The sequence below is a fragment of the Desmodus rotundus genome, chromosome 2 (assembly GCF_022682495.2).
Source record: "Desmodus rotundus isolate HL8 chromosome 2, HLdesRot8A.1, whole genome shotgun sequence".
In the NCBI taxonomy this organism is placed as follows: Eukaryota; Metazoa; Chordata; class Mammalia; order Chiroptera; family Phyllostomidae; genus Desmodus; species Desmodus rotundus.
Window position 1 is genome coordinate 207,408,921 of NC_071388.1, and position 123,920 is coordinate 207,532,840.

General features: G+C 54.6%; 3 protein-coding genes and 2 long non-coding RNA genes across 7 annotated transcripts; 4 read left to right on the forward strand and 1 right to left on the reverse strand.

The window, feature by feature from the left end:
* The first annotated feature begins 3,384 nt into the window (after nucleotides 1-3,384).
* On the forward strand, nucleotides 3,385-27,998 carry RBM44 (RNA binding motif protein 44). Its single transcript, XM_024564043.3, has 15 exons — nucleotides 3,385-3,531; nucleotides 5,360-6,957; nucleotides 7,242-7,300; nucleotides 8,432-8,608; nucleotides 8,858-9,041; nucleotides 9,136-9,158; nucleotides 9,287-9,371; nucleotides 10,674-10,788; nucleotides 11,502-11,624; nucleotides 13,491-13,570; nucleotides 13,676-13,746; nucleotides 16,488-16,773; nucleotides 20,171-20,319; nucleotides 20,457-20,601; nucleotides 27,528-27,998. Exons 1-14 carry the CDS (start codon nucleotides 3,459-3,461, stop codon nucleotides 20,584-20,586), a joined length of 3,153 nt encoding a protein of 1,050 aa, XP_024419811.2. The 5' UTR covers nucleotides 3,385-3,458; the 3' UTR covers nucleotides 20,587-20,601; nucleotides 27,528-27,998.
* A 3,645-nt stretch (nucleotides 27,999-31,643) lies between these two features.
* On the forward strand, nucleotides 31,644-60,871 carry RAMP1 (receptor activity modifying protein 1). Its single transcript, XM_024563970.4, has 3 exons — nucleotides 31,644-31,811; nucleotides 39,561-39,699; nucleotides 59,651-60,871. The coding sequence occupies exons 1-3, from the start codon at nucleotides 31,760-31,762 to the stop codon at nucleotides 59,904-59,906; spliced, it is 447 nt and encodes a 148-aa protein (XP_024419738.2). The 5' UTR covers nucleotides 31,644-31,759; the 3' UTR covers nucleotides 59,907-60,871.
* Nucleotides 60,872-68,789: 7,918 nt separating this feature from the next.
* LOC123480153 (uncharacterized) lies at nucleotides 68,790-81,468 on the forward strand. The gene is made up of 5 exons (XR_006656039.2): nucleotides 68,790-68,914; nucleotides 69,806-70,661; nucleotides 71,353-71,512; nucleotides 80,781-80,867; nucleotides 81,015-81,468. It is a non-coding gene; the product is annotated as an uncharacterized lncRNA (long non-coding RNA).
* A 2,446-nt stretch (nucleotides 81,469-83,914) lies between these two features.
* UBE2F (ubiquitin conjugating enzyme E2 F (putative)) lies at nucleotides 83,915-117,929 on the forward strand. 3 transcript variants are annotated; one of them, XM_053919285.1, is made up of 10 exons: nucleotides 83,915-84,062; nucleotides 87,765-87,897; nucleotides 93,229-93,258; nucleotides 97,088-97,153; nucleotides 108,663-108,730; nucleotides 110,952-111,022; nucleotides 111,538-111,595; nucleotides 113,869-113,901; nucleotides 115,085-115,147; nucleotides 117,313-117,929. In XM_053919285.1, exons 2-10 carry the CDS (start codon nucleotides 87,780-87,782, stop codon nucleotides 117,361-117,363), a joined length of 558 nt encoding a protein of 185 aa, XP_053775260.1. In that variant the 5' UTR covers nucleotides 83,915-84,062; nucleotides 87,765-87,779; the 3' UTR covers nucleotides 117,364-117,929. The 3 variants fall into 3 exon arrangements, with proteins under 3 accessions (XP_053775260.1, XP_053775261.1, XP_024419682.1); XM_024563914.4 differs by lacking the exon at nucleotides 83,915-84,062 and adding an exon at nucleotides 84,713-84,736; XM_053919286.1 differs by lacking the exons at nucleotides 93,229-93,258; nucleotides 97,088-97,153.
* A 1,053-nt stretch (nucleotides 117,930-118,982) lies between these two features.
* On the reverse strand, nucleotides 118,983-122,214 carry LOC139440741 (uncharacterized). The gene is made up of 3 exons (XR_011650914.1): nucleotides 121,242-122,214; nucleotides 119,711-119,863; nucleotides 118,983-119,475 (listed from the first exon to the last, which is right to left on the reverse strand). It is a non-coding gene; the product is annotated as an uncharacterized lncRNA (long non-coding RNA).
* Between the last annotated feature and the right edge of the window lie 1,706 nt (nucleotides 122,215-123,920).

Here is a 123,920-nt window from a genome sequence, read left to right on the forward strand (position 1 = left end):
CCTTTTCCCCCATTCTCCCCCTGATAACCCTCCAAGTGATCTCCATTTATGTGATTCTGTTCATGTTTCAGTTGTTTGCTCAGTTTGTGCTTGTTTTTTTAGGTTTGGTTGTTGATAGTTGTAAGTTTGTTGTCATTTTACTATTTGTATTTTTGATCTTTTTCTTAGATAAGTCCCTTTAACATTTCATATAATGAGGGCTTGGTGATGATGAACTCCTTTAACTTGACCTTATCTGAGAAGCACTTTATCTGCCCTTCCATTCTAAATGAAAGCTTTGCTGGATAGAGTCATCTTGGATGGAGGTCCTTGCCTTTCATGACTTGGAATACTTCTTGCCAGCCCCTTCTTGCCTGTAAGGTCTCTTTGGAGAAATCAGCTGACAGTCTTATGGGAACTCCTTTGTCGGTAACTGTCTCCTTTTCTCTTGCTGCTTCTAAGATTCCCTCCTTCTCTTTAATCTTGGGTCATGTAATTATGATGTGCCTTGGTGTGTGCTTCCTTGGGTCCAGCTTCTTGGGACTCTCTGAGCTTCCTGGACTTCCTAGAACTCTATTTCCTTTGCCAGACTGGGGAAGTTCTCCTTCATTATTTGTTCAAATAAGTTTTCAATTTTTTGTTCTTGCTCTTCTCCTTCTGGCACCCCTATGATTCGGGTGTTGGAACATTTAAAGATGTCCTGGAGGTTCCTCAGCCTCTCCTATTTTGAATTCTTATTTCTTCATTCTGTTCAGGTTGAATGTTTATTTCCTCCTTCTGGTCCAAACCATTGATTTGAGTCCCGGTTTCCTTCCCATCACTGTTGGTTCCTTAAATATTTTCCTTTAGTTCAGTTTTCATAGTCTTCCCTCTATTTTGCGTCCATATTCAACTATTTCTGTGAACATCCTGATTACCAGTGTTTTGAACTCTGCATCTGATAGGTTGGCTGTCTCTTCATTGCTTAGTTCTTTTTCTGGAGTTTTGATCTGTTCTTTCATCTGAGCCATATTTCCTTGTCTCAGTGCTCTTGTGACATCCTCAGGGGCGGAGCCTTAGGTATTCGCCAGGGTGGGGCAGGGCAACCCACATCACTGCGTTGTGGCGCTGTATGTGGGGGAGGGATCTGAGAGAGAACAGTAAAGTGTTGCAGCTCTAACCCCACTTTCAGTCACTTCCTCTGCTACCCACAAGCAAATTGGGCCCTTCCTGGGTGGATGGGCTTGTATACGTTCTAGGATCCTGTGGGTCTCTCCAACAAACTCTCCTGTGAGGCTGGGAGTTTCTCCCACAGCCACAACCCCCACAGTATTTTACAGCCAGAGGTTTGAGGTTTTATTTCCCTGCATTAGAACCCTGGGTTGAGGGGTCTGTCTCACTCCCCTGTTGTTCCTCCCAGTTTTTCCACACACAAATGTGGGACCACCAGCTGCCTCCTCACCCGCCTGGTCCACTGCCCTGCTGCATGTCCTGTCCACCTCAGCTGCCCATCTCCACCCCTCCTACCAGACTGGATGAATGTTTCTTTTTTAACTCCCTGGTTGTCAGACTTCCATACAGCTCAGTTTTCTGGCAATTCTGGTTTTTTGTCTTTAAATTTGTTGTCCTCCTTTTGGTTGTGCAAAGAAGCAAAGTGTATCTCTCTCTTTGCCAGAAATTCCAACTTTCTTTTGATCTTAGTCTTTATCTGAAATATTTATCTGATATTCCTAAAGTAGGGTCATTACTGACCTAATACAGTCTCTTAAGTCAGGACTTAACTAACTTCAAAATTTTAAGTGTAGTAGAGAAGTCCACAAATTATGTGCTTTTGTGCATTTTCTCAGGGAAGTACTAATTTTATCAAATCTTCAGAAAGTTCATAACCCCAAAGGTTAACCTGTAGCTAGTCTCATGGCAGTAAAAATATTATTAGGCCACTTTTCCCCATTATTAGTTAAAAGGAATTTTTGAAACATTAAATTGGAATTGAGTACTTCCAGTACAGATAAATCCTATAGTTCACAACTATTTATTTCAATTTGTATGTGTTACAGACACTTAGAACATATCATGTATAAAAATGAACTCATCATCCTAGCCAGTGTTGCTTAGTTAGTTGGAGCATTGTCTTGTAAACAGAAAGGTTGCAGGTGTACAGCCATGCCACCCTGAATGTGTCCCATGTCTGACCCCTCCCTTATCTGCCTGCCCCAGGGCTGGCTCTGGGCACGCATTGGAGGAAGGTGAGTCTCCCTGCCTCCTCATCCCCCACTCTACCGTGAGCACAGATGTGGGTACAGAGCCCCAGATGGCTCCCTTCCTTCCTTTGCCACACACTACACCCCCGCATCTCTGTCCCGTTGTCCCAGCTCTGGGTCTGCTCCCTCCAGTCACCAATGGCTAAGCTCCTGAGACAGGGCAAAGGGCCTGACAGGCCTTTGCCTCGAAGCCCTTTCCCAGACCCTCATTGCAGCCGCGCTGGGCTCGGTGCTACAGGGTTGTGATTCCTGTGGACTCTCCACCAGGAGCAGCAGCGTTCCCACGCTCTGCTCAGATGCCCTCTAGGGAGGGGCCCGGAAGGTCTTTGAGGGGATGAGGGAAAGGGTCCCTGCCCACCCAGCAAACACTGCCCTGTGATGCCTCCCTGTCCTAGGCTTCTGCCCACCCCCGGGGCAGGGCTTCACTGGCCTTGCTCAGCAACGACCCCAACAAACTTCAGGGGTGGCTGCTGGGAGCTCCAGGCCCAGCTCAGGTAACTAGCTTAGGCTCTCTCGTGTGGCAGCTGGGTTCAGAGAGCTGCCATTAATCTTTTAAGCACTTTTATTGGGGTATAGTTTAATTTCAGTGGCTTTATCAAGTGATGTGGCCATCACATCAAATGTTTTACAACATGTTAGTCCCTCCAACAAGATCCCTTGTGCCCATTCACAGTTATCCCTTCATCCCATACCCTGCCCCAGGCAGATACTAATCTACTGTACGTCTCCATAAATTGGCTTTTCTGTGCATTCCTTTAGATGGAATCATAAAATAAGGTGATCTCTTGTCTGGCTTTCTGTTTTTGAGATTAATCCACAAAGTTATGTGTGTCAGTAGTTTGTCCCTTTTCATTGCTGAAAGGTGTGGATATACCATGTCATTGGCTGTTAATAAGTCTGTAATTTGTTTCGGAAACATTTTTGACTTGGGGGTAATTTTTTTTAGTGGCCAAATATATTGTGATTCTTTTTTTCTTTAATGTTATTTGGAAATTTCAAAAGGATATGTCTTGGGTGTTAGAATACAGTAGTACAGCTGTATGTAGTTGTCAGTGCATGCTTTTAATTGAAAGTTATTCAAATGTTCTGCCAGTTTTGTTTATTAACCCTCTTCTATTAGAACCTTTGGCTATAAGTGCCACTTTGTCAAATTCTTGTTTTTCTAATATTTTTAGTGTAATTCTGAATGTAATGATAGTTCAATATTTACACCTCTTCTAGAATATACATTCTTGAGAGATGCAGGCCACTGCAGTGGTGGAGGTAGCTTCTGGTAACGGCTCCCGCAGTAATGGAGGAAGCGTCCACAAAGGTAAGGGGCAGGCCAGTTGGTTCTATTCTGGGTGGAGAGAGGTGCTAAATGTAATTGGACTAGATAGTTCCCCCTCCAGTGTTGCTACTTTTTAAGCTTTCCTCTCAGTGATGTAGTACCATTCAGCAAGTTTTAGCCTAGCAAGCTCACTCAGGGGATTTTGTGAATATGGGCAGCCAACATGGGACCTTTCGGGGAAATGGAAGATTTAGGGAAGAGAAGATGAACCAGAAGAGAACATTTCCATGCAGCTATACCTTGGGGAACTGCTGACAGTTACACTTGTCTTAAGTGGAAAGTAGGCAGGTTGACCTCTGCTACCCAAGTTGAATGTAATTTGTCTTCACACATCCAAATTTCTTTTTCTGTAGTAATGGTAGAAGAAAAAATAAGAAACAATAAAAGCAGAAAGGGCAAGATGACTAAATGTTATGTGCTTATGATTGAATGTGGCTTTAACTATTAAGAGAACTTCAGGGAAAAAAATGTAATGCTATTTTATATTTTAAGTCAGAAGGGAAGTAATGGATTATTGCACAAATGGAATTAATATAATTGACCATACATTTTGGGGCAAAAATAAGTTAGGTTCCTACCTTATGCTAGGGAGGAAAAAATCTACATTGTATAGAAAGGCTGTGTAGCACAATACACAGATACACAGAATAAGTTATAAAAGAATGATTTGTAATCATGTGGTGGGAAAGTCCACAGAGACAAAACCTAGAAAAAACTGATCCATTTAACTAAATCTTAAAAACCCTAGTACGATAGTACAAAAGGTAAAAAATAAGCAATGAACTAGGAAAAAGTCACACATTGTAAATAAGAAAAAGAATTAGTATCCAGAATATAAAATGAACATCTATACAAACCTCTAAGAAAAAATACAATCAACCCATGAGTTTATAATTGAAGGAAATTCTCCTGTCCTTAGCTCCAACCCCGTATTTATGACAGCTTATTAGACCAGCGATTTCAGCCTTTTCCATCTCACAGCACACATAACTCATTACTAAAATGTTGCAGCACCAAAAAAATGTATTTTTGCCAATCTGACAAAAAAGTAGGTATAGTTGTGGTTGATTTACAGAAAATAATAATAGTAGTAATTACCTACCCTTTTTGCTCCAAAGTGACTTTTTAAAAATTCAGGTGCCTATACATGTATATATGAGGATTTCTGGTGTCAAAGATTAACCAATCAGATGCAACCTTATTTTGAGACATGACCAATAATTTGCAACTCTGTTATGTGACCTATAGATTTATGGTTCCAAACAGGTTAATGCTGTGTTGGCTATCATTTTTTATTTGAAAGTTTCAGGGAAAAAGAGGTCAGTGCCCCCGACTAAACAGCCAGCTATTGCATGTTCTAAAACATGCAATACAGTCCTAGAGGCTGGAAGTCTGAGTCAGGGTGCCTTACGGTCAGGTTTGGGCGAGGGCTCTCTTCCTGGCCTGTAGAAGGCCACCTTCTTGCAGTGTCCTCCTCACTGGGGAGGGAGAGAGAGAGGAAGCTCTCTGGCACTTAATCCCATCTTGAGGAACCCATGTTCATGACCTCACCTAGCCCTGACTACCTCCCAAAGGCCCCATCTCCATTTACTGTCACATGGGGAGTTCAGGCTTCACTACAGGAATCTAGGGGGAGAGACAATTCAGTCCATCGCAGCAACCACAAGGGATATTTTCAGGGGTAATGTAAAAGTATTTCTACATTGGGAAAAACTTGGACCAGGACACATCTAAGTTCTTTTCTGCTCTTCAGAATCTATAATGTCCCTGCTGTTAACATGTGCATCCTTTTTTTTTTTTTCCAACTCAGATGAGGCTTCTAATCCTAAGAAAGGAAATTTGTCATCTTCCAATGGTTATAATGAAACCAAATTGACTTTTCGTGATGATGACTGGGATTCCTTGGCACAAGATCAAATTGCTAATGACAAAGATATCAGCAATACTGACAAAGTAGATTCACTGGAGCCGTCTTTTCCTTCACGTCCAGGCACTAACCTAGAGAGTGCTTGCTCTCAGTCAAGGGAGTGTGAAGACAGTGTCGACTATGTTTTATTGAATGAAACATACTCTATACATTATGCAGAGTCAAAACGAAAGAATAAAAATGTTATTCTTTTAAATTCAGAATTAGCTTCTGAAATGCAGAAAAGAGAGGAGGAGTTCTTTGATGTTTCGGAACATAGTAAGATTCTTGGCTTAGAAAGAAGCTACAAGATTTCAGATGACAATTATAAAGAAACTACTGAAAATATGCAAAAGCATGAGATAGATGAAGACTCACAGCAGGAATATCACAGTGAGGAAGAACAAGAATATCTGAGCAGCCATTTCTCTTTTGACAGAACAAAAGCATCAAATATATCCAATCTGGAAGCTGTTGGATTAAGAAATTCAGGTTATGAAGGCAAACACCCTGGCAATCCGGCAGCTGATTGTGTTAGGTTAGAAAGTAGTTCTAGCATCTCTTTAGATTCAGTTGATGTTTATGGACAAGAAGATTCACCTCATGTCTCCAAATTTCAGAATTCTGTTACATTAAGAGATTACTATAAACTGAAGCTTGAAAAGTATAAGGAACAAGAGACTAGTTTAATATACCACACAGTATCTGATGAAATTGTACTAAGCAATAGCCCTCCTGAAAACCGAGAATCTCAGTCTAACAGCAGTTTCTTAAATCCTCAACAAGCATTAAAAACGAAGATTTATACTGGCAAAATTAAATCTCAAGTAACTGAAACTAAAGATTTTTGTGGAAATACAACTGCTGAGAACAAAATGTTACAACACCTTGAAAATCCTAGTATATTACCACAGGACAAAGCTGTAGAGACATTACCACAGCCCGATAAAGATAGTCAGACTTCCTGTTCTCTGTGGGATGACTCACTACTCTCTGCCTGTGAACATTCGTATTATGTGAGCCTGCCAAACACTCCTAACTTAGCCCTGGGTTCTCCTACTCCACCAAGGACCGGAGTGAGAGATGCTCGGGAAATAGAAGACAGCTCCCTAAAAGCTACCACCAGCCGCGCTGCGGATCAGACACTCTCTCACGGAGTGGAAGGGACGTGTCCCGAATCTGCGGCAGAGGTGCCCTGGTACACACTCACAGTGCACCAGACGGTGGATGTGAGCTCCGATTTCAGGGCTTGCTTCACAACCAGCCGAGCAACAACTGCAAGGCCTTCGGTGGTGTCCACATCCAGCAACACAGAGATAACAATGATGAACAAAAAACGCCCTGGTGAATGTCAAAAGGGGAAACACCGAAGTGTGGCCTGTAACACAGATTGGTCATACTGTCCAGGCAGTGAAGATACACAGATAGCCGTGATTAAAGGGTCCCTGGGGAAATCCTTCTCAATCGACAGTTTAAAACCCAGTGGAAACTTTCTAAATAAGGTAAAGCCAGTATGATTAATAATCGAATTTTATTTGATTTTATAAAGAGGCAGTGTGTATTAATGTAAATCGAGTTTTAGTAGGGGTTCCTGAGACTTTATGAGAAAATGCTGGGTGGAGGGAAAAGGCAAATAGGTTGCTGCCAACCCTATCCTTTCCTGGTGGCCACTCTGGCCACCAAGTGCACTGGGAATTGGGTTTTACATTCTGCAAGTTTGGAAGCCCAGATAGAATGTGTGATGTTTGTCATATATTTCTAATCGGATTTTAAATCATGTTTGCAGGATTCCCTGGAATTAAGAAAAACACTTGCTATTACAGACTTAAAGAAATATCCTGAGAGGTAAGTTAGATGTATAAGCTTGCAGGTACACATGGGGGAAAATTAGAATAGTAATTTACTTTTTGTAGGGTACTTAACCGCATAGAATAGTAGCTTAAAGGGACCGTAAGAGATCATCTGCTTCAGCCATTTGCCTTCAAACAAAAAAATATTGGGATAATATGGAATGGTAACGTTTTTTTCACTTACTGAGATTTCAGTCTCAGTCATTCCTTTAGAAACTCATGGCATCTTTATTCAACCCAAATCCATAGTGATTGAGTTACTCAATTTCCTTTCATTTGATCCCCTATAGACCAAAACAAAATAGCACTTTTGGAAAATGTCGTGTATATGAAGAAGTAAATAGCTACTTTCACTGGGATACTTTAATCTTGATTTTAATTTATTATATAATTTACTTTGCATTCATTAGATACCCTTAAAATTCACAACACAAAGGAGAATCAGGATGTGGGGAGGGGAGGAGAAAGGGGAAGCTTCTGAGAAGCCAAATTAGTTTTCATGCTCTGGGTCATTTACTTTTTCCTTCATTTATCCTTTATAGGACTGATTTGGTATTCAGTCCTATAAAGTTAAGAGTTGGTTTCCTGACACAGAAGAATTGAGAGCAACAAAACGTGGCAACTAGTAGCAAGAACTGTTAACATTCAGGAAATGTAAAGATTTGGGGCTTTTTGATAAAATAACACAGCAAAATACTTACAGTAATGACCCTTAGTTATTAAGAAAAATGTCTTATGTCTATTTTCTATTTAAAAAATAACACATTTAAGAGCAGTTTCCGAGTGCTCATAACTTTAAAAAATGTTGATCAGAGCTTAATTTAGGTTGAAAACCTATTGATTCTGGATAAAGTCAGTACTTTATTTGGAATCCCTTTTTCATAAAAGGAAGTATGAATTTGAGAATTGTTTACTTCTTTGAGATCTGAAAGGACTGTATGAGCTTTGACTTTTAACATCCTTGTTGTCTGGGACTATGATACGTTCCTGTACCCTTCCATGTTTAGTTAGCAGTCGGTTTTAACTTGACAAGGAAATGGAAGAAACTTAAAATCTGTATTTTGACGCACATCAGTAACACAAAAAGACTTGGTGTCTTAACCAAACCTATTCTTTTATTTTAAAGAGAACCTCAACTTTCTAAAGAGAGGGAGAAGAATTTGCCATCCAAGTGCTGTCAGAAAATAATGCAGAGGGCTGTCAAAGCAGAGCTGCAGCTTCTAAATGTCCACTACCAGCTGTGTCAGCGCCACTGCAGCGAGATCTACAGGCTCGTGACGGAGGACAGGGGAGGGCTCAGCAGGTGCTCGCCCGTTCAACTCCGTGCCTTCTCAGAAGCATGGCAGTAGTTTTCCATTCATTCGTGGCTTATACATTGAGGGTTGTTGGTACTGCTTCTATAAAAATGTATTTTCTGTGGTTCATTTTCTTTCACTGAGTATTTAAAAGAACAAATTTTAAAGATCTGATAAAACTAAGTATATAATACAGTGTTGGTGTCAGGTGGATGATTTCAGCTTTAATCAGTTTTGTGAACTTAACTTTTGAACAGGGATTTGTCAGCTGACTCTGTGAACAAGGAATTAGGATCAGCACTACTGTCTGTTTTGGAAGACCTAAAAGTTAAGTATGTGAGTTTGAAGGAAAAAATAAACAAGGGCATACCACTGGAGGAGCTGCCCCCTCTGTCCGTAGAGTCAAAGTTACTGTCTACCTTCTCTACTTTTGCTTCCAGGGTATGTATTTGTGTTTTAGGAATAAAATTTTTACTTTATTTAAATAAAACATTTTAAACTAAATGATTTTTTTTTCCTTTTTCTGTCTTTCCAGCTAATGAAAAAAGAATCACATGTGTAAGTTATGGTTTCATCTAATTTAGGATTCATTTGGTCTTAAAAATTGCTTAATTTAGTTAAGTTTTCTGGTTTGGTCCTTATTTAGAACATTGACAAATTCTTTAATGAAATGTTTATCTGTTTAGCTTTTCAGGAGCAGAATGTGAACTAGATAATCAAATTATATGTGATGTTGAAGTTTCTTCAAGCCTAAAAAAGGCACTCTCTCAAGTGAGTTTTTTAAGTAGTTCATCAGTGTAAAATCTTTGATTTTATGGCTTATGCAAATAAACTATAATTTGCAGGAGTTCTCACATCCTTCTTTACACTCAGCTGGCTTAGGCTGTATACTCCTGTTTGAGGGGCATAACTGATTAGAAGGAACATAGGGTTTCTTGACCTCTCTTGGTCTCAGAGAAATGTTTGTCACTGTACAAATTGTGAAGTGACATAGAATCATAAATTATATCTCATTATCAAGTGAGGCAGTGCAGGGGGGCAACTAGAGTTTATTTCTACTTTCTTAACTCTGAGGTTGTATTATTTCAGTAGTCTTATGTACTAAGATGAATTCCAAGGCCAAAAGTGAAATACTTGATTGATTTATATTCCTTTATAATATTAACAAATGATGAAAAGTAAATTACTTTAGCAGTTCATTTATTCCATTGTTCTGCTCATCTCCATTATGCACAGAGTCAACAAATCTAAAAACATACTGATATCCTCAAATTTCTTACACGGTTTGCATAAACAACTTGTTTATTAATTATATATAATGTTCTAGAGAGTTTGTGTTTCATCATTGTGGGGTGGTAGCAGCCGTATAACCTGCTTATTTTTAAAAGTACAAGATGTAGATACACAAAATTTTTATAATCTAAGCTGTGACTGTAAGGCATTATTTTAAGTTGGGGTTATATTTTAATAACCTGTCTCATCAACAGGTTATGCATGAAAGCCAGCGTAGCATAGTGTAACGTCACTTAATTTAGTTACTTATGTACCATCATCACAGTTTTCCACAGCCATGTATTACCTGTAACGTTACTTGCTTTGTATTCTTTAAACGATCTCCTTTTTAAATGAACTTATATGTAAAGAGTAGCTTATTTACTAGTGCATTTGGGAAAGTAGTATTACTTCCCATAAATATAAGGTACGCATATGCCACATTAACTACATGACTAATAAATGTAAAAATGAGAAATACTTATATGTAAACCTCCAAAAATGATCTGAATTACGTACTTCTAGTGTGCGCGCCACACTTGGTTGAATGGCAGGAGTTAGTGCAGCATCTCGTCACTGTGCACAGACTGGGTCCATTCGAGCCCTAACTCTCACTCACTGTGGGGCAGACCCAGTGACGAGGCGCTTACCTTCAGCTCTGTCACTGCTGACTTTGGAGAACAGTTTTGCTCTGGGCCTTCATTGTGGCGGGGCTAATGCGGCGAAGAGTGCCACCACAGAGAAGGAGCACCGTAACTGTCCGTCCTTACTTATGGTGTCTCTTTTTATTTTAATCCCCAGGTGTCTTTATTGTCTGGCAGCAGTCATCCTAATCAAGGGACCTCACCCAGGGAAGATGGCTTAAAAAATGGTGAGATAGATGGGTATTTCAGTCAACTGAAACTTGATGACAAAGGTCAGTACAAAAGCACATTGTCTCATGTCATTGCTACAAAGCAGTGAGGGTTAAAATATCTCCAGTGCTCATTTGTTACAGTAAAATAAATGTTTTTAATTGAATGGCATCGTTCTGATTATAAATGGTAAAAATACTCTTTTTACCATGTACTTGACATCTTTAAAGTTACCTAATATTCTATCTGATGATGCCAAATAAGAATACAGACATTTATTATTCTGGTCCATGTTATTCTTCTGTTGAATTTGTATCTCTAAATTGTGTGTAATGTTTTTTATTTTGTCCTCTGTGAAAAGAGTTGTGAAACGAGATTATGATCGTTCCAAAAAGATCACAAAGAAACTTTTAAAGAAATAGAGCTGTAGTACCACTTAATCCCTTTTAAAGACATATATTATTATTAGGCTGTGTAGAAAGACAATACAGATCTCTTTAATAAGGGATAACTTAGAAATCAGTGAGGCTAGGCATTGGCTTCAATGAGAGGAAGACTGGGAAGCAGATCACTCAGAGACTGAAAAGGACGTGTTACCCAGGCTGCTGAAAATCCCTCAGAATCCTTATGCTTGTTTCTCCTATTTTGCTAATACTTATATTTATACATAAAACTAGTAATTGTCATTATGCCGATTCATTGTGAGAAGCTTTTAAGGTAAGTTCTCATAGGGGTAAACATGCATAATTCATAGCTATTCATGTTCAATTTTCAGATTACAAGAGTCATCGAGAAGTGAGTGAAGACTGGTTCGATGCTAAAGAGAGCCTGGTGGGAGCGGGCTGCTCAGGAGACAGTCAGATAGAGCAAGACAGACGGGACCTGGAGTACATGCCAGGTGGGTCCCTAATGCTTACCGAGGGGGCCTAGCCTGGCTCGTTTTTAAAGAATGCTTACTGTCTTCTGTGTTACTGGGACAACCAAGCTGTTTTAATGTTTTATTCCTGTTCATGGCTTTTCGTTGTAAGTATAGAAAATGAAAAAATTAGCCATTTGGAGGTCAGTTTTTTTAAATCAATTTAAAATGTTCATTTCTCTTTCAGAAAGCTATCTGCTAAGAGCATAAATCCAAGATTTAGTTAGGAGGTCAAGGCCCAGCACCCTCTCCCTTGCTCTGGGCCACCAGACTTCAGTCAGGGCCCTCTTTCCCTCTGCACCTCTGCCGGTCCCCTCAGCTCCGCAGTGTGTGGCGAGTGCAGCACACCACCCCGTTCCCAGCAGGCAGGCAGGCAGGACTTCCTGTCTCACTACAAGACAATTAAAATTACCTGAAGTGTCTCCAGCCTACAAGGACCACTGTTAATATCCTTCACCATTCTTAATACACACATACAGTTTACAGTAAATGGCATTACATCATCTAGTTTTGTTGTAACTACTTTTCCTTGCATTTTCTCCACGTTACTGATCGCATACTGTGCGTTTTGCTTACTTGATACACTGACTGCCGTCTCACACTCTCATATGAACTAGTCGGCGAGGTCAGGGATGTTTCTGTGCTTTGTTCACTGCCTGCCCTGGGCACCAGGCACAGCCTTCAGCCCACATGGTATCGGGTAGATAACTTCATATTAGACCGGTCCAGGCTGAGGTGATGGGCACAGCGTCTGCCTCCCGATTCCTGCTCACTCTCCTTTCCCGCTGTGCTGTGGCTCCTGGCTCCCAGCTCGCCCTGCTGTGGAACTGCTTTCTCTGTACAGCACCTTGTGAACCAAAGGCACTAGCAAGTCAAGTCAGTTAATGACGGAGGGTAGGTATTATCCCCTGGAGATAAAGGGTTCTGCCTGAATTTTCTAGCACCACCACCAACTAGATTTGTGACCTCAGCTCCTAAGACCTCAGGACCCTCATCTAGAAAATGGAGGCAGTGACAACTGTACCACACAGGCTGGTTGTGAGTGTCACATGAGATGATGCGTATGAAGTGCTTGGTGTATGGCCTGGAATATGAGAAGCACTCAGTACATGCTAGACTGTTAATATTATGTAGTGAAGGAAATAAAACTTGTGACTACCCCTTTTACACAAGAATTGTCAAACTACAGATTCGAGCCACTGTAAGAATTCCTTCAACAGACACTGTGTGCCCTCCCTGTGTCAGGCACAGGCACTGACAATGACTTGCAGGGGTCTCAGTTCAGTGACTCCTTTTATTTCAGACCAGACTCTCTCCACACTGCAGGCTGAAAATGCACTCTCATCTAAATCAGGTTCTTGCCCCTTCCCCTTAGTCTTAGGTGCCATTACCATGTACCTGCTGTTGATACTTGCCTGACATAAAGGTTTTCTTGGTGTGGTTTTCCCCAGCAAAGGCATGTAGGGAAAGAGCCCCAGCCAGCATTAGTGGGGTGGGTTAGGGTGCTGTGTGCAGTCGGCATCTTAGACCTTCTCTGAACCAAGATGAGCAAAGATGCTGGCTTAGAATGCACTCGATTACTCTTTAGATATTATTGATCCATTTTTGAGCTACAAGGGACGTAATATCAACCAATTCAACTTTATTTTTAAGATCTTTTTAAGGCCCAGAAATCTTAAAATTATACTCCAGGATCTTGGTCTTCAGTCTAGTGCTGGTATTTGCTAATGACTTAATAATAAGCTTTATGATCATAAAAGATAAAATATTTAACAATTTTCACATTTAAAAAAATGTCAGTGTAATAATGGTTATCTTCTGTTGTTTACTGTGTTTTTCTGTAAGCAGAAATCAAGAATGTTGACCCCTTACAAAGAGAGAAAAGTTACTTGGTACATGTGGGTGGTCTCTGCCCTTCAGTGTCTGAGGTATGCCAGATTTATTTTCTGAGCTTCATTTTTAGATCTATTAGGTATTTATTTATATTTTGATTATTTGTTGTTTTTCACAAACTTTTACTTCTCTTCTTTTAGGCTGATTTAAGATATCATTTCCAGAAATACCAAGTTTCTGAGATTTCCATTTATGATTCTTCTAATTACAGGTTTGTTTTCTAAATTCAATAAGTACACATTTCAGCCCTGGCTGGTGTGCCTCAGTGGATTGAGCACCGGCCTGAGAACCAAAGGGTTGCCGGTTCGATTCCCAGTCAGAGCACATGCCTAGGTTGAGGGCCAGGTCCCCAGTAGGGCCCCCGTGAGAGACAACCACACACTGATGTTTCTCTCCCTCTCTTTCTCCCTCCCTTCCCCTTTCTAAAAATAAATAAAATATTAAAAAAAAAAATACGTACGCATTTCCTGGGTGGCTGCTGTGTGTCAGAGGTGCTGTGTTAGACATGAACCAAGTGATGACTGAGTCACAGCTGTCCCAGGAGAGCTCTCCCTGACCAGTGAAGGGACACACCCAGACGGCCGCCACTGCTCTTCATCAGTCTTTCTCTCACTGTGCTGCTCCCTCTAGATGCACAGGGCAGCTGCTGGTTTGTGTGCCCTTGATCTTGCTTCATCCTGGCAGTGCGGGGCGCTGTTAAGAGAATGGGTTCTGCAGCTGTGTGGCTTGGATTCAGTTCCCAGCTCTGTCAGTACTTGCTGAATGAATTTGGGCAAATTCATCTGTTTTTTGGTACAATAAGGGTAATGACACCTGTGCCTTCGTAGCAGCGCTCTGTGACTGGCGTCAGTCAGACAAGCAAAGTGGTTGAAGCCTGGCACGCAGCAGGTGCTCTGAGAAAGTTGTACTGTTACTGTCTTTAGTATCATTACTTCTTAGTTATGCTCTTGTGTTACATTTTAGGTCATAAGCTCTATCATCTACACATAGTCACATGTGTGCTGCTAGTTCCTGTTTTTCACATGCCAGAACATTCAAAAGTATCAGATAATAATTAATGGCAAGAGCTCAGTGGAAATACCTTAACTGTTTCTTTTAAGTATATTTTATTGATTATGCTATTACAGTTTTCCCAATTTCTCCCCATTTACCCACCCTCCACCCTGCACCCACCCCCAGCCTCCAGCATTCCCCCCCTTAGTTCATGTCCATGGGTTGTACATATAAGTTCTTTGAGTTCTGTTTCCTATACCATTTTTGATCTCTCCCCGTCTGTTTTATGCATACCAGTTATGCTGCTTCCTCCCTGTACCTTTCCCCCAATTCCTCCCTTCCCCTCCCCACTGAAATCCCTCCATGTGATCTCCATTTCTGTGATTCTGTTCATGTTCTAGTTGCTTGCTTAGTTTTTGTTTTCATTGTTTGTCTTTTCTTTTAGGTTCATTTGTTGATAGTTGTGAGTTTGTCATCATTTTAGTATTTGTATTTTTGATCTTCTAAGATAAGTCCTTTTAACACTTTATATAATAAAGGCTTGGTGATGAACTCCTTGAACTTGACCTCGTCTGGGAAGCACTTTATCTGCCCTTCATTCTAAATGATAGCTTTGCTGGACAAAGTAATCTTGGATGGAGGTCCTTGCCTTTCATGACTTGGAATACTTCTTTCCAGCCCCTTCTTGCCTGCAAGGTTTCTTTTGAGAAATCAGCTGACAGTCTTATGGGCACCCCTTTGTTAGGTAGCTGTGTCCTTTTCTCTTGCTGCTTCTAAGATTCTCTCCTTATCTTTAATCTTGGGTAGTGTAAGTATGATGTGCCTTGGTGTGTTCTTCCTTGGGTCCAACTTCTTTGGGACTCTCTGGGCTTCCTGGACTTCCTGGAAATCTATTTCCTTCAGCAGATTGGGGAAGTTTTCCCTCATTATTTGTTCAAATAAGTTTTCATTTTCTTGCTGTTATTGTTCTCCTTCTGACACCCTTATGATTCGGATATGGGAACATTTCAGGTTGTCCCAGAGATTCCTCAGCATTTCTTTATTTTTTTTTTGAATTCTTGTTTCTTCATTCTGTTCCAGTTGGATGTTTCTTTCTTCCTTTTGTTCCAAATCATTGATTTGAGTCCTGGTTTCCTTCCCATCACTGTTGGTTCCCTGAATATTTTGCTTTATTTCATTTTGGGTATCTTTCATTTGTTTTTTCATTTTTCAACCAAGCTCAATCAGTTCTGTGAGCATTTTGATTACCAGGGCTTTAAATTCTCCATCAGATAGGTTGGCTGTGTCCTCATCACTTAGCTCTCTTTCTGGAGTTTTGCTCTGTTCTTTCATTTGGGCCATTTTCTTTGTCTCTGCTCACCTGTGAAGTGTCAAGGGGACGGGCCATAGGGATTCACCAGGGCGGGGCAACCCTCCCTCCTGCACTGTGCTGCTGCCTGGGGGGAGGGGCCAGAGAGGGAACAGGCAGCTCACCACCTTCTCTCTGGCCCACTTTCCAGTGGACTCTCGTGTGAGACTGGGTTTCTCCCACCGTGGCCACCCCCCGCCATAGTCCACAGTCAGCTCTGAGTCTCAGTTTCCCGTTCACCCAGCCCCACCTGCACGGTCCGCTGCCTCACTGTGGGTTCTTCCCCTCTGGTTGTTCTGTTTAACTGTTTCTTCAATTCCTTGGTTGTTGGAGCTCCATGCAGTTTGATTTTCTGGCACTTTTGGTTGTTCACTGATTTTAGATTGGTTGTTACCCTCCCCTTTTGTTGTGCGAGGAAGCGAAGGGATTTTACCTATGCCTCCATCTTGTCCAGAACTCACCTTTACTGTTTTATCACTAAAAATGATAGCCGTGTATTTCACACATGAAAACTGTACCATTAAGAAAGGATTCTATTTGTAATTCAGGTTAAAATTTATTAATAGTAGGTGTTTTAAGATCACATGCTTTTTTCTGCTTTTATATTCTAGATATGCGTCTCTTGCTTTTAAAAGAAACAATGATGCAAAGTCTGCTGTGAACGAAATGAATGGGATAGAAATAAACGGCAAATCAGTAAACATTCGACTGGTTAAAAGTCCTGGAGAATGTACATCACCACTTTCCTCCAAAAATGGAAGGAGAGTTGGCTTGAATAATTTGGAGAAAAGCATCAACAAAGAAATCAACTCAGCTTCCTGTATCTCTAGACTGCCGAGAACTAGGCCGAGGCACCTGGGGTCTGAGGAAGACAGTGAGTCTTTCCATTTGGACCAGGTTAGTTTTCTTGATGGACCCCTTAACTGGTCTTTGTGTGCCGGATTGCGGTAGGTAGCTTTGTAGAACAAATGACGGTAAAATAAGGAATCTTTAAGTGGGAATGAGAACGTTAATCTGAATGATTTTTAACCTTGGATCCACCCTAACTAACCTGCTTTTGTACAACTGCAGTTCTCCTGAGGGAGACTAGATCTTTGCAGACCTAGCTACAGAAAAACTGATTTCCCTGTAAGTAGGTTCTTTGCCAGTGCTTTGCAGTTTTTGTATCTCTATTTGTGGAGCACACTACATCATTCTCCTTATCACAGCTAACCTTTCCTCATAGCTGTGGAAAGCACAAAGTGCACTCGTTGCATCGTGCGTGCCCTCGTCGCTAAACGCCACAAGGCAAGCGATGCAGCGGCCTCACCCACTCTGCTCTCTCCCAAATGAGTCATTTATATCCAGTGTCTTGATTGCTTTGTTTTTCTTCATCTGACTTGAGCAAAATGCCTGGTGTCACATAGGCATTCCATCCATTTTTTTTTATTTTATATACAGTAAAATTCACTTTTTTGGTGTATATGTGTTTACACAAATGCATATAGACATGTAACCACCAATAAAGGTACAAAAAGTCTCTTCCAAAACATGATCTTGTGCTCTGCTGTTTACTGTTCTTACATTTTTACCTTTTCCATCAGGTCACATACGTGGGATAGTATGTAGCCTTATTAGTCTGGCTTCTTCTACCCACCTGAATGCATTTGAGATTGATTCATGCTACTGTATCAGCAGTTCACTCCTGTTCCTATTTTGACCATTTTTATTCAGTTTTTTATTACAGAGTTTTGAGATTTTTTTCTGTTCTGAATGTCAATCCTTTTTAAGATGGATATGTGACTTGCAAATAGTTTTTACTAGCCTATACTTTGTTTTTTCATTTGTTTAATAGTATCTTTATCAGAACAGAAGTTTTTAATTTTGATGAAGCACAGTTTTATCAGTTTTTGTCTTTTTTAACTTGGGCTTTTAGTGGTATATCTAAGAAACCGACGATCACAAAGATTTTGAGTGTATTTTTATGTGATGCGTGAGGTATGACTTGAGGTTATTTTTTCCTTTGTGTTTGTGTTTTACATATAGAATTATTCCAGCATCGTTGTGAAAAGACAAATTACCTTTGCACCTTTCTCAAAAATCAATTGGCCATATCTGTGTGGGTCTATTTATAGACTGTTACCTTCCATCCGCCTGTCTGTCCGTCTTTCCTCCAGGACCGTACTGTCCTGACGCGTGTAGCCTCAGAGTAAGCCTTGAAAGCAGGCAGAATGAGTCTTCCAGCTTTCGTCCTATTTCAGAATTGTCTTGGCTCTTCAGGTCTCTCTTTCCTTCTGTAGAAATTTCATAACTCAACTTGTCGGTATCTACCAAAAACAACTCCTTGGATTCTTACTGGGATTATTTTGATTTTTAGATCAGAGCAGACCCTTCTTAACAGATGGATGAAGGATGTATTTGCTAGGTGAGGCAAAGGGACCTCTTCTGACTGTGCCCTCTAGTCTGTCCGTCCCTTGTGCCCGCCATTCTCCCCGCTCGCAGTCAAGCTCCGCTCTTCCTCATCCGGGCAAGATTTTCACTTGTCTTTTCATTCTTCTGAAGTTACCGTTCCTACTTGTCTTGTGCTTCACTGCCAAACTTCCCTGAATTTTAGTCTCCAAAGTTTTATTTTAGCTGCTTTTTTCATTGTCACTAGTGACCTTTTATCGGTCTTCACCCCATTGACCTGTTTTTTTGACCACCAGGCCTGAGGCTTGATCAGCCTGTTTTGAAACACGTTCACTCAGTGACTCTCGTATGACGTGAGGTTTTGGTGTGTGACCTCGATCCACAGCAGGACAGGAGAAGGCAGAGTGCAGCTAGGCTACCTGGGGGCCTGAACTGGAGGTTGGGAACCGTGGCTTCTCCCTCCTCACTCCATGTGGGTGATGTGGTTTCTTGCCTGTGCAGCACCATGTGCTCCATTCTTCCTCACTCTCTGCACACTGGCACACTCTGTCTGCTCGTGACTTTTCCTCCATTTAGCTTATTTTGCTTAATTTTAACTCTGCAGTATTTTTCAGTTCACACTTCTGTCGTTTACCAACTCATTTGCTCTGTGTTTCCACTCCTCATTCTTTAGGCAGGACTCTTACTGACCCAGCCTATGATGCTTATGTTCATTAGTTCGGGTGACACACTCTTGCTTCAGTCACCTGGGGCAGTAGTGGCCGTGGAGTCGGCAGAGGTTATGTGGAATACATACGTACGCACCCTGGGCGGGGCACTAGTATGTCATCTCCAGAGTGCGTGGATGGGGAGGGGCCTGTGCCCTCCTAGCCTGTTAAACTGCACTCTCGGGTTCTCTTACCTTTCATCGCGGTTGCCTACCTTTGAAGGCAACTGCAAGGCTGATACGGCCCCTGGTGGAAATGAGTTTGACACCCTTGTTTTATGGGATTTACAGTGGTTTCATACAATTTATAGCCTACTTGTCTGGTTAATAGTCATTAATTGATTTTTTTAATTTTGTCTTTTCAGTTGGAGTATAAGATCCATAAGTGGAGAGGGTTCTATGTGATATCACTAGTTTCCTTCCGTGCCACCCCTGCCACGCATGTGGTGCAGTCCTAGGCATGTAGTTTGTGTTCAAAACACACTTAGTAAGATATAGAACATTTACAACTGCCATGTAAACCACTGGTTCTCCCTCAGGTTGGGTAAGAGAATTAAGCCTTAGTGCTCTAAGCCTAAGGTACCCATTGTATATAATGAACTAATCTCTTCCCTGTCTATAGGAACCACTTGTGTCTTATCTTTGGGAAAATCAATAAAGTAGGTCTGTGTTCTGTGCCTCAGATGAGGAACCCCAGTTGAGAAAGACTGATTCAGACATAGCTTCAGATGCTTTACCACTGCTGGAAGAAGACATATTTGCCATTTTTTAATGCATGTCCCTAAGTACAACTCAGGGAACTTGGTATAAATAATCCAAAATCAAAGGCCTAGGAATTTTGATTTCACAATGTGTAATTATTATTATCATTACTGTTACAATTTTACTATTATAATTATAATTCTAAAATTTATTTTAACTGAATAAGATGGATTGTCTCTATGTAATGATTATTGATTTTAAGAAAACTTTCCCTGGCTCAATGGATTGAGTGCAGGCCTGCAAAACCAGAGTCGACGGTTCAATTCCCAGTCAGGGCACATGCCTGAGTTGCAGGCCAGGTTCCCATTCCCAGTTGGGGGTGTGTGGGAGGCAACCACACATTGATGTTTCCCTCTCTCCCTCTCTTCCCCTCTGTCTAAAAACAAAATAAGTAAAAGTCTTAAAAAGAAAGAAAAAACTTTTAAAATGCTTCTTTAGGGTGTCAAGAAGAAGAATTGTAAACAGATTGAATCTACTAAACTGTTACCTGATACACCTTTGCGATGCATGCCTCCAAATACATTGAACCTGCGTAGCTTTACCAAGATCATGAAGAGACTTGCTGAATTACATCCCAACGTTTGCAGGTAATGACCACAGCTATATTTTAACAGGTTGTAGAATTTTATGTAAAATGTAGTTCAGTTTAATAATGTAGCCATATTCGGAATACACACATGCTTCGAAAAGGACAACTGCTCATGTATGTTTTCCTTTCGCACAGAGACCGTATTATAGATGCTCTTCAGACAGTAAGAATAAATCATAAAGGTTTTCTGAATGGCTTATCTATTAACACTATTGTGGAAATGACTTCATCTGTTTTGAAAAACTCTACTTCCAGTTACGAATAGAAGAACCAATAAGAGGTAAGTCAGTTATATCTCTTATATTTAGCTACTACTATAAATTTTGAGCTATTGATTTTATTTTTCCAAATAAAAAGAATGTTAAATTTTAAATAATATTATAAAATTACAAAAACATATTGTAATAGTTCATTAATGCAGAATTAGTTACCCCAAATTAACTAAGTTGAACTATGTTTATCATCTCATACTTCGCACATTAGGACTCAGCAATGGCTGAGCTGGGAGGTGGTAGCTGAGGGACTCTCCTGGTGCCGCAGTCCAGATGCAGGCAAGGCGCTCTGGTCCCAGGAGGCCTGACTGAGAGTGCAGAGTCTGCCTCTGAGGTGGCCCACTCACGTGGCTGTCGGGAGGTCCTCAGTCCCAGCCCGCTAGGCTCAGTGATTCTGTGGGGGATCTCACGTTACTCAGGATATAGTGATGACCATGGCTACGATTTAAGACAGCAAAATGGTACAAAGTTAAATGAGCAAAAGAAGGGCTCACAGGGTGATGTCTGGAGGAACCAGGAACAAGCTTGGAAGAGTTCCCTCCCAGTGGGGTCACACAGGGTGTGCTGTCTTCCCCGGTAGTGAGTTAGGGCACGCACAGGGAACGTCTATCAGGGAAAGCTCGTTAGAGATTCAGTGCCCGTTGTTTCCACTGGAGGCTGGCCAGATTGGTAGCCACTGCTCAGCACACACCACAGTTCCAGGCTCTGAGAAGGACAGCAACTGCTCAGCATGGACCCTGCTGCTTACACAGTGTTGGCACAGTGAGCCACCCCCTCACTCCGGCGACCAGCTGGCACCCTCCCCAGACCTCAGTGGAGGGCCAGCCTTGCAGGCAGGTCTTTCTGAGGACAGCAGTCTCAGGGCTTCCGTGTTAGCTCCTTTTCCACACCTGTACTAGTCGGTAGCACAGCAAAGGTAGACAGTGCATGATGTCTTTGGGACGATTGCTTTAAAACAATTTTGAAAAGCATATAAAAAAATGATGTTGGCCCCTTACCTTACCTCATACACAAAAACTAATTCAAAATGGATCAGGGTGTAAACATAAGAGCTAAAACTATAAAACTCTTAGAAGAAAACAGAGGGAACACCCCACAACACAATACTGAATTTGGCAGTTACTTCTTGGATATGACACGGAAACAGACAAGAGAAAAGACAGATAAATTTGACTTCATCAAAATTGTGCATCAAAGAACAGTTTCAACAGAGTGAAGAAGCAGCCCACAGTTTGTAAAAAAATGTAAATCATCTACCTGATATGGTAGGTATATCCAGAATATGTAAAGAAATAACCTACAACTTGACAAAAACAACCCAATTAAAAATGGGCAAAGGGCCCTGGCTGGTGTGGCTGAGTAGATTGCACACAGGCCTGCAAACTAAAGGGTCACCAGTTCAATTCCCAGTCAGGGCACCTGCCTGGGTTGCGGGCCAGGTCCCCAGTAGGGGGCGCACAAGAGGCAGCCACACACTCATGTTTTTCTCCCTCTCTTCCCCTGTCTACAATAAATAAAATCATCTAAGAAAATGGGCAAAGAATTTAAATAGATATTTTACCAAAGAAGATAAACAAGCAGCCAAGAAGTACATGGAAATGTACTCATCACTAATCATTAGGGAAATACAATCAAAACTGAAGTGATACACCAATTCAACCTATTAGTCTGGCTGTTATTTTTTAAAACTAAAAAGTATTGGTGAGAATGTGGAGAAATTAGAAACTGCGCATTGCTGGTGGGAATGTTGGCAGTTTGTTGCTTCAAATATAGAATTACTGTAGGGTTCGGCATTTCTACTTCCAAGTACATACAATCGAACTGAGAAAGTAGGGACTCAAGCAAACATTTGCACACTTGTTTTCATAGTAGCATATTCACAGCTAAAAGGCAGGAGCGCATGAAGTATCCAGTGACACGGGAATGGGTAAAATTGATCTATACAAACTATGGAATATTACTTGGCCTTGAAAAGGACTGAAATCCTGACACTACATCATGGGCAAACCTTGAATACTTTATAATAAATGAATTGAGCCCATCACAAAGGAACAAATACTGTGTTACTCCAGTTACACAAGGTACCTAAAGTGGTCAGCTTCATAGAGACAGAACGGAGAACGGTGGGTGCCCGGAGCTGGGGGGTGAGGGGGAGGGGTGGTGTTTAATGGGTGTTTCAGTGTGGGTGATGACAGAGTTACGGACATGGATGGCGGTGATGACTGTGCAACAGTGTTACGTCTATTTTACCACATTCTAAACCGCGTAATTGCAGTGCTGCCATGGGGGAGGGGGACGGAGTATGGAAAATCGTACAACAGTAGGTGACAAAGGACAGTAAAAGGACACACAGAACAGGTGGGACTACCAGGAAGTACTGAGTTAGATGATAAAAGCCCAGTTATGTCAGTAATTACATATAAACGTGAATGAAGTGTTTCTGTAAATGACTAAGATGGTCAGATTGAGTTTTTAAAATCCAACTCTTCAGTGTCTCTAGAGAGACATCTAAACACATAGGAGATCAAAAAAATTAAGAAGGAAAAAATAACGATGCTATATTAAAATTAGACAAAGTAGACTTTAAAGCAATAAAATTACTGAAGAAGATACATTCAATTACCTAGGAATAACTAATCCAAAGTTGTATGCATCTGATAAAAGAGCTTTAAAATATATAAAGCAAATATTTCCAAAACTAGCAGAAAAAATGGGCAAGTTTATAACCACAATTGGATATTGTAACATAACTAATAGAAGCAGCGGTAGCGATACAGAACGTTTGAACAATCCAAATAACCAGTTTGATTCATTGGACATTGTATAGAACGTAGGGCACACAATAACATAAGGTCAGGTCTCTTCAGGTCACCTGAAATACTGGGTTGGCCAAAAAATTTGTTTAGTTTTTTTCAGTATTATGGTTCTAGTAGGACTTAGTTGTATTTAAGGCATTTGAAACAATTTTGTTAGACTGTATGATGACAGCTGTCATATCAGTGTGCATATAAAAAAACCTATCAAAATTGCTGAATTTGGGGGCAGCCATTGTAATATTAAAGGTAGAAGAAAATACATAACATTGTCAGCATATGCTTTATTATTTCAAGAAAGGTAAAAATGCAACTAAAACTCAAGAAAATGATTTGTGCAGTGTTTGGAGAAGGTGCTGTGACTGATCAAACGTATCAGAAGTAATTTGTGAAGTTTCTTGGTACCATTGACATTTTGGCCAAATAGTTCTGTGCTGGGGGCTATCTCGTGCATTGGGAGATAGTCAGTAGCACCCCCTGACCACTGCCCACTAGAAGCCAATAGCGGGAGATAGCCGACTTACTCAAAACATCCACATCAGCAACGTCCTCGGTGAGAGTGAAAAATGGGTCCGTCTTAAAGGCTTCCAGAGAAACTGGTAACAGTCACGACCCCAAACACGGAGACAGTGCAAGGTGGGAACGGCTGGTCTCGTGGGCGTGGGTGCAGAGGTGCCTTTAAAAATATTGGTGAGCTAAACCAACAAACAACTTATTTTAAAATACAAGTTAGAGCCAAAGTGACTACTCAAGGAATTTGAGGTCTATTTTACATTTGAAAATCAATATAATTTACCATATGGAGAGAATGAAGGAGAAAAACCTTCTGATTATTTCAGTAGATGGAGAAGTGATTTATAAAATTCTTCACCCATACTGATAGAATTCTTAAACTAGAAATCAATGGTCAAATTTTCTCAAGGAGAAATCTCAGGGCCTAAGATTCGATGCTACTTGCAAATAACAAGCTGACTTCCCATAGACTCATTGGTGCTGGTAAAAAACGTTCAACTCCTGGGACAAAGGACGATTTCTTACACACAGCCGCAGCCAGAATACCGTTTCCTCGCCCAGGTTCTTGAGCCTCAGTTCCCACAGGGCAGTCAAATGAGGACCCGGAAATACCTGTGCATACAGAGGATCTCCACGCTTAGGGAACCCGAGGGTTATACGGTGGGCTACAGGCAAACCTGCCATGCCTTTGTCACGGAGCGAGATACTTACCAGTAGGCCAGTAAGTTAACCTGCCCCTCGTTCTCAAGGGAGACACATTCTCTATCTTCCAGGGCTATTCACTGTTCATTCTTGAAAGGTTAGTCCAGACCAAAGGTAGTCTGCCAGCAAGATGTGCAGAAATGTGCGATACCTGGGGAAAACTATCTCCCAGACAAACATCATACTTGATGCTGAAATGTAGAAAGCCTTCCCCTTCACAACAGGAGCCGGGTGTGGGTGTATCTCCCAAACCCCTCTATTCATCATCGTAACTTAGAGCTTCTAACCAGCACAGGAAGAAAGAAATAGACATCATACATGTTTGAATGGGGGAGATCTAAAACTAGATTATCCCTAGGCAATCTAAGGATAGAAATTTTCTTTGTAAGAAAAATTCCATAGATTCTATATCTAAAGCATTAGAGTTTAAGAGTCATTGACATCAAGTACACACAGACCACCACCATTCTGTGAGCTATACATAATGTTAGACAAGACTTTGAAAAGATACTTTCAGTAGCATTGAAAATACCAAATACTTAGGAATACGTGTAATAAGATACCCAAGACCTCTATCTGAAACTGTGGAACAGTTGTGAGCAATTCCAGTGGAGGAGTATAGAGTCTGTATGGATTAAAAGACTCAGCAGCGTAAACATGTCTGCTCTCCCCGTTCAGTCCGGTGCGTTCAGTGCCGTCCTGAACAGGTCCCAGCAGGGTAGTTGCGTGCACCCTGACAAGCCAGTCATTAATTATGGGGATACAAAATGTCAAGAATAGCCAAGACCGTTTTTAAGAAGAGTGAAGTAGGAAGGTTGAAACGGTAACATATTAAAATACAGCATGAAGTGACAGGATGACACTGCCACGAGGGTGGACAACTCGGTCAGCAGAACTGAGGAGTATGCAGAGACAGTCCCAGAAATCGGTGCACACTTGAGATAAAGGTTGCATTGTGAAGCAGCAGGGAAGAGAACAGACTTCTCAGTAAATGATGCTGGTTTAGTTAGATGCCCCCTTAAAAAAAAAAAAAAAAAAAAGATGGCAGGCTCCCTGATGCATGGCCTTTGATGCAGCCAGGGCAGATGGAAGGAAGTTCATCAATGTCTGTAAAACTCATATGAATTTGCTCTTGGACCCAGAAATCCCGTCACCGCTCTGTCAGAGTTAAAATAGTAAACATACAATAACTAGGGCACGGGATTACTTTTGTGGCACTGTGTGTAATTACAAAAGGCGGAGACATCTACACACCAGCTGCCATGCAGTCTTAGAAGAGGAAGGGTCTGGACACCGACGCAGTGTCTTCGGTAAATACGAAGTGATTGAAGCAACAGAAGCGATGGATGGGAGATCTGCTGGTTTTGTCTGCGGTGTGAGAGACACCCAGGCAGAGAGGCTGATGCCACAGGGGTGTGGGGAGGGTGGGGACCGGTGGGAGGAGACTTCAAATGCAGCTCACTTAGCACCAGGAGAGAGAGAAACTAACCCTTAAAAAATGAAAACAAAAGTAACGACACAAACTGTATGTTACGTTGGCCGTGGAAGTGCCTGGGTAAAGAATTATTTCAAATACATGGAGACAGCATTTCAGGTGTGCGTGTTAATATCTTGTGTTCTAAAAACAACGAGAGCTGCAAAGATACTGTGAACTGCACTTCATCATTTAATAGTGGTATTGGTGGGTAATTATGTTAATGTCAGGAACCAAGATCCTTGGTGTACAGGAAAAAGATACAGGTATAAAATCAGTATTTGGACTTTAAAATGCCGTACTATTACATTTTAATTGGAAATAATATATAAACTTCTGGTTCTGCTCTTCAGAAATATCTATTTTTAGCTCTATTCCCTGAAAACACCTAGAAGCAGTTAACTGATGACATCGGGCGCAGTGAGCATTCAAGCTGTGGTCTGTAAATGTCATTCTTAAATCCTTTGTTCTCTTTGCATTCTTTCCAGTGCAGTTTAAACAGACTGCATGTGTTCACTTCCTCCATCTTCCTGACTGTCCTCGCACTTCTACTGCCCCATTAATTTTTTCAGCCCAATCTCCATCACTTCCAAGTGCTTTCCTCATTCTTTGTCCTCCTAAACCAAACTGTGCAGCTCAGTGAATCTCTGCACACCTACGCCCAGGGCCATAGGCCAGGTCCGCTCCCCAGGAAGTCTGTCCCTGCCATTCCTCACACACCCCTGATCACAGAGCCCCCTTCCAGGTGCTGGGAATATGGCAGTAAAAAAAGAGTCCTGCCCTCGAGGACTTCCATTCAAGAGAGGAGAAGGAAGTAAACCAGCAACATAACTTGAAATAGTGACAGATGTGACAATGAAAGCAAAGCAGTGATTAGACAGTCCTGCAGGTGGGGCTGTAGTGGCACTGAGCAGATTTTGTGGGGGGAACTTCCTCAAGGGTGCACATTAGAATCTCCTTTTCACATTCATGTCCTGTGGTCGTGTTCGTCTTTAAAATAGTAATTTTTATGTGATGGGTTCTCATTATTAGTAAACCGGTGAGTCTGCCTTTACGATAGTAGCTGAGATGCTCTGTAGTGAGTGAAGTAGCTCTGAAATCTCACTTAAGTGATTTTCTGTTGAAGACATTGCTGCATTTTCACCATGATGACAGTGCAGCGTTCTCCACTGAAGCAGTCGGAGTAGCTCTCTGCACATACACTGTCCGGGGGCCCGTTCTAGTTACCGACCAGGCCGAGCATTCGGCGGTGTGCTGGTGGCGGTGGTCAGTGTAAACAAGGGTGCGTGATGCCAACGGTGAATGGACCTAACGACAGTGACTGGCCAAGCGGCAGAGCATACTGGGAACTAACAGTACGCTTTTCTGGAATGTTGGATTTGGCATAACCAACACATTTTGTGTATTTCTTCCTTCTTCTTTTGACCTATAGAGTTTCCTTGGAAAGCATGAGTTCCCTCCTGCAGAAAATGTTCTACAACACTGAGGAAAAACTGTGGTGATAGTAAGATGATGTAATTAAATGGGTTGGTAAATGTGTTTGGAATATATGTGAAGTTTCCAAGGTAATTACTGCTGATACATTTAGTGCATTTTTATGATTTCACTGTGAAACATGTAGATGTGTTTTCCCTATTTTCACCAGGAAGCGTGAACCCGGGCATACTGTGGTAACGCACTTAATTTTTTTTTATTTAAAAAATTGTATTGAAGTTGCAAACATAATCCTAAATGGTGGTGGTGGTATTTTAAACTCAGTGTGCCCATTTCCCCACCCAGATTTAAAGGACTTGAATGGCCACCGCACTGCTCACGTGTGTTCAGTAATAATTCAGTTAGTGCTGGTTGTGCTAGATTCGGCTAGAGTGTAAACTGGGCCAGTTTCCAAAGTCCAGTTTTATGCCTAACAACATAAATGTCTTTAATTTCTTTTTTAAAGTAACATACTGTTAAAAGTTGCAGTTTTACTAATGTAAGGTAGACATGTTAAGTATGTATTTTCTCCAAATGTCTACAATATTTAGAGCATTTAATATTTTGTTGGTATCACTTGATTTAAAGTGGCCCGTTTATCATTTACATTTCATGTTTTTACACTTAATAAAGGCAGAATCTACCGTATGACTGTAAGTGTGATACTTCCTGCAGGTGTGATGGCCTTTTCCACGTGTGAATGAGCCTCCCAGGGCTCACGCGGGGCGCGCGCAGGGGCAGGCTGCACATCCAACCCCGGGATCCCAGAGTTTCTTTTTCTTACTGGACTTTTTGTTTTGGTTCATGTATTAATTTGTCTTAAGATCCAGCCCAAATGTCTGTCAGGAATTTTAAAACTTAAAACTTTGAGTCTCATTGGTAGTGGCCATACATCAAATTAGTAGAATCTTAGGATTGTGAAAATTTCTTCCTACAAGTAAATTTTATGGTTATTTATATTAAAAGGCTACAGTCCGAGTAGCGTTGGAGTAACGTTGCAGCCCGGACTAGCAGAGCTTCAGATCGTTCTAGCGCGCGTTATTGCCGCGGCCGGCCTTTCTCGGCTCTGTTGGGACACCCAGGAGCATGTCAGCCGTCTGGAGCAGAGAGACGGCACAGGCGCTGTGTCCGCAGATAACGAGAGACCCGGGGTGTCGTGAGTGCCCTGGGACTCGCAGCAGAAGTGGCTCTGCCGGATGCCAGCATCAGTTCTGGTCGAAGGAGCTGGCACACGTGGCCGAGAAGCTCGCTGTAGCAGGTGGTTTCTTAAAGCGCGAGCTCTGCGGCAGCAAGCCCACGCCTGACGTCACTGCTGCTCCGGGGTTCGCCTGCCAGGCACACGGGAAACGTGCGTCAGTGTCCGCTCTGGCGGCAGAGTCAGGGCCTCGGGGCCGGCCTGGAAGCAGAGCAGTTAGATGACAGGATTATCTGGGTGGGCCGAAGAGAAAACCAGAGAAAAGGCATTTTGAGGAGGCCCCTCCCCACTGCTGCTGGCTTTGGGGGCGGGGGGGGGGGGGGGTGAGAACCCGGGAATGCGGGTGGCTTCTAGAAGCTGGGAAAAGCAAGGGACCGATTGTCCCCTAGAGCTGACATCTGATGGTAGCCTGGTGAGATGTGTCAGACTTGCAACCTCTGGACGTGTAACACAGGACATCCGTGTGTGTTAAGGCTGCCAAGTCTGCGATCGTGTGTTACACCAGCAACAGAAGACGGACGCGGCCATAATCCTCATCTCTAGAAAACCCCGGGGGATGTGAGGCTGTCCCCAGGTTCTACGTTCGCCTGCCTGAGGTTTGGCTCAGCGCACAGCCCTTACGTGTGGCGGTGGGTGTCACGTAAAGGCGATAGCGCTGTGTCTTCGCAGTGGGCTGGGGGTCAGGGCTGAGGGTCACGCTCCCCAGAGGGGGCAGAGCGCGCCCACCGTGGTACTGCTGGGAAGCCGAGAGCCAAAGGCGGCCGGTTTCTAACGGTGCACGAAGAGGGCGGCGGGCTGTGCACCGCGGTGCAGCCTCCTGTGCCGGGGCTTCGCCTGGCTCGGAGGTCGCCTGCAGGCCTGCGTCTGTGCTGCTTTTCAAGTGTCGCGTCTTCTGAGGACGGCTGGGACCGGCCTCGGCGCTGCTGGGGTGCAGCGGGCCGCGACTACCAGTGATAACTCAAGCCAGCAGGATCACGGAAAAGAAAAGTTAGCCACATCGTCGACGGTTTCAGAAATGAATTCCTCTCCCTTTCCCCCTCCCCACACAGACACACACGCAGTCCCGAGTAAGTGCAAAAGCAGTACGAAGAGTTCATGGGTGCCCTTCGCTCAGCTTCCCTGACCTGACGGTTTACAGGACCTAGAACAATGGGGTGGAGCTGCAAAGGGCAGCTTGCAAAGCGCTCCTGCTGGGCGCGGTGCGGGGTCCAGGAGCAGGGGCGCCCCGGGGGTGAGAGCGGGCTCCAGCCGGGGGAGGGGCCTCTGCGGCGGACCGGGCCCAGGGCCAGGCCACACTTCCAAACTGCCACTCGCGCGTGGCACTGCCCCTTGGCTCTGCCCGCAGCCCCCTTGTGCCCTTCCCCCCGCCCCACCTAAGCTGTCTCACACCACAGCTGAGCGGGAGCAGCCCTGTGTCTGGGCCCGCACCAGGGCGTGCAGGTCGCCGTGCAGGTGTGGGCGGTGGCCCCAGGAGCTTCACCCACGGAAGAGCGGGGTCAGCCTGGCCTACCTAGCACACAGTCCTGCGCACAGTAGGATTCGAGTGTGTGGGAGACAGGAGGGACGGGGGACGGGGGGCCGGCCGCCGGGTGGCCGAGGAGGTTCTGATCTACAGCGCGCACCCCCACCCCCACCCCACGGACCCAGACCCGGCGCCCAGGACGTGCGGGGCCCCTGAGCGCCCGCCCCGCCTGTGTTCAGGAGAAGGTGCGCCACGCGGCTGCCCGCTGCCTCCGTTCCCCAGGCTGACGGCAGGTGGCTCTGCACCCTCGCATTTAGCGCCGGGAAACGCTCCTTGGCTCCTGGCCGCTGTGCCCTTTTCAGCGACGGAAGTGCGGACGGCGCTGGGAGCAGAGAGCAGCGGACGGCTCACTAGCACCGGCATAAAGTGACTCAAGTGCTCCGCGCCCCCCTGGCGCAGCGGAGGTCTCCTGGTCCGACCTGCCTCAGGACACCTGCTGCGCCCCCAGGGTCCCCGGGCTCCCCGGTGTCACCCAGGGAGCCCCTCTCTGATCACTCCACAACCGAGCACACCCCCCCACCCCACGCCCCATCAGTTCCCCACCCAGACGCCGGGCAGACCACCGGCAAGGCAGATCCAACGCAGTCACGCGTCTACGTAGGTCCAGGGTCGGAACTGCGCCCGAGCCCTCGCAGCCTCCTGGCTGCTCCTTACTGGCCAGTCCACGTGGCTGGGCCGGCGCAGGGGCAAAGAGCCGGGTCCCTCCGGCCCGTCCGGCCCTGGGGCCTTGGTGCGCGCCTGCTGCGTGCCCCGCCCCCCTCCAGGCCACTCTGCATCCCTAGGTCCCAGCATTGACTCCAAGTCCCCGAGGTCCCCGTGTCCTTTTTTGATTACTATGAGCCTCCCCAAGCTCCAAGAGAGTTCACCGCCTCGGGATACCCCGGCCCGCGGACAGGGGTGGGAGGGGAACGGTGGTCTTGGCCTTGAGACACCGCCGCCCCAGGCAGGCATGGCCAGAACCCGGGGAGTGGAGGGGAATGGTGCTCCGGTTGGGACCGAGGAGCCCTGTCGAGGAGCCCGTGCCTGGTTTTTAAGGTGTCCGTCGTTCGGCGAACGTCTCAGGAGAGCCAGGGCGTTGGTTGCAGTGCCCGCCTCCCCGGAGCCCCAGCCTACAGCCCCCAGGCAGGGTCCCACAGCGCCGCAATCACCGTCGGGTCGGTCGGGCGCAGCCCTCCCCGGGCTGCGACACCGCTCGCCCCGCACTGTCGGGGCGACTCGCGTGGGTCGGGTCTCCTGGTTGGTGCAGCTTCCTCCTGGTGCCCGGGCGGCAGGTGCTGGCCGGCCCCGCACCCAGCTCGGCGGCGCTCACTGCCGTCCCCCCGCCCCCGCCGGGCCTACGCCACGCGAGGAGCCGCGCTGGGCCGGGCTGGCCGCCTCCCGCCCGCTCCCTCTCCCGCCCCCGGCGCCCAGCGGCTCAGACCTCCGCGGGGCGCACGGCGGGCGGACTCGGCTCCACTCCGCTCGGCAGCGCGCCATGGCCCCGGGCCTGCGCGGCCTCTCGCAGCGCAGCCTCTGGCTGCTCCTGGGTGAGTAGGACCCGTCCCGGCCACCCGACCCCCACCACGCTGTGGCCTCTCACCCACGCGCCCGGGGCTCTCGAGAGGGGGCGGGTGCAGTGAGCGCACCGTGTGCACCCCTCGACCGTGCCCTTTGCTGACCGGTTGTCCGGGTCCGGTGGCTCCGGCTCACGGGAGGTCCCAGGGCACGGGCGGGGGTCCGCGGAGGGCTGCGCCAAGAGCGGCAGCTTGGGGGACCTCGCAGGGGGCGGGGAGTTCCTAAAAGCACGAGGCGCCTTCCCCGGCACCCAGGGAGTGGCCGCTTTTCAGGAGGAAAACCTTGACGTGCAGGCCCCCCGCTCACACCCTTGTGCCCCCGCTGGAGCTGCGGCGACCGCGTGTGGACAAAGTGTGGGAGCAAGCACCGGGCAGACTGGTGTTTGGGAATCAGAGCCACGACCCTTTGTCCCGAGATCAGCGGAAACCGAAAACCTCACTAACCCACAGTAGTTGCCGATTCGCACACAGAACCCCCAGGGTTGTCTGCGGAAGGGGGCCGGCTGACATGGGGGCATTTCCCCAGCTCCTTCTGCTCGCTCGGGAGCGGCTGCGCTTCTGGCTGACGGCCGTTCTAAGAGAGCGCCTTGGGGCGAGCTGGCAGAACGTGCCCCGCTTCCTGTTTGGGACAGATTCTAAGCTGAAACCCAGGGAGGACAAGGCCTGTCAACAGATTTAGAAAAATTTAAAAAGAAAATTGTCACCTTCACTTCCCTGTCCACAGTTTTCATAAAACGCTAAGGAGTCTTTTTAAGTGGCTTTAGCTTTCGGACTCCGTGGATGTAGATACCTCTTAATATGAACTAAAGGGTCACTGACGTGGAAGAACCCAGCGGGCCCGGGAAGACCTTTTCCCCGGAAAGGGTGGTGTGGTAGAAGCACCTGCTGGTACTGCTGAAGGGGTGACCCCCGTGCTATTTTGGCAGCTGGGCAAGCAGCTGGGGGCAGGGTGGCTTGTCCTGGAGGTGGCCCAGACCCTGGCGGCAAGGGGCTGAGGACAGCCCAGGCACCCTGCCATTCTGGGGCTCTCCCTATTCATAAACCTGGCCAAGGGGCGTCGGATCCACAGGAAACCCTCAGCATCAATGCAGTACCATCTGAAAACTGACCTTGCCACTTAAGTGTTTGGGCTGAAGTTATGCGTAAAGCAAAATCTTAAAATAATATTATTCTCTTCTTTTGTGTTAGGATCCGCATGGCTTGACAGGGCACGTACTGTTTTGGTTTCTAAAGACATGAGTGTTTCTCTTTACTTCAGCCCGTCCTTTTTGGTGCTGGTGTTGGTTGCTGTTGTTCGCGTGAACAGACGCTCCCTGTGGCGTGCAGCGGCTGCGCCCTGTGAAGCGTGTGTAAATAAAACAGCGTGTTGTGCGTGCGTGCAAGAAAGGCCTTCCTTGTTTACCAAGAAAGCGAGACAGGTTCTGGTGCAGGTCCAAGCTTCTGTAAACTTGAATTATTCTGAGGGGCCTGGCTAATGTTGCATCTTGGAAAAAATAAACACGACTTTATGAGGTTATTAGTAAATTCCTGTCGTTGGAGCCCAGCAGTAATTAGGAGAATATGGAGCACGCAGTGTTTCCTGCCCGAGCTGTGTCTTCAGCCAGGTCTCCTTGGTGAGGAAGACCTCGCTATCCGGAAGGGCGCGGTGGGATGTTTTTTGAAGTACGCCAGTCTGTCCGTAGGTGCAGGAACTCATCTGTGGTGGTGTTTACAATCAGGCTACTTCTCTTGCTCAATCTGCTTGCTTCCTGCGCGTGGTCGTGAAGGTCTCCCATCTGGGAGGCGTCTTCTCGCTCTGGGCCTGGTGCACACTCTCCTGTTTACAGAAGGCTCGGAGCCCACACGCCTTTCGCGAGCTGTGTGTGTAGCCGCCCAGCCGTTTCTCGTCGGTCAGAAGAGAGGACGCTGCCACACGACGCGGGGGTCCTTCGGTGGGACGGCGCCGTGGCAGGCTCCGCTCCCGTGAGCCTCCTGCCACTCTGGAGGGCTGGCCCAGGGGCACTCCCGTCGCCTGTCCCGGGAAGCGCGCACCTTCCCTGGGGGCCGCGCTGGGGGTGGGGGCTCACTTTCCAGGCTGCTGTAATCTCAGAAAGATCTGACTTTCTGCCTACACGAGGGTCACCGTGGCCCCCGGGACATCACAGGAAGCGGGGTGCGTTGGCCACTTCGGGCTGCCGTGCAGCGTCCGGTCCAAGGCACTTCCAGTCCCGGAGCCCAAATCCAAAGGAGTCTTGTTTGCTAATCAGCTCAGTGTGTGTGTGGACTTTCCCTGCAGGGAGAAGTTTCTGGATTCTTGTCTCCCTTCCACAGCCACATGCCAGTCAGTATGCGTGTGGCTGGTCGCAGGCCAGGGCTGTTGAGAAACGTCCGTGTCCCCAAGGATGTGGTGGTCAGCAGTGCGTCCAGCAAATGTTGACCTCGAACCCTTTCTTCAGGCAAATAGCTCGCTAGGAAAGTCTCTTCCTCCTGGTCCCCCCACCCCACCCCTGCCCTGGTGAAGCATGTCGCAGCTTCTCCTCCATCAAACTGGCGCCCGGGAGGGGTGATGCGAGTGGGGTGCAGCGTCCCCTTCTCCCAGCCAGAACCTCTCTGTCCCTAGGTTCATGTGGGCTCTCCCCTCAATGGACCCTGGCCTGCCACCAGGGCTGCCTCAGGGAGAGCATGGGACGCGGGCTGCACCCTCTGTTCTCTGCCGGGCCGGGCCCGTGAGCCATGGAGGGACAGGGCACCTGCCTGTGACCAGACGGACCTCCCCTGACCCCCGTCAAGCCCCTAGGCTGAGCCCCTGGGGTGCGTGCACTTCTCAACCCCGTGACCCCGCCATGTCTGAGCTGAGTGGGTCCCTCACAGGTCAGTGCCTGGTGGTGGCAGGCACTGACCTCCGTGGGCTCTGAGAAGGGCCTCTGGTTGCCCTGGGGACTCAGGGAAAACCCCGTGAAGGGGGAGATGCTGTGGCCGAGGAGGGCGAGCAGGACCTCAGGGGGGGAAGGGGAGGTGGCCGCGGTGGCCGCTGTGGCTTTAGCATGCACACCGGGCCTGTGCCGCCTGCCTGCCCTGCCCCTTCTTCCCGGTGGGTGAAGAGACCACCACTGTGCTGACCGGACTCTGCCCCATCCCCAGCCACCACTCCCCAGGTGCCCTTGGGCCTCCAACTCCCCCCTCGAGCCCCCAGAGGGGTGCCTCACACCAACACCCCCCCTCAGGGCAGGGCGACCTCGGACTGCGCAAGGCTCCTAGAGAACCGGGAGGGCTCTGTCGGCACCGTGGGGGAGCAAGCACGGAGCACAATGAAGGGGTTGTTGTCCCTGGAAACGCTTTTCTCCCCTAAGATTTTCCATTTCGGTATTTTCTTTGACTTAGAGAGACAGCGCTTCCATCCTTGTTTAAAGCACAGATCCCAGGCGGCTTGTTGGAGCGGGGTCGGCTGGGACGCACTGGCCAAGACCCCACAGGAACCCGGACCCCGGCCAGTGGCCAGCCGGCCTTTCTCTCTTCATTCTCACTAGACCTCGCAGCATCTCCCTTATTCTGCTCCCTGCTGCTCCCCCCCTTCCTTCCCCAGTGTGGGTCCCTGCGGTGGATTCTGTGGGACCAGAGACCAGAGCCCCAGCTGTCCTTGTCTGCCACCTGGCCCACATCCACTCTGCCCTCTGCTCACTGTCCTCCAGTCCCTCAGACATGAGGGACTGGAGGACAGTGATGACCGCCCACCTCCCGGGCCACCCCAGCCACCCCATGCACCACTCTGGGGCCCACCCTGCTCCCCAGGGCTCTGCACCCCACACCCACCAGGCCCACCAGGAAGGGTCCTGAGCCAGACGTCACCTGGGAAGGCAAAAGGCGGCGACAACAAGCAAACCACTGGAGGCTGCGGGGTCGCGTGTCCATAGGGTCCCATGTCCGCAGGGTCGCGTGTCCGCGGGAGTGGAAGCAGCTCCCGGACCCCACAGCACAGCCTGAGACATGAGGGAAACGGCCACTGAGACAGGAACTCGGTGCCCGGGACACCAGGCGACTCGCCCTGCACACGCGTTCACTGCCTCTAGAAGGTTCCGTGGGCAGCGCATAGGGAGAGATAGGGTTGCCTGCTGGCTGGGAAAAGCAGCGGACAAGTGGCCGCTGGGGAAAGCACAGCGCCGTTCCTCCTGGAAGCTGGCCTCGGTCTCCCACACAGCGGGTCACGCAGTGTGGGACCGGGGGAGGGTTCTGGAAGGAAGGCGCCCCGGGCAGCCCCACGCGAAGAGCGGCCCAGCCATGGGGCCGAGGGCCCTGCTCCATGTTAACAAGGCACGTACATGGCTCTGCTTTTGAGGAAGAAAGAGCTGAGGGCGTGGAGGTGGAGGTGGGGCCTGAACCCAAGCCCCAAGAGTTCAGGAAAAGCTTCCAGCCCCCTGGGCTGTGGTGCACAGGCCTGGACTCCGGGCACTTGCCTGGCCGTTGTGACCGAGCGCAGGAGGGCCAGGGGAACACTTTGACCTGAGTCTGGGCCACAGGACCCAGTAGGCAGCGTGCGTTTCTCTCCCAGGGCCAAGGGGAGCCTGCAGGGTATTAAACACATGAGACCAGAGTGTGGCATAAGGGCCCCAGCTCCTTCACAGTGTGGGCTGAGGCGGGAATGGAGGCAGGGACCAGGGCTGGGGGGCTGGGGGGTGAGGGTGGAGGTTTCAGAGAGGAGGAGTGGAGACTCCAGAGAGTTCCAGAGGTGAAAGTGAAGGATGGTTGTGGGACTGGGCCTGGGCCATGAGGAAGTGGCGGTCAAGGTCAGCCAGGCCCCGGGCCCAGGCAGAGCTGGGGCTTCTGGCTAAGACCCAGGGCCCCGGTCAGCTTCAAATTTCAGATCAGTGACAAATTATTTAAGTAGGTCTCGTGAAATACTGAGGACATGCGTATACTAAAAAAGCTGTGTTTTCCCGACGTTCAGATAGAACTGGGCATCTTCTGTGTCTCCTTTTACTGTAAGGCCGGCAGCCCCATCCACAGCAGCCATGCTGGGGTAGACGTCCCCTTGGACACTCAGGGACCATGGCGGGTAGGCGGGTGTCCACACAAGCCCGGGGCGGGGAAGAGAGGTGCGGCCAGGAGCGTTTGGGGCGAGAGCCTGGGGAGGGGGGGGTCCTGGGAGGGTGACCTGCTGGGATTTGAGTGGCAGTTGCATTGACTCATTGATCGATGGGGAGGATGCGCACGGAGAAATAGCCGTCGGCCCCTCCGCCCCTCCACCTTCGTCCACCTGCTGACCGCTTGCTCAGTTTCTGGGAATAGTGTGAGGGTTGGGCTGCTGCCGAGAGTGGATGTGACTGGGATGTTTTCCTACTTGGAGAGGGACCCTTCCCCCATCTGTTTTCTAGCTGGTGGTTGTGGGTAGAAGAAAGCTCCTTTTTTGTACATTTGCTCTGTGGTTGGCCATCTCCCTGTCCCGGGTTCCCACAGAGCTGGCTTCTTGCTCTGTTTTCCTTCTTCCCTCCCCTTGGGTGCCTGCAAGGGCGGCCCAGCCCCCAGCTCCTGCACAGCTCCAGCCAAGGTGGGGGCCCTGCCCCTTCCTCCTGGCTCAGGGCTACAAACCTGAAAGCCCCCCTCATTCTCTTTGGGGCAAGGGGGGCGCCAGATGACAGGGAGAGGCAGGAGGGGCTCTCCAGCTGGCTGGGAGCTCCTCCCTCTGGTCTGGGCCCCTCATTCCCCGGGGGTGGGGGTTTCGTCTCCAGACTCCAGTGGCTTCTCAGCGCCTGGGACACCACACTGTGTGGCAGGAAACACGCAGACACCGACTTCGATGGGCGAGCTGCGGGGATCCGTGTATGAAATCAAGAAAACCCTCTCGCCCTTCTGCGAGGGCGCGGTGTCCCTCAGGGGCACCGGTGAGAGATGGGGCTGAGCCTGCTTGACAGGGCACGCCAGCCCCTCAGGGGTGCAGAGCAAAAGCCACTGGGCCCGTGTTCTCGGGCGACCTCGCGTTCTGGGGGCGCCTCGTGATCCCCGGCCCGTGCGCCTCTGCAGGACTCACCCCTCAGGGGCCTCAGACTTTGGTGAGAGCTGGCTGGGCGACCTCACCCTCTCCCCCCAGGGTGCTGAGGTGAGCGTCCCCGCCCCACACTCAGGGGCTGTGTGACTTCTAGAAGTGGCCTGTGACGGACCCCAAACCTGACCTGCACTCTACCCATTGACACCAATGTGCTTCCAGAAGGAGTGTAGAGGGTGGCTCCTGATAGGGACACAGGTCTCATCAGGAACCACGATGAGGCATGGTGTCACATCATAGGCCCAAACCACTCAGAGCTTCCTAGAAGCCACAGCAGACCCGGAACGTTGGCCGTCGCTGGCCAGGAGTGGGCCGCCTCCCCAGCACATTCGCTCCTTCATTTGTGGTGCTGCCAGACCCCCACACTTACCAGAAGCCTAGGTCTGGGGGAGGCACAGGCTCTGAGGTCCGTGGTCACAGGGCCACGTGCCGTGTGGACGCAGGAGGTGACAGCTCGCCGGATCTTGACGGTTGAGTAGGAGTTTTTACTGGGCACGGAGTTTTTGCTTTTCAGCTCGTCGTTGTCCTGGTTTGGGTTTTCCTTTTTCAGATCAGGCTGAGGAAGACTGAGGGCAACATGTTCAAACCAAGCTCTCGTGACGTCACACTCCCGGCACTCGGTCCTGGGCGGGAGGGCAGCTCCCTGCGGCTGGAAGTGGGTGGCCCTCGCCCAGCTGCCCTGGCGGGCGAGCAGGGAGTGATTCACGGCTGCAGCCGAAACTGCCGAGCAAGGGCTCCCCTGGCTCTCAGGGAGGAAGAGCGCGGAACACAGAGACGATAGTCTGTAAACGACACGTTCGCAACCGTGGACCGTACAGGGGACGGGAGGCAGCCGACAAAGACCATCCACCACGACGGACGTGTCCTCCGCACTGGGCATCCTCGTTAATCAGCTTCATCGCGTGTGACGGACGTAGAACGACTGGACACACTCACGTGTGCGATCCGGAAAGCTCTGACACACGTGCACGCCCGTGTGAACTCAAGCCAGTGCAGATCGGCGCGGTCGGCGCTCAGCACCTGGGGAGGTGTCCTGTGCCCTCTGTCATGGGCCCCTCCGCACCTGTCCCCAACGCCCTCGCCCTTGTCCCCACAGGACCCCGGCTTCGGGGAGGGGGAATTTCTACCAAAGCGCAGTGCCTGAGTGACAGCTTCTTACTTCCGGTCACGCACTTACCAAGGCCGGAGCGAAGTACACGTCATGTCACCGTTGGTTTGCTTGTTGTCACTGGTCACTGTCAGGCACGGGACGAGAGCTGGGGGCTCCAGGGCTGGGTGGGGCGGCCCAGGCCCCGAGTGCCCTGGGACAGGGCCACATGTCGCTGTGACCCCCTCTCTGCCCCGGGGCTGGTGAGTCCTCCTCCTTCTCACGCTGGGAGTGAGCCTGGGCCCAGCCCCCTTGAGTCATTCTAGCTGCCTCGGTTTCCTCGTCTGTGAAGCGTTGGGAACAGGTCGGGTGAGGGTGAAACTGCATGTGAGTGTCGGACCCTGTGCCCAGTGCCACCTCACATTCTGGGGACGAGTGACAGTCCCCACGCGCGAGGGGAGTGCGGTCCTCCTCTGGACCCTCAACCCCGTGGTTGCCACCCCACCCCGCGCCCCTGGGAGGGGCGCCACGGCCTGCGGCCTGCGGGGGTGCTGGACGGCTGGGCGGCTGGACGGCTGGGCAGCTGGCCAGAGGCGACCGTCCCCCACTCTCGTTGCAGTGGGCCACCTCTTCGCGGCCAGCGCCGGCCAGCCCACCGGCCTTGGCGCCCTCCTGCAGGAGCTCTGCCTCGCCCCGTTCCAGGCGGAAATGGAGGCCGTGGGGACGACGCTGTGGTGTGACTGGGACAAGACCATCGAGTGAGTCCCCCGCGTCCCCGGTGGGAGGGACGTGGCTGGGAGGACCTCAGGGCCACAGGGTTTGGGGAGAGGACTCCATTCAGGGCCACATGAGGGCTTCCTCACCACAGCCCAGGGTGATGGGATGTGACCCTAGTGGGGGGCAGATTGGGGGGAGGGAGGGAGGGAGGGGTCGGTGATGGCGGATGGAGGGGGGGACACGGACAGTGAGGGACAGGAGCTCTCATGATGGCCTGGGGCCTCGCACAGGGGTCCCCAAAGTGGCAGAGATGCATGGTCCCGCCGGGGCGGTGTCCAGCCTGAGAGGCCTGTGGCCCATCCAAGTGCAGGCGTCCGGGGACCACAGACAACATGGCCCAGGCGCTGTTGGGGGCCGAGGTGCTGACGGGCACCCCGGTTTGCAGGGATGTCTGTGCTTGGTCCCTGTGGTCAGGCCAGGGCTGTCCTTCCCATCCTGTTCGCAGCTGGCAGCTCCCTGGAGTCACGGGGAGGCTGGCGCTGTGGGCTGGCCCATCGCCACCGCACAGCAGGCAGACAGAACCCTTCCCCTTATGACTCAGTCCTTCTGCCTAAATGCCCCTCTTCCCACCCGTCGGGGTTCATTGCCACCTCCCTGTCCCCTCAGAGGGGACGGGCTCTCAGCCCCCCAGAGCCTGAGCAGAACATGGTATGAAGAGGCCAGTGGGAGGCCTGGGGACAGCAGGGTCCCCGCATTCTTCTCCTTCAAGGTCATATTTTCTAAACTGAAAAATTTGTCTACAGCCCTATCACCCTGAACGCGCCCGATCTCATCTAAACACAAAAACCAGTCCTGGGTGAGAAATAGGAGGTGGGGGGCAATTTGTTAAAAATCGGAACAGCCTGGTCTTCAGGCACACTGGCGTGTGCCTCGGCTGAGTGGCCCATGTTGAAGTGAAAGACTGTCCCTGTCATCCACAGACACGCCCTGGGTCCCGGTCCCCACGTGAGCGATCGTGGGTTTGTGTAGCCGGATTGCAAACCGGTCGCCCAGCTGAAGACAGGGTGACGCTAGGGAGGAGCAGCGGTGACGTTACTAGAAACCGCAGCCACCTCCGCCGGGTTCCGACGGGGCCTGGCGTGCAAACAGGAATAACTGTCACCCAGGCCCAGGTCCCTCCGTCGTCACAGCCGGGTGCTGACGCAGCTGGGAACGGTGGTGCAGCTGAGTGAATTCCTTTTATTCCAGACGGAAAACCGGGCCCTGGCCCGTGTGCCTAAGTGGCCGGGGTGTCACCCTGCAAAGCGAAAGGTCTCCGGTTTTGCGGGTTGCCCCCCATTGGAGCCCAGGCGAGAGAGGCAATGGACCCGTGTTTCTCTCTCTCTCCCCTCCCCTGTCCCCCTCCCCGCTGCTCTCTCTGGAATCAATAAAAGAAAACAGTGTTGAAAAGAAAGTCAAGATAACTGAGGGAGCAAAAGCCCTCCCTCACTCACCAGCGACATGACATGTTACGTGGCGTGTGTTGCATCCCACGACATGTTACATCACATGACAGCTGCTGTGTGGCGTGGCGTGTCAGTGGCATGTGCTACATGACATGTCACATTACATAGTGTATGTTGCATTGCTAGAGCGCCTTCGGCCTGGCTTCGGTGTCCTTGACCTGCACGTCCTTTCGGGGGCGCGTCCTCACTTTCTGGTGTCACAGGGGGAGGGGTGGTGCCAGGCTCATCTGGAGCCCTTCCGGCCCCAACCCCTTCTCCGAGAGGCCCCGGGTCCTTTTCTGGAGGAACAGTGTGTGGAAGACAGATAGATAGATACATAGACAGATAACAGATACAGAGATACAGACACAGATACAAATGTAGACACACACCTATATTCATAGCAGGGATTTAGACGTAACCAAGGAAACCGCGCTGACAGGCAAGGTGAGGATGTAGGTGAATTCCCCTTTAAGCCTGGTGTAGGGAATGAGACCTCTAACATTTATTTCAAGGACTTGGCTCTCGAGTTGGTGGGGTCGGGCAAGTCCGGTGTAGACGCTGCTGCTTGAGGCCGAACTTCTCGACTTGGCCTTAGCTCCTTTGAACGGCCCAGGTGGGGCGCCGCCCCCACCGGCCAAGACTGCCTTCTCTCCCGACAGCCAGCTCACTAGACACCTGGGCCGTGTTCAGCTCAGCGACTGGGGACCACAGCCTGGGCAGGTTGACACAGACAACCCACCAGCACCCTGGGGTTCTGGGTGCCAGGGCCACACTCAAGGGAGGGGCTGCTACCCCTAGTCCCCACCCCCAGCCCCACATGGTCCCTGCTCTTCACCCCATCCCCATCCCTCCCTGCGGGTAACCCACCTCCTCCGTTCCTGCCTTTCCTTCCTCTGTTTGTTTTGTGTGAGCGCGCAGGTGTGCGTCTTTTTCTTACGTGCCCCCCTCCCTAACATGACACGTGTGACCGATGGCAGTGCCTGCTCCTTCACTGGGACCACGGGGAGCACCCCACGCACTTCGCTGCTGAGCCACTTTCATGAACGGGGCAGCCAGGCTTCCCGGGCCTCCCGGTCTAACGGTGGCGGGTGACCTTGGGCACGTGCGTCTTTGTGGTGTTGGCACAGTGTCTTCGGGGCAGGACCTCAACGTGGACGTGGCACACGAGCGTGGGCTTATCCCCACAGCGCCGTGCGTTATCGCTCAGAGATGGAAACTTGTCAAGTGGACACTCTCCAGGGACCTGCCATGGGACCGTGGGCCAGCTCTGCCTTTGCATTTCGAGGTTGGGCACAGTGACCATTAGCCCTGTGGCTGCAGCCCAGTATGGTTCTGGTTTGAATTGGGGTGGGGGGGCCTCTCCAACAGCCCTGGACCGAGACACCGGGCGTGAGTGTGGCTGCAGGTCTACTCCTGAGCCCTTTCTAGTTGGACCATGCGTGGGGTGTCGGACCTGCCCCCGCACCAGGTCCCCACAGGGCGGGGGGGTTCAGCGGGGCAGGCGCCCTCTGCACACGGCCCGGTCCACACGGTCCCAGGGGCTAGCTCGTTCAGCTGCAGCCCTGGCTTGCTAGTGGAGATGGAATGTAATTGAATTTATTAGCTGGGAACACAATCTAATTTGGGGGGCTGTAGAGAACGAGGGAAAATACGGCATCAGGAAGCCTCATTTCCAGACAGCTTCCTGCGGGTGCCGGGCGGAGAGACAGAGCAGAGTGAGGGCGGGGAGAATCTCAGAAATGGGAGCTCAGCTGGACGTGGCTGGTTTTAAGGTGACCGCACATGAGGTTTCCCCCTGAGAAGAGAAGTGCGGGGAGGACTTGGGAGACCAGACGCCCGTCTGCTCCTCCTCTCCTTCCTGCCCAGCTGCAGTCTCTGAGGCACCACCTTGGGCGGGGGAGACATGCCAGAGGCGGCCCAGTCACCAGAGTCAGTGAGCCCCCAAAGAACCCTTTGTCCCATCTGGGACCCCCTTCTCTCTGCCCTAAAGCACCCGGACCTGTAAATGCCAGCGGCATCCGCCTGGGTACACAGTGCTGGTCTCCACGCCCGCTCCCCAGGGGGACGCCGGAAGCCAGGGACAAGGGTGCAGGCCCCCGCTTCCCACACCCCAGGGCACCGGCATCGCTTTTCCTCCAGGTCTCTGTCTTCTGGCCCAGGGAGAGGCCACGGGTGCTTCCCCACACACAGCGGGAACTGAGCACCGGGCCTGCCGGGTGTCTTTTCTCGTCTACTGATCAAGTGCCCGGTTTTGCAGCCTCCTCAGTTTGGGGGTGAAATCGGGCCTCCACGTCAGAATGTGAAAGGCCAGAAGAGGGGCAGCACTAGGCAGATCCCGGCGTGAGTGGGAGGAAGGACAGGCAGGTGGGATGTGTCCCGGTGACAGGGCTCTCTGCCTCCCCTTGGACGCGCTGCTCTTGACCCGCCCCCAACAGCAGGGAGCGGGTGTGTCAGCCTGTGGAGATGGGACTTGGCTGTCCAGGACAGCGGGCCCAGCGAGCTCACCTCGTCACGGGCACCTTCCTGAGACTGACCAGGGGATGGGGCAGGACAGCACGGGGAGGGCAGAAGGCAGTGGTGACGGGGTGTGCCCTGCTGCCCAGCACCCGGCACATCGTGGTTTGTGTGCGGTGAGGTCAGCCTGGTGGGGGACTGGAGCCAGTGCCCCTCCGAAAGCTGGCTTTGCCCTCAGCACTCACCGTGCTCCACAAAGCCCCAGTACCGGGTCTCCGGGGATCCATCCGTCCACGGGCCGACCTCCCCCAAGCCCTGAAGCCCGGGGATACACCTGTCCACTCTGCAGGTGGGGGGCCCTCCAGGGAGTTTGGGCACAGCCAGCCTGCCCCGTGCACACCATGAACACTTGTGCACTGGACACCCTGTGGGACACACCCTGGAACGGCTGAGTCTTCGATCTGAGTTCCCTCTTCCCCCAGCTTCTTGGCCCAGGCGGAACATGGAGAACGCACTTCCTCCTACACACTCCCTTCGGGCAGCAAGGCCAGGGAGTCGGCCTCCCAGTCCCCGGCCGGGTGTGGACAGCCAGCTCCATGGTAGGAGGGCCAGTGCGCGGTCCTGATTTCTCCATCCGGCCTGTTCGGCCACTGCCGGTTTTTTGCTGTTACAAATGATGTTTGTGCTACCCCCTTGCTGCTCTTCTCAACCCCTTTCTCCAAGAGTTCTGGTGCAGGGGTTCCTGCAGCACAAGCCACGGACCTTCCACACTTCCTAGAGGTTTCGCCCCGTCGCCCTTTCAAACAACTACTGATTCATGTCGCCAGAAACCTACAAAGATACTTATTTCTTTCATAGGTCTGTGAGTCGCCAGTTGGTAGAGCTTTCATTTTCACCGGTGTAAATGCCAGTTCCTCTTTGGTCTCGATTTGCCTGCCTCGGGGCGCTTTGTCCTAAGGTGGTGGGCAGCTTGGTTTTTCTCAAGGGCACATTCTCTGCCCGGAACCTTTGCTGCCTCTTGTCTTCTGCCTCATCGGGTGGTGCTCTTCATCCTTCTCGTGCAGACGCTGGAGTACCGTGGAGGGCCGCTGTCTGCCCTTTTGTTCTGGATGTCTCCCCTCCGTGGGTCACCGGAGTCTGTGTGCACGCTGCCTGTCCTTGGTGGCTCAGCCCCTAGGTCATTCGGCCGCCGCCACCCGCCTGCCGCCCGGCTCTCAGGACGGCGGTGTTGGCGCGGTGCCACCTGCTCCACAGACTGGGTTGTTGCAGATCTGGGAGTCACATAGCGGCGATAGCATGTTCCGGCTCCAGTGGGTCGCCCTGGGCTCTGGAGTAACGTTGGTCTCCGGAACTCAGCGGGGAGTTTCGTGAAGACATGAATTAGAGTTTATTTCCTCCCTGCCTCCACCAGCCTAAAGTCCTTGAATAACATTTCCTACCTCCTTGTCTTGCTGTGTTTAACACGTGAACAGAAAGGAACTGAAATAGAAACAGAAACTAAGGCACAGAGTCGATTTCTGTTTCCATTCATTTTTATTTGTGTGCTGGAGCGCGCGCCTCGGCTTTGCAATGTTGCCTACATTTTAGAAGGCCTCCTGCTCTTAGTGGGCTCGTTTCCATTCTATTTCCCATGATACTTGCTTTCTTAGATGTATTGTCTGCCCGCTTTGCCAAAAGAACTGAAGGGCCGTTTTGCCAAATGGCGCGAGGAGTCGAACTGAGATTCTAACCAATGCGGCTCTCATCGCGGATCAGTGCGCCGGAGAGAGGAAGCCCTCCCCGTGGGCAGCCTGGCCCCCGCGTCCTGGGTGACCAGCTGTTACCTTCGAGCGCCTCGGGTTAGCAATCAGTGGAAAAAAGGGCTCCTCCGACCCAGCCTGAGGCCCCACGTGGGCCGCGCCCGGGGTTGGGGGGGCGCTGTGACGTCATCACTGCTCAGCCGCACTGGACCTCCGCTTCCCCGCCTCTAAACGAGTTTAACGGCTTTTGCTTGGTTAGCGGCGCCTGGCTTCCCTTTGTATGACTGTCCTTAATCAGCTTTTAGGGCTGGAGTCACTTTCGCTGAACCGCCTGCGTGGGCTGGATGACCCAGAGTGAAGGGTGGGCATAATTTATGCAGCGTGAGAATTATTCGTTCCCGGAGACTTTCAATGAATTGGTCCCTAAGACCCTCAGATCTAGGTGGCTCCCGGGATGTGTCTCTCCAGCGTCCGCCTCCACGATTGGCTAGTTCTGGCTTTCTGTTTCTTGTGTGATGTTACTATGTCAGCTTCGTTTATTCAGTCTACACCATTTGGATTTCTCAGGAGCAGCCAGGACAGGTGGTATCCCCCTAAATGTGTGATGGCCTGTGTAGTCACGTTGGATCTGTAAGTTTCTCTCCTCCTTTTTTTTTTTTTTGTTGTTGTTGTTGTTTCAATGCGACCTCACCCACCAAAGGGAAATGAGGAGGCCCACCTTCTCACTAAGTGGGCCCAGGCTGGAGAATGGGCCGCCTGTGCCGTGTTAAAATTTTTGGCTTTCACTTTTATCATTTACTTTTCCCTCTTTTTTTCATTAAAAAAAAAAAAACAAAAAACTTGTGTCCTGGCTGGTGTGGCTCAGTAGATTGAGCACCGGCCTGCGATCCAAAAGGTCGCCGGTTGGATTCCCAGTCAGGGCACATGCCTGGGTTTTGGGCCAGATCCCCAGTTGAGCAAGGGGTGAGCAAGAGGCAACCACTCTCTCTCCCTCGTTTCCCCTCTCTCTAAAAATTAATAAAATCTTTTTTTTAATTTGCCTCTTTCCTTCCTGTAGATTCAATATTATTCACCACTTTCTGTAGGTCTTGATATGTCCTTCTTTTAAAAAATTGTATTTTCTTAATAGACAGTTGTCTCCTTGGCTCTCTTTTTAAGACAGTTTTATCCTTAGGTGAGTGTATTTTCCTTCTCACCTGCTTCTGCGTGGCCCTTAACCTCTTCTCTTCACGCAGGCAGAGAGCCAGGCGTGGCCGGTTGGCGCTTCTGCCTTTCTATGGTGCTTTCCTGTGTGATCTGGCGCGTGGCGGCCTTCTGCAAGCGCGCCACGAGCACGTGGCAGTGAGGTGTGTTCGGTTCCTTCCATGGGGCTCCCACCACAACGACCATGGAGTCTGCACTGTTCGGCAGCTCCTTTGGGTGTGTCCAGCTTCTGTGTACTTGACCGTGGAGTGTCAGATTCTTCTCTTCTCATCGTTTTCTTGTCATTTCTATTTTCTTTTTCCAGCCGGTTTTTACATGTATGTTCTGTTCTGTTTGTACAGCATTTAGATTCCGTGTTGTTATGCCGCCCTTATCGACCGTGATTAGCACTAAATTTCTCCTTAATCACATTCCGTCATCCTTGCTGTAAGCTATTCTTTGCTTCCTGTGGACATCGAAATCCCAGTATTTCATTCAACTACTTGAAGCTGATTTACCCCTAACTCCTCTGAGTCCTCCCAGGGAGCGCTGCAGGAGGGCTCTCTCTCAGAAACGTCCTTGCTGGACTTTATCATTTTGTCTGGGGAGGACCGGCCTCGTGACAAGGGAAATCCCATCCGATTTGTGCTTTCTGTTCTTGCTTCAGGCACCCATTTTGGGTCTTGATTTTCCTCTTTCCAACTGATTTTTTTTTCTTTTCTCCCTCCTGGTAAAACATGGTGCGTTTCCCTTTACCTTTTAAACAAAGTTGAAATGTCGACCAAGTCTTTTCACTCAACCAGCCCTGAAGGGTGGGCCACGGATATTCTGCTTCCTGCAGGAAACCACGCATCGGGCCCTCCCTGCCCCCCACCCCCGCCAACTGATTCCAGGTCAAACACCTCCTCTTTCCTGCCCTCGTCTGTTTTGGTTTGTTTTCTTCACTGCCTCCTGGTGACTTGTGTCTGTCACGGCCCTCGGTCCACAGGGCTCTGATCTTTGCAAACAGGCCGTTCGCTCAAGCACGCCTAACCGCTGTGAACGTGGCCGTTCCCTGCGCCCCGCAGCCTAGAACCCGGGCAGACGCTGGAGCAGGCCGTGCAATGAGCGCCATCTCAGAATGCAGACATTTCTCGGGGGCTTCCGGGGGCCTTGGCGCCTGGAGGCAGCTTGGCAGGACGACGACCGGCCGGACAGGCTTCTGTTCTGAGGTTCACGTGGCACTGCCGCATTCTCTGGCTGTTCGTCATGTCCCCAGAGGAGGCCACGGAGATTGCGATTAATTTGTAAATATGACCCCCTCCTTCCGGTGTGGTCACTTGCAGGTTGCTAGAACCAGGGGACCAGGAAGGGACGGTGAAGGCCAGAGGCAGCGGGGACTGGCCCAGACCACTGTGACCGTGTGTGTTGGCGGGGAGGGTCCTGTGGGGGCCGTACGGGCAGCTCTCACGCACACGTCCTCAGACCTGGGCAGCCAGGACCTCGGGGGACGTGGGCTGACGGGCAGCAGTGGTCCTGACTCACCCTCCCCTTTGTCCCTAGCAGGCGGGGTCCCTGCAATGCTTGTCCCTCTGTGTCTCCATCCCCCTGGTGCACCAGGGCCACCCACCTGGGGTCATGGGTGGGCCCTTCTCCTTTGGAAAGTTAGGTAAGGCACCTTGAAGGGGCTTAGCAGCTGCTGGCTAAGGACTTAGTTGCCCCGAGCCAGTGGTGTGGCCGCCGGGTCACCCCTCGTGCTCCAGGGGATGAGCCCCAATGGTGGGTAGAGTCGGCTCCCGACTCCCAGCCCCAGCCCCTCCCCAGCCCCCACCAGCTGTCAGAGCTGCCCCTCGGGAACTGGGCAGGAGACTACCCTGCGTGGCCTTCCGCTCAGGGAGAGGACAGGAGGGGAGTCGTCGGGTGCTACGAAGCCACAGCCACTGTCCCCTCTCCTGGTGGCACAGTGAGCCGCCCGGGGACAGCGTCACCCTGCCCAGAGGTCACCTTTACGAGCTTCAGGCCGCCCACCAGGCCAATGTGGCCTGCGACCTCACCACCCATGCCACCAGGGAGGGTCTTCTCGGGCCAGGAAACTGACAGCTGACTGAGAGACCGTGCTGTCCTCCCAGGGCTGCTAGTCCACAGGCAGGGCCCACCCACAGCGGTGCGGCCAGTGACGGCGAGGTGTCGTGAGGGACAAGCAAGCACCCAGGAGGGGCTTCTCAGCCTCGCTGTGTCTACCCCACTGGGCAGGGGGACTCACAGGAGGGACCCAGGGGGCCCATTCCTGTGAGCCAGACACCACTGCGCCCATTTCACAGGTGAAAGCACCGCCGTTCCGAGCTCAAAGCCCCACCTCCAGCCCCTGCTTCTTGGTGTAGAATGCTCCCTGGCCCAGCCCTTCCCCCACCTTCAGGGTTTCCCCGAGCTCCAAACGGTGGTACCGGCAGCAGAGTCCCCAGGGGTGGGGAGAGGGTCTCAGGGGTCCCTGGGAAATCCAGTGGCACAAGAGTGACGGTTTCCTGGCAGGGTGGTGGTGCTCCAGGTGGGCCTGAGGGTGGGACCCAGGGCGCAGCACAGGGAAAAGCTCCCCTTCCAGCCTCCAGCAAGGCTTTGCAAGGATAGTGTCCCCAAGGTGTCCAAATATAGTGCCCCGGCTGTCGTGCCTAATCCTAGAACTCAGACACGTGGGCACACCCATGTCCCGGCGAGGGTGGGAGTCTGGGGGTCCAGGAGGAGCCCTGGACCTCGGTGTCCACATCAGGGGTCCCAGGAGACCCCCCCAGGGCCCTGCCATGAGGCCAGCCCAGACTGGGCACCTCTGGGTGACCAGCCCTGCTTCTCTGCCTTCTCAGGCCCCGGGGCTGAGGTCGCCTGCCAGTCCCTCGGGGGACACCCCCAAAATTTAGACTGTGACTTTGTCTCCGTGAGCACAGACCCCAGCAGGCTGGTTCTCAGAGGAGGCGTGATGCCCTTCCCCCACTCCCTGCTCCCTCTCATCTGCCAGGTGGGCCCTGTCTGTGGGGAGCCTGGCTTGGCAGCTCCCACACTGTGTCTGGTGCCAGAGCTCAGTGCCACAGAGCCAGGGGTGGATTTAGAAGCCTTCCGCTTCCTCCCAGCGGGCAGAGGCGCCCAGATTCCTTCCGTCCTGGAGCAGAGCTGTGAGAGCAGGAGCAGCGGAGGCCAGACCCTTGTAGCTCTGAATGAGGCACCAGGATCCAGGAGGCCCCCTCCCCAAGAGGGGCCCCTTGGCAGGCAGGGAGAGCCTGGCAGATGCCAAGTCAGCCCCCGGGCAGCCCACCACACGCCACCTCGGCTCACTGGCACGGGCCACCTGCGAGCTCCTGTCTGTGAGGAGCGGCCCCTCCTCACCCGCTGCTAAGGCTGTTGTGAAGAGTGATCAGGTCCTGTGAACAGGTGTCAGTGCGTCCTGTCCTTGGAATGGCAGGGCCTTCGACCGTCATGGGGATGTGGTGTGAGGCCTCGGGAGACAGAGCAGCTGTGGAGGCCTGTGGGCCCCAGTGTCCCTGACCGCATGCCCGGAGCTCCCTGGGGGGCGCGGTTTCCTTGCGGTCTTTCATCACAGGATGTCCACCGCCCAGCGGGGCCGAGACTGGGCCTGGCCTGTCCCCAGGGCCCAGCATTGCAGGCTCCCAGCAGGAGCCCAGAGCCCCTTGTTGTTGGACTGACTGGCCCTGGCAGCCTAGTTGAGGCCGGAATTTGCCTTGTGCTCTGCAGCCAAGCCAGGCACCCTGCCTGGAGGAAGAGGCGCCCTTCCGAATTCCACTCAGGGCCCCATGCAGCCTGCACATGGAGCATCCAGTGGCCACAGGCATCGGGACAGAGCTGAAGAGTCCGCTCAGGGCGTCTCCTTCCTCCCCTAAACTGCCTCCTGGTTACAGGTCCGAGGGGCAGGTCATGGGGACGGGCCAGGGACACTTGTAGCTCTGAATGAGTAAACTTTGGACCTGTGCTTCTGGGTGGTATTAGGGGGCTTGGGACTTCCCACTGCAGCGCCTGTTTCCAGGCAGGAGCCCCAGATGTCCCCAGGGCTCTTCTGTCGACACTGGGGCCACCCGGTGACCTCCATCATCTCTCCCTTCTGGCTCCAGGCTTGGGGAGCAGAGGCTCAGTGGCGCCCTCTGGTGGGCCCTGGAGTCTCAGGCTCCTCAGCTTCCTCACGCACTCACCATCTTGCATGGAGCCCTACTGTGCGCCTTGCCCAGGGTCCAGCAGGGAACAGAGTGGGTGTGTCCTGCCCTCCACAGGGTAGGTCACAATCCAGGGAGACAGTGGGACAGCCAACAGCAGCTTCAGTAGGGAGTGGAGGGCCAGGTACAGGGTGGGGTGCCCGGGCCCAGGAGACACAGCCAGGGGATGAACCCCAAAGTGCCAGGCCAGAGTCAGCCGGTGCTGAGTTGGGGGAAGCAGATGTCCGCAGGCGGGGGCAGGGGCAGTAGCCTGGGAGAGCTTCATGAGGAGCCTAGGGACCCCCCACCCGCCGCTGGAGAGGGGTAGAGGGCCGACATGGGCTGGAGGAAGCTGTTCCTGGAGAGGAAGCAGAACCATCCCCGGCTGAGGGGTCGTGGCGCAGGCCTGTCCCCAGTGGATCTTGAGAGGCAGATGGAAATAAGAACGTGTGACAGGAGATGGGGATGTGGGGACTCGGGGACCCGGGTGAAGTCCCTTTGGGAGCACTGTCCTCCCGGGGCCACTGCGGGCCTTGTCTGTTCTGTGTGAGTGGGGACCGGCCCTCTGTGCAGCGTCCCCAAGCTCCACGGCCCCCAGAGGCCTCTTGTGTTACTCTCTAGCGTGTCTGGGGCTGCAGCAGGCTGGCTTTGGTCCAGGAGAGACGGAAAGAGTGCAGGACACCCGGGCAGAGCCAAAGGCCTGGCGGGGGAGGCGGGAGAGCCTGTCCCACGTCCATTTCCTGTAGACCAGGGTGGGCCCCTGGCCTAGTGCTCCATGAGAAACTGCTGCCTCCCAAACCCTAGCCTTGCCTCTGGTCCCACCTGACCTTGAACCCCTGCTTCAGCATCTTCCCGGTGGTCGGGAGGCACAGTGGAGGCAGGAGCCAGTTACGAAGACCTGGCTGGAGTTCACCTGAGAACCCGCTGAACCCGCTGGAGTTCATCGGGTACCTGGGAGCCGGTGCGGCACTGGGTGTCCGACGGTGCACGCGAATGCTGGGATTCCTCCAACCAATGGGTGGAGCCGGCCATTCCCTTGTGCTTTTTATTTTATATTTTTGCCAAGATGTTGAAAGTTCCTGTTCTATAGCGTAAGGAGATGACCTGTGGTAGGAACCCTGGAACTTCTCCCCTTAAAGCGTGCGTTTGTGGGCGGTGGTCACAGCCCTGTCGAAGCATTCCTGCCCCAGTGCTCCGGTGGTCCGCACCCGGCCAGCAGAGATGCAGACCGGCTTCTACCCCGTCCCATCGGGCTTCCCCGGCCTGACAGGGAAGCTCTGGGCGGCGGGTTTCGGGGGGCTCGACTGCAGAGTCCACCGCACCCACTCCTGCCACAAGTCCGGGTGCACAGCTGCCTGGCACCTGGCCCAGGCCCAGGGCAGCGGCCCAACGGACGTGTTTCTAACCAAACAGTAAACACGACTTCCTCTCCCGTCCCCTGAGGGGTCAGACACAAAGGCGCCCTGTCCCCCCCAGCCTTCGGGCCTCACCCAGGCGTGGGAGAAGCAACCCCGTGGGCTTGTCGTCCGTCCCGAGGGCCACTTACCAGCTGCGCGCCCAAGGCCTTGGTGGCAGTAAGATCGGAGCCTGGTGGGGGCCAGGCCACCCTGCGGCTTTCTGTCACCTGCGGAAGTGGCCCGGTGGGCAGCCAGGCCCAGGCTGCTTGGGAAAGGCTCCACCATGACTGTTTTGGAAGTCCCGGCCGGGGAGACCACGAGGGAGAAGACACGGACGGGGCGGGTCCCTGACAGGGATGAGAAGGTCCCCGGGGCTCGTGGCACAGGTGCCATCTGTGGCTGGCTCGAGAGGGTTCTGTCGAATTCAGAACTTCTCTGTGGTTTACAGGGTAGCTTCTTTTTCATCAGAAATGTTGAATTTTGCCAGCGCCTGCCCAACCAGCGTGGAAACGAGCGGGCGTCCTCCTCGCTTTGACAGGACGCAATGGGCAGCGGCTTCAGGCGGTCCTGAAACGCACCCGCTTTAAGGTGCCCTGCGCGCGAGCCGGAATCTGCCTGCATCTCACAGGACGCGGGCGTCGGTGTGTAAGTCACAGCGGGGTCCGCGTGCTGCTCTGAGGCCCGCAGGCAGGCTGTCCCCGGGGTTTGGACTCTGGGTTCGGCGAACTTCGTAAAGAACTGGGAAACTCGACCTCTCTTTCTACGTTCCTACAGATTCGGAAGGACTGCCTGGGCCTAGCGCCTTGGGTGACCATCATTTTTTAATAACATTTTCCACTTTTTTTTCAGATTTTCAATTTTTGAAGTCAACATTTGATAGTTTATAGTTTTCCCCAAAATGCCCCAATTCAAAATGTTTCCATTTTTGAACACGGTTTTTGCAGGCTAATCTCTCACACTTTTTCTCACCTTCTGTCTGTGGTTCTGTCTATTAATGTTTTCTCTGGTTTTTGTGGGTAGACTCTCCAGAACGAGCCTATTTCACTATTACCTATTTTTCTAAAGGATCAGCTATTGAATTTACTTATTCCTTTTCCTATTTTTCCAAATATCAATAAATGATAGTTTTTAATAATTATTAATGCATTTAAATTAGTTGACCTTTGGAGAGGTTTTTGGTATTGTTCTTTTTAAAAATGTGTTGATTTGGATAGTTACTTATTTTCTCTCTTTTTTTGTTTGTTTAGTAGTAATTTATTTTTTTTGCTGTCTGACTCGATTCCATTAATTCTGAAACATATAGCATCGCCATTATTGTTGTCCTAATAGCTGCAATGGAATTTTTAAATTCTTGTGTGACCTCAAAATGCTGAGCGATCTTTACTTTCTATAAATTCAATTTTTTTAATATATCATTTTCGTACTGACTCTAGTTTTTAATATTGCAGTCCAAGAATATTGACTCACAGTTTCTAGTTTAGGAATCACTGTGTCTCTGTCGGTGAAAAGACGGTTGATTCCCTGTAGACTAGAAACGTCGCCTGTAGCCACTGGGTCGGGTTTATCACCTTTATTTTTCACGTCCCTTTCATGCCAGTTTCTAAACACTTGACCTGGAGAGCTGTGTCAGTCCCCTGAACAGGGGTCGTGCCCATCAGACACTGCAGCTGTGGGCTGCCTGTGTCCCGGATGCTGCGGTGACCCGCCGTCCCTCCGTCCCACGAATTGCGCTCCGCCTGCTGTGGTGCAGGGCCTGCCGCTGCCCCTCCCGCCCTCCCGCTGCCTCTGCCAGATCCGCCTCTGAGGTGACTGCTGGGAGCCGGGGCAGTGGGACTGTGTCTGCACCCTCCACTGTCCCTGCCCTCGGGGGCTGTGCCGTCTTGTTGTCGGGACCAGCAGTGCGTGAGGGTCCTATGAATGGAAGGGCAGGTTCTCAGGAAGCCCCATCTGCACAGGAAAGCCCACTTTCCTGGGGAGCCAGGTGAGGTGGCAGCGTCCAGGGCGGCCTCATCCCAGGGCGGGCTGGTTGACTGATGAGCAGAGGTTGGCCTTGGGAAGATGGGGTCAAGAACCTTCCACTTAGCAAGTGCAGCATGTGCAAAGGTCCTGAGGCAGAAACATGGGCCAGTGTGGCTACAATGTAGCCAGGAGGATGGCAGGACCTGGTTGAGGGTAGGGACGACAGGCATGCTTTTGCATCCAGCACTAGGGAGCATTGCTGTGGGGGGAGCCGACGACAAGGTGTGGCAATGGGCTGGGGGTGGGGTGGGGGAGTGCAGGGCCAGGGCTGTGGCAGGAAGAGGGGTGGATGGCAGACTGGGGGAGGGGTGGGGGGTTGATGGCTGCTCCCGCCTGAGCTGGGTGGGGAAGGAGAAGTGGCGCAGAGAGGCGGGAGGCCAAGGCCCACCCACACTCGGAGCGGAAGTGGAAACTGGGGCTCGAAATGTGGGTGCAGCAAGTCAGTGCGATGAGTCACTTCTGCTGGGTGTGGAGACAGGGTGGGGGGCAGGAAAAGGGGGGTTCCCTGGGGGGGAGGCCCTGGCACTCCAGGAGGGGTGGGGGCTCCCCAGCTGTGGACAGGACCAAGCTTCAGGTGGGGCTGGGGCTGTCACAGTGTTAGATGTGGCAGCCGCAGGCCCAGGAGGGATGGACCCCAGTCCCCAGGCCAGCAGAGGGAGGCTCCCGGTGCCAGGAGGTCGAGTGTGGGGGCTGGCTGAGGAAGAGGGGAAGGTGTGGGGAGGTGGGTCCCTGGGGACAGAGGACTGTGAAGAGGAGGTCCCTGGGGAGGGGTGCCATCTGGTGGCCAAGACCTTTCTGCACAGAGGCCTCAGGGATGCATGGGGGAGCCCAGCTGGCACTGGCAGCTGGGTAAGGAGGGGCAGGGACTGTGGGGTGGGGGAGGACCTGGGGTGCCTGGGATCGGGCACAAAGTGGGGTCCTGCCCTCGGGCCGGCCCCACCCTCCTTGCCCCTGGTCCAGCATCCGTCTGCCCCGCAGCAACCCAGAGGGACCATGGCGACACCCATTCTACCCAGATGGGGCGACCTGAGAGGCTGGGTCCTTGTTCCTGGCTGGGGGTGGGGGGCCGAGAGTGCTGGAGGGGAGCCACTGGCCCAGCCAGGCCTTGAGGACTTCTGTGGGACAGGAGGGGTCCTGCCCGCCTGACTCCCAGGTGTGGGCACAGGGCCCCGAGTGTGCGGAGCTCGCACCCCCAGCCTGCAGCCCGGAGTAGCGCTGCCAGCCGAGCGCCCCAGGCCCCAGGAGAGCCTGCAGCACTCGGAAGCGGAGGGCCGGGACGGGGTGTCCCCGAGGTGGGAGACGCTGCCCTGTCCCTGCAACAGGGTTGACCTTGCCTGGCCGGGGGCAGAGACAGGTGGGGTGAAGGAAAGCAAACTGTGCGGGCACCGGGTCCACAGGCTCCCGGGAAGCCAGGGCAGGGCCGCCCACCGGACTCGGAGCCACAGGCTGGCGGGGGGGGGGGGGGGGGGTGCAGAACAGCCCCTCCGGCCCCAGAGGGAAGGTCTGAAAGAGAAGAGCCCTCCTCCACAGCTGCAAATAAATGTAGCGAGATCAGCGTCCAGTTTGCCACAGGCCTTTTTCCAAATGATCTTTTCATGTATCAGTACAAAAACAACGCAGGCTCACTGTGGAAACCTTGGGAAGTCCCCCAAAGCATAGAGAGAGCAAGAGCCCCTCGTAGCGTGCCCCTCGGACGGCAGTAACCCCTCGGACATTCCCGTGAGTCTCCTCCCTCCCCTCCTGGAGCTACTCATGCTGAACCCACAACATTTGCACAGTTGGGTCTCGGTGGCTCTGCTTTCATCCAACACTGAAACATAAATACTTCCCGCACCTTAAAAATGTCCTCCTACGTGTCATTTTAGCAGGTACATAGAGGTTCTTATCAACAATTTTTCCATTGCTGTCCTGTGGTTTACTGGCTTTCATAATTGCAAATTTGCAAGGAACCTCTCCTTACATTACTTCCGTCTGCATTTCATGTTCTTAACTTACGGTAATTCCCAGAAATAGAATTACCGGGTCAAAGGGTATCCATGGTTTTCAGGTTATTGATACATGTTGCCAAATTGCTTTCCAGAAAAATTTTACCAAATTATCTCCCATGTTGTTTCATTGATTTTCTGGAGAGAGAGAGAAACATCAATTCGTTGGTCTACTTATTTATGCATTTATTGACTCTTGCGTGTCCCCTGACCAGGAATCGAACCTGCAGTCTTGGGGTATCAGGACGGTGCTCCAGCCAAATGAGCCACCGGGCCAGCGCCTACTTTACATTCTGTTAATAATGACAGGAGTGCCTGCCTCGCTTCACTACACTTCCCCAGGGCCGAGTATTCTCATGTTATAAAGGATTCTATTAGGATGTTTGCTGCTTTTATTCCTAAAAGTAAGGTTAAACTTTTTTTTCAGATGCTTATTAGCCATTCCTATTTCCAGAAGAACTACTTACCCAAAGGCATCATGGGTATTTCTCTGTCTCGCACCCACCCTCGCCCTGCTCCATCTACCTGACGACCCCCACCCCGCCCCGCCGTCAGTCTGGCGCTGTGACAGACGCCACAGGCCAGCGTCAATGGGTCGCTCTCACCTTCCCCTGCTCTCCTGCCAGGACACCAGGTGTGCCCACCTGCCCACCCCCAGCAGGCATTTACAGCTGCTGGAAGCCACCAGATCGTGAATTCTCCCAGGGAGACGGAGGCCAGTAGTGGTCAGATAAAAGGAACCAAAGCCCCAGGGAGTTTGTCCTCAAGCTCTCGGGGGCCTAGACACACTGTCCCTGGTCAACGCTGGGGAGTCCACAGGACAAGAAGTGTGTCCTTCCCGAGCCGCACACGAGCTGTCGGGAGGAGGCGGTGAGGAAACACCCACCTAGTGGGCACCTGCTACATGTCTGGTCCTTGATGCCAGCAACCCCGTCAGGTGGGTGCCTGTGTCTCCCTGTGGATGTGAGGAGACTGAGGCTCGAACAGGTGAGAGGAGGCGCCCAGCATCACTTGGGGTAAGAGACAGACCTGGGATTTGAACCCAGGTCCGTAGGTGGCAGGGCCCAGGCCCAGATTCTCCACATCAGGGGCAGTCAGAGCTAGCAGGGGGACAACAGCAACCACAAGAGTCCCCAGAGCTCGTGGGCGTCAGTGGACACCTTCTCATCGAAAGTGAGCAACCGCCCGTCACCGTGCCGGAGCCAGGGCCCAGGCCTGGACGACCGGGAAACGCCGGCCACCGTGGTCAGAAACATTCCCAGCGAAGCCTGCTTAGGGGCCCAGAATAGAACGTCCCGGCCAAAAAAGGGTGACGACTCGGTCCCCTGAGAACTGGAGAGAGGGGTTAGTGAGAATGCTCTGCACGGGGACTTGGGCCCCGGGCAGTGCGGGTCCTTTGGAACAGAAGACTCTGGGCTCTGACGGGATTCCTTTCTCGCCCTCTTGCTGACAGAGCTCCCCGTGTTTGTTCGAAGTCTCAGCTGTCACGTCTGTATAAATAAACAGATGAAGAGGCCCGACTGCTCATGCAGCTATTTTTAGACGGGGGTGGCTTTGCAAACCAGAAGGATAGCGTTTCAGGGAGAGAGTGCCTGATCCCAGAATAGCCCCCGCAGAGCAGGCTGTGCCTCAGCGGGGCCTCGGACGGGGGTCTGTGGGGTCACTGCTTTCTGGGCTGACGGCCACTCGCGTCCAGAGACGGCAACAGCTCCTTCTAGGGACATCCCAGCTCCACGCATCCTGCACAGAGGATGGGGGGACGAGTAGGATTGACTGTCCCTAGGTCTGCAGAACACCCCACACTGCCCGAGGGCCTGGTGGGTCTGTGGCCCGGAGAAGACAGTCACGCAAACCAGCGTGTGTAAGCCCAGCTGTTGACCAGCAGCCATGCGAAGGGCTGGACTTCGGCTCTGCACAGCACCCGATGCATTTCTCCCTTACCAGGTGCCAGGCACTGGACGCGAACTCACTCATGGTTTCCTGACGGTGAGACCCAGCGTCAGGGCCGCTGTGGCTTTTCCATTTTCTACCTGAAACACGAGTCCCTGGGCCCTTGGGGAAACCACACACCCAGGGGGCACGGGTCCTGCATCCCTCCCCCTCCCGGCCCCCTGCTCTTCAGCCTGCAGGGAGGCCTGAGCGCCCTGTGCCCTTGGGGCAATGACCCAGAGAGCAGCCAGGCAGACGAAACAGGACCTAACGACTCGGAGACCATTGGGTAGCGCCTGGGGGATGACAGAGGCCCTTGGAAGCCCCCTGGGTCTCTCCCATGTTAACGTACAGCTTCTGCTCCATTCAGTCACTTTCTAGATTAAAAATAAGGAAAAGTGTTTCTTAAATACCTTCATTGTTACCATTTACGGAGCTCTGCATTTCTTTGTGTGGGTCCAACATTCTTTTTGTTGTATTCTTAAAAAAAAAAAAAGATTTCATTTATTTTTACAGAGAGTGGGGAGGGAGAGAAACATCAGTGTGTGGTTGCCTCTCACACGCCCCCTACTGGGGACCTGGCCTGCAACCCAGGCATGTGCCCTGACTGGGAATTGAACCAGTGACCCTTTGGTTCGCAGGCTGATACTCAATCCACTGAGCCACACCAGCCAGTTCTATTCTTTCCAGTGAAGAACTTTACATTTCTTACAGCACAATGAACTGTCTCAGCTCTTTTTTCTCTGAAAACGTCTTTATTTCAGCCTCGTATGTGGAGGATATTTTTTGCCAGGCACAGGATTCAGGGCTGCTCGTTCCCCCATCGCTCCCACTGATACTTTGAAGATGCCCCCCATCGTCTCCGGGCTTGCATAGTTTCAGGCGGGGAGTCGGCTGTGACTCGTGCTGTTGTTCCCTGGAAGTGTCTCTCCTCTGACGCCAAGATTTTTTTCTTTACCTTTGGTTCCAGAGTTTGACTCTGACGTGTCTATGTGGATGTCTGGGGTTACTGTTGCTTTGTTTTCTGGCCCTGCTTGGGGTACTCTGACCTTCTCGGGTTTGTGAATTGATGGCTCATTGTTTTGGGAAAACTCTCGTTATCTCTTCAAATAGTTCCTCTCCCCCGTTCCCTCTTCTCCTTCTGGGGCTCGGGTTACAAGTTGGAGTTGACGTTGATGGGAGTGCTGTTAGTCTGCCACAGCTCTTTCTCCTAGTGCTCCCGTCGGGGTCATTCCTACCCATCTGTGTTCAAGATCACTAATTTATTCCTGAGAATGGGCTGCGGCTTCGCCCGCCCGAGGGCGTGCTGCCCTGGGCTGAGGCCTGAAGATGCTGGGCTGCTCCGCCGCTAGCCCGCCCGTAGTGTGGCATCCCAGCTGCTGGAGCTCAGGAGCAGAGAGGTCTGTCCCTTAGCCTCAGCTCACTGTCTGGGGACTGGAATGTGCAGGAGATCTGGGGAGCCCCCACGGGAGCCACCCAGGACCTTCCTCTCCTAGACTCAGGGCCACTGCCCGGGGCCTGGGCTTCAGGAGACACTCGAGGCAGGGGCACGCGGTGGAGAGACCCCGCTCAGTCCCCTGCCTCAGTCCCCTGCCTGCCCAGGGACTGACGGCCTGCTTTCCTGTCGGCAGGAGCTACAGCGAGCTCAGGGACTGCACCAAGCACGTGATGGAAAAGCTGGGCTGCTTCTGGCCGAACGCGGCGGTGGACTCCTTCTTTGTCACTGTGCACCGGCGCTACTTCAAGAGCTGCCCTGTCTCTGGCAGGGCCCTGCATGACCCGCCCAGCAGCATCCTCTGCCCCCTGATCGTGGTGCCCATCCTGGTGACCCTGCTCGTGACCGGGCTGGTGGTCTGGAGAAGCAAGTGCACGGAAGGCATCGTGTAGGCTGTGGCCTGGGAGCTGCCCCGCACACGGAGGCTGCGGGCAGGCAGGGAGGCCGGCAGCTCTGGGCCCGGCCTGGGGATAGTGTCCTGGAGCCCGAGGGCAGCGCAGCCCCGAGTCCCCTCCTTCTACCTGAGACCAGCTGACAGGATTTCAGAGTCGGGGCAGTGCAGGCATGGACCGGCGGGAGGTTCCGGTCCCCCTAGCAAGGGGGCCAGGTGCTGGGGGGCAGGACAGACCTGTCACTATTTCTGGGCGGGTTCCACTGTGTTTGTAGGCCACCTGGGCTCTGCTCCCACCTCTGGCCAGACTGCGGCAAGTAGTTTGTGATTAAAAGGATGTCCTTGAACTTGGGAAGCGTCCTTATTTCTGGGTGTGGCTCACAGCCAGCAGAAGTGGGGGGAACACCGGAGCCTCCAGGCGCCATCGTTCTTCGCCGGGGCACGATGGCGGCAGGCCCTGTGTGTGCACTGAAGGTGCTCCCGCGGGACTCTGAGGCCCAGCCCACCCCGCCACCATGTCTGCAGTTCACAGACGTGATGAGGCCCGGTCTGCTCGGTTTTGCTGAGCCCCCCACACCCCAAAGGATGCCTCCCAGCCCTCAGGCCAAGGTCCCCGCCTCCACTCTGTCCCCTAGGGTTTCACCCACTATCTCCCCTGCAGGTCAGTGCACCCCCGCCCGCCCCTACCCAGCACTGCTTCCCCACTCATTCTTCACACGCCCCATGTGTAGACAGGCCTCTAGAATGTTCTGGATCCCCGAAGGGAGCTCCCACACTGTCCCTCCCAGAGGTCCTCCAAGCTGAGACCACCCCCCTGAGGTCCTTCCAGCCCCCTGCCTGCCCCGCCCTCTGGTGCCTCCCAGCCCAGGACCTGCCCCTTCTCACCCTCAGCATCAGCCTCGACCTCCGCCCCAGAGCCTCATTTGCCATGTATAATGTGCTCCTGTGTGTCATGTGCACCCAGGCTTTTGGCCCAAACTTTCAGGAAAAAAAAACTTTCATTTTAATTTTTTTCGAAGATTTTATGTATTTATTTTTAGAGAGGGGGGAAGGGAGGGAGAAAGAGGGAGAGAAACATCAATGTGTGGTTGCCTCTCTAGCACCCCCCACTGGGGGCCTGGCCCTCAACCCAGGCACATGCCCTGACTGGGAATTGAACCAGTGACCCTTTGGTTCACAGGCTGGTGCTCAATCCACAGAGCCACACCAGCCAGGGCTCATTTTAATTTTTTAATCCAATGTTTATTTATTTATATTTATAAACAAAACCTATGATCATATTCTAGGGTATTATTTTGCATACAGATACCATTATTGCTTTCTAGAGTTAAATTTTAACGCATAAGCATAAAGAGAAGAATTAAAAACATTTATCTAGATACTGGATTAATACTACCCATGTAAAATGCACATCCTTATTTTTCCCTCACAACTTAGGGCAAAAAAAAAAAAGTGCATTTACACACGGCAAAATTCAGTAACACATTCTGGACTATTCCACACTAGCACACCACAGCCACCAGGGGGCCCTCGCCCCGCTCAGGTCCGCAAGGGGCCCAGGTGGGCCCACTGCGGGGATGCCTCAGGGAACGTGGGTTTCCTGTCCTCACTGCAGGACCTGCCCTCACCGTGGGAAACTCTGCCTGCGAGCTGGAAGGAACCGGGACAACTGTCTCTGGTTATCCCTGCTTCCGCCCAGGAAGCTAATGGCACAGGTGAGTCACGGTTTGGGCTCCAGAACAGACACCTGGCGGAGGAAGATGCTTCTGGCTGAGGCCCCAGCGTCCTGAGTCTTGGGGATGCGGGAGTGGCAGGAAGCAACTAGGGGACTTCACACTGGCCCCTTGAGGACAAAGGTGCCCCCAGTAAGGACTGCCCCAACCTGGCCTGCAGGTCGTTCCTCCTGTAATTAGCTGCACCTGCGTAGGCGGAGGCCCTGCTCCCTTCGAGGCTGCTTCCTGGTCATTTCAGTGAGTCCCTCCGCTCAGGCCCCCGACTCCAGGGCAGCCCCACCGTCCCGGGTCCCCACGGGTGGCACGGGCCCCACGTGGGTCTGCAGGGCCGTAGGGCCTCACCCAGAACTGAGAGAGGAGTGCGTCCAGCTTCAGGGCCACAGCGGCTGCTAGGACCGGGCCCCTGCCTTACCCTGCATTTGCGCCGGGAGCTGTGTGTGCGGACAGCTGGGGGCGGGGGTATTTGGTGTACGCAAACTCTTTCTAAGACAATACAAAGTATTAGTTACCTAGGGCCGTGGTAACAAATTGGACAAACCAGGCAGCTGAAGCCACAGAAATTATTCCCTCCGTTTCTAGAAGCAGGACGTCCCCAGACCGGGCCAGGCTCTCTCTGAGACCCCCGGGAGGCCCCGCTCCACTGCCTCCAGCCCCATCCCCTGTCCGCACCCCTTGCTGTTCCTGGGCTTGTCGCTGTAGCAGCGTGTCTTCCCTCCGTGTCCCCGTGTCTCCTCTCCTTATAAGATCGCCCGCCATAGTGGATTGAGAGCCCACCCTCCTGCAGCGGGACCTCATTGCACTTGAACCAATCCCGTCTGTGAAGACCCCGTTCCCAAAGCAGGGCCCACCTGAGCCTCCCAGTGAGCAAGGGTTTGGGGGCCGCGGTTCTCCGCAGAACACTCAGCAAACGCAAGAGCTGCGGACGCCTCGGTTCTGCCCTCTGCCGGCCGTGAGGGGGACAGCGTGGCGAGCTGCTAGGGGCAAAGCCCAGCTGATGGGGGACAGAACGAGACCACGCGTCCCAGAGCTCCTGAGGCCACTGCCCTGTCCCTGTGCTGGGGGGCGGGCCATCGCTCTCTCTAACAGCCTCAGGTCCGCCTTTCAAAGCCCAGGACTGGGCAGGCACTCGCACACATGTGTGCACATGTATGCATGGGTGTCCACGTGTGCGCGCGCCTGTGCATGCATGTGCTAAGTGGAGGCCTCTGCGGCCCTGTCTGGCCCCCTCGCCTGGCCCTCCCCTGGGCAGCCACTGCCCCCAGACGGCCTGAGGGTGTCTGTTGGGCTTTCAGAGGAGCCGGAGTCTCAGGCGCCCTGAGAGCCGCCCCTGTGCTCACTGTGAGTGGTGTTTCTCCCCAGAGGAAGTGCGGGAAGGGAGCTAGAGGGGCGCCAGGCGTCTGGCCAGTGGATGAGCTCCGGCCAAGGTCACAGGGGACGACGCCAGATGCATGGGCTGCCTCAAAGCTTCAGAAAGCAGAGGCCGAGGTCAGCCCAGGAGCAGCAGGGTCCGCAGAGGGGTGGGGTGGGGTGGGACAGGAGCTGCAGGCCTCCCGCTGAGGGTCACTGCTCAGACCCAGGGTGACCACCTGTGCTCTGCCTGCCCTTTCCCCCAAGTCTGCCCCAGGGGCTCCCTGGAGAGTAAGTGAGGGGCCATTGTGGATTGCACCAGTCACAATCACCTGCCCTGTCCCCAGCCCTTTCCAACAAGACTTGAAGTGTCTGCCACCCAGAATGCCTGCCTGAGGAGGCGACCCGGGCAGGTGGAAGCAGCTATCCTTCCGTGGCCTTCTCTAAAAGCCCAGGGACAGGGGCCCACAGGGACAGCTGGGGTTCGCTAGGCTGGTTGGGGAAGCTAACAACAGCTTTCATGTGAAAAATTAGATTGGCCAGCTTTATTTGTGTCCTGAGCTGGAAGATGGCCCATTCTCCAGAGCTTTGCCCTGGAAATCCACAGGAAAAAAAAAATCTGTTAGAAATCTGTTAGAAATCAAAGAACCCACAAAGTGACAAGGGAAAAGGACTTGGGAAGTAGGACTGGCCAAGTACATATTGTTCCCAAAGTTGTCCTATTAACGAGCTCCTGGGGAAAAGCGCTCGGGGGATGGGGCCTCCGTGAGCCAAGAAGCAGTCCTGAACGGAACTCGTCTTCACAGAAAGGGCGCGTCCCTGGTGGGTCACGGTGGGGGAGGCGGCACCTGGGAATGAGGGCGCAGCGTGGGCCGCGGCTGGGCCGGGGCGTTCCTTCCCAGGAAAAGCCCGAGACAGAGCCTTGGAGATGCAGCTTCCTCTCCATCGTCAAAGACAAACATCGGCACCGTCCTCCCGGAGGACAAGTTAGTGTGCCCCAAAGTCTGCGCGTCCTTGCTCCCAGGAACATCCCTGCCAGGAGTCCACCCCAGGACATAAGTACAGACGAGCCAGAGGGCTGGTGTGCGGGACGCGGCGCCCGCGATGGAAGTGTGTTCACGCCCACACAGGAGGGCTGTCCAGTCTGATGGAAGCCAGATGGCGGGGCCCAGTGCCCTAAAGTAAAGCGTGTGGGGACTTCTTCTCACACTAGAAAGTTCATGGGAAAAGGCAGGTTACCAGATAGGGAGGCAAGGTGACCTCAGTTTCGGGGGGTGTGTGTGTGAGTGTGAGTGTGCACCCAGGAGCCCCAGGCCATGCCCAACTGGGGGAAGATCACACAATGGACAGAGAAACAACACCAGCATGCTACAGTGTGGACCTCACTGTCACGTCACAGCTGCGGGGACGTCACCTCCCAGTCAGGCCCTGGGACGCCGTGGTTACGAGGCCCAGTGCCTGGCTCAACCCCTGTCCAGCTGTGTGACCTGAAGCAGCTTGTTCACCTCCGATAACTTGCCTGGAGTGGGGAGCCTAGCGTCAGTTGCCTGCCCTGTCCCCAGGTCGGGGCGGTGTCCAGGCTCCGGTGGCAGGCTCCTCACCAGGGGACCCTGTGTTTGGAGGGCGGGGATGGGGGTGGGGTGTGGTGGGGACCAGGCAGGGGCCAGGGACTCTGAGATAGTAACAGGAAAGGGCCTGAAGACCCTCCCTTCTGTGAACAGAACCGCCCTTCAGGCCCGTGTGGAACAAAGCCAGGGCCTGCGGTACTTTTCAAGGCTATTCGAAAGGCGAACTTGGGTCTCTCTGTGGTTTCTTCTTCACGGGACAGGGCTCAGATGGGCCATGAGGTCTCCTGTCTTCACTCAGGTCCACGAATGTGCCATGGGGACAGAGGGCACAAGGTTGAGGGTAGCTTGAAAGCCAGATTCCTCTGCGTCCCTGGAAACCATCCCCGCCGCCGCACCCGCAATCCCAGGCTGCGGACAAGGCTCTCTCCCTCAACCACATTCCTCTGCCCACAGACACGCATGCACCCAGGAGCCGGGGCCCTTTGCTCCCTGAGTTTCCAGGGTGGGAGGCAGGTGGCACAGCTCTTTATCCTCAGTGTGGCCCATCCTGGTGACAGCTGTGTCCCGGTGCCTGCCCAGGCTGCCCAAGGTCACACAAAGCCACTCAGGCCCACTCTGGCACCCTCTCCTCCCCTCTCCACATTAAAAGAGCATCGAGCTGAAGCGCAGAGGCCACGGCACCAAACTGCCTGGGCTCAGATGCCACCCAGCTCTCTGCCCAGGGACAGTGGCGAGGCAAGTCATGGGGCGCCTCTGGGCCTCAGTTCCCTCACCTGAGAAGAAGCGACCGTGGGGACTTCAGGGGGTCGTCGTGAACATGACAGTGGGTTTCTGCAGTGGGGCGGGGGCCCTGGCGGCAGTGGGCGTGTGAGGACACCTGCCTCTGTCCGGCAGTGTTCCCCCGGCACAAGAACAGCAGGTAAGGTGAGGAATCCTGAGATAATCATGACAGTGAGCATTCCAGGGGCGACACGGGGGATTCCTTCCGACTCCCCGGGCCCGTCGCGTTCCACACAGAGCAGAGCCATCTCGGCCCGGGTCGCCGTAACAAACACCACAGGCTGGGGCGACAGAAATGGACTGTCTCGCAGTCCTGGAGGCTGGCGTGCAAGATCAGGGCGTCCTCGGAGGCCTCTCTCCTTGGCATGGACACAGCCGCCTTCAGCCCTTGTCCTCACATGCCCGTCCCTGTGTGTGTCGTGTCCTAGTCACTTCGTATGCAGACGCCAGTCCTATGGGATGAGGGCCACCCCAGTAACCTCAGCGACCTCTTTAAAGATCCCATCCCCAAAGGCAGCCACGTTCTCAGGGATGGGGGGGGGGGGTTGGGGCATCAACATATGAATGAGGGGAAGGGGTGGACACAGCTCAGCCCTAACCCGAGCCCACCTCCCCCAACACTGAACTCCGCCTGGTGGCCGTGGGCCTGGCCAGCCACCAAGTGAAGCCGCGCTGGAACTGAAGGGCTGCCACACACCATGAAAACCAGTGGGGACGGCCTTGCAGCCAGGCAATCGCCACAGAACATCTCAGACTGCGCAACACCCTGCTTGGGGCCGCATCGCACATTCCCGTCGGGGCAGCAGGTGAGGTGAGCCCACCCGGAGGAGTCGGGAAGACCTCGGTTCCCGGTTCTGACCAGCATTGGCAGCACAAGCTTTTCATCTGGTCTCCTGTTTGGAAAAATGGGCGTTTCTCTTCTCCCCTGGTGCCAGTGTTTCTCCAACGCTGATCTTCCTCCTTTTTGCTTTTCTTCCTCTTTCGGTCCAGAAAGAGAACAAAGAAATGAAAGGCTAAGAAAAGAGGAAGGGAAACTTTTTTTTATGTGCAGCGGGAAAGGAGGCCAGGGAGGCTGCCCTGGGCCTGTGTCCTGGGGCTGAAATCCCCCAGCCACCCGCAGGGCGCCAGGCCCGGGGAGAATGAGGAAGGAGTGAAGTGTACGGAGCCGCCACCAAAAGGCACTCACTCACCTCACCCCTGCCCTCCCAGCCTTCATCAGCCGGGAGGCCGCGTCCATTTTGCAGATAAGAAGATGGAGGCACAGAGAGGCAACACCCCATGCCCAGGTGTCCTCCAGGTGGGTGCTGGCGTCAGGGTGTGAAGCCAGGCCCCTCCTCCCCCCAGACCTGGCTATGTGGCTCACCTGTGCGCTCCCCTGGGGTCCAGCAGAGTGGGAAACTGCCGCGGTCCAGCCGCAGCAGAGTCCAGGGGGTCCCGAAGGTGCTATGAGGCGTCGGCGATGGGAGACAGATGACATCACGCCTCAGAGAACAGTGAAGCTCTGTTCCGTTTATTGCACGCACAAATGGATTTTTATATTTTCCTTTTTGGCATAGATTAACATTTGCAAGTGCATAACATGATCAGTTAAGCAGAAACATCAATACAAAGGTAACCATGAAAAGTATGAGAGTTTCCATGGATATAATCATATTAAACAAAGATTGTTTTGACCAAAGTTTCCATAGATTGTTATAGTGAACAAAGATTATTTTAACTAGGAGAGTCATAAATCAGACGATTAGACATTTTCAGAAATTGTTTATAGGGCAAAAGTATACGGTAGATTGAGCAGAGGCAATAAGGCCTTTGTGATATCTAACTTAGCTATCTATCTTTTCTGTCTAAAATGTTTCTCTGTGTACTATAAACTTTAGCTTCATAGTAACTGTTTCTGTATACCTAATAGCTAACCAGCTTTTCTTATTTCTATGGCTGTCTAATTGATATATATTCTTATTTAAGGTAAAGGAGGGGGTGTTACTCTAACGACTGTTAGACATTCAGGGGCTTGTTGACTAGAAACGTATTGGTCTGATTATATCCTGTTTGTGTCAGCTGCTGGTCAATTCTAAGAATGGTGATCATTTCCAGGAGGTTCCAGATGATTAAAGCAGTAAAAATGCAGATTCCATTAAAGAGAAAGAACAAAATCACACGCAAATCCCAAGTAATGCCACGTCCTCCAGGCCAGGATACGCTTCCTTGAAGACATATCCCCCATGTCTGGACTTTGTCAAACAACATGGTTGACCGTACTGGAACTGGACGTGGCAGGAAACAGTGGAGCCGGGGTTCGAGGAGGGAGCTGTGGTCGGCACCTGCCTGCTGTATGTGCACGTTCAAGCGGGCTTCCCTCGGCAGGGCCCCTACCCCTTCCTGCCCAAGCGCTCCTGGGCCACCTCCGCCCCCCGCGGTGCCCCCGCACAACACCCTCACGACGACGGATGCCTTTGGAAGCCATGAGATGGGGCCCAACTCGGGGAGCCCCCCCCAGGCCGCTGCAGCCCTGCGGGGGGGCTCTGGTTCTCCTCAGCTGAGCAAGTTCAAGCACAGCTCCAGCCGAGCTCTTGATTCTTCCATCCCACCTCTCCCTGGAACCGAGCGAGACTCACATCCGTGAGGCTCACAGGGTCCTCGTGAGCCTCGCTGCAGCCCTTGAGCCCCCTGTGCCCACAGGAGGCTGAGAGTGGCCGCCTACCCGCACAGGCTGTGCCTAACCTTCGGGGACACGGGAGACATGCCCAAGGGAGGAATTTGCATGTATCCCAGAGGTAAGGCTCAGTCCCCTGTCCAGCACCCAGGGGCCACAGCCCCCAGGGTCCTCCCACACCCCCCGCACCCCCCACCGTGTCTTGCTCAGCTCCTGCACGCTGAGGGCTGCAGCCCTGCATGCTAACCAAGGCCGTCCGCAGGAAGTGCCCTTCCAGGCCTTTCTTTTTCCCCAATTCCCCAATTTGCTATTTTTAAAAATGATTTCCAAAACCGGTGTCAACAGGAGAGTGAGTTACTGTTGATAGGTTTAGAGGGAGACTTTCTCAGTTCCTGCCTGGGATTTTTAAAAGATACGGGCTTTCTAATTTTCCTGTCCTGGCCACATAGACCAGGCACAGCTGGAAAAGGCTTTGTGGACCGGGAAATGGCTGGACAGACACCCACCCAGGCTGCTCCCAGTGCCTGGCGTGGCTTCCCTGCCCCCTCGTCTCGGCCTGGAGCACACCTGGCTGCCACCGGCTAGGTCCAAACTTGGCTCGCTGAAGGGCAAGGGGGTCTAGGGAGAAACTGGGTGCCGCTCAGTCAGCGCCCCGCCCTCCGCCCTCCCCCCGGGGGCCAGCGGAACGGGGAGAAACCCGGCGCCGGGAGCTCGGCTGTCCGCTAGGGGCGCAGGTGAGGCAAAGGCCGCCGGGAGGGATCCGCCGCGCTGGGCGACTCCATCGCTCCTCCCATAGCCTGCCACCTGCCCGCCCTTGCTGCCCTCGCTAACGCAGGCTCCGCTCTCCCCAGTAACGGCATGCTCGCAGCGCAGTGCAGGAAGGCCAGAGGAACTCCTAGTGCCTGAAACGGTGGCCGGCGCACAGTAGGTACTCAACAGCATTTATTGAACTGACTCACTGAGGTTAGCAGCGGTGAGCTGTAGCCTGCCCGGCCAGTCCTCTGTGGGAAGGCATTTAACCTGTCAGCCGCCCCTGTCTCTTATTGTCATGCCAATGCCATTTCAAAGTCACCTCTTTCACTGGAGAAGTCACTGTAGGAAATCCGGGTAAACAGAACAAAATAAATAAAAAGGCTCTATTCTCTCCCCTCAGGTAACTTTTAACACACACTTTGGCACGTAGTCTCAGAACGGGGGGGGGGGGGGGGGGGGGGGGGGGGGAGCGGGGGGCTGGGGAGTGACTGCTAACAGGTGCGGGCTTCTTTTTGGGTTAATAATGGAAATGCTGTAGAATTTGACAGTGGTGAGGACTGCACACAATTGGGAATATACTAAAAACACCTGAATTGGGTACTTTAAAGTGGTGAATTTTATGTTAAATGAATTATATGCCATTTTTTAAATGTTTATCCTCACCCAAGGACATTTTTTCCTTGCTTTTTAGAAAGAGGGGAAGGGAGAGAGGGAAACATTGATGCGAGAGAGAGGCATGGACCGATTGCCTCCTGTCTAGGATGGTGCATGCCCAGACCGGGGGTCAAACCCGCAACCCAGGCATGTGCTCTGACCAGGAATTGAACCCGCAGCTTTCCGGTTATGGGGCGATGCTCCAACCAAGTGAGCCACACGGGCTAGGGCTACATGTCAGTTTTTTAACTTGAAAAAGCAAAGACAACTAATGGTGTAATAAAAGTGACTCCACAGTACAGCAACCCAGCAAACCCCAGCTCAGCCAGGGGTTTGACAGGTTTAGAGGTTAACATCATTGGCGGTAAATAATGATGATAATATGTATTCTTTTTTTAAATCCTCACCCAAGGATATATTGATTGATTGATTGATTGAGAGAGAGAGAGATGCGAGAGAAACATCAATGAGTTGCCTCCTATACGCACCCCGACTGGAGATCAAACCCACAACCCAGGTGTGTGCCCTGACCAGGGGTGGAACCTGCAACCCTTTGGTGCACAGGATGACGCTTCAACCCCCTGAGCCCTGGGCCAGGCCAATACGCGTTCTTAATACGCTGTGTTGAGAGTGGCACTTCCCCTCTGCGGTCTTCCTTCCAACAAACTACAGCCTCTGTCTAAGCATAATAAAAACATCAAGCAAATTCAACCTGAGGGACGTTCTACGGAACACACGACCAGCCCTCTCAAAACTGTGTACGTCATCACAGACTATCTGAGTCTGGAAAACTGTCCCAGCCCAGAAGAGCCTCAGGGAAATGACAACTGAATGTCACGTGCTCTCCTGGATGGAATGCTGTATATGAAAAGGACATTTGGAGAAGCCCAGGGACATCTGAATAAAGTTCAAAGGTGGCTTAGTAACAGTGTGTCTCCATATTGGCTCCTTGACTGTAACAAATGTGCCAAATGTTACAATGTAGCACATTAATAATAGGGTGAATCATGGATCTCTGAGCTCTCTTTGCAACTGTCTGTAAATCTGAAACTGGTCTAAAATTTAAAACAGTTACTTTAAAAAAGATAAAGGCAGTGGCCGCCCCTCTCCCACCGGCCTCTGTGAGTTGCTGTCCCCATAGATTGTCAAATGAAAACAGCGGGCCCGCAAGTCAAATGCAATGCAGCAGAAATGACTGGGGAGGCGGTCCTCAGGACAGTGGGCCAAACATCAAAGGCTCTGGAGAGACACTATCGAAAACTGATCAGGTAGGTTTGCACAAAGGATCCTCGTTCTTGGGGAAGTCACCGGGACGGGCAGGATGTCACAGTGAGCAGCCTGTCCCCTTGGCTGCTGAACCCACAGTCAGTATGGGCAGGTGGCACAGCCCCAGGAAAATGGTGAGTCCTGGTCCCTGCCCTGAGCTTGGAGCTCAGCCTGGGACAACCTGGCAGCCTGGATCACTAGAAGCCACCCTGGGCTCTCTGTAGGGGGGCATGAGCGGAGACACCAGGGACCCAAATCCCCAAAGCTAAAGGGTGCCTTGAAGAACAGAGATATTGCTCTGAATACAGGCCTTCTCTGGCACTCCCAGGGGTGGGGACTCCGTGGTTACAGGTGCACCCACACCTGGGGCAGGGAAGGGGCTGCTGGACGGCCGTGTGTTGGGCTTGGGGAGACGGACAAGCAGGGATGGAGCAGAGCATCGTTTGCAAGTAGCAAGCAGATCTTTCTCTGTGTAGAAAGGAGAAAATTTGCTCCAAAGCAGCTGTTTCTGAGCTTTGGGGCATCCACACACACCAGCCTTTGCTTACAAACCATCAGAGCTGTACCTGCTATTCTCCTTGGGCAAACTGGGACTTCAGCCTGGCTGGCAGGACCCTTCCGGGATGTGGCTGCGTAGGCTTGGGTTTGGCCGAGCTGGGGCTGTGTCTGAGGTTGCTTGCTCTCCTTTCTCAGGTGAGGATCCATGGCTTTCGCTGGTGTAAACTGAGACAATCTTGACCTTGAACAGTGGCTTGTTCTGGAAGATCATTTGTGAATTCCGTGGGTGGGGCGAGGCAGGGCGCCCACATCTGCCCACATGATGGACGGCCACGCTGCCCCCAGGAAGAACAGGGTAGGTATGTGAATGCTGACATGGACTGACCTTCACAGTGTTCTGTTAAGTGGGCAGCATGTAGCAAGGTGATGCCACCTGTCCGCTGAAACTTTCTAGAAGGTCAAAGTGGAAATGTGCCAGTGAGGCCGGGGCCGGGGGGGGGCCACTGGGAACCTCGCTGGGGAGGAGACGCCAGTGCCCCCTTCCCCGATCCGGCTCTGCACGGCCGTGCCCTGTTCCATGCCTGTGTGTTCCAGAGCCCGGCACGCATCCCATGACGGGCCTTTCATGTCTAACCCAGCCACACCGGGTCTGAAAGTTAAAATGACAAACACAACTTCTTCTCAACAGTTCGTTGTCCTAGAATGTTCCAAGCAATCACCCTCTTCCACAAGCAGGTCCCAGCCCTGCTTCCTCCTCCTCCAGGTTCCTGGGCCCAGGCCCTGAGTCCCAGGGTGGCCCGTGGGGACTTCACCTACCACAACTGCACCAGCACCCCGAGGCCCCCTCAAATAAACACATAACTGAACACAAAGCAGCATGTTCAGCCCCTGCAGACAAGCCCCCATTTCCCCTTCCAACCACCCCGTGCTCCCTCCGTACCCGCCACCCGTCTCTGTGCAGGGGACCCCCACCATCACACACTCGGCCGTCTGCAACAACAGACTTCGCTGCTCTGGTGCGGGGCCTGGACACGGCCTCGTGGGTCCTCGGAGGTCGCAGGGCCTCACGAGCCAGCAGCCCAGGTGTCGGCTGGACTGCTGCCTCACCTGGAGGCCCAGCTGGGGAGGGACAGCACCCAGCTCAGTCCAGGGTTGGCAGGGTCCATCTCTCCGCTCAGTGGCTCAGGGGTGCAGTGTGTGGCTGGCCCAAGGCCACATAGGTCCTCACTAGGTAAACTTCCAAACGTGGCTCCTAGCTTCACCCAGGGTGTTCGTAACCCACAGCTCCAGGCACACGCACTGTGACAGAGTCACATTCTGTGACTGTGAACAGGCCATGGGTCCCCCCACACTCAAGGGGAGGGCACTGTGGATTCCAAGGTACAAACTGCCGCACCTGCTCTGAGGAGATTTGGAGCCACCCCGGCAGGCCCACGGGGCAGGGCTGTGGGGGCCACCCCGCCAGAGCGCCCAGCGGCGCACTGACCAGCACGTGTGTGAGGGCACCTGCAGCTGGGCTCAGCCTGGGAATCGGCCCGTTCCCAGCAGCCAAGCTGGGGCTGGACGCCAGATGGAGCCCCTGGGGCTGGGGCGGGAGGTCATTGCTAGGCGGTGGGAGTTCTTAGCTCTAACCTGAGCCCCACTTGGCTCCAAACCAGCAACTCTTAAAAGCAGGAGCCAGGAGAAGCAAACTGTGTCCAAGTAACTGCGCCCCAGAACAGAGATCAAGGCTATTCGAGGAATCCGGAAGAGCCACCACTTGACCTGGCAAAATTCACAATGTTGGGCATCCAGGCGACAATAGCCAGGATTGCAAAGAAACAGGAACATCTGACCCAGAACGAGGACAAAAGCCCATCGACTGGAACTGGTGGAGAGTTGACACAGGTGTTAGAACGAGTAAACAAGAGTATTTAGAAAGTTGTTATTCCTGATGCCAGTAATAAACTGATCGCCTCTCCGCTCCAAGTTCACCCTTTAACACCTGCTCTGCACCTTGGAGGGAATTCCCGTGAGCCCTTCCCCTCCCAGGGGGTGCGATGTTGAGCCTTCCCAGCAGAGGGCGCCATGGACACACATCGAGAGAAAGGGCTCTCTTGTCCCGCTGCGGTGCCGCAATCAGGGTTCAGAGGGGTGGGGGTGAGGATGCGGGGTAGGGCTCTGCCCCCGGCCTGCAGCCTTGCACTCTGGCCTGGCAGTGACTGCCCTACAGGCCTCGACACGCCCACCACCCACTCGAGGTCTGCTGCCCGCACCCACGCCCTGATTGCTTCTGCCCCGTTGCATCCCGCCCCACCCAACCCCCGCCCAACTCTGGAGGATCGTCGCCAGGCCCACATTCCCTCCGTGTGCCCGCAAGGCTGGGCACTGGAAGCTGGCGGCCTGGAGGATGGTTCCCTGCCAGCTCAGTGGCTGCAGCCCCCGCCAGGAGAAACCAGCAAACTCATCTGCTGTGCAGGGAGCTGCACCTACTTCTCCGAGCCCCAGCCTTGGGGAGGGGTCCGCTTCCACGTGCTCCTGCCTTGGGCCCTCCTCTCAGTCTTAGGGTAGCAAAGGGAACTCTGCTGTATTTTATAGTCACTCTTACTGGAATCCATTCATTCTTCACGCGGAATCTCCTCTGTGTCTGTTGAATTAATTGGATTAGGGTGACATTGGTTAATGCAATGACAAGGGTTTCAGGTGTGAAATTCTACAGCCCGTCATTTGCACTGTGCTGTGTGCTGAGCGCCCCAAGTCATGCCTCCCTCCACCGCCATCTACTTGGCCCTTTACTCTTTGCCAGCCCCGCCCATCTTGGTGTCTGTGTCGGTGAGTTTGCGTGTGAGTTTCTCGTTGCTCACTTGTTGCTTCCGGTTTATACCCCATGTACCAGTGAAACTGCATGGTTCGTGACTTTTCTCATTGAACTTACTTTGCTTAGCACGCTATTCTCAGGGCCCACCCATGGGTCGCAAAGGGCACTGTTTCATCCTTCCTTATGGCTGAGTTGTATTCGTGTGTGTGTGTGTGTGTGTGTGTGTGTGTAAAATCTCACATCTTCTGTATCCAATCGCCCCTTGAAGGACCCTTCAGTCGTTAGCACGTCTTGGTCACCGTGAATACGGCTGCAGTGAACACAGGGGTGCACACATTTTACGAGCGCATGTTCTCCAGTTTTTTGGGTAGGGACCCGGAAGAGGGGTTGCTGGATCCTGTGGAAACTTTATTCTTAACTTTTTGAGGAACCGCCACACTGCTTTCCACAGTGGCCGCCCGGGTTTACATGCCTACCCGCAGTGAATGAGGTTCCTTTTTCTCCACACTCGTTATGACCTGTCTTGGCAATGACAGCCGTTCTGGCAGGGTCCGGTGGTAGCTCCTTGTAGCTTTAATTTGCATTTCCCCAACAGCTAATGACTCTGAGCAATTTTCTTACATCTGTGGGCCATTTGCAGGTCTTCTGGGGTCCGTGGCCTACCACCCAGAACACGCCCGAGCCCGTCTGTATGTCTGCTTGGGGGAAATGTCTTTTCAGGTCCTCTGCCCATTTTTTAATTGCATTGTTTGCTTTTTGGTGTTGGGTTGTGTGAGTTCTTTGTATGTTCTGAATATTGGCCCCTTACTGCAGGCAGAGTGGTAACGTCTCCTTCATTTCTCACTTTTCGCTTTCTCCTTAGTGCTCTAGCCAGAGGCTTGTCAATTTTATGAACCTCTTCAAAGGACAGTTTCTTGTTGCATTTTTTGGTATCGGCTTTTTATTCTCTATTTCGTGTAATTCTGCTTGAGTTTTTGTCATGTGCTTCCTCCTGCTGACTGTGGGCGGTGTTTGTTCTTCCTTTTCTAGTTCTTCAGAATAATAGATCGTCGCCGATCTAGTGTAAAACTGTAATGAGGGGAACACGGTGCTTTGGGTGGAAGGACAGGCAAACAGCTCAGTGGGACGGAAGGGAGTCCAGAGACAGGCCCAGAGACAGCTGGGGCCTGGATGGGCAGTTGCCGTGACATCGCCCTTCAGGGCGGAAGAGCTGATGCAGGTCCCCCGGAGCTGATGCGCCTGTGCTTGCCACCGCCAGCCGACTGAGAGCAGCCCAGACTCCACACCCTGGGTGTCACTGGCTGTTTCCCATCCTCGCCACGTCGGTTTTCCCTGGCCTCTCCCTGATGACCAGTGAGGGATGCAGGTTTCCTGTGTTTCTGGCCATTTGAATCACCTCCTGGGGGCTCTGCCTGTCCAAGTCTGCGCCTGGATTTTCTTTGGCAATTTCTTTGGCATTTTCCGCCTTTTCTTGTTGATGTGTAGAGTCTCTATAGGCTCTGGAGGCGAATGCTTCATGGGTATACGCATTGCAAATCGCACTCCGTGGCTTTCTTTTCACTGCCTGAAGGAGGGTGCTTGAAGAGAAATTCTAAATTTTAACGTCGTCGTCCAAAGTTTCCTTTTGTTATCATGAGAGACCTGGTTCTTCCTGCCGATGCCATAAAGAATTACACGTCAGCCAATCTATTCGTGGGCATCAGGGTTTGTTAGAGATGCGTACTCATGGGAGAGGGCAGGCCTTGTCCGGGCAGGGGTGAGGGGAAGGCACAGGTTCAGGGCAAAGCAGGGTAAGGGCAGCAGAAGGCTGGGCTCTGGCCAGAGGCCAGCGGCCAGAGAGCCAAGAGACAGAGTCCTGTGTTCTGAGGACTTACATAGTCTGTGGGATGGGTGAAAAGTTACATATTGATTGAAGAGTAAAGGTGGTGGCTGCTTTGGGGGTGGGGTGTACCCAAAGGTGTTTATGAGCTCCTTCCTTTGGGCTCAGTGGGCTTGAATACTCAGAGGTGTTAATGGGCTACTTGCTTTGCTTGTCACCTCCTGTATTGAGCTCTCTGCTAGATTGCAATGCCCAGGGCCCTGCCTTTGTTTCCCCTCTGGCCACTCAGTCCCCAGAGCACTTTCTGTCCTTTATGGCCAGCGCTTGGTGTTCCGTTTAGGGAATTTTCCCTTCTCCAGGGGAGGTACTCTGAGCTCTTCCACAAGGTTTCGGGCCTTCCATCAGGGCCTACAGTGCTTATGGCTCCGCCCACACCCTGACCTTGGACTCTAGCCTACAGAGTTCAGGGACGACATATCTCCCTTGTCTAATCCACTCTAGCTACTTGGCTTTGTTCTGCCGGCCCTGGCCAACTGATACAGCAGCTGTGAGCATTTGCTTCGCTACCTGAACAGACTGTTATCACGCACGCGCCATTATGCTAGTCCTGCCAGCTCGCCGCTCGTTTTCCCATTTTCTGGTATCCTACGGGCATGGTGAAAATGAATGAAGGGAAACCACACTGAAATGGGGCCAGGGGGCCAGAAGGGGGCGCTCCCAGTCAGTTACAGGAAGAATTGTCAACCGTGGACCCCAACAGAATTGTCAACAGGAAAGAATCATCCACTACCGGCAACATACAGGCAACATAAGAATGTCACATCTCCTGCAAGACGCCTGCTGTCCCCGGCAACTCAGCCAATGACACGGTGTCATCTCCCTGCTCCATACCCCAGTGGGCTTTTTGATCAAACCAACCTCTGCCAACTTCCTCCTTTGTCTCCACACAATAAGGTTCCTCTCTTTTTTTTTATCGGACTTGCTGATAGCTTTTGCTCTAGCTCGTTCTGAATTGCATGTCTTTGCTGTTCCCACCTAAATCCATTAGGCTGGTAAAATAACTGGCTTTTACTTTTAAAGTCGACAGCACTTTTTCACGCCGGAGGGGTGACGGTGTTCCCTGGGCCCATCCTGTCTTTCCCCAGTGCGCTGTGGGGGAGGTTGAAGTGGCTTCCAAGCTGTTGCTGCCGAAGGCAGCACAGCAGTGACAGGGTGACATCTTCACCTGTTCCCCTCCTGCCATCCCCTGCGGCCTCTGGGCCATCCTCGGGACTAGCCTGGGGCCCTCCTGAGCTCAGGTCTCACTCTCCCCTGCCAGCTGGTTTTCAGGTCTTCCTTCACGTGATATGAGCTCCAAGCACATCTGCGTGTACATTTTTTTAGTCCTCCCCCGAGGACATGTTTATTGATTTTACAGAGAGAGGAAGGGAGTGAGAGAAACATCAATTGGTTGCCTCCTGTATGCACCTTGACTGGGGACTGAACCCACAACCTAGGTATATGCCTTGACCAGGGATCGAACCCACAAACTTCTGGTGTATAGGATGATGCTCCAACCAACTGAGCCACCCAGCCAGGACTGCCATGTACATTTTGAGAGACATAAAGTTTGTAATTTCCTTCATCCTGTGAGAAAAAATAATTCAACTGAGCCCTGGCTGGTGTGGCTCGGTGGATTGAATGCCGGCCTGCAAACCAAAGGTCGCTGGTTGAATTCCAGGGCATGTACCTGGGTTGTGGGCCAGGTCCCCAGCAGGGGGCGCATGAGAGGCAACCACACATTGATGCTTCTCTCCCTTTCTCCCTCCCTTCCCCTCTCTCTGAAAGTGAATAAATAATATCTTTTTTAAGTATATTTTACTGATTATGCTATTACAGTTCTCCCAATTTCTTCCCCTTTATCCCCCCTCCACCCTGCACCACCCCCACCCTCCAGGATTCCCCCCCCCCCCACTTAGTTCATGTCCATGGGTTGTACATATAAGTTCTCCGAGTTCTGTTTCCTATACCATTTTGACCTCTCCCCGTCTATTTCATGCCTACCAATTATGCTTCTTCTTCCCAGTACCTTTCCCCCCATTCCTCCCTTCCCCCCTCCCCATTGAAATCCCTCCATGTGATCTCCATTTCTCTGATTCTGTTCCTGTTCTGGTAGTTTGCTTAGTTTTTGTTTTCATTGTGTTTCTTTTCTTTTAGGTTCATTTGTTGATAAGTTGTGAGTTTGTTGTCACTTTACTGTTCATATTTTTTATCTTCTTTTTCCTAGATAAGTGCCTTTAACATTTCATATAATAAGGGCTTGGTGAAGATGAACTCCTTGAACTTGACCTTATCTGAGAAGCACTTTATCTGCCCTTCCATTCTAAATGATAGCTTTGCTGGATAGAGCAGTCTTGGATGTAGGTCCTTGCCTTTCATGACTTGGAATACTTCTTTCTAGCCTTCTTGCCTACAAGGTCTCTTTTGAGAAATCAGCTGACAGTCTAATGGGAACTCCTTTGTACGTAAGTGTGTCCTTTTCTCTTGCTGCTTCTAAGATTCTCTCCTTCTCTTTAATCTTGGCTAATGTAATTATGATGTGCCTTGGTGTGTTCCTCCTTGGGGCCAGCTTCTTTGGGACGCTCTGAGCTTCCTGGACTTCCTGGAACTCTATTTCCTTTGCCAAATTAGGGAAGTTCTCCTTCATTATTTGTTCCAATAAGTTTTCAATTTTTTGTTTTTCCTCTTCTCCTTCTGACACCCCTATAATTCAGATGTTGGAACGTTTCAAGGTGTCCTGGAGGTTCCTAAGCCTCTCCTCATTTTTCCAAGTTCTTGTTTCTTCATTCTTTTCTGGTTGGATGTTTCTTTCTTCCTTCTGGTCCACACCATTGATTTGAGTCCCAGTTTCCTTCTCATCACTATTGGTTCCCTGTACATTTTCCTTTGTTTCTCTTAGCATAGCCTTTATTTTTTCATCTAGTTTGCGACCAAATTCAACCAATTCTGTGAGCTTCCTGATTACCAGTGTTTTGAACTGTGCATCTGATAGGTTGGCTATCTCTTCGTCGCTTAGTTGTATTTTCTCTGGAGCTTTGATCTGTTCTGTCATTTGGGCCTTTTTTTTTTTTTTGTCTTGGCTCACCTGTTACGTAAAGAGGCGGAGCCCTAGGTGTTCACCCGGGCAGGGTAATGCTGGTTACTGCGCTGTGATGCTGTATGTGGGGGAGGGGCTGAGAGGGAGCAATGCTCCACTCTCTGCCAGATTTCAGTCACTCCCTCCATTACCCACAATCAAACTGGCCCTTCCGGTGCTGATTCCCAAGTGGGTGGGCTTGTGCACGCTCTAGGCCCCTGTGGGTCTCTCCAATGAGCTCTCCTGTGAGGCTGGGAGTTTCTCCTGCTGCCGCCTCAACCCCACTGGTGTTTTCAATCAGAGGTTTGAGGCTTTATTTCCCCGCGCTGGAACTCTGGGTTGCACGTCTGTCACCTGGTCCACCAGCTGCTGCCTCGCTGGCCAGCTGCAGCTTTGCCCACCCCGCTCCTCAATCCGCCATCTCACTGGGTCTGCCAGCCACTGCCCCACTGCGAGTCCTCTCCGCCTGGCTGCCCAGCTCCGCCCCTCCCACCGGTCTGGATGAAGGTTTCTTCTTTATCTCGACGACTTTGGTCGTCGGACTTCCATACAGTTCGATTTTCTGTGAGTTCTGGCTGTTTTTTGTTTTTAAATTATTGTTGTCCTTCTTTTGGTTGTGCAAGGAGGCACCGTGTGTCTACCTGCACCTCCATCTTGGCCGGAAGTCTAGTTCTGTGAGCATTTCGGTTACCAGAGCTTTAAATTCTCCATCAGATAGGTTGGCTATGTCCTCATCACTTAGCTCTCCTTCTGGAGTTTTGCTCTGTTCTTTCATTTGGGCCATATTTCTTTGTCTCTGCTCACCTGTGAAGTGTCAAGGGGATGGGCCATAGGGATTCGCCGGGGTGGGGCAACCCTCCTTGCTGCGCTGTGCTGCTGCCTGGGGGGAGGGGCCAGAGAGGGAACAGTGCAGCTCACCTGCTCCTCTCTGGCCCACTTTCCAGTGGACTCTTGTGTGAGACTGGGTTTCTCCCTCCGTGGCCACCCCTGCCGTAGTCCACAGTCAGCTCTGAGTCTCAGTTTCCCGTTCAGCCAGCCCCACCTGCACGGTCTGCTGCCTCACTGTGGGTTCTTCCCCTCTGGTTGTTCTGTTTAACTGTTTCTTTAATTCCTCGGTTGTCAGAGCTCCACGCAGTTTGATTTTCTGGCACTTCTGGTTGTTCATTGATTTTAGATTGGTTGTTATCTTCCTTTTGGTTGTGTGAGGAAATGAAGGGTTTCTACCTATGCTTCCATCTTGGCTGGAATTCCAAAATCTTTTTTAAAAATTACTTTAAAAAATCAGCTGAATACATTGAAAGATCTAATTGGGTTTATTAAATGATTCCAAATCAGGCAGCATTTCATTAGCGAGCAGAGAGACACTCTGAAGAGTTATACAAAATGGAAGACTTTTATAGAAAATAGCGTGGGGTGAGGAAGTTATTAGCAAAAGAAAAAACTTCATTGGAGGAAAGAGTTCAAGGTGATGATGGTTTCTCATGGACTGAGCTGTGGTGTTTTCCATCATCTGGGCTTGTTGCTGGGCAAGAGGAAAGTCTTCCTTCCTCCTGCAGAGATGGTAGATATTACCCCTTCCTGTTGGAGATGCAAAATCCCGTCTTTCCATGTTCGGGGTGATTGATAAGCAGTGGGGAGGGCGACTGCACTCTCCCCTGGCCCTCCGGAGTCCGATTCTATTGAGGCTGCCTTTATTAATTTTCACGATCCAGATCACACCTGTTTGCGGTAAAGTTTGAATGTCTTACTTGTCTCTCCTTCCCCCATTGTGAAACGGGTTTTTTGATAACTCGTAATTGGTTGTTGGTGGTATGGAAAATATGCCTTCCTTTTTTGTTTTGTTTTTAGTCAAGTCACTTAGTTCATCTCTTATTCCCTTTTACATTTGTCAGCTGCCTCTTGGATGTTCTAGGGAGGTGATCACCTAGTGTCCTTACGTGATGGTCACATTGCCTCCTCCTCAACATCTTCCGTTTCTGGTGAGTACCTCCCCGAGTTAGCCGGAGTGTCCAAACAATAGTAGCTAGTCACGGTGAGGGTGGACATCTTTGACTCTCCTTCAGCCTACTGCATGTGGCCTCTCTGCCCTCCCCCTCCATTGTTACCTGTGTCCATTCTCCCAACAGCCCTGCCCCCACCCCCCAGATGTGGGTGGGGTCTGCTCACCCCTGCAGCAGGTGTCGGGGACGCCGCGAGGCGGACTGTGTTTTCCTGTAGAAAACGCATGTTCAGAATGCCACTGCATGAACCTCAGTGTGAGCGACAGTTAGAGCACAAGGGGCAGCTCTGCTGCCAGGTGAGTGTGACCTCACACCAACACATTATCTCTAACGGTCGCCATTTATTTCAAAGCCATTGTGTCTGTCATCCTGGACATTAGAAGGGCTTTCTAAGCGTGGTCTGGACTGCCTGCTTTTTAAACATCCGTCCAGGGAGGCTTACGCTTCTCCATGTTTATTTCTCTAGCAAGTAGCAGCATTAAAATCACTTATTTTTGCACAAGACCTGTACCCCAAGTTCGGGTTCAATTGTGTTTAAAAGAAACGTTTGTATTATATTGCTATGAAGACAGTATACAAAATAAATGGAAGGGTTTTTTTTTAAGATTTTATTTATTTATTTTTAGAGAGGGGGGAAGAGAGGAAGAGAGGGAGAGAAACATTGATGTGAGCTTGTTTCTTGCATGCTCCATACTGGGGACCTGGCCCACAACCCAGGCATGTGCCCTGACTGGGAATCCAACCGGCAACCCTTTGGTTTGCAGGCCGGCATTCAATCCACTGAGCCACACCAGCCAGGGCTGAAAGCTTTTTTTTTAAGGAAGAAAATTTACTCATGATTTTACCACCTGAACACAAAAGTTATTCTTTTTTGTTCATTTACTTCCAGTCTCTGCCCATACATTGACCTTCTTCAGGTCTGCAGCCATTGAGTTCATGCAATTCGAATGGTACTTGTTTCACTTAGCAAGCATGTTTGTGGCTTACATAAGCTGCATAATGATCAAGCTTAATGGCTGTGTAACACTTCTGTAAGTAAATGAGGCATAATTTCCTTAACCATCCCCCCAACACTGAACATGAGGCTGCTTCCAAGTTCTACAGACACAATGGGGATTTCTGTGCCAGAGCTTTCTCTGATCTTGGCTTACTTCCTCTGGCCACTCCCTAGAGGGAAATTACTCTGTAAAAGACTCCAAGGCTCTTAGGACTTTTACTACCCTCCTGAGGGGTTGTGCCAAGTCACCCGATGCCAGCAGAGTAGCCAGTGGTCCAGGTCCACTATGAAAGGTGGCTCCGCTTCACAAACCGGCGTCGCGGTGTTGCTCTCCCCAGAGTTCTGGAGTGGGAGTTCAGTGAGGAGGGTTGGAAAGGAGTCGCCAGCATGTGGGCTCTTCACCCCAGGGTCCAGGGAGAGAGCTGTGGCTGCAAGGGGAGGGACTCCACCCGGAGGTGGCACGGCCTTGACATGCCAGGTGACTGCCGCGGCTCCAGATCACAGACACCACCTGGACGTCACAGATGCGCAGAACATGGGGTGGGTGCTCCTCACTGTGCTGGCCGAGTCCATGCCAGTCTTCACGTAACCCTGATGGACATACAGTTTCAACCACGGTGGTCGTGGTTGTTTTTTTTAACAAGAGTTCTGTGCCATTTTGTCCACGGCACACGTGAAGTGGGCGTCATAGACCTAGAGTAACAAAAAGTGTAGGCAGTGCAGAGAATGTGGGACTCGGGCCACCATACATCGCTGCCACAGTGGGTTCGGCGCCTGCAATCCCTGTAAGTGAGCCACCAGGAGCCCTGGGCTGAAGGTTCCCCGAAGGCCCAGACCCCAGGTTGCCCACGAGCCAGCAGCGGTGCAGGGAATGCGTCCTGTCGGTGACAGGCGCATTAGCTTACTGTGGCTGCTCTGTCCTGTGCAATGTTTGTCCAGGGCTTTGCGGGCTCTGGGACCTGATCTGATGCGCAGCCTGGAAGGGAAGACTCACTGACGAGTGGCTGGCAGTGGGGGATGGGGAACTGACTGGACAACCTTTCCAAGCTCAGGAAGCTTAGGAACTTGCTGGGTACAGGAGGAAACTTCCCAAACAGAAGGAACGCCACACACTGGGCTCTTCACCGCGCTTCCTGGGTTGGGTCTCCTCTCTGTCTGACAAACCCCCTCCCCACCTCCCCCACCAGCTCACTTGGGGCCAGAAGCCTTTTTCAGAAAGAAAACTGTATTGTTACTTCACTGTTTCAAAGATTCCTATGGAGCTTCTGGAAATAAAATTCCAACTCCTTGGCTTTTTGCCCGGTCTGCGTAGTGAACCTCATCTTTCACATGGCCCACTCCCCCAGGGGCCTCGTCTGACCCCAGTCCAGCCGCGACTCCCCAGCCCCGCCAGAGCGCTTATCACCAACCACACAGAATACTAATGGACAGGACAATTTGCACAATTTGAAACAGATTCTTAAAGTATTATACAAAAGTGTAGGAGATGAAAGAAGGAATAAAAACCATTAAGACAGGAACAGAAAAGGACCTGCCCACTCCCCTACAGCGTCAGCCAAGGCACCCCAAGGTTGGTGGCTGTTTGTAAGGCTGAGCGCCCTGCCCCCTCGCCCCTCCCCTCCTCCCCTGTAGGCTCTGGGATCCGCCCAGCCCTCTGCGTCCTGGGCACTGCGCTGGGCGCACGGCGGGAATGTGCACCGAGGCGGTCAGTTGGAGCGCCACGCGGGTCTCCTGAGCCGCAATGCCAGACCCAACACAGGGAGAAATGAATGGATGCAGGAAAGCCTCGCAGAGCCGGGCGCTCGGAGGCGCAGGCTCCGGAACCAACTCAGAGGCCCCGCCCCCACCGCCAATGGCCAGTCATGGGGGCCCGCGAGACTCGACCCCGCCCCCTGCCTTGCCCTCTGCCAATGAACGAGGCCCAACCCCATTGGCGCCCGCCGTTGTTCGGGCACCAAGCGCCAAATAAAGTTCTTCAGGGCTTTGAATTTTTTTTTTAAAGAGCCCGCTACCCTTCCCTCAGCCGCAGGCTAAAGAGTGGCCGAGTCTCCGCCCCACCACTTCCGGTCCCGCCGCCCGGAGCCGGTGCGACTGTGAGGGGCAGCGTCTTGCCGTCGCCGGCTGGCAGGTCATGGTGTTGGGCGCCGGGCCCGCCTCACCTGTTTCGGGGTGTTCAGGTGAGGAACGCACGGCCCCCGCGGCGGGTGAGGGGCGACTGCGGGCCTCCGGACGGCTCGGTTCCCGCGGCGCCCGTGCACCGGGCGGGCCGGAGGGCGGGCGGCGCCGGGGCCGCCTCAGGCCGCGCGGCTGCTCTCGGCCTGCCAGGCAGGGCGGCGGGTTTGGAAGGCCCAGGCCAGGGCGCTGGCCGGGCTGGAGAGGCCGCCGCTCAAGCCCCGGCCGTGCCGGGCACACAGACGGCCTCGTTGCCCCGCGCCCGCCGTCCTGGGGGTGCTGCTGGCCGTATTGTCCAGGGGAAACGCAGCGCTGGGCCAAGGTCATCAGCCCGACGTGGCGGAGGGAGCGGGACTCGGATGCAGGCATTCCGTCTGCAACCGCGGTGGGAGTCAGGCCAGGCAGCTGCCCCACGCTCAGGGGCGGCCGCGGCGGCTTGAGAAGCTGTTACCGAGGGCGGAGGAGAGGAGGAGGAGGACATCTTGGAACGATCGGCCCAGCCGGACCCGAATCCAGACCCGGTTCGGCCAGTGTGTAGTCTTGGGCGTGGCCCTGCCCTCCGTGGGGCTCAGTTACCTCATCTGGTACCGGAGGGGCTGGGCCCGCCCCGTCCGCATTCCTCCCACACCGGCGTGGGGCTGGGCGCACTGCAGTGGCCGGGAAGAGCTTCTCGGAGGAGGTGGGACCTGGATAGGAGTGTGTTTTCCCTGGGCAAGGAGGGGAATAAGGTGGTGGACGGAAGGAGGACCTGCCAGTCCTGCGTATCACATGGGGCAGAAGCTTCCAGAAATGAGCTGGGTGTTGTTGGGGGACAAGGAACAGGCCGGCCGCCTAGTGCAGAGGATTTCTGGCCGGAGGAAGGCCGGTGGCGAGGGACGGTGCTGGGGTGGGGGGTGAGGGGAGGTGCTGAGAGACTGTCACTACCAGGCTGCTGTGGGTCTGGGGGACCTCCATCCAGCCACACCTGCCATTCAGGTAACAGGCTGTGCCGGAAGGGGCGGGTTTACTGCTGGCACTGGGAGGGTCGGGCTCCACAGGTGCGTAAGCCAACTGGCAGGGCCAACCTGCAGGACTCTCGGGCCTGGCGGGAGGTTCCCAGGCCCTGGCTCTGCAGGAGGCGGTCAGTGCGGGCTTTGTGGGGCCCACACCTGGGGCCCGTTGGCTGGGGAAGCTGGCTGTCCCCTAGTGACCTGCACGCAATTCCACCTTTACACTTAGGGCAGGGTTTTTCAGGCAGGAAGAAGTGTGAAGCTGGAACTCCCCACCGGGAGCCACGGGGTCTCTGCGCAGGGGCGGGCGGAGAAAACCTTCCCGGGTGATGACACCTGTGAACAGCAGCCCAGGTTCTGCTTTGGACAGTCTGAAAGCACCTCCCGCCCCGAGGAGGAACTTCAGGGACCAGTGCCACTTGTGGATCCCGGAGACGAGCGTGCTTAGCGCGGGCCTGTTTCCACACGTGCTGCCGGGGTCGGCCTGTGATGTTCCGTAAGGAAGGAAAAGAGAGTTCTGAGTCAGCTGTGGCTGCTCGGCGAGCCTCTTGAAAGTTTGGATAATTATTTGTTTTCAGATCTCTTTGTTTAGAGTTAATTTAGCATCTGTGGCTATGTTCACAAATTAGGCCTTTTATCCCTAAAGTGGCACGCAGTCCCAGGGAAGATACAGGCGATGGGGAAGTGGGCAGCTCGTGTGCACTTGATTTCTTAGACTGGTGTGCAAGGACGTCTGTGCTGTGTTCCGTGTTACCTGCTCTTACACCTTGCACACTCAGTGCCCAGCCTGTTCCCTCCAGGACCAAGGACCTGAAGACCGCATGCCAGTCATTGGGGTAGAATTGAGTGGTGGCCCCCTGGACCCCCTGGGAGGAGTTCAGTGGGGGCAGCGGAGTCCTCAGGGGTAGTGACACAGGAGAGTGTCTGGGTGCAAGCCCCTCTTTGTGCAGGTAAGCCTCGCTGGGACCCCCTGAGGGGCTCCCCCACTGGGTGTGGCTGGCCCTTGCGGCTCTGCGGGACTCTTCAGTGTGATTTCCCTGGTGTGCTGCCTGCTGAACTCTGTACACACTGAGCTTTTTATATTTTTGCACCATATTTCATTGCCAAGGTCAGCTAGAGGATAAAAATTAGCCAGCCCGACAGTGGGACTGGGCGCTCACCCGGGGTGTGTGGCAGTGGACTTGGCTGCGCAGCGACCGCTGCTTTGTGATCCAGGTCTGCCTGCGGGTTCCCAACAGCGTCTTCAGGGGGCGCTCTGAGTCCCCACAAGTGTTCCTCATTCTGTACCCACTCCCAATGCCCCCCTTGTGAGATTACTTCCCAAACGGAACCAGGAGCCCCGACCCTCGGCAAACTTGAGAGGCGGTGTGCTCGCTGGTGTGGGCCCACTGAAGAGCAGCCGCGGTGGGGGAACGAGGCACTGGGGTTGGCACGTTTTTGCCGCCTGTCAGCTGGGTTGAGGCGTGCCTGAAGGGCACCGCACTGCCCGCATCCGGTCAGTCTGGGCCCGAAACCGTCACCGTGCTCAAGGAACAAGGGCTCCCGCTGTCCCCAGGAGGGAAACTCATGCTTCTGTGGTGACTGCCGCTAGCGCCAAGTGTCCCTAGAGAGGCCAGTCCCGGGCCCCGGGGTCCGCGTCTGTAAGAAGAGTGCAAGTGGGGGGGAAGCCCCTCCCAGATCTGAGAGGCTCGCAGCTTGCGAACCCTACCGTGCAGCGGCACTGCCTCCGGCACACTTCATCCGGGGATTCTCTGGGGGGCTGAGGGTGTGCGCGCACGTGTGACAGGGCGTGTCTGCCGAGGGCGTGTGCGAGACGCTGGCTGGGTTGTTTTCACGGTGCAGACCCTGGAAGTAAAACCTTGCAGTCTTTGGGGGGTGAGGATGGGGAGGGGCTGTGCGAGGGCCTGGGAGGGGCCCTTCCGCATCTGGCTTTCTCGCTCGGCCTCAGACTGACCGTTCTGTGCTTCGGTCACATCTTATTTCCAAAAGGATCGGAGCGGTATTGAAAGGAGCTGATGTTAATGCAACAGAAGAAATTCTGGAAGTGCCGGGCTGGTGACCAGTTTTCGTCCTCAGTCAAAGGAAGCTTCAGAGTCCTTCTCCAGCGGTGCCAAAGCAAGCCAGGGCGGGAGGCCGGTCGGGTGAACGGCGGCTGGTGCTGGACGCAGTGCAGGAAGCATCCAGCGAAGAGACTCTAATTGGGGCATTGGTTATAAGTTAGTCTTGACGTTGACATTCCCTAAAAATGTAAATCAACAACGAAAATAAATGTGAAGATGATTGTTAAGGTTCAGGCCACACCTTCCGTAGAGGAAGGAGAAGGGAAAGCATTGCGGCGCCCACTCCTCACCAGAGGCTGACATTCCCCTTCGTCTGTGACGGGCCAGGCCTGGGGGCCACACACTGGTGGAGGGTGCCCGCAGCGGGGGCACGGCAGGCAGACCGGCCCCGGACAGCGTGGAGCCCACGCGGAACCTGTCGCCGGAGGCTCCCCTAGGCCGGGAGCTCTGCAGGAGCCCTGTCCCTGCTGCCCCGGGCCTGGCGTCCAGTGAGGGCGACACCCGTGGCGCTCCCTCTTTCGGGTTGCACCTCACACTATAGACACGCTGGACTTCCGGAGGGCGGCGCAGAGGGGCCCCACGCACCCCGTGTGCTGGGCTGCACCTCGTGGCGCTGGTGTCTTGACCGGCCCTCAAGGCGCTCTCGTCTGTCTTCCAGGGCAAGGTGGCCGTGATGCTGACGCTGGCGAGCAAGCTGAAGCGGGATGACGGTCTCAAAGGGTCCCGGACGTCAGCCACAGCCTCCGACTCCACTCGGAGGGTGTCTGTGAGAGACAGGCTGCTCGTCAAAGGTGAGGCCGCCCACAGGTGGGGACCCGGGGACCCTGGGGGCTCTGTTGGGGCAGGAAGCAGCCTGTGGCTGAATATAAACGCCTGTTGGAACGAATTGTAGAGGGTCGTCGCTTACCACGTATAGCACACGTGCGGGCAGGTGCTGGCTCCTCTGCCAGGGAGAGTGCTCGGCCCACTGACTTCCTTACAGCAGCCTCACCCTGTGGGGTCAGGGTGGGCGTGGCGGCAGCACCTCCCTTGAATGGGCCCTTTGGGACCGGAGTCTCTTTCCTGGGTGCTGGCCCAGGCGTTCCATCCGCAGAGGAGTCTGGGAGCTGGCACAGCCTGGAAAGGGTTTGACGCGGGGTGTTGTGGTCCAAGGAGTGGAGGGTGTCTGGGGCCTGGGGAGTTAGTGTGAGGAAGGTCCAGCCTTGCGGTGAGGAGGAGGGGTGGGGAATTGGTGGCTCACCGGTCAGGGATTCTCAACCACATCCCTATCATGGTTACGTAGCTCCTGTGCCCTGAGCTCTTCGGACCAGGCCCCCTGTCCTGGGTGACTGTTGCTAAGCCGTGCCGGGTGAGTGGTCCATTTTGTAGCTGAGCTCACTCAGGGTTGGACACTTGCCAGGAGGCAGCTCTAGGCCACAGGGCAGGCTGGGGTGCAGGGTGGGGCCAGGCCCAGCACACACAGACAGGAGCGGTGCAAGAGTGCAGGTGCAGAGAGGGGCTCCTGTACACCCTCAGCCCTGCCCGGGGTTCACCAGGGGCTCCACACAGCCCCGGGAGCCCAGTGGGGCTCGCCCAGCTGGACTCTGCCCCTGCTGGAGGGCAGGCGGCGTCAGGTGCTCTGACCTTGTGAGACTGCTCAAGGAGAGGTACAGGACTCCTCGGGGGGCCACCCGTCCCCATCCTCCCGGGTTCTGGTGGGCATCGGGGCTCTGGGTAACACATGCCCTGTGGGCCTGCTCGCTCCATCTGCCTCAGGGATGGCTGGGCCGGGCTGGCTGAGTGGGGAGTGGTTTGGGCTCGTGGGGAGAGTGGGGAGAGAGCAAGGGGCCCTGACCTGGGGGAGGAAGCGGTGAATGAGAGGTGCCTGCAGAGGATGCTCCTGAGGGCTGAGGCTTGCCTGGCCCGCTCCTGGTGGGCTCCTCTGCTTGGCTGGGTGTGGTGGTGGCCTCCTGGCTGACAAGGGCACTGTGAGGCACAGGAGGGGTGCTGATGGCAGTAGCCCCCCCTTGGGAACTTTGAGAAAAGTAGGGTGTCCCGAGTTCAGCAAGATGGCTTCAGTCAAGACTGCGGTCCTGGGTGGCACTGGCTCACTTTAGGAGATCCCTCAGGAGGGTCAGTAGGAAAGTGGGCGGCTGTGTCCATGGACTCAGCGCAGAGGGCTGCAGTGCAAGGTCAGGTCTGGACCGGGCCGTAGAGGGAGTGAGTCCTCAGCAGCCCCCGCGCTCCCGCTCCGGCTCACCCTGCTCCAAGCCTGGCTGCCCCCCTGCCACACGTGCTGCCTGGCACCTGGGTGCTGGCGCCACATGGTGCCTTTCTCGAGGGAGTGCTCCAGCTGTGGGATGGTTTGGAGGTCTGTCCAGGGCAGTTCCTGGGTGCGGGGCGGAAGAGCTGGCCTTGTTCCCCAGAGCAGCTTTCCCCCCTCGGGCCCTGCCCAGGACTCTGGGGGCTTGCCGAGCCGTGGTGGCAGGATGCCCCAGTGCTCCAGCTCCTGATAGCGTCGCTCCATGGGGTTGGGGGTCAGGCTTCAACAGGAACTGTTTGGGGCGCCGTTCTGTGCACAGCACCTTGCCTCCGTGCCTTGCGGGCACAGCTGGGGGTTGTGCGCTACACAGTGTGTTTGAAAAGCTGGCGCCGAGGCTGGGAGAGGAGGAGGAGGATGGCTAACGCCGGGCTAAGGCGGCTGGCCCCTGGTGACCTTTGCTTGTGGGAGGGTTAAATGTCAGCGAAGGGGCCCAGGACACCATGTGGCCCCTCAGGTATGCTGATTAGCCTAGTAGGGCAGGGTGGTCTGTGAGAGGCAGAGGGCTCTCCTCCGCCCCATCTGCTGTGGCTGCAGTGCAGGGTATGAGGCCTTGGGGCTCCATGCCCTCGGGACCAGGCTCTGCTGCAGGGGCCGTGGGGGTGTTCAAGGATGCGGCCTTGGCCCCCCCAGAGTGCGGAGGGGCCGCGAGCGCTCAGGCCTTCGCCCTGCAGGGTGCTGCTGGAAGGCCCTCAGGCTAAGGGGAAGGGCTGTGTTGGGGGCTCCGTGTTAAGGTGGGGACTGGGGCCAGGCTGTCCCTGTGGGGGGCCAATGCCCTCACGCCCAGTTCCCCCAGAGGAGGGCCCTGTGCAGGGAGCCAGGAGTGCAGAAGAGGCACACTGAGCACAGACAGGCAGCGCAGAGGTAAAGCTCTGCTTCTAGAAATCAGAGGGGTCGGGGTTCGGGTGGAGGGAGGTGAGCCGGTCTCTTGCAAAGTAGCTGCTGTCTGCCTGGGTCACCAGGCCAGCGGCCCTCCTGGTGCTGCCTGGTGGGGGGGTGAGGGCTCTTTCTGAAACCACCTGCCTCTGTGAGTAGCCTTCAGTCTCGGTCAGCTCAGCCACCATCACCAGAGAGCACACACTGAGTGGCTGAGGCAACAGACGTGTATTTCTCATGGTTCTGGAGGCTGGAGTTCAAGATCAAGTTTATTTCCCGGTGAGGGTCCCCTTCCTGGCCTGCAAGCACCTGGCGTCTCTTCTCCTGGGGCTCTAATCCCATCGCCAGGGCCGCACCCTCAGAACCTCATGTAACCCTGATCACCTCCCCCATGCCCCGCCAACCTTCACATTGCGGGGTCGGGTCTTTGTGGGGGACACAGCTTCATCCACACTGCCTTTGGAGGCCTTGGCCCCGGCTGTGCGAAGAGCAAGGCCGCTCAGGTCTCCAGACACTCATGCCAAGGGAGCAGCCACCTTGCCTGCATGTGTGCTCTTATGTGGGCACTTCCTGAGCGCCCTGCGTGTGCCAGGCGGAGCGGCAGCCAGGACACAGCTGCAGCTCCATGAGGGGCGGGGGGGTGGCAGGGGAGCAGGTGTGCAGGCAGGGCCGTGTGGCACCCGTGGGCTTGCGGTCCGATCTGCTGGCGCGGGCGTGCTTCAAGTGGGCTCTGTGGCGTGATCTGTAGTTAGAAAGGAGAAGAGCCTCATCTCTCAGGAGGAAGTTGTGCAGCCAGGGGATTGCGCAAGATGCCTGGTGCCTCCCAGAAGGGCTGGGCCGGGCCAGTGCTTGGTGGAGGTGTAGCAGAGAGGTACCTGGATTTCTTGTTGCCTTACAGCCGGGGGTCTCACCCTCCGGGCACTAAGGTTGTGTGGGGAGGGTTGGCTGCTTTGCCAAGAGGCCCTGAGCATTCAAAGCAGCTCACTCGTTTCCTTGGTCACAGTCTTCATGCGTGTGCATTAAGGGACGACCTTGAGGCTGAGGCACTGGTGGCAGCCACCATCTGAGGTGTGGAGGAACTCATCCATGACAGCTCCCTGAGAGCGACACCACGGGCCTCTGTGGCTTCTGTTTGCTCTCCCCGGCTGAAGGCGAGCTCGCAGCATCTCTGTCGAGGGCCCCGTGCCTGGTGGCGCCTGTGGCGGCACTGGCTGTGCAGACGCCCTGCCAGTGGGCAGAGCGGCTGGGGCGGGAAGTGGACGTGCAGGCACAGTGCTCACGGTCACCTCAGTGTGAGCTGGGTGGAGCCCTTTGTGCAAATAGTGAGTCATACACTTAAGTAGGTCTACTTATAGTGTGTAAGTGGCACGCACCAAAGCTGGTGAGAACCCAGGACAAGGTGCCCTCCGCACCCCTGCCCCCAGGGGCTGGCACAGCACCCCAGTGCTGGCGCCCTCTGCTGAGCTCGCAATGCTGTGCTGCGGGCGGGCTGGCCGCTTCTGGTGCTCGGCGGTCATCGCGCCCCGGGCAGCGCCTGCCTGGCCAGGTCCGGACCTGTCTCTTCTCTCGCGCCAGCGCCAGACTGTCTTCTCAGACATTCACTTCTCTTACGTGTGCCCCCGCACCCCCCCCCCCAAGTCCTACCCACACCGTTCCTATCTCACTGGGCCGCGGAGAAGCTGGCCACAGCGCTGTGGGGACCACGGGCGGGACACGCCTGCCCGAGAAAGGCCGCTCCCTCGGCCAGCATCAGGCTGTCCAGAAGAGCCCTCAAGGACTGTTCTTCCCAAGTCTTCCCGACAGAAAGGCAGAGACGGTACAGCAGAATGTGTAAGCGTATGTGCCTTAAAGACACAGTTTGGTCACAGAGGTAGCGTGGGTTTTGACATGATTCATGTGAGTGACTCTGATGGAGTGCGTGCCCTGCGTGAGCTGCTGGGCAGGGCTGGCCTTTGCCCCCTGTGGGAGGGTCTACTGGGGTCTCCGCACCCTGTTTCCTTCAGTGGACCCCCTGCTCTAGGGCAGGACAGGAGTCAGCCCATCGGGAGGCCAGAGCTGAAGACGGCTGAGGTCGTCAGGAGGACACAGACACTGAAGCTTGCTGAGTGGCCACACTGGAATGCTCCCCACGAGACTGCCCGGGGGAATGCCCAGGCTTGGCTTCATCACAAAACCTGGTCCTTTCCCGGCGCAGCGAGGGAATGACTTACGGTTCCTGCTCTCCCCACAACCAGCTCCACTGAAGGGGTGCAGGGACGGGTGAGGGGTGCTGAGCTGACATGCTGTTCAGGGACCGGTAGGAGATGCCTGCAGCCCTGAGGGTGAGGGTGCTGCCGGGCGCCCTGAAGGAGGGGAGTGTCCGGGGAAAGTGGGCCGGAAAGGCGGCAGGAAGACACACAGGTGTGTGAATGCGTGGGTTTGGGCCGGGAGCTCGCTGCTTGGGGGAACAAGGCTTTAGGTGACAGCCTGTGACTGTTCATCCAGAGGCGAGTTCTGTGTTGATTTCGTGACTTCTGCTGGCGCTGAAGTAAGCGTGCGAGGGCCGTGGTGCCGCCCTGCCTGCCACTGTGCACTGGAGAGCCGCCCCGCCTCAGGGCTCGGCTTCAGACCAAGTGTAGGTTTCGGTTTGTTCAGCTTACTTATTTCTCCCCTTAGTGTTCTGGAAGAAGTTGTGAGCTGGTGATTTTTTTAAAGATTTTATTTATTTATTTTAGACAGAGGGGAAGGGAAGGAAAAAGAGGGAGAGGAACATCAGTGTGCGGTTGCCTCTTGCATGCCCCCTACTGGCTTGTAACCCAGGCATGTGCCCTGACTGGAAGTCGAACCAGCAACCCTTTGGTTCACAGATCGGCGTTCAGCCCACTGAGCCACCCCAGCCAGGACTAGAGCTGGTGATTTTATGTGGAGTGACTGACTAATATTAACACCAATCTCTTTGTTTCTACAGAGGTTGCAGAACTTGAAGCTAACTTACCTTGTAAGTATAGCGCCCCGGCCGGCGTCAGCGCTGTGAAACGATCGCGGGCGAGCTTGTGTGTTTATAACCTTGCAGAGCAAGGAGTCCGGATTTCGTGTGTGTTAGCGACATGCTATTTTACAAAAGGTTTCATTTATTTTTAGACAGAGGAAGGGAGAGAGAAAGGGAGGGAGAGAAACATTGACGGGTGACCTCTCGTAGGTGCCCCAGCTGGGACCAAACCCGCAGTCCAGGCCTGTGCCCTGACCTGGACTTGCACCGCTGACCTTTCCCTTTGCTGGACAATGCTCAACCCGCTGAGCCACACCGGTCTGGGCAGAGTACGCTTTCATTTTGGCAGGCGGGGGCCAACGGTGTTCAAGGCCCTGGTCGGGCTGAGAGGAGTCCGTCGGCCTTGCGCGCTGCTCCTGGCCTTCCTGTGGCGGGGCTGCACTGGCCGGGTTCCCTCTTGCCCCCGCCCTCTTTAAGGGAGAAGGTCTGTGGACCAAGGTGGACAGTTCTAGGTTTTCCAGTTGACCTTTTTGGCCCAGAAAGTGCTTATTTGCCATTGATCCTTGTGCATGAGGTGGACGGCTGGGCCACCTGTTGTCACCCGGTCCCCTCCTGTGCCTGTCCTCCCTCTGAGACGCTGACCCCTCGGGTAGCCCTCTGTCGGGAGCCGGCTCGCTTTCCAGGCCGTGGACGGGGGTCCAGGCCCAGTGCCTTGTTTAGGGCCATCTGGGACTAAAAGCTTCAGCCATCTGAATATTTTTTTGAATTTGAACTTTTTCTCAACATACTCAGTGAAAAAACCATTCTGAGGCTTGTGGGTCTGCTGGTTTGGGTGAAGCCTGCCGCAGGGCCCGTCCGCTGTGGTGCTGGGGCTGGGGGCACTTCCACCTCCTCCTGAAGCTGGAAAGGTGGCCGTGGGGTGTCACCCCTAAGTAGGCGTGACGTCGGTTTCTGAGGTAAGTACATATCGTCCTTTACTTTTCAGGTATTTTTATATGTAGTGTTTATGGGCAGAACGGGTCGTGATATGAAATGTTCTTCCTTGTGCGTCTCAGTCAGAAATGCCTTGAAAGTCGTTGGGTCCCTTGATCTGGAAGTGCCCCTCCAGTGAGAGCCGGGGGGACGTGCCCCGGCGGCCCCTGGAAGGTTCTCTTCCCACCCACTGAAATGTCTGTGGGTGAGTTGCTTTAAAATGTTCCAGGAAAACAAACCAACCCATCACCTTGTATTTGGGCAGGCTAGACAAGTCAGGATTGGCCAAACACCGAAGCTGGGGGATGGGTTTACTATACTCTTCTCTCTTTCTTCCTGTTCTGTAAAAATTTGTATGTTGGGACATTTTTGGAATAAAAAAGTGAAGCAGTTCTTCTGTTCTCTCCTCCCACGATGTTCTCTGCCCCCCAGCCCCAGCCCCGCTTGAACGTACACACACGCACAGCTCATCAAGGACCCTGGAAACCTCCCCTCTCGCACAGTTCCTTCTGTCCTCAGCCATGGGTCTTACAGGGGTTGTTGGCTCTTCACCCAAAGAGTGACTTCGGTTTAAAAAAAAATTTGGGCCGAAAACAACAAAACTTTATAATTGGCTTTCAAACCAATATCGAACTAAATACCTTATGTTTAACTAAGTATCTTAGCCCTTCGGCTGTCAGATTAAAAAGACTACGAGCTACCTTCCTCTCCTTTTCTCCAACCACCGCTGCCCCCCGCCCTCTAGCGCCCCCATTCACAGTGGGGGCCCCGGGGTCAAATTAGTGCATGCAGATGAGCCAGGCCTTCCGAAAGTGTGCAGCTCATTATTTGAGAGGAAACGAGCCACCAGATCAGTCTGTACTGTCTGCTCAGTAATCTCTCTGTGATATTTATTAAGGCGAAGGAAGTAACTGGCCACAAAGCAGTGCTGCCGAGTTACTAGACTTCTGTACCTGCGTGTTTATGGAGGTTTCTCTGTTCGCAAAGAAGGAAAACTCCTTCGGTTTGGTCCTGGGAGCAGGCAGTGCAGCGCCCCCTGCCTGGCGTCTTTCAGGCGAGTGACTTATTATGCGAGCCCGCACCCTCCACGGAGCACACGCTTAGTTGTGGAGTTTCAGCCAAGCTCCTGCGTCGAACTGGAACAAAAGCTTGACTTCTAACATTTAACTGATGGTGTTAGAATTCTGACCTTTAAAATTTGGGTTTTTTTTTTTTTAGTAGTTCTATTGTTCTTCAGTCTGCCTGGATCGGTTCCTTATTCTTGGTGTGGCAGTCCGAGTGGGAGGGGCTGACCTACGTCAGCACCTTCCTTCAGACAAAGGCGAACGCTCAGAGTGGGAAACAGATGGTGATGCCAGCCTCACGTGTATACACGTGCCCTCGTCACGTTCTCGCGACGCCCCTTTCACTGAAAATACGGTGTTTATCTTCTCCCCTGAGGACAGGGGGGGACGAAGCCCACTTCGACTGTTCGGTCCGCAGGTCGGCCGCGGGTTGCGTGGAGCGTGGGCCTCTTCGGCCCCATCTTCTTCATTTCTGAGACCAGGGTGGTGACCATGCCGTCCCTCGGGCCCCTGCCTGCTCTGCTGGACTGAGTTAGCTGCCATCCTTCGGTGCCTTTCTGAAGCGTTGGTTAAAAAGGGACCCCCAGCAAGCTGCGTGGTTCTTGGTGCTGCGCCTGGCACGGCCGCCACAGAGCGGAAGGGGGCGTGGCGGGGAGAGAAGAGGCCTGAGCTGGGCTTTCATTCGGGAACCAAACTGCCTTCTCTCGGAACCCGTGTGGCTGGGGCTAGTCACCGAACCTCTGGTCCTAGTGTCACCTCTGACGACTGAGGACTTCATTTTATTTATTTTTAATTCTTTAAATTGTTCAAGTACAGTTGTTTCCCTTTTCCTGCCACCACTTTCCCCAGCCCCACCCACCCACCTCCCACCCTTAATCCTACCCCCTCTGGCTTTGTCCAAGGGCCCTTTACACATGTTCCTTGACGCTGGTTGAGGACTTTGGGCCTGGCGGTCGCTAAGGCCACCTCCAAGTCTGCGCTCGCGTCACCCCGTTGTTGATAGAAACCCCATGCTGTCGCAAAACCAGTCAGAAGTTTCCAGTGGGACTCGTGAGATACAGCACGACGTGCCATGTTCACGGAGCACGGACAGTTTCCCTGTGTGTCCTTCCCACATGCTGCTGGTGTCGAATTTGAAGGAGGCAGGCCCCAGCCCGCTTGCCCATCAGCACCCCCAGCCAGGGGCTCTCCTCTCGGGGGTCTGTGTGCACGCCCAGGCCTCTGCCAGGCGATGCAGCAGACACAGCCGGGGCCATCGGGGCCACTAATGGAGCAAGTCAAGCTACCCGTTGGATTGCGAGGACATTTTTTTTAATGTCACAGAAAACACTGGGTGTGAGCCAACTTCCTGACCACACGTCCTTTTTAACCGGCATGGCGGTGGGCCAGGCGCAGACGGCGAGTGTGGCCTGGGCTCCTCCTGGCTTCTCCCTGCGTGGTGGCCTTGCTCCTGGTATTCTGACCTCTGAGGGAGGGTTTCTGTCCTTCAAAGTACAGCAGCGAGCACAGTTCTTGAGATTGATGGAAAGATCTCTGTTGCCAGCGACCGTCTGAAGGGAGGAGAACGTCTCCATTGGGAATTCAGTAGTGAAGGCTCTCCCAGGAAACAGCTGGCCTGCCTTTTTCGCACAGCGGCCCAGTCGCCATCAGGCGGGCGGGCGGGCAGGGCTCCAGCGCCCCTCTGCTGTGGGTGCTGGGGGGGCGGGCAGGGCTCCGACGCCCTTCTGCTATGGGAGCTGTGGGGCCCTGCCGGGCGCCGCCGCTGGCTCCGCCACCCTCCCGACCTGCCGTTTCTTTTGCAGGTACGTGTAAAGTGCACTTTCCCGATCCGAACAAGCTCCACTGCTTCCAGCTGACTGTGACCCCAGGTAACTGCGCCTGCGCGTAAGTGTCACTGTGATTTTCACACCGTGGAGGTGAGACTCCACCCAAACCTGTGAACTCCAACTGTTTGGAAGTTACGGCAGTCGTGACCTTCCCGTAGGGGGACAAGATACGAGCTTTGTGGTTGAATAAAGCCCAGTGATGGGAATCTGCATCCTTCACTCCAGTGACCGGGGACAGACGGGGGCAGCCTGGCGACCCCGTGAGCAGGACAGGCTGCCAGCGTGTGCCCTGTGGTCTCCCGGGCCCCGCGGGGAGCAGCCGTGTGGCGGGGGTTGAGTGAGCCGCACAGCGGGGACGGAGCAGGACCTGTCTCTCAGGACAGCTTGCGGGTGGCGGAGATGGTGTGAGCGCATAGACGGGCGCCGGCAGACCACCGGCTGTCCTGGTTAGGACTGATGGGTGTCTCTGCTGCACGGGCCCCAGCAGGATGCCATAGTGCTGCGCCGTGGAACAACAGGGCTGTGGGAGGGAGGGCTCGCTCAGCTCTCCTTAAAGTGCAGCTCCGGGGTCGCAGGTCCCAGTAGCACATGTGCCCTCAGGCAGTGAGTGGGGTGCCGTGGGCAGCGGGAGGGAGGGAAGGAGGACGAGGGGGCTCACTGGAGGGGAGGGGAGTGTGGCGGAGGAAACGAGGGTGTCTTTTGCTTTGGGGTATGGAGGGGGGCGGGAAACAGACTCCGGCGGCACTAGCTAGTTTACGAGTGGAAGAACGCAGACTTCCAGCAGGTGCTGCTGCGCCCACGGATGGGCCCTGGCTTCCTGTCCCTGTAGGTAGAATGTTTTTGTATGTTTTTTTTTCCTGTGGAAGGTGTTGTATAGTAACAGGAAAAATCCATTTTCAAAATGAGCTTGAAAAGTTTTAAAAACGTTCTGACCCACGTGGTGGCCCTGCACACCACTCTGGGACGCGAGCGAAAATTCGGCCCCGTGCGTGTCCGCTCAGGCGCCTGAGCACTGGGGAGAGGTCCACCCGAGCGCCTGACACCCAGGCATAACCAGACTCGGGGCCTCCAACCGAAGTGGCGGGAATGGTCACCGCACTTGGCCGCCTCCCCAAAACCCTTTGCCTGTTCTGCTAACTTTATGAGGGGCGCTGGTCACACTTGCTGTCCCATGGTGACTCACAGGCACCAGTTCAGAGTGTTTCCAGAAGTCACTGAGGTGAAGAGGCTGGCCCTCTACTGACAGAGCCGTCTCTGAGGTGTGTGTGTGTGTGAGTGTGTGAGTGAGTGTGTAAGTGTGTAAGGTCAGAACACTGGCCGCCCACTGCCCTCCCCCCACTTCCAGTGGCCGCCAGGGATGCTGGGCACTGCCCTAGCCCGGGCACCGGCATGATGGCCCTTCTCAGCTGCTTGATGCCCTTTGCCAGGTCCTCACTGTGTCAGCAGAGTGGACCTCTGCCTAACTGTTTCTGTTTTAGCTGCCTTTTCCCCCTCATTGCACGGGCGTTGGGATTCCGTACACGGCGCTGTCTCGTGTTCTTGGAAACGGAGCGTGAGTGCTTGTTTCGGTCTGGCGTTCTCTGTCGGGTCTGATAGGAAGGGACTTGGGTGTCAGCTCCTGTCACTGTAAATGCTCAGCACTCGTGTTTGGGACACGGTGGTCACGTGTGTGCCGAGTGTCGGAGCTGCGGCGGCTGCTGCCCAGGGGTCAGAGACGCAGCAGCCTCCTGCCAGCCCTCAACACTTGCCTGGTCGGGTTTTTCCAGTCCTCTCTGGGCCCTGGCCTGGTAGCTCAGTTGGTAGAGCATCGTCCCGATACGCCAAAGTTACATGTTCGATCCCCGGTCAGGGCACAAACAAGAGTCAACCAGTGGGTGCGCCAGTAAGTGGGACAGCGGATCAGTGTTTCTCTCTCTCTCCCTCTCTTTCAAATAAACAAATACTTAAAAGCACACTTTCTGGAGTCCCGCTCCTTTTAGTATTGGAGAAAACCGCAGGCGCGTGCCTAGGCAGTTTCCTCGCCGCTCGGAGCAGATGGCGTCGCTCCTGGACCGCATGCAGCCAGCTGTCCTGGGGCTGCGGTGAGCGTGGAGGCGGGAGCGCAGGCCCTGGGCTGCTGGAGGGGCGGGGGTGGGGGGCACCCCTGCAGTATAAGCTCACAGCTCATCCTGGATCCCGGCAGTCTAGTGCTGTTCGTACTTGGTGACATTTTCGGTTTCGTGGGGGTTTGGAATGTCCTTCATGCTCGGGCATGTGTTCTTCAGAGGAAGGGTGGAACTGAAATTTGGTGACGGGAAATGAATTTAGGAGAAAAAGAAAAGTCTTCACTGACAAAACAAGAAAAACTACTAGCAAGTGAAACGAGACCAACCAAAGCAAGACCCTAAACACTAACTCAGATCCCCCTGGAACCCCTGGGGGGCGAGGGGGGCGTCGGAACTCCATGGGTCGCTGTGGCCCAGCTGGCCCGGGGTGTCCCGCAGCCGGCTCCCCTGCAGGCATCTAGAACGGGGCTGTGGGCGTGAATGACACTTACTAAATAACTACTTACTTTAATTGTAGTTTTTCCTTTACAAGTAAATTTATTGAGGTATAAAATTACAAACAATAAAATGTACTAATTTGAACTGTTCGGCCTAATGAGTGTTGAGAAACGTGTGCCCCAGGGTAGCCTGGAGTAGCTGCGGCATTTCTGCCACTCCCGAAGCTGCCTTCTGCTTCTTTGCAGCCCCTTTCTCGGCCCCTGCTACCCACCCAAAATTCCTTCCTGACCACTGGCACCGCGGTCAGGTTTGCCAGTTCTGGAATTTCATGTCGGTGGGGTCTTACGTGAGAGAATCATGTGTCTTACGTGCTTACGCAGTCTGCTTCTGGCTTCCTGCGTTAACGAGTGCTTAAATTCACGCACGACGTGTGTGGGTCAGTAGCTCCTTGCTCTGTGTTCACCGTGCGAACGTGCCATAATCGCTCATCTTCCTGTTGGGCCTGGGACCTCTCTGCGGCTCCGGCTGTTACCAGTGAGTCTGCTGTCAGCACCCTCTCACCGTCTCAGTATACCCTTCTTTCCGCTTCTCGTCGGCCCCACTGTAGGGTGGAATCTCTGAGTCATAAGAAAGACACATGTTTAACTTTTTTTTTTTTCAATTTTATTGTTTTTAGAGAGAGGGGAAGGAGAAGGGGAGAGAGAGAGAGAAACATCAGTGTGTGGTTGCCTCTCGTGAGCCCTCAGCTGGGAACCTGGTCCACAGCCCAGGCACATGCCCTGACTGGGAATTGAACCAGTGATGTTTTGGTTCACAGGCTGGTACTCCATCCACTGAGCCACACCAGCCAGGGCTATGTTTAACTTTTTAGGAAGCTTTCTAAAGTGGATGTACTGTACACCAACTAGCAACGTGTCACAAGTCCCGATTGTTCAGTATACTTCTCGGTATTGGGGTGTGAAGTAGGGCCTCACCGTGGCTTTGGTTTGCATTTCCCGGAGGCTGGGACCCCGACTGGGGCCGTGCTGGCACTCTGCTCAGTCCGGCCCGTCCGCACCCGCGGCTCGTCTCCGCCTCTGCAGGTCCTCACTTTGTCTCCGCCGCATCTTTGGTTTCCGTGTGTAGATATGTGGGTCACTAAGTCTGTCGCATTTTATGAAGCTGTTGTAAATGGTGTTTTTAAAATTTCCATTCTACTTGTTACTAGTGTATAAAAATACGATTGATTTTTAAAAATGTATCCGTCATGTGTCTTGTTACCTTGCTAAATTCATTTATTAAAATGCCAGTATCTTTTTAAAAACATCCTCAGGATTTCTGGGGTGAGGGACCTGTCAGTAGACAGCGTGGCTTCGTTCTCACCAGTACGCGCGCCTGTGCCCTCTTTGTCTGGTGGCACAGGCTGTGGCCGCCGGCACTTGGTGAGCAGGCGCTGGCAGAGCGTGTCTCCGCCTTGGTGCTGATCTCAGGGGGCGTGGCCAGTGCTCATTGTTCATTGAATACAGCGTCAGCTGTGGATTGTTTTTTTTATTTTTAGGGTTTTATTTATTTTTAGAGAGATGGAAGGGAAGAGGAGAGGGAGGGAAACATGTGGTTGCCTCTTGTGCGCCCCTACTGGGGACCTGGCCTGCAACCCAGGCCTGTGCCCAGACTGGGAATTGGACAGGCGACCCTTTTGCTCCCAGGCCAGCGGCACTCAGCCCACGGAGCCACACCAGCCAGGGCAACATGTTGTACCTCTTTATGGATGAGTTGTCTTCTGTCTGTGTACCGGTCTGTCTGTCTGCCCAGCAGCTGACGGACCTCCTCGTGGTCCCACTGCGTATGTGCCGCATGCACAGGGCTGCGGCGGACCTCGGGGGACAGGCCAGTGTGCCTGCGCGTGTCCCCTTCTCCCAGCCCTGCGGTCCCTGGGTCCCGGGTAAGGGACAGCCGTCTGCACAGGTCACTGCTGGACTGTCTTCCCGCAGGAGGACCTGCGCCCGTCCCTGCCGTCGCCCGTTCCTACCAGCATGGAGGAGAATCCCCCGTTGCCACGTTCTTGCCACCATCCGTTCTTGTCAATCTTCCCCCCACTCCCCCGGCCACCCTGGCGGGCGTCAGCCCATGTTCTCTGTCCCAGGGTCCGCTCAGGTCTTTGTCCATTTGAAGGCTGTGCTGCTTGTCCTGTGTGGCTCAGTTGCAAAGTTTATACACCTGGATACAAGTTCTTTATTAGATAGGTGGGTTTTTTAATGCTTAATAACATCTGTTTATTGATTTGACATGTATAAGGGTTTTTGATCAGGGAATTCTACAGCTACATTGTAAATCTCATACACTTAATGTGTGCTCACCTAAATATGTTTTTAAATGTATCAATTGTCACTGGAGTTCTTTTAATTTTTATGTTTAACTTGTTGCACAGCGCTCCCTGACTGGCGAATGATCATGGAAGTGCAGTGTATGTGGAGTTACAGAATTTTAATAGGTCTCTCTGTTCTCCCCACTGTGTCGTTAGTGGGCGTTCGCAGCTTTGCATCATAGCTTTGGAGTCCGAGAAGGAAAAGTCTCTAAATGGGAAATAACGTCAGACCCCCGTTTTTGAGCAAGGAAGTATGGTTGGAAAGCCTGAAGCACGTCTCTGGTTGCACACGTGAAAATTCTGAGGCATTTGGGTGATGGGGGAGGTTCCAGAAGGTGAGGATGTGGAGCGGAGCCCTGCCGCAGCCTTGCAGCCCAACGCACACCTGACCCCGGGGTCCCTGGTGGCCCTTGGTCCATTGGCCTGGAGTGTGGTGCAGCGCCCATCCCGACGAGGGGACAGATGGAAGGGGAGCACTTCCCCGGTGGCTCTTCTCCTTAGGGAGCCCCAGGAGCGCTGGTGGCAGAAACGGGACGCGAGCCCTTGGACAGTCTGCCGTCTGCTGTCTCCTGGGGGGCCGGGTCTTGGCCACCCGTCCTGCTGAGTGGGCAACTTGCCGACTGAGCGCACTCACCCAGATTTCTGCCCTCTGCTGGCGTGTGGCTCCACAGCCGGTGTTCTCCTGGCGTGCTCAGGCGTCCCAGAGTGAGTGGGAGAGTAAATGTCCGGTGAAGAAAGTATTTCACGGTCAGCTGTGTGCACACAGGCAGTGTGTACTGACCACCCCCGAAGGGCATGCTCTTCAAAAACGCAAGCACTTGCCCTGGCTGCTGTGGCCCAGTGGGTTGAGTGCCGGCCTGGGAACCAAAGCTCACTGGTTCGATTCCCAGTCAGGGCACACGCCTGGGTTGTGGCCCAGTCCCCAGTAGGGGGTGTGCAAGAGGAAACCAATCAGTGTATCTCTTGCACACGGATGTTTCTCTCCCTGAGTCTCCCTTCCTTCCCTTCTCTAAAATAAATGAAACTTTACGAAGTGCCAGCTGTTTCCTGTGCCACCCGACGGTGGCTTTTGTGTGGCGGAGGCTGCTGCTTTTCCATCTTCTCCAAAAGCTGTGTTTAGTGAGGCAGTGCTTACAGAGTGATTGTGTCGCAGGCCCTGGTGTGCGGTCTGCTGCACGGGGACACCCAAAGTTGGGCGACCACCAGCACGGTGGAGATGGAGTGTTTCCATCGGCCCAGCGAGTTCCCCTGCCCCCCCCCCCCCCCCCGGGTCCAGGACGCTGATCTGATCTCCCCAGTGCCGTCCAGATGGCACCAAGCAGCACGCAGCCCTCTGGAAATGGCTTCTGTCACTCACCACGGTGCTTTCAAGTATCACTGCGTCTGTGGGCCATCTCTGACCTTGACAGTGGAGGGAGGCCCTGAGCCGAGGGACAGGGCAGCCGCTCAAAGCAGGAAAATGAAGGAAGCGGATGTGCCCTGAGCGCCGGGAAGGAGCGCAGTGGCCGGTGCTGCGTGGTGGCGTCCGGACTTCTGGCCAGTGGGGGTGATCCGCTTGTGTTGTGTGCGCCCCGGAGTGTGTGGTCGCACAAGCGGCAGTTACTGGTAGCTGTGCTTTTCGTTCCCTGAGAAACGTTTGTCTAAGGACGACAGACGTTGTATGTTTTAAAAAGAAGTGGTTCCATAGCTTCAGGTTTTATGATTAGCGTTGTGATAGTTTTTGAGTTGGTTTTTGCGTACGGTGCAGAATTAGGTCTGGTTCCTACCCCTACCGGCCTTGCCTCCCTTCAGGGGCCCCCCTCCCTGCAGATAACAGGGAAGCGGTGCTCCCTTCTCCCTCCGGGGGGCAGCGGCGCAGGCTCGGCACTCTCCGCTCAGCTGCAGGACTCAGCGGCTGGGCCCCGCCCTCTGGGGTCCCGTTGCTTCTGTGCTGAGACCTGTCAGCGAGAACCCGTACCTCTCAGGAGGTGAAGGGCCGTGCAGCTTGTTTATTCTCAGTGAGCTCCGGTCATCGTGTCCTTCGAGGACTTTGTTCACGTCGCCCGCGTCTGCAGGCTGGTTGGCGAAAGGTCGCGGCCCCTGCCCCGTCCTTTAAGTTCTGTAGACTGTTCACAGCCACTCTGGATTCCTGCTCTCAGGGTTTCGGGCTCGCTTGCTTTCTTGGCCAGGTTGGTTTGAGGGGTGTCCATTTCATCGATCGATGCAAAGAACCAGATTTGGTTTCATCGACTTTCCTCTGATATTTTTGTTTCCCACTCAAACCTCTGCTCTTTCCTTCCTGCTGCTTGTTTTCCGTCTCATCGGCCCTGCAGGGGCGTCCAGGGTGGGGGCCTAGTCAGACGGCAGCGGCCTTCCCTTGCCCTCTCCGCCTTTACCCCGTCGTCCTCGCTCACGCGGCCTGCGATCCAGCCCCGGTGTTTTCTGGGCCGCACACACTCTGTTTTCCTTACATACCAGCACACTCACTATTTCTGACCCCTCTTCCTCTTCGTCTGTCGTTTTCCTGCTGCCTGAAGGGGGTCCTTGGGCGAGGGGCAGGGTTAGCATGGCTTGCTGGTGGTGGGTCTGTCAGCTGAGGTGCTGGAGGTGACCGTGTCCGCACGCAGGGGCTTTCACTCTCCTGCGCCCTGACTGGTACTTCTCACGAGCAGTGAGGGTGCGCTGCCCCACTCGATGCCCTGTGCGTCTTGTTCTCAGGCTGCTGCTAAGCCCGACTCTCAGTTTTCGGCGGTCCCATGCTCTTTGACGCGGTTTTCTTTCTGTTTATCTCACTTGGCGTTTATTGAGCTTTTTGGACCCGTGAGTTAGAGTTCTTATCACATTTAGAAAAAATGCAGTCAGCATTTCTTTGAAACACTTTTTCTGTACCCCTCCCTGGGACTCCAGTTGTATATCTGTCCCTGTCTCTCTCACACGGCTGCACCCCACCCACCGGCCTCCGGGGCTCATTGGTCTGCTTGGGCCTCGAGGAGGAGCTCCGCCTGCATGGTCGGACGTTCTCCAGTCTCCTCCAGCAAAGTCTTCCGTTTCAACACTGGGTTTTCTAGCCTTTGTGGTTTGCTTCTTTTTCAATGTTTTCCATTTCCTTCCTCCTCATGTCCATGGTCCCCTCTACGCCTCAGCCCGAGGGGTTTGCCCGCACGCCCACCTGACCCCATGTCCCAGCCAGGCCCCGCCCAGCCTCCACCTCTGCGGGTTCCCTGAACACCAGCCCCCAGGAGGACTGTGGTCACCGGTGCCCTTTCCCAGCTCTCCCTCCCACCGCCCCGTTTAGAGTGGCAGCCCCTGCCACCTCCCGCCCCCGTGGCTCTCACCACCTCCCGTGAACGTGGCTCACTTGTTCACGCTGTGCCCCTGCCACCGCAGCGCAGGCCTCCTGGGCCAGAGGGTCACTGCCCTGTCCGCCATCCTGCCGTGCCCAGGACAGTGCCCAGCACGCGCCTGGGGGAGGGCAGGGTGTGGTGACGCCACACCGCTGTGGCGGGCTTGGGGGTCACCGCACAGGGAAGGGCGCCACGGCTGAACTTCGTCGGCACTCGTGTCCGGTGACGTTGTGAGTGACCATTACTCTGCGCTGGGTGCAGGAGCTCCACGCCCCTGGTCTTCACTTTCTCTGCAGACGCGCACACTGGGAACAAGCAGACAGGCACGGGAGGCGTTTTCTTGTTGCTTGTCGGCCTGTCCTTGGACTTCCAAGCGAGAGGCCACAAGTCACGGAGGCAGTTTGCACACACGATCTTTCAGCTGGCGGGTCCGCGAGGGCCCGTCTCCCACTTGGTTGAAAGCAGACACTGGAAAGCAGCTGAGGTGGAAGAGGCCTTGCCACCTAGGCGTCAGGGTCCCACAGCGTCACTGCGTCTGAGGCACAGAACCACTTCCCCGCAACGCTGGTTCAGGCGCCAATCTGTTGGCAGCGACTCTGCCTCGGCCACGCCACCCCTCTTCGCTCCTGAGATGATGCCTCTCACGGCCGGCTCACGGCCAGGTTTCCTTCCTGGTCACCTGTGTGGGAGTAGTGCCACCGTGCTGGTGCTCACTGTGTCTCTCGGGGGGATGTGTGCCTCCACGGCCGAGTCCATGGGAGTCTCCGAACGGGGCGCTGACCATCTGGCCTCAGACGCCAGCACGGCCGGCCCTGGCGACCAACATTTCACTCGGTCCTCTGGGCTCACAGCAAGAGGACACAGAGAAGGAGGCCTTCTGGACAGGCTGGGAAGGGACCCTGGGCATCCCTGGCTGGCGGGCGCCTCGACCTCAAGCACCGTCTGGTGGGTCCATTTTAGACCAAGCACACGTGGACAGTGAAAGGGCCCTGAGCGGTCTGTCCTCCTAGGGACCCCTGTCACCAGCACACACGGATGCCCGGGTCTTGGGAGGCAGGAGGCAGCAGGCTCCAGGGCACCAGAGAGGGGAGGAGCGCGTCCTCACAGTGCAACCCTGGGGGCCGTGCTGGCAGCCTGCCCTACAGCCTTCACCCTTGTCCTTGAGCACCTGTTTGCGGTCGCGGAGGCGACAGGGACGGGGATGCGGTTGGCCTGCCCAACACGGACACGTGGGGCCCTGGGCCCTGGTGCACGCTGGGTCATAGGTGCGCCGATGGAACCCTCTGCCCACAGGCCCAGCCTGGGTGGGCCCTTCTCCTGTCCACTTGCCACGTGTGCGCATGGGAGCCAGACCTGGGGTGGGGTGGGCGAGAGCGCGCGAGCCGGGTCCCCGTGGGGAAAACTAGTGCTGGAGCTGCACGTCTTGCTGCGGTCTGCCCTCGGCGGCTTTTCGAGTTGGACTGCTGGGTTTCTGGGCAAGTTCAATAATAAGTAAGCAGGCTGGACTGGCTCCACAGCTGTGTAGCTTAGAAGGAAAAAAGTTCTGGCTCAGAAGCAAATCATTTTCCTGAAAGAGGTTTTTCCCATGAAATAGGGAAAAAATGAGAATAGCCTGCTATACTTTCTTTGAGTTCAGAGATGACAATTCTCATTGCTAACCAAGAACTCGACCAGGCCAGAAGGACACGTGAGCTCAAACCACGCTGGACCAAACAGCAGTCTCTGAAACTGATGGGCCGTGGCGTGGAGTCCCAGCTGTGGCCTGTGGCACGGAGAGCCAGCCGGAGGAGAGCCGCGGTATTTGGGGTGGAGAGGCCCGTGCAGGGCCCGGGGCGCAGGAAGAGGACAGAGCCAGTGCTGCGGCAGCCAACGCTGTGGCCGCAGCTCACAGGGCACCACACGCTGTCAGGAGACCCCGTCTGCTGCTGAGCGTGGTGACCAGCATCAGCCCCGAGACCGGTGGCCACAGCGCCGTGGGGGTGCACTCTGAGTATTCCGTTCCGAAGATGCCACTTGCCTGAACAGTTCTCGTATCTGGAGTTGAAGTATTTCCCCAAGAGTGTCTCTTCCACAGACAACGCTGTCAGTCACTGACCACTGGAAGTCGCCCGGGCAGGTCGCTGGGGCACAGCAGCAAGTGCTGCGGGGCGGCGGGCAAGCAGCTGGAAAGCACCCCCCGGTCTGTACGGTGACGTCCAGATGAATGCGGGCGCATCATCGTAGAATGCGTGCAACCCTAGGTCGCTAGCAGATAATGGAGAAATAAGGTATTTCTGTCACCTCGGTTGGAAAAGACCTTGTCAAGGGGACACACACCAAGGACGGAAACTACAGAAAGACTGACTTGAGGGAGAGGGCTAGCCGCACGCCGAGGTCCGGAGGGGAGCAGCTGCTGCGAGTGGGTGTTTTACGTCAGCAGCCGAGGGAAGCGTGCGTGTAGTATCGCTGACCTGTTCACGGTGGGAGATATTTTGGGGAAAGTTGAACTTCCATTTTTTAAAAAAAGATTTTATTTATTCTTCACGAGACGGGAAGGGAGGGAGAGAAACACCGGTGAGAGAGAGACACTGTCAGTCATTGCCTCTCGCACGCAGGCCTGTGCAGGCGCGCCGACCAGGCGTGGAACCGGGACCTTTCGCTTTGTCGGACGGCACCCCACCCACTGAGCCACGCCAGTCAGGGCTGAACCTGCATGTTAAGGATGTGTTAATTTTGTCAAATTGTAGAATTTAAGTCCCGGGGCGCATTTCTGAACTCATGCCTGTAGCGTGAACCCCTGGGAACCGGGCTCCCCCACTGGCGGACCCTGGAAGAGGCCCAGAGGCAGTGGCCCAGTCAAGGGCACTGGTGTGGGCTGGGCTGGGCTGCTCCAACCCTGACCACCTGCGTGCCCACGGAGCTCCTCTGCCAGGCGGCAGCTCTTCCCTGGTTCGGGGCCGTGGGCCCGGGGCCTGGAGCAGTGCCCTGCACAGAGCCTGTTCTTAGTCAGCCTGTGCTGAAGGGCCAGGGCCGTGTGCCAGGCACTGGGGGTGCAGCAGTCCCCACTGGCCCCCAGCCTGCGGCACTGCTGCTCTCGTGGGAGACCAGCCGCAAACAGGTGACCACATGGCTTAAATAAGGGGTTAGCTTTAGTGACGTGTGGTGAGGGGACACGCGGGGTGTCCGACGTGGAGTAGGTGGGCCGGGGCAAGGGCAGGCTGCTTAGGCCGCGGGGTCTCCAGAGACTGTGGAGCACGCTGCGCTGGGTGGGGTGGGCCCGGTCAGCCTGGCGGAGACACCCTGCCGTCCCTTGTGGACTCTGAGTTCTCCGTACCTGCTGCTTCCTAACACACTGTCTGCTTTTGTTTCCTCTTTTTTTTAATTTAAAGGATTTTTTTGTTTTGTTTTGTGTTTTTTGATAGACGAGGGTTACTACCAGGGTGGAAAATTTCAGTTTGAGACGGAAGTCCCTGATGCGTACAACATGGTGGTGAGTAGCCTGCGTCGGAGCCTGTCTGCCGTGCGTGCGGCCGGGCGGGGCAGGGCTGAACCTGCTGGTGCCGCGCGGCTGGTGTCGCTCGGCGGCAGAGCCCAGAGCCTGATAGGGTCACTGCGTGAGCCCACACCTGTGAGGACTGCTGGGCAGTCTGCGCCCCGCCCGGTCTAGGGGTCAGGGATGGGGAGTGCCAGCTGGGGAGGCTGCGGCACTGAAGGGAGCGGCGCTTTATTGAAAGCTGGAGTTCGTTCATGCTGAGGCACCAGAGTTCCAGAGGCGTGAAAAGTGTGTACGCAGAATTTTAGGAAAAAGTAGTGTCTTGTAGTTTCCAACTGGAAGTAATTTAAACCCACAGCTGCGTGGGAATCCCTCAGGGTTCCCCCGAGGTAATAATTACACCAAGTGCTATCCCATCCCGTCTCTGCTTTGAGGGACTTGCTGCCCAGTTGGGAAGTGAGAGAAAGTGTTGAAAATTATTGTAGTATGTTGGAAGTGGGAAGAAGCAAACCAGTGATCAATGACAGGAAACTAATTTCCGGGAACTCTTTGGAAAATGGCTGGGCCAGTTCAGCTGCTGGAGAGAGACCGCTCAGGGCTGCCCCCAAGCGGGCGGAGGCATCTGGGTGGCGCAGGACCTCTGGGTCAGTGTGAGCCTGTGGGGCTCCCTGGGAGGGAGGGAGGGACAGAGCTGTCTCCTCCTCAGAGCTGATCCGGGGCTTCAGTCTGCCCCCCCCCCACCCACTTTGACCTGCAGGCCTCACTGGCCACGCAGGCTGTACCTGCTTTCTCTCTGTCGAATTCATTCCCATTTATTTGTTGAAAAGCAGATCAGAGCATATTGAATTGATTGAAACTCACTGGGAACCTGTAGCCCCTGGACACCTAATCTCACACTGTCGGGTGAATGAGAGTCTCGTGGTGTCTGGGTGTTTTAAAATCAGGAAGCAAACCCTGAGAAAGTGCGTTTGCTTCAGCAAGCGAGAGCCAAAGCTGAGGGAGTGACGGGAGCGGGGGAGTGTGGGTGGTGAGGCACCCTGGGTCGGTATCAGGACACAGATTTGATTACAGAGATTTTTTAAAGCTCTTCTACACCGGAGACTAACATCATAAGGCAAACGAATGCCAAGTGACGCACTGGGAAAATGTTGCCCCTCTGTGACAAGTGGTTGACACTTAATATCTGCTAGGTGACGTGTCTGGTGGCTGAACCAAGGAGACCTGCTGTGGGTCTATGACTGGGGAAAGGCCAGTCCCTTTCTGTGGGGGAGGGGGCAGTGGATGCTGTGTCCGCAGCCAGGGCTCTGGCCGGCGCTCGTCTGTCGGCGCTCGTCTGTCTGCCCTCGTCCTGGGAAACGCACCCTGCAGATGTTAGCGAGGGCAGGCACTGATTCAGCGCTGTCCGTGGTGGACACAGGAGGCACATTAAATGTGTAGCGACAGGGAGCTGGCTTCTTAAATGCTGTTGCTCGTACTGTGAAATGCGAGGAAGCCCAAAGCCATCTGAAGCGGTGACAGAAACAGGTGTGAGAGATGTGTAGCACAGGTCCCCGCTCCTGCAGGCCCGTGAGGGCAATAGAGATTGTTTCTGGGCGGAGTCACTTTTTTATACATATAAATACATCTTTCTGTTGTCTTGTTTTCTTAAATGAGTACAGGTTGCTTTTACAATACCCTTAAAAGAACCTTGCCCCACACGCCCTCATAAACAGTGTAGACCCGCCCTGCTCCCCAGCAACCCTTTCCGTTCTCCCCGTAAGTGTGTGTGGCCCCGGCTCGCACCCGGGCATGTCAGCAGCTGCTAGCAGCGTCTTCAGGAGCACAGACAGAGGGAGCGGCCCCCAGTGCTGTGAGGAGCCATTTGCAGCACTGGGTCAGCAGCTCAGTGCAGGGGTGGGGGAGGGGAGGGGGGAGCTGCAGGGCCGGAGGCGCCTCTGTGGAACCCCGCCCAGCCATGTAGGCCAGGGGCTCCTCCAGGGCTCCGTAGGGGCAAGGTGGGCTTTACCAGCGAGACTAGCCCCTTGGGTGTGGGGTGACAGTACAGTCCCGTGTGGGTGACACGAGCCCGTGTCCGAGGCAGGATGCTGAGGGAGCAGGGGAACAAGGGATTGGGTGGGGGCTGTGATGGGGCTGTGGGCTGCTACGTGCTCTGGACCTCTCTCTCTCTCTTTCTCTTTCTCTCTTTTTCTATCTCTCTGTCTCTCTCTCTCCGTTGCAGCCTCCCAAAGTGAAATGCTTGACCAGGATCTGGCACCCCAACATCACAGAGATGGGAGAGATATGTCTGAGGTGAGTGCCGCCTCCTTACAGTCCTCTGCACTGGTATGAGTCCTGGCCAGGTGGGGCAGGGCAGAGGACCAGCCTGGGGCTTTGAGCTGCATGGGGGGGGGGGGGGGGGGGCAGTGGCTTCCTGCGCCCTCTGCTGGCCAAGGTCTCACAGGGCCCCTGCAGCTGCCCCCTGCCCAGGGTGCCTGCCCTCGGGGAGGTGAGGGGTGTGGTGAGTTCAGGATGGAGGGGACACCGGGCAGGAAGCTCCAGGTGCCCTTATTCCCACTGGCGTCGCCGTCACTGCCACACCGTCACGGCAACATGTCCTGCAGCGTCTCCAGCACACTGCGCCCCGCCCAGACCCTCCTGTCCGGGAGGACTGGACACCCTGCCCGTGACTGAGGTCCTGGGACGTCAGGCTCGGGCATGGGCGGGGCCTCGGTGGGTGAGAGGCCTCCCGCAGCCGGACCGGAGATGGTGAGGCCCCTGCCGACCTGGCTGCTCCCGCTGACTGCTCCCCTCTCTGTCTGTCCCAGTTTACTGCGAGAACACTCGATCGACGGCACCGGCTGGGCTCCCACGAGGACGTTGAAGGTAGGGCGCGCTGCCTTTGACCACAGCCATGCCCTGGGGCCCTCTCCCTCAGGAACCCGGAGCCCGGGAGAGCAGCAATGTCCTCTGACCTGTGCACACAGGTGGCCAGGCACAGCCTGACCTCCCACTGCCCCCTGGGGCTGCTCTACCTTGGCCTTGTCCCATCTGGCTGCCTATAACTGCCCGTTTCTATTCTTTGTACCCCTCAACCCCAGTCTTTTACAGTTGTCTCACCCTTAAAGGTAAAGGGGGTTCCGGGAACGGATAGGGAGGGAGGGAGAGGAGAGCTATGTGTGACTTCTGTGTCGCTTCTGAGTGCACTGGACAGCAGCCAGCCATGCCTGGCGGGGAGGGCAGCCGTGGGGCCTGAGCACACCACTCCACTGGCTTCTCCGGCTCGGGCTTGAGCTGCCTTCAGGGGCGCATGTCACAGTGCCCACAGGGGCCCCAGCCGTGCCCCCCACACGGGGCTTTTCTGTGGTGGCATCCAGGGGGCACCTGGGGTTTCTCCGTGTGGCCTGATCTCTGCACTAGAAGCAGTCACACTCCTGGCTCGTGCGTGCTCAGCAGTGAGCAGCACCCGACTGCTGCTGCCATTTCTGACTAGGGAGCCGGTTCCAGGCGGCCGCCCCCTGTGTCCTGTCTCCTGCTGGGCCGACGCTGCCCAGCAACAGAGTGCTCGCCCCAGCGGGGTTCAGGCAGCTGCGCTCCCTGCCTGCACTTCGCTGGCCCCCGGCTCAGCACAGGAGCATGGTCATCTGGGCCAGGCCATCTCCCCTGGTGACTGTCCTTCACCTCCTCTGAGGCCAGCAGTCTTAGCAGGTCCCTGGGAAAGGGCGGTGGGTGTCCAGCCGGCGTGTCGGTGAAGCCCTGAGCACTGGCCGACCCAGCACATATGCCGGCTTCCTCTCCCCTCCCTCAAGAGCAGTGGTGGCCCCTGGGCACGGCCAGGTGCGGGTTACAGAAGCAGACCGGCCTGAGCCTGTGCCACGCGCACCAGGCGTGAGCATGGTGTGGAGGCAGTGCTGGTGCAGTCCCTCGGGTCCCAGGGGTGAGCCTGAGCCGGCGGGACAGGCTGGGCCCCACACGCTGAGTGACCTCTGCAGCATCCATCCCACACAGATTGGTGGGCTCGTCTCTCAGAGGCCATCCTTGCTCTGCATCCTCCGCCCTCGGGAGGGGCTGGACGCAGGCCGTGGCTGTGCTGAGACCCAGGGACGCGTGTGTGGTCTGGGAGGGCCCGCAGGTGACAGGTCTGAGCTCAGCTCCCTGGTGGCTCCCGCCCTGGCTGTGGGGACCTGCCCTGGGGCCTGGAAGCCATCGGCTGTTGGGTGTCACCGAGCAGGCGCTCTGGGGGAAGAGCTTGGGGAAGGATTTGGGGGCCCAGGCTGGGACACTGCAAACTCCACGTGGTCCTGACCGTGGCTTCTTGTGAGGTGTGGTCTCTGCTGCCCTGGGTAGCCTGCCCTGCCCTCTAGGGACTCAGCTCCAGTCCAGGCAGCCCCTTGACAAGGCAGGTGCTCTTCCTGGCCAGGCCACCGTCTACCCTGGTGAGCCTTCTGTGGGGATGGGTCTGTGGGAGCTCCGTTGCCTGAGAGGGGAGCTCTCCCCCAGCTCTGGCCCCAGGCCTGGCGCACACCAGAAGGACGGGGGAGTGGGTGGTGGATGGACGAGAGGTGGGCAGTCACACTGAGCCAAGTGTGAGTGAACACGAGAGCGGCCCGAGGGAGAAGGTTTGCGAGTTGAGGGAGAGGGCCAGGAAGAGCTGACTGGCAGGCGTCAGTCTGTCGAGAGGGCCTTCAGTGTCTTATCGACAACAATTTCTGAGCTTTGAATTTTGAGAAAATGTTGGTCTCCCTTGAGTTTTGGAGCAACCAAGAGAGAGGGGAGGGGGGTGGGCGGGGGACGAGCTCACCACGATCCCCAAGAGCGACTGGTGCCCAAAGAGTCGGTGCTGGAGGTGACTTTGCGCCAAGTCCGGACGCTGCGTAGTAGTGACAGGCCAGGGCGGTGGCAGGTCGGCCGTTGTGCAGGCGCTGCCTGGGGCTCTGTCACCACCCCTGTGGTCCGCGGCTCACCAGAGGGCCCAGGGTGCTGCCCTCGGTGTTCCCCAGGGCCCGGCCGTCGTGAGAGAAGTCATTCCAGTTGCTGTCTTGGGGAAACAGCCCGCCGACGGTGGGTTTTGATAGGTTCCGGTCCACATTTCTCGTCGTGGGTTTAAGACTGAGTGCACAGGAGTCTCAAACTGGTCTTTTCTTTCTTCCTTGTTCCAGGACGTTGTTTGGGGATTGAACTCCTTGTTTACTGTAAGTATTTTGACCAAAACCCCAAGCTTCCCTTGCTCCCCGCTGGCTGGGGCTAGACCTCCCCCTTTAGGGTAAATGGGAATCAGAGACAGCACCCTGTCCGCCCCTTTCCTGCTGTACCATGTGGGCGTTGGGGGGGTTGCTGAGGCAGCAGGGGTGGGGCAGCACTCCCGGTCTGGGTCTGCATACCTGGTGGTGGGTGGCGGCCCCTCTGGCCACACCGAGCCTGCCCTGCCCCGCCCCGCCTGCTCTCACAGCCTCCAGCGGGCTCACAGGTCAGCCCCCTCCGCCCTCAGGGGGAGAGGGGCTGTCCTCATCCTGGCCTCAGAGGCCATGGGCTCCTTGTTCTTGTCTTCAGCGAAATGAAAAACAGCAGAGCCTAACAATTAGACTCCAAGTCCCCGCCTCCCTTTGCCTTCTGATCTGGCTTCAGCGGGCGATGCCCGGAACATGAGCAGCACACCAGCGCTGAGGCCCTGCTGGTCTCAGCCATTTGGTTGTGATTCTGGCTTTGGCTTTTTCATTGAGGTGGAAGCAGCGTTACTTCTGTGGGGCCTGGGCATGGTGCAGACTGCCTGGCCGTCGGGTCCCTTTGTCACAGGCCAGAGAGCACAGGGCCACATTGTCATGGTCATCTGCCACCACGGCGGAACCTTCCAGAAACCCGTCCTGCTTCACTGACCCCCAACCCTGGTCTAGGCAGGAGGGGGTTGGTGCCCTGCCCACGAGCGTGGTCCTTGTGAGTGCAAGCTAGAGCTCAAGGTCAGGACGGGAGCCACAGACTGACAAAGGCAAAGCTGTTCGTCACAAAGGAAAGGAGGAGAATTTATCCCTAAGGAGAAAAAAGAGTGATGGGACTCTAGTTCGGAAAGCACCTGGTGAGTGGCTTTGCATTCTCCAGCCACTGGCAGCGTGAGGGATGCGTGTGGCTGCAGTTCCTCCGTTTTCACCAAACTGCACGCAGCCACACGTGAGCGCAGCCCCCGCTTCCTTCAGCCGAGCGCCAGCCTTCATTTTGAAAAGTGTGCAGCTCAGCACCTCACGTCGGAAGAGCCCCACTTCACCATGGGGCTTCGTCCTGTGTCGTGCTGTGTAGGTTTCAGCTGCCGGGTTCGTAAGCAAGACTTAGCACAGCAGGAGGACGGGTCCTTTCCCTTGTTCACGTGGAGTTTCTCTCCGTCAGGATCTTCTGAACTTTGATGACCCCCTGAATATCGAGGCCGCAGAACATCACTTGAGGGACAAGGTGAGCCCGAGACAGGAAGGCTCCGGCTGGTGCAGAATCGAGGGCGGGGGCACTGGGACTGGAGCTCGCCACAGGGTCGGAGTGCCGTGTGGAGCGGATGGGAGTGGTGTCAGTGGAGGGGACTCCAGTAGTGCTCAGTGTGCTGTCCCTTCACCTTGCTGGCAGCACCACCGTGCGGAAGGTGGTGGTGTCCATGCGGGATGGTGTCCACCCTCCGAGCCTCCTGATGCCATCCCCAGCCCCGCGAGCTCTGCCCCGGCACAGCCTTCGGTTTGGGCCCGATGGAGTAGGTTGTGCTCGCTACTCCCAGGCGTCACTTCCTTTTCTTGACCTTGCACCCCGACCAGTGTGGGGGGTGTCGCTCGCTTGCAGCACAACTGTCCTGTGCCCTGTCAGCAGCTCTGCGCACTAGCACAGCCGGCCTCCTGCCGGCGGGCCCCTGGGTTTCCTGCTACAAACAGCCATGTGGTCCCAGTCCTCTGCACATGCGCAGCCCTGACTCTTGCTGGAGCACCCTAGCCCGTGACCTGCACAGACTCGAGAGACCATGTGATGGGCACGGCAGGGGACAGGAGTCAAGCAGTGGAACCGGGGGCTCAGGGGTGCTCCTGGTCAGGCAGAGGTGGCCGCGGACAGCCCCGGCTTTGGTACAGGAGTCTGTGGTGGGAGACGGGTCTGGGTCCCAGCAGTGCCACCCACCTCTGTGCCACCTGGGCTGGGCGGCCGCCTGGCAGAGCCATGGCTCACCCGCTGCTGACAAGCCTTCGTCGGCCTCTTCTGGACGCGGGCCTTTTCAGGAGGCTCGGTCATGTTGTGACCCCACTCATCCTTGCTGCTGACTAGGACCCCACTCAGCAAACGGTCGTTCTGGCCCCGGTGGCCCAGACCCTGTCAGTGAAAGAACGAGAGCAGCGGGCGCCCCTTCCCTTACAGAGCCGCGGGGGGCAGTACAGACCCTCCGCTGTTTTGTTTTTTTCGGAAGGTTGCTTCCTGTTCTATGAAGTAAGGGGCGGACTAGCAATGAATAAAATGTTATCCCCGGTGAGATGGCCCCAAAATCAGCCAAACAGCAATGCCTCCACATGAACTCTTGGACAAGGCCCAGACCGCCCGTGGTCGAGCCCACCGCTTGCTCTGTCTCACCGCCCTGGTGCCGCCCTGGTGGGACCAGCAGCTCTAAGTGCTCGCGGGGGTGCTTGGGCGCGGGGAGGCCAGGGCACAGACAGCCGCTGTCCCCGCAGAGCGGACATGAGTGTCGCGTGCGGGCCGGGGTGAGGGGTGCAGCCGCTCTACTCAGGGCGCAGGGGGAGGCCTCTGAGGGGCTGTGAAGGGAGACCGGGTGGAACCGAGACCGACCGCGGCAGTGCAGTGGCCGCAGCAGCAGTGACCCTCCCGAGGGTGGTTGGCCGTCCTGACAACTCCGGAGGGGGTCTCTCGTCAGCCCTGATTTGCTGCCCAGAGACTCCCCAGGAAGGGGCGGAGCCCAGGACTGGAACCCCAGCAACCTGGCTGCAGGGCCCCTGTCTCCCCGTGGGGCAGAGGGGACACTGGGAGGCACAGGGGCCGGATTGTGCAGGGCCTCCAGGGGCTTGCACTCTAGGCTTTGTCCTGGGTGAGAGCAAAGGGCAGTGAGACCAAGAGGGGCGCTGCTGGTCCTGGGGCAGGACGGGGTTCAAGAGTGCCCCGGGCCTTCGCTTTGCATTCAGAGAGCTTTGGCTGTGACGCCTTGGGAGCTGGCAGTACCGCCGGTGCCTGAGCACTGTGGAGGTGGCCCCATGGGAGTGCCTGTCTGGTCGCGGCTGGTCCGGGCTTCCACACAGCACGGCCCTGTGGTGGGTCTGGGGCCGTGGGGGTCTCTGAATGCAGCCTGTCCACAGGTGAGGGCATCCTGACCGTGACCACATCTGTGGGCCACACGCCCCCTTCTGCAAAATGAGGGGCCTTGGGATCCCTTCTACTCCGAGCTGCTGTTTGGGACACCCTCCCCCCAGTACCCCCTCCACTGTGTCCCGGGCGCCCAGAGTGGCAGGCACCACCTCAGCTGCTGGAGGCTGGTGGCCAAACTCTCAGTGGGTCCTTGGCTCGCGCAGCTCAGACTTGTCCCTGAAGTGTCACTCGCCCTCACTCACTCGCTCCTGTCCTCCCCCCACCCCTGCCCCCCACAGGAGGATTTCCGGAGTAAAGTAGAAGACTACATCAAGCGGTACGCCAGATGATAGGAGGGGGCCTGCGGGGGCGGACTGTGCGAGAGGGTCCCCCCGGCTCCCGGGCCCGCCCAGTCCCCGTGCTCCCTCAGCCCTGCCAGCTCTGCGGGTCCTGCGCTATGTCCTGCCTCTGGAGGAGCTTCTCACCACTGCCCCTTGTAGACAGAGAGCTCCACCTGAACACAGCAAGGAGATGTGTCTGCTCACCTTCACCCGCTGACGTCTGTGAGCCTGTGCTGCACAGGCCGAAGCGAGGCTTGAGACTTTACAGAGAACTCAGAACCCAAGGAGAGCTTGCTTCTTCCCTGTCCCCACATCACCGCCCTGCACAGCGACCAACCACATGCCAGTGTAGCTGGCAGGTGGGCGGTCAGCCCGCGCAAACTGTGATTGGTTGCACAGTCCCTCAGCCCCGCCCACAAATGGTGGCTGGCCTTGGTGTCCGAAGAGGCCCAGAATGCGGTCGTTCACTGTAGATCTTACTGAAACGCGTGCTTTATTTAATGTAAGTATATTTTGGAACAGATCTGTAATTTGTACAATTTAATGCTTTAATTATTTTTTTCTATTCTCCTTTAGTTCGTATTTTCATTGTGTAGAGCAGACAGAAAGATGTGGGTCAAACAACTACTGGAGAGAAATACAACGAAAATGAAAGACACACTATCCCTTCTGTCCAAACGCAGCGAGAACCTGGCTCTGAGAAACCGGCTCTTGCTTTCGGATCCAGACGGGGCAAGACTCAGAGCCCTGGAAGCTAGGTCAGGGTGGCTTGGAGCACAAGGGGCGGGAGCCAGCCCTCGGGCCCAGGGACAGGGCACACCTCGGGAAGCAGTCTGCCTGACACCGTGGAGACTGCCCCTGTGGAGTCTGCTGTGGCTCCGGGCGCACGTGGGACAGCCTGGCTGCGAAGTGTGGGACCGGAGCAGCGGTCAGTCAGAGCTGACAGAGGAGACCCCAGACCCCACATGGTGCAAATACACGTCCAAATGGTTTCCCCTGCTGCCCTCCCAACACCCTTCCCTCTGACCTCCTCCCGACTTCTGGGCTCCCGTCTGCCAGGCTGGTGTCCATTCCAAATTTACAGCAGTCTCTGATTGTGACATAATTGTCCTGGATGTCAGCAGGAGGACGCAGGCCATGCTTCCTGTTTGTGATCAGGAGTTATGCCATTAGACTTGGGGTGCCCCTGGCTCATGGGCCACCTCTGGCACGCAGGCCGGGAAGGGTGGGGCTGGACGAAGGCCGTGATGGCACCTGAGCAGAGCAGGTCCCCATCCCCTGAGCCAGGCAGAGGCAATGTAGCTGACACAGTTGTTACTGGAGCTTCCCAGCTGCCCATGCCCGAATTCTGCCTCATGACCCAGGGCCTGTGTCCCCTGCCTGAGGCCGGCACCCCTCACAGGTGGAGGACAGGCCACCTCTGGGCCAGACTGAAAGCTGTACCTGTTCATTCTGACCTCGGAGTGTTTGATGGTAGCAAGTTGCTTTATCAGGGATCACGTTATTCAACAGACCATTCCCACAGACTTGGACCGTCCCCTGCTGTCCGGGGAAACTGCATCCCGTGAGCAGTGGCCCTGGGGTCCTGACCTGCAGGCCTTGTAGCTTTGGGGGTGTCCTCACCACTTGGGACAGAACAGGTTCTGGTGCCTGTGTGCCCACCAATTGGGGCCAGTTGATTTCAGACCTGCCAGGGCGGGGCTGCCGGGTAGACAGCCCGATGTCAGCAGGGGCCCAGACTTTGGTCTAAGCAGCTGATGGGTGCATGTCCCGAGCATACCGAGAAGGCAGGCTCTGGGGCAGCCTCTCAGTAAGAGCTCTCAGCTCCCCTCACCTGCCACCTGCGGGTGACCTCCCTGTGCCATGCTCGAGAGCCAGGGTGGGCAGTGCTTGTGCTGGGCACAGACCTCCAGGCTGCAGCCCTGCTCCCAGCTCCTCTGGTTTTCCTCACCACGCTGGGGATGCTGCAGAGCTCTGGCCCTGGAGCCTCGGCGGTGGCGGCCAACCCCACGGGAGGCCCTGTGTCCCCGCTGTTGTCTCCACATGAGAGTGACGGCTGCTTGTGTGCACGGTCCCCACAGGTGCAGGGCAAGCCAGGCGGTGCGTCTGCTCAAGAAGTCCCTGCAACCCGGATGCTCACATGAAAACGAGCCAGAGCTGGTTGTGCTGACGCCGGTGCGCAGTCCCACAGAACGCAAGCCTTAGTGTCACGGGTTTCCCCATGCCCATCCCCACCACCTGGCTGCATAGGGCACACCCGACTGTCAGATTGAGCAGCCCTCCTGCTGGGCTGTGGAAGGCAGCCGAACAGTCCCCAAGGGCAAACTCCCAGGCAGGGCTGGTCACCAGCACATACCTGCGGCTGGAGTCCACTCAGGATCGCATTCGCCATAGTCCCTTATGTGTTTCACGTCAGCAGGTCAGGCTCACTACGAGCTCACTGTTCTTCACAAAACGCCGACATGTACTCTTAGCAAAATAATGTTTTGCTTTTCCTTTGCCAAAGAGCCTGGGAGAGGAGATGAGGAAACCTGTCCCGCGCCCCCCCACACCTGTCTCCCTCCCAGAGCCCAGCCTGCTACTGCGGCGGCTGAGAGGCTAGTGCCGAGGGTCCCTGTCGCCCCCTGGAGGTGCCACTCTCGCCCTGGGTTTCCATGGGTTACCAGAACTGACACTGGTTTGAAGAAAGTTCTTCAAGAAGCTCAGTGATGGAGGCATCTGAGGACCTTGCAAGTTAAGGGGGTCCATTCACACTGAGCTGTGCAAAGAGCTGAATTACAGCCTCTCTTTAAAAGTCCAGCTTAGGGCTCATTCATTTTCATTGCCAAATTCAGTTTTGCTCTTTTTAGCTGACGTCAGGGCCAGCTGGGAGGAAACAAGGCCTGGCCCCTGAGCTCTTGGCGCAGCAGGAGGGGGCCGCACAGGCCCAGGCTCGGCCTGTGGGCGAGCTTGTCAGGCCCTGGGAGGGGCGAGCCAGCAAGTGGTGGCTCAGCAGCTCGCTGAGCTCAGTCCACAGCTCACAGGCAGGCGTGTCCCTGCCCTGGGAGCCCGTGTGAGGCCCGCCGACGGCCCATCTGGTCCGGCAGGACTCCGGCTCCCGTGTCTGCTGGTGTCGGAATCTCCTCACCTCCAGGTCAGACCTCACTGACCTTCCTCACACCGCGCCACTCCCAGGAGCCCTGGGGCTCCAGGCGGAAAGAGGAGTTGTCTCCTAAGCCCCTGGTTGACCTCATCAAGCCTGTCTCTCTGAGAGCTGACACCGACCTCCACAGCCCCGTGTGCCTGAGCCCCCTCCCTGGCCGGGATGAGGTGCACGGGCCCCAGCTAGCCGCGGCGCTGTGCAGGGTGGGCCTTGTTCCCCTCCCCAAGGGGCTTCCGCCTCAGTCAGAGTCTGAGAACACATGCCTGTCCCTGGGGAACCCGATGGAGCAGGAGTCGGTGGAGCCCAGCGATTTGCTGGGTCACTGTGTCTGTCCCCTGCCAGACCAGTCCAGTGGCAGGGGACAAAGACCAATAGACGCAGGAAGAGCAGCAGGCTGGAGGAAGACCTTGTCACACGTGGGTCAACCCAGACCAGTGCAGGCCTCCTCAGTCCTCCCCACCTTGCCACGGGAGGGGGCTCCAACAGGACCTACCATCCCCCTGCCACGCCCTCCACTGCCTCTGGAATAAGCAGCATCCCCTTCCCCGAGCTGGACTGTGACTGGGCTCCTGGCCACCCTGGCCTGGAAGGAGCACTTTCATGCCAGGCGTGATAAGGTCCACTTACAAGTGTCTGTGGATAAGGTCCACAGACACCCAGCTCCCCTCTTGGGGCCCCTTTCAGGGTTCAGTTCCCATGGAGCCGCCTCTTGTGGGCAGCCCGACACTTCCTAAGGCGCCCCTACCTCTCCTAGGCGCTGGGGGCGCAGAGGAGGGTCTGCCCCTGCAGCTTCCTGCACAACCCCGACAGACCCCTCCCAGGAGCTGCGCACGCAGGTGGCCCCCTTCCATCAGCCGCCAGCCGCCAAATCCGAAGTTGCTTTGCTTGACTAAATCTATGGACCTGTGAAAAAAATACTGCGGAAAAAGGAGATATCAGACCCAGCAGGCTTCTGCACTGACTGAGGCTAAATGAAATGGCAACAGGGTGGGACTATGACCATGGTGAACCCACAGCAGAGGGTTCTGCGTCCGGGGAAGATACCGGAGGTGAAGGCAAAGTGAAGACCTTTCTTCACTTCCCGGACGAAAGCTGACAGTCACACCAGCAGGCTGGCACTAAACGAGTTTCTGGACAGATGGGAAGGAGGCACCACACCCTCACTAGACTTGGCCGATAATTCGTCGGGGGCTGTCCTGTGCTTCGCAGGGTGGAGTAGCGGTCATAGCCTCTGCTCACTAGAGTCCGGAAGCACCTACCTACCCACCCCTTCACCCCCGCCCCCCGTCATGACAACCAAAATTGTCTCTGGACACGGCCCCATGTCTCCCGGGGGGTGGGGGGTCACTCCCAGTTGGGAACCACTGTATTAGATGGATTTTTTCTGCGTTTTTCTTCTCTTTACACTTTTGAGCTACAAGAATCCCTATGCTCCAGCATCTAGCTCACTAACCCATTCTTCAGCTCTGCCTATCCCACTCAGGCCAGCTGTTGAGTTTTTTAGTAGAAGTTTTAAGTGGTTTTAGGTTCATAGCAACACTGAGTGGAAAGTACACCCTCCCCCACTATTGACATCCCACTAACGTGGCATTTGTCGCAACTGATGAACCTCCACTGACACGTCATTATCATCTGAGGTTCTCGGCTGATGTGGGGGCTGTCTCCGGGGGCCGTGCATCATGTGGCTTTTCATTAGACTTGGAGAATTCAGAAATGCATGGTGTGTGCATGCCGTGGTGTCAAGGAAGAGTCTCACTGCCCTACACACCCTCCGTGCCCCCGGCTCCGCCCTCCTCCCACCCACCCCCATACTTGGCGGCTCCTTCCTCTCTCAACCTTTGGGAGGGGTGACTGCGTCCTCCACTCCTTCACATCCCAGTCCTTCCAAGCCTTGCACCCCGCCCCACCCCCTCTCCTGGAATTTCTTAACTCAGCAGCGCCCCCTGACTTTTCGCTTGCACTTTACACTGTGCTCTGTACTTGGACATTCATTCATCCTTCCTCTCCTTTCCTTCCCTTGTGACCCGCCTGGGGCTCCTGTGCATCAGCTCCCTTAAATTTTGGCATGTCCTTTACAATTGGGTGCATTTGGCAGGAAACGAGCTCAGTGTGCAAGCAAGTATGAAAGGATATCAAGAATGTAGACATGTGGCCCTGGCTGGTGTGGCTCAGCGGACTGAGCACAGGCCTGCGAACCAGAGCGTTGCCATTTGGATTCCTAGACAGAGCACAGGCCTGGGTTGCAAGACAAGTCCCCAGTAGGGGGCTGTGAAAGAGGCAACCACACATTGATGAAAATCTTAAAAAAAAAAAAAAAAAGAATCTAGACCTGGAGGCTTGCAGGGCTGGAAAAGACAACTTCCGGACCCCAACGGAGATAAGATTGAGCAAGTCCCTGAAAAGCCAATTAAAATGCAATTTCTTGACAAAGAATTCCTGAATTCAAATTCTGGCTCCACCACCACCCCCGTTCACTTGGCCAAGATGCTCTTCTGTGTCTCCAACCCCCCATATACAGAAACGGGGGTAACGGCGCCTGCGTGCACGGCGTCTCCGAGCTCAGTCTGGACACGTGAACAGAGCCTAGGTCGGTGCCTGGCCCGTCCTGGGAGCTCGCGTAGAGGCAGTTACGCGAGGGGCGGCCAGTCCACAGCTGCGTTACCCGCCAGGAACCCGGACTCCCGCCACTTTGATCGTTTCTCACGACTGGCTGGACCCACGGCTGCCGGACGCGTCCACCTGACCGTCTCACACACAACACATCCAAAACTCCGCCCGACCCTTCCCCTGTCCTGGGCTCCGTCCCGCCCAGAAGAAGGAACCGCGCCACGCTGGTATCCCCGGCCCCTCACTCTCCCTCCCGCCCCACGCTCGGCTCTCCCCCGCGGCCTCCTCGCCCCCCGGTCTCTCCTGAATCCGCCTTCCCTGCGGCACACGCCCGCTGCGCAGGGCTCCGGCCCTCTCGCCGCGACCAGACGCCTCCAATGCGGCCGCAGGGCGTGAGTCCTAATTCCACTCGAGTCACCTGTGCAGAGGGCCCTCCCGCTGGAGCCCCGGGTGCGGCTTCGGGAGACCCCAGACGCGAGGACGCAGAAGCGTGGCCCGCCGGCCTCCGCACCCAATCCTGCTCCGGGCGCCCCCGGTCCAGCGGGAGAGTCGCAGGCGATTCCCGCGTGCCGCCCCCACCCCGTCCACGCCGCCCCATTATGGCCGCCCCGTCCCCACCCTGGTCCACGCCGCCCGCGGCTCGAGTGCCGCCTCCTTGCGGATGTCTGCGGGCCTGCGCAGGGCACTGGAGAATGAGGAGCAAGGGAGACTGCGCCACTTTGGTTTCCCGCCAGCTCTCCGCGACCCGGGCCACGCCCCGCCCCGCCCCAAGGCCGTCACCTGACTGCGCGCAGCCAATCCACATTCCACTGTGACC

Bases quoted from the DNA above. Each gene is read 5' to 3' on its own strand.
- RBM44 (XM_024564043.3), top strand. From the start codon at position 3,459: ATGCAGGCCACTGCAGTGGTGGAGGTAGCTTCTGGTAACGGCTCCCGC. The intron at 3,532-5,359 runs GTAAGGGGCAGG...TTTCCAACTCAG, and splicing joins TGGAGGAAGCGTCCACAAAG to ATGAGGCTTCTAATCCTAAG. The intron at 20,320-20,456 runs GTAATGACCACA...CCTTTCGCACAG, and splicing joins TTACATCCCAACGTTTGCAG to AGACCGTATTATAGATGCTC.
- RAMP1 (XM_024563970.4), top strand. From the start codon at position 31,760: ATGGCCCCGGGCCTGCGCGGCCTCTCGCAGCGCAGCCTCTGGCTGCTC. The intron at 31,812-39,560 runs GTGAGTAGGACC...CTCTCGTTGCAG, and splicing joins CAGCCTCTGGCTGCTCCTGG to TGGGCCACCTCTTCGCGGCC. The intron at 39,700-59,650 runs GTGAGTCCCCCG...TCCTGTCGGCAG, and splicing joins GACTGGGACAAGACCATCGA to GAGCTACAGCGAGCTCAGGG.
- UBE2F (XM_053919285.1), top strand. From the start codon at position 87,780: ATGCTGACGCTGGCGAGCAAGCTGAAGCGGGATGACGGTCTCAAAGGG. The intron at 87,898-93,228 runs GTGAGGCCGCCC...TTGTTTCTACAG, and splicing joins AGACAGGCTGCTCGTCAAAG to AGGTTGCAGAACTTGAAGCT. The intron at 111,596-113,868 runs GTAGGGCGCGCT...TCCTTGTTCCAG, and splicing joins CTCCCACGAGGACGTTGAAG to GACGTTGTTTGGGGATTGAA.